The following is a 144,179-nucleotide window of genomic DNA, read 5'->3' as shown; positions in this document are numbered from 1 at the left end:
ATAAGGTTGGTTGATCCATTTTATTTTATGTTTTTATGTGTAATGTTTTATATGTATTTCTATTTCATTTTAAGGTTTACCACAGACATTTAATTTATGAATTTTATTTTTGTTACAGATGCAGCTGGGAGGATGTTTCAGTCATAGACCTTGGATAGACTCCGTTGTAGCAGACTAGGGAGAGTAGCATATAGTTCTCGTAACGCTATACAATAGTAACAAGATCATTCTACTCTGAGATTGTTAAAGGGCCTGTTTGATAGAAGTGACGCCAACGTTCTCCAACACTACTAATTTATGAATTTTATTTTTGTTACAGATGCAGCTGGGAGGATGTTTCAGTCATAGACCTTGGATAGACTCCGTTGTAGCAGACTAGGGAGAGTAGCATATAGTTCTCGTAACGCTATACAATAGTAACAAGATCATTCTACTCTGAGATTGTTAAAGGGCCTGTTTGATAGAAGTGACGCCAACGTTCTCCAACACTACTAATTTATGAATTTTATTTTTGTTACAGATGCAGCTGGGAGGATGTTTCAGTCATAGGCCTTGGATAGACTCCATTGTAGCAGACTAGGGAGAGTAGCATATAGTTCTCGTAACGCTATACAATAGTAACAAGATCATTCTACTCTGAGATTGTTAAAGGGCCTGTTTGATAGAAGTGACGCCAACATTCCCCAACACTACTAATTTGTAAATTTAATGTTTGTTACAGATGGGGACCAGAGGCAGATTCAGTCATAAACCTTGAATATGGCTTATTAGAGATCTGCTTCGATGGAATTGACAACAATTTTCTCAAACACATCACTAATCTTTATTATCCGTTTCCATTACAGAGTTTATACAGAGAATATAGGTATACCGTATTTTTAATTTTTTTTTGGTCCTATGTTTGTAAGTTTGTCATAAAGAAATAGTATGTGGTATTAATGTCAAAGGGGTAAAACACACAGAAGAAATCAACTTAAATACCTTTATAAGTATGGATGAAGAAAGACAGACTACCCCATAACCAAAAGAAAGGACAGACAAAAATATACAAAACAATACATAAACTAAAAAATGTACAACACCAACCCTATCAAAGACCAAGGATGAACTCAGGTGATCCAGGAAGTTGGAACCAAAAGAAATGACAGACAAAAGTCTACAAAACACTAAACTGAAAACTAAAAATGTACAACATCAAGTCAACCAGAGACCAGGGGATGAACTCAGGTGACCCAGGACAGAAGTACTACTAGGATGGGTTTTTTACTACCAGGACAGGACAGAAGTGGGTAAGTAATTGATATGTTAACAAATTTACAAATTGACAAAGTCAAGGTGTTTTTTTCATTCATTCTGTCTTCAATTCTAAATTTTAAATGTGACAATATAAAGATGGCACATAATTTTCAAATATAGTTTTTTAGAATTATTATTCTTTGTTTGTTATTTAGAAGTATCTTCATGTTTGACAAAATTTTAACTTCAATTTAACTTGAAAAAAATATGCTCCAAAATTTATTGAATTGATACACCTTTTTTTCACAGAAAATAGTGGTTATCTATTTTAACATTCATGTGAGTCAAGTTAAGATAATGATGACTCAGTCTTACTCCATAAAAACACTGGTATCTTGCATTATGAGGGGCTTTAGCAAGGGGTGCTACCAAAATTTGTGTAAAAGAATAAAGCTTTCACTCACTGAGTCAGAAAAATTACTCATTAATTCCAGAGTTCTGATAAGGGTGAATCAAATTCCCACGAAAAAATAGTCCTTATACTGAATTCCCTTTGGCTTCAAAAATAAATAACCTTGAAGTCTGTAAAAAATCCTTATGCCCCTCCATGATGATAGAAAATTAAAAAAAATCACTGAGTGAAGGGGAGGTAACTCATATAAAATGAATTTACAAATTTGAAAGAATTTAAACTACATGATCCAATTGAGCTATACATTTGTAAAGTAAGACCCAGGGACCATGCTCAGAGAAGTCATTTGTGTATATTATTTTACATTAGAGAAGTTGAGTCCGTACAATGAGTGGATACAGCCATTTTGAAAAGGGGGGGTTCCAAACCTAGGAACACCATGAAACGTTCACATATTAAAAAAAAAGAGGAATCAGAATAAAAGGAGGGATTCCAACCCCCAGACTCAAAATTTAGATATTTATGTGAAATATTTATCAATTGAAAAAATATGACTGGGTTCAGATTATTTAAATTTCATATTTTTACTCTTAATATGTACCGGTATTTAGAACAAAATTTGAATGCAGTAATTTTTTAAATATCTTAACTTTTGATAATTTGAAAATGCACACATTTACTTCTACTACTACTCCTATGTGGTTAATCTGCAGGCGAAATTTCTATAACACTGATGTACTGTGTGTGTCATCCAGTACACCACAAGTTAAAAATACTTTAAGGTAGATACAACAAATGGAAGTTTTTAACGACCTTGACTGGCTATACAGCCCTTGCACGGTCGGTAAATTATTACGTTTAAGGTAGATAGGGTGTCTTCCTCCATCTTGGATTTTGAAATACCAGGAAGTAAAAGGTGCAAATTTTGAGAGTAGTAGGTAATTCATGTGTAAGAATTTCATTTCAATATAGAAAATGACATATTTTATCATATTTATGGTTGTATTTTACAAAAAAACAGAATACTTTTGTTTGATTCTATTTTTTCCAACTTTGCCAAATAAGGGGAGGCAACTCAAATGTAAGGGCAGATAATTCAGAAAAAGTTACTTTTAGGAATTTACCTATTATATTATGTAGCAAGAAAACGGGTCCCGTGACCCCATTTTTTCTTTTTCTTATCTGAAAGCATACTATTTAGAGCTATCTTCTCATATTTTATCTCAAAATTCTATGGTGTAGTTTTCGTTTTATGGCAGAAAATTGGGTTTTCCATGCATAATCTATACAAAATCTGTCAATTTTGCACAACCTGTAGCGTGAAAATAAGCCCTGTGACCCATTCTTTTTATTATTTTTTTTTAAAAAACTTGATATAAACTACATTTTGGCAAATTATTAAAAAATTCTATGGATTATAATTAAGACACCCCATCTACCTTAATTCTGAATTAGTTATTTTTATATGAAAAAGTCTTCTTTTATATTTGTTATAAATATTCACCATTAAAATTTCTAATATTTCTGAAGGATTATGATGAGCAATTTTTAATTGTGAAAGTTTTCATGTTATTTATTACAACAGTAGCCAAATGATCATTTGATCCATGATAGCCAAGTACCTGTACTCAAAACATGTCTATCTTTTCTTCTTGAATGCAGTAAAAGATTTGTCCATAATTTTCAATAGTTAAATTATGCATCTATTAATGTGCAACAACATAAGAAGCAAAATAAAGAAGTTGGAGATTAACCCAGGGTATAACGCCTTCTTTATATTTGGGGTGTTAATTTAATATTAAAAGTTATCAATACAGAGATGATGATAGTTGCAATAACTTCAGATGAGGTTTATCCTAGTTATGATTAATTTCTCTGTATTTTCACCTCTACAGACTGTCATTTGATCCAACGATTGAAAGTTTTTTTTAACATTGTCTTAAAGGTCTATCAGTACTTTTTTTGTGGTGAAAAAAAAAAAAAAATCACAAAAATACTGAACGCTGAGGAAAAGTCAAAACAGAAAGTCCCTAATCAAATGGCAAAATCAAAAGATAATGAGTAAATGCATTTTTTTTTGGTTCTTCGTTAAAAAAAAAAGATGTCATTTAAATTAAAATTTCAGATTTATAATGAAAGTTTTCCTAAGACATTTAAATTAAAATTTAAGATTTATAGTGAAATAATAATTTTCCTAAAATTTTTACATTTTCAAAGCATTGTAGTTGTCAGATTATAGAATAACATAGTACTTGAAATTGATTTAAACTCGTAGTCTAGTGCATGCAAAGTTCGGAAGCAAAACATTATTTATCTTCAGAGTTTTGGTGTAGACTTTAACAAATATCAAATGATCATTTCAGAAATACATTATGCTTGGAGCGCTGCGTGTCTTTACTAACATATAACAAAGTTGCTTATTGGTGTTTAAGTTAAGTAGAGTTGGTTATATCTTCTGTTTGTTTCAGTTGTTCTTTGGATGGTTCTTTGGTTTTGAGGTATTTAGGGTGTGGTGTTTACCATTCGAAGGAATCTATATATGTAATTCTGAAATGAAAAATATTTGATATTTCTAGTCATAAAAAAAAATAATCAAATGTTTGAGCATAAAGCTGCTTTGAACTTTGAATCTGTACGATTTTCATACTTTCTTTAATTTCTTATTTTCAAAATTGAAAATGAATATCTTCAATCAAAATCAAAATCTAAATTGTATTTGACATATTATGATGAAATGGAAAACTAGATAACATATTCTCATAAACTAAGTTGAATTCAGGGGAAGTGGAAAATGATCCCAAAAGTTTTTTAGATATACTTTGTCTTCTTCAAAATTGTTTTTGGGTATCTACATCTTTAAAGCACTGATCGCTATTAAGACAATAAAGAAGTAAAAATACATTTTTATAACAATCAAGCCATAACGAAAATTCTGCCATACAAAAAAGAATTTGGATGTTTAATCTACATTTATTATAGAGTTATAAACATAATCGCAAAGGTTATTAATTCTTACATGACTGAAAGCTTGTACAAGTCTTAATATTTGGTGAACAATAATAAATTTCTATGATATATATATTATTATCACTATTTTACTGAATTTTCCTTTGATCTTACCGATAATTTCTTTTCTCAGCATAGTAGAAAGATATGGAAAGTATCTCTAAAAACTAAGGCTGCACATGCCATTGTCAATGTAAATTTCAAGGTCGTCATAAGCAAAATAGCGATAAACAGATTATCATTGGTCATCTCAACTTTATTGTTTTTCTCACTTTCGCGGTACTGGCTCAAGGGAGAAAATCAATCTCGTTGAGATGACCAACGAAATTTATAATGATTTCCAATACCCTAAAAACTTCATTTTGAGTTATCTGAAACTATCATCATCTCCAAGTGAAGAGTTATCTAACTTATCAATCCCGATATCTTACAGTAGTTATCTCCCTTTGCTTCAAACTTCTGAACCTTGGGTTAATTTTCAACTCTCACCTTCAACACTAGGTTACCATCCACAGATTCCAGACATTTAATGATAACTTCATTATTATGAGACCATGATTGACAAACTGGTATTGATGTTTTAGTCCCATTTAACAATTGCTCATCGTAATTTGTAAAATTAAATTGTCTTGAGTTTAAGCATTTCTTTTTAAAAATTTCCTGTTTAATAGAAAATTAATCTTTTTAACTTCCCAAGCCATTCTGTGATCAATATATTAAAGGATAATTTTGTCCAGCTTCTTGAAACAATTTTTCTTTTTTGCAATCAAAAGTATTGACAGTGAGCAGGATCATTTCAAGATCACAAAAAAGGAGATGAAAACTGGTCTATTTTATTCCATTTATCATGTGTACATGAAAAGGAGTAGATTGTACAACACAAAAATTTTAAATTTCAAATCATAAGTTTGTTGAAATATAGCTCATTTTATACAATTTAGATCTTTTATTGAAAAAGGTGTTAGACTGATCTTAACCCTATCATACCGTTTGAATTACAACATAAATTGATTTGCTCCTTGGTATCAAACCATTCTATCTTTTTCAAATTTGGTAATTACAATATAGGTAAAGCACTTGCCATCATAAAATACTTTAAAAAAATAAAATAAGTAAAACCCAATTATCAATAACTGACTGCAGCTATTCTTCATTGGATCCTCTTTGAAACTCATGGCCAGACAAAGAGTAATCTAAGAGCTTGACTCTTTAACAGGGATCCAACTTTAGCCTCATTAGTTCAAAGGAGTTTTCCATTAGTCCATAATAATTAAGAAATAATTGTTGCAAGCTATACTTTATTGTAGTTTTAACATGGGTAGGCATTATATACGTGATTATTTTTGCCTGAGCGATAGCATACAATCAGTTCTGTTAACAAAGCAGTTTTAGAGTTATATTAGACCCTGTTTCAGACTTTGGGGATTTAATCACTAAAAAAGTTAAAGATAACCAGACTATTTTAGATTTAACTGGTAATCTGTTTTCCTTTCCCTGGTAGCAAAAAAGAGCTGATTTCTGTAAGTCTGTATATTGGCTGCTTCTGGTTCTTATCCATTTAAGGAACCAATGATTCCGGAGAGTGCAGTAACCTTGCCTCAGTCCATTATTGTCAAGATATCAGTGATTTTCCTTTTTTTCTCACAAAAGTCATTGGAAGTAATCTTACATAAAACAAATTTTGATATAACCAATCAAAAATGCTATCATAAATAATCTGGGAACAAATAATTTTACTTTTTCAATTGTAAATTTTGCTACAATTTTTCTTTCAAGTATAAAACTAAAGTAAAAAGTAAAAATCTATTTTATTGAAGTATTACGTGCCATTTGAGTTTTGAAATTAATTTAAATTATAAAGTATTGAAATTAATTTTTATTATAAAGAATCAGTATATCATTTCTTTGAGTTCTTAATTTTTTCTTTCTAAATTTTTTTATTAAATCTAAAGATTTCATACTTGATACATGTAATATCATTTTGCATCATATTTGTATTTTTTCATTTCAGCTTCTTTTTCTTGTACCACTGAAACTTCACAGAATAATTGCGTACATTTTGAAGTTGTGTACCTGCTTATATGAAATTGTTTGAGGAATTTCCCCCATTTTTCCCTTAATTCTGATCTTGATGATTGTTTTCCAAAATTTTCAAAGATGGTACTGATTTTGTGTAATCAACTCCTGCAGTTTTCAATCTCAATCTTTTTAACTTCAAACAATGATTGTACAAATATTTAAGTTGTCCACTTGGTACTATGGAATTGTTTGATAATTTTTTTCCTGACGGGAATTAAGTAATTTTTCATCAATGATAAAATAAATAGTTTTTAACCCATATCTTTTGGAATTCACAGAGAGTTTGCAAATCTATAGAGGCTTTTACAAATTTTGGGACTATACATGACTACTATGTACATGAGTAGTAAACCTTGAAAATGAGATATTTTTGATTAAACTATGCTTCAAAACATTTAAAAAATGTTGATTTATATGTGTTTATTATACTATTACTACACTGTACTTTTTTTCTTACATTTGTATAAGTATTTTCATATCAGATGTCTGGTAACTTATATAAAAGCTATTATCTAGAGCTCTGTAAATAAAAAAAAAAGTAAACATAGTTCTAAAATATACTTTTAATGAGTGGAAGAAATTGTGGGGTACAGAATACATTTCGTAAATTATCAAAATACAATTTACCTGTTTAAAAGCATGTCTGGTATTTTTACAGTACTTTTTAAATGAATTTAATAAATTATTTGTATTTTAAATTGAGAATTTCTTCAGTTTCCATGATTGGAAAAATAATGTGAGATGCCTTGGAACATTCTGGTGACTATTGTACATTTTATAATGTACAATGGAAAGGACATTTCATTACTTAGATAAAATGGATTCAGTGGACTGATTAGCATAAAAAACTATGATGGAAAACCTTTGAAAGCAGCCAGGATAGCAGCTCCAAGGAAGATGGTCAAATAAATCTTCAACCAAGTCTGAGGCTTTACCAAGAAATTAAGAAGGCAAGTTTATTTAAGCCAAATATTTGTATACATTTTCTAGAAATATTCGACAAGAAGTGCATATAAAGACAACACGCCAGCACCCTTCTGATCTTCTGCATGCAAAACACCATTGATGTATTAATTTTAATAAGTTTTATTATTTAAGTTACCATTTTCTTGAACAAGATTTTCGATCAAAATATTTAAAACTTCAAGGGGAGACAAGTACAATTAACAGCAAAATTTGTTCTTTCAATGGGATATAACTGATAAATTTGCACATCACTTTTGTGCAGTTAAATTCCAAACAAAAACCTTTGACTTGTTTTATTTTTATTATGTCAAGTTTTCTGTTTAGTCAGGTTAAAAGTTACTCCTTGCTATAGATCAATGACATTTTGTATTTATTTGCATTACTAACAAATTATCGAATTAATTAGCAATGTTGCTTATCATCAGATGTTTTTCATTTTCCGCTGCTAGGCGAGACATCTCTGTCAACAGTTTATCTTACAAACTTGTGTTGATACTATTGTGTACATTTTGTAAGAAATCAGAACATTATATAGTGACCTCATATTTATAGAGAAATGGATTTGTAAAATATATAATGTGTCTTTTTTAATTCTTTTTAGGTTCTTCTGTGATATGTTTTCATGGTGTGGGAATAAGACTCGGTGGTCTTATACAGCTAATACGAAGGTATGTACCAGTATGTTAGTCCTGTTTTGAAAAAAAGAAAAAGTATTATAAAATGTATTTGGAAATAGCATGTGCTCTAAGCGTGAAGGTTTGTAGGAGTTTGGTAAGAAGTCTTTGCTTTCTTTAATTGCCTTTAAAGGAGTAAATTTAATTATCTGATTTGATTATGTAAAAGTTTGTTGGGATGCTGGTTTGCTGTTCTCAACTTCTAATACATATTTATAGACTTTTATTTAATTTGCCACTGGACATTTAGCAACCAACAACCAAATGAATCAATCATTCAAAATATGGAATATACATACAGTATATCAAAAATGATCCTTTTAAACAATCTTGAATGACTAATCATTTTATTTTTCAGGTTAGCATCACAGCTTGTCTGTAAAGATTGAAGCTGGGAGTGGGCATTGGAGCTGACTTTTATGGTAAGAACCAATACAAAAAAAACAATATGTAAAAAAAGAAATATGTTAGACATCTACCATTGACTTGTTTTTCATCCTTTTAAGCTAATAAAGACTGGTAGTTCAAAAAATATATCAGCAAATCACTTTTAAACAAAGTAAGAGAAAGGTTTTATGAATCATGATTATAATGACCAGTTATTTATGGCCACAGACCACAATTAAATTCTCTATTAGTTCTTTATAACGTTTTGTTTCATTAAAAAAAATGCACCGGTTCTTTTTGTCAAATATTTTGTGTGTGTAAAGTACAGTACTAGTCCAAACATATATCAAACATTCAGAAATATCGCTCCCCAGCATCTTACAAATTTAGCTAATACACATCCATACCCCTATGGACAAGTCAAGAGATGTTCCGAAAACTGTAAATATCACCTTTTTGCACCTGGCCTAATCACTCTTTCCATATCAAAATCAGTTAAAATACAACATCCAAAAGTTTATTTCACCTCTCTCCTTTCATTTCCATCCAAAAAAATCTAAGAAATGAGTGAGGAAGGGAAAGAAAAAAAATTAAGAAAAAATACACTCTAATCAAAAGGAACTATATTCGTGGACAACGAAAAGCGGGATCATTAATTGTGGTCTTTGGCCTATTAGGGGTCTAAACCTTGACCAATTCTAATAAAACTTGGCATGATTTAAGCTTAGTGTATTATGAAACAGTTTACAAAGTTTCAAAGCCATATGATACCAATTATAAAAATTGTGGCATTTTTTATATCTGAACTTTGGGTGCTGAATTGTGGCGTTGAATTAGAATAATTTCAACTATCAAATTTGGGCTTCTAAAAACCAAAATATACCAAAACTTACACTTTTTAATGTCTCTATGTATAAGTTATCACCTATTAAAAGCAACAGATAGCATACTTCATGTTTCAGACTTATAAAAAATGGCCAGAAGTAAATTTCATATGGGCCTGTGCCAAAAAATAGAGGTTTTCAAATGAAGTGAGGCCTTATATGAAATGTAATATTTTTCACTTACCACAATTTTCTGAAGTTGCTAAGTTATAAAAAAACCTTTTACATGTTATAAATGTACTTTTAATGGAAATATAAGTTTCAAATAGCATAACACATGTGAATAAAATGGTCTTCAGCAATGTCAAGCTTAAAAAAACAGGTTGTCAATTTAGGTCGTTCCCCACATTTGCATATTAAAAAGCATATAAATGATATGGGAGATGGAGATATGTTTCTTTTTGCTCAAATCTTTGCTCAGATATGATAAAACATGGAGCCTGGATGTAAAAAGACTGTCACTTTCAACTATATATGTAGACAGTATGATCTGATGCAAAGTTATTTACTTTACTTTTTAAAACCGGCATGAAATTTCAGCCTCAAAAGACCAATATTTTAACCACTAGCTATCAAACAAAAGAAAATAAAGGTAGTCTGTGAAACAGACAAGGTCAAACAACCAGTAATAAGTGCTTTTGATACAGATTCAGTGAAATCTGCTAAAAGGAATTCAACTTGTATGTGCATAGAACCTCATTTTTCACTTGCTTCATACTGACCGTTAGACTAGGACCATTAAAGCAGCACATTTTGCACTCTTATTCTGATTTTATCTACTTTTTTTGTATGTTTAGTGTTCAAAAATGAGTTAAACATCTACATTAGATACCACAAACACAAGTAGAAAATCAGAAAAACCTGTCAGAGAGAAAGTAACCATGCTACTTTTGTAAAAATATTGAAACAACTGAAAAAGTTCAATTTTGGGCATGTAGGCTGAAATGTCACTTTTTTACAAAATTTCTATCAAATAAAAGTGGAAATCATTTATTCTCATGTAGTTTGACAAATTAATACCAATAGATCATTCAGGGAAGTTGTCAAAGTACAAATTCAATATTTCCTGAATTTCACCTCTTAGGCCACAGACCACAATTAAATTCTCTATTAGTTCTTTATAACGTTTTGTTTCATTAAAAAAAATGCACCGGTTCTTTTTGTCAAATATTTTGTGTGTGTAAAGTACAGTACTAGTCCAAACATATATCAAACATTCAGAAATATCGCTCCCCAGCATCTTACAAATTTAGCTAATACACATCCATACCCCTATGGACAAGTCAAGAGATGTTCCGAAAACTGTAAATATCACCTTTTTGCACCTGGCCTAATCACTCTTTCCATATCAAAATCAGTTAAAATACAACATCCAAAAGTTTATTTCACCTCTCTCCTTTCATTTCCATCCAAAAAAATCTAAGAAATGAGTGAGGAAGGGAAAGAAAAAAAATTAAGAAAAAATACACTCTAATCAAAAGGAACTATATTCGTGGACAACGAAAAGCGGGATCATTAATTGTGGTCTTTGGCCTTATTATTTTGCATTTGATATTGTTTCAATTTTCAGATTTTGACAATTACGATTAATTCTGTATATTTCTTTTTTAGGTAACTCTGGCTGCATAAAAGGGCTATGTGATTTTACTGTAACAGTAAAGAATGTAATTCAGACTATTTTTGTGTATGTTTGAGAAAATGTTTATAATTTTTACAAAAAGAAAAAAAAAATTATGTACAGGTTCTCCATTTTCAACAAGATTGGAAGATGTAGGTTAATAGGTCTTTGAAATTTCAAAAATTACTTTCTATTTTCTGTTCATACTCATGTCTAGGCAAAACACTTCCAGTAGTTTAAGAATGGAGAATCTAAAAAAAAGAAAAAGAAAAAAATGTTCAATTATTGAAATGTATTTTATTTTTGCAAATTGTAATATATTTTTTCACCTTTGTGTCATTTTTAGCTGAGTTTATAACAAAGGGTATATTATTTTAAGAATATTTTACAAGAAGCATAGTTGAAGAATATCTTGATGAAAGTAGATTGATTGATTTTTGGTATTTAACACCACTTTCAGCATGATTTGCTATATCTTGGCTGCCAGTTTTTATTTGTGGAGACAGCCTGGTGAAAACATCCCCTTCAACAGAGAAACTGGCAACTCTAGTCAATTAAGATTGACCTTAAACACACCTACAATGTGAGGGTTCAGAGTGTTGACAGGCTAGTGATACAGTAGTTGAACTACTTTGACCATTACTCCATCCACACTAAATATGTTATTGAAATATGTTGAATTTTTGTAATTTAATTTCTTTCTTTTTTTTGATTACCGGTATACTATTTATGTTTTTTTTGTTATATATAACAAAGATGTGGAGTTCTAACAGGGTGAAATTTAGGTCAAAGGGAGGTAATTTATTATACTGTGTTTAACTTTAAATACTTGAAATTCCCTCAATGTTAGATTTTTATTTACTTGGATACTCACATTTATGCACTTTTTTTACATATCAGATGTTTTCTAGATAATAGAAATTTAGGGTGGGAAAAATTGTGTCACTTAAAATAATTACGTGAAATTTTTCAAAAAGTTTATTAATTGAAAGTGCATCTGATATTTTTTATGTATGTTACTTTATTTTCTAAAAACAAATGGACACAACATAGATTGACAATAAGATTTTGAGAAGAACCACCTTGTCAGCCAGGATAGCAGCTCTTAGGAAGATGGTCAATCAAATCTTCAACCAAGTCTGACTCTTTACCATGAAAATAGAAAAGGCAAGTTTATTTTAGCCAGATCTTTTAAGATAACAGACCCTTCTGAAATATTGCATTTAAAACACCATTGATGAATTAATTTACCAGTTTAGTATTTAAAGATACAAGATACATGAACAAGATTTTCTATTAAAATATCACTAGTAAATCCTAAAAATAGTCATTAAACTTCAAGAAAAGACCAGTAAAATTTAAGACACGATTTTGCATTCAGTGGGAGATAACTTTGTAAAATATTCAGATATTTTTTGTGCAGTTAAATTTAAATCTGACGTTTTTTTTCTTTTCTATCTTTTATATTGATTTAAAAAAAAAATGATTTTATACAATTGTCTACCTGCAATAAGAAATCAGAACAATATTTAGTAAATTTATCAGTAACACATAAACTGATTTACAAAATGTATAATGTGTTGATTATAATTTCATTTCAGGTTCTTTCTGATACATGTTTTCATGGTGTGGGTATAAGACTTGGTGGTCTTATACAGCTAATACAAAGGTATGTACCAGTATGTTAGTCCTGTTTTGGAAAACTCAAATGTATGTATTATAAATATTTTATGGAAAAACAAGATTTGAACGCTTAAAAGATTTTTTTACAGGAATCTACTCTTATTATTATATCAGTAACCAAATAAGAGTAAAGTTAAGGATCTGAATTGTTTACATAAAAATGTGTTGGCTTATTGGATTGCTGTCTCATCCATATGTTCTTGGCATATATAACACATTTTAAGACTATTTCTATTTAATGATTTGCCACTGGACCTTAAGCAACCAACAACCAATCATTCAATCTATTCAATATACATACATAATACCAACAAAGAACCTTTTAAACAGTTTTTATACGCCCGTTTACGGGACGTATTATGGTATACCATTGTCCGTCGTCAACATGTCGGACATTAACTCAAAATTGCTTTAACCAATTTGCATAAAACTTTGGTGACTTGTTTATATCTATTGACTTGAGCTCCCTTTCGTTTTTTATAAATTTTAGATTTTACGTTTCCAAGTTATGGGGTTTTATTCATTAAAAAAAGGGGGTTTTCCAGTTTTCGGACAATAACTCAAGAATGCTTTCACCAACTTGCAAGAAATTGTGGTGAATTGTTTATATCTATTGACATGAGCTCCCTTTAGATTTTTATAAATTTTAGATTTTACGTTTCCAAGTTACAGGGTTTTATTAATGAATTATCATTTTATATTTCAGGTTAGCATCACAGCTTGTCTGTAAGGATTGAAGCTGGGAGTGGGCATTGGAGCTGACTTTTATGGTAAGAATCAATACATAGATTTATGAACTTTTCATCCAAGAGCATTATAAAGCCCAAGATTTTTGTTAGGCACAGATGTAAATCTTACATATTAATATCTTCTTTACTTATAGTTGAATAAACAATTTAGAAGGAGATATAAAGATATATAAGGGAAGTCAAAAAGTATAATGTATAATGCGAAATCTTGGGATTTCAGTTTTTTTGTTATCTATAGTTGTCCCCATATATGAAAATATGTAAGTGTGGTATGTATGCCAATGAGACAGCTATCAACCAGAGACCAAATGATGTGGATGCAACTAAATGTCATCCTATGCCTTCAACAATGAGCAAAACCTATATTGTATAGTTAGCTATAAAGGTTCAACATGACTAAATGTTAAAAAATTCAATCAAGTATGATAATAGCCTGATATACTATATATAGCTATAAAACAATGTTAAAAAGATATTTGTCAAGACATCAGCCAATGACTTGTTTTTCATCCTTTTATTGCTAAGAAATACTGGTACTTTAAAATTTATGTCAACAAATCACTTTATAACAATAAAAAAGAAATGTTCTATACATTATAATTGTAATGCTCAGTTAATTATAATTGTTTTGCATTAAATATTATTTCAATGTTCATGAGTAATGTATATTTCCTTTTCAGATAACTGTGGCTGCATAAAATGGTTGTGTGATATAACTGCAACAGTAAAGAATGTAATTCAGACTATTTTTGTGTATGCTTGAGAAAATGTTTATAATTTTTTTACAAAAAAAAAAAAAAAAAATATGTAAAGATTCTCCATTTTCAACAAGATTGGAAGTTGTAGGTTAACTTGTATTTGACATTACAAAAATTCTTTCTATTTTCCATTTATACTCATGTCTAGTCAAAACACTTCCAGCAGTTTAAGAATGGATAATCTAAAAGAAAAAGAAAGAAAAAAGAAAAAAAAAAGTTCAATTATTGAAATGTATTTTTTTTTGCAAATTGTAATGTATATATTTTTGCCATCTTTTTGTTATTTTAGGATTTGAGATACTTTCAAATTTTACAAGTTACTTTATACATGTAGTTAATGCAATTAAATCTGCCGATGTGAATATTCCCACTAAATATCTTGGCAAAAATTTTAATTATTTTTGTTTTTTTTAGTAACGTTTCAAAATACCTTACCATAGCAAATGCCTCTCTAGTGTAAACTAAAAAGATGAATAATGGTCTGCAGTAAATATATCCCCTTACAACCTTTTCTTTCATGTTAATTTTAATATCTTTAAGATATGTGACAAGGGTGCTCTAATGCAGAGGAATTTACGAAGTTAAGAAGTTAGAAATATATTTTTGCACTTTTTTTGTCATTTTTAGCTGATTTTGGTTTGTAACTAAGGTGATATTTTTTAAAGAATAATTTTACAAAAGGCATAGTTGAAGAACATCTTGTTGAAATTGGATTGGTTGATTTTTGGTGTTAAACACCACTTTAACATGATTTACTATAATTTTGGCTGTAAATTTTTATTTGTGGAGACAGCCAGAGTGCCTGGTGAAAACATCACCTTCATCAGGGAAAGGGCAAACCCTAGTCAAATTAAGAATGAAGTTACACATTTCATGTGAGGGTTCTCAGTGTTGACAGGCTAGTGATACAGTAGTTGAACTACTTATAGGACCACTCTGCCACCATAAGTCGATCAGTACGAAATATTTTATTGAAATGTGTTAGATTTTTGTTATCAATCTATTTTTTAATTTTAATTGTACTATTTTATTTATTTTGTTTAATATAACAAGGATGTGGAGTCCGAACAGGGTGAAATTTGGGTCAAAGGGAGGCAATTTATTATACCCCTGTTTAACTCCACATACTTGAATTTCCCTCAATGTTAGGATTTTCATCTACTTGGATATTCATGTTTGTACATTTTTTTTTAATATCAGATGTATACTAGCTAATATTGACTATTATTTAGAGCTCTGTAATAAAAAAAAAATGTAAGCAGAGCTCTAGATAATAAGTATGCAGGGTGGGAGAAATCTTGGGTCATTAACAATTGATTTGCTGGAATTTTCAAGAAAGGGGATTTATTGGAAATGCATCTGATATATTTAATGTATAAAACTATATTTAAAAATAAAAGATGTTAAGATGATGAGGAGAGCCACCTTGTCAGCCGGGAGAGCAGCTCTAAGGGAGATGGTCAATTTAATCTTCACCAAGTCTGAGGCTTTACCATGAAAAATATGTGGTAAGTTTATATATTCTACAAATTTTATGGTAATAATATATATATAGGCATTTAACATTATTTTTTAAGGGTTCTTTTCTATCAGTGTTTGATTTTTAGAGTATCTAGTCTTACATTTGTTTTCTGTCTGGTATCGAGTGAGCTGTGTTGGATAGAAACCAACTGTATGCAAGTTATTATCAATGAATTTGTAAACTTATTTGGGTCGAACAAATTTTTATGCAAAGTCTGTAACTGTTTGAATATTGAATTGATATAGAATCATTTTCATAAAAGCGTGGACAAGACGATTTCTTGGCGCTCTTATGTTATCTATTGACTAGGTCAGATAAGGTGAAAGTTTGTCTGTAACGCCCACTTGTCACATTGAATGTGTTATAGACATTTAAACGGGGGTCGCCAAAGGTTCTAAATGCCTACATCAAATAGTACGAATTACTAGCAGAGGACTAAACCATGTGTGTTGATTTAAATGTTGAATAATTATTTTCTTTTTTTCTTCTCTTGTGCCTACATGAACTTTGCTCTTTTATTCTATTTAAATCCCTATTGGAAGGCCTCTGACAGACTGAGTGAGCGTAAAATCACTGTTATCGATAGCCAATGGCAAACAAGTTAAAGGTACTGTAAATTCAGAAATTATTGCGTGCAATTATTAATAAATAAATTTGGTGTATTTACTGTCTTCTGATGGTTAAAAGTATTACTTTTATTTTCAATGTTGTCAATTTTTATGGCGACACGCCCCCTCTGACGTTGTATATTCATACGCCAACATCCGTGTACGTTGTTATGGTTAATATAAATAATATAAATAGTTCTTTGAGCCTTATTTTTGATAGAAATTTATTTATAATGAATGGCTATAATTTATTTTGAATTTATTGAACCATAAAATTAATTTTTGACGCTTCACATTTTACATAATCCGCTTCGCGGATTATTCAATGTGAAGAGTCAAAAATTAATTTTATGGTTCAATAAATTCAAACTAAATAACCATTCATTAATTTCTATTTTGTAATTTTAGACTAAAATGCGATTTTAATTTTTGCGATATTGAGAAAAATCCTGTTTAATTCATATAAAAAATTTCAAAATGCTAGTTTAAATTATTGCCAATACAACCATGTTGCATTTTTCGCAATAATAAAAACATTGCAATAGTTTCTGAATTTACAGTAATTGAGTTAGTATTATTACCAACATAAGTATTGGGGTTGTCTACGCTGTTATGAAAATGATTTTAAGAACCATCAAAAGAGAACAAAACCATCCGATTTTGTAATTGAATATTCCAAAATCATTGTCTTATACATATACATGCACTTGCACAAGGTCAATTTCTATCTCTAGCAGTTTAAAGTTTATATAGTGAAGATGATAATGTATAACAGGTTTTAATAAATGAAACATAGCATTATCTTGTTAGTCTTCCTACAGACAGATTGATCTGTAAAACAAGTAATTATTTTTTTATTTTTTTTATTTTTAGGTTGTTATAATGATGATGTTTTCATGGTGTTGGGAGTAAGACTTGGATGTCTGATATTGTTAACATGTTGGTAGGTAATCAAGCATCTTTTTAGTAATATAATATTTGAAATCAATTTCATAAGGTTCTTTAGTACCAAAAAAATAATTTTACACTGATGAGATACCGGTTGAATTTTTTTGGTAAATATAAAACTCAGTTTATAATTCAGAATACCAAATATTTTTTCCATGATTTTTTGTTATCCTAGTGCAATTTTAAATTTAGTACATGTGTAATAATTTTTTTTAGGAAAGTTTAGTATAACTGACTACTTTTATATTGCAGGTTAGCATCAGGTTTCAATTGGGTTACTTGCTGGGATAAAGCTGTTATAAGGTGAGAACTTATTCATCATCATACAACTTTAATGTGTTTATGTTATAGTGTGATGAATGTCACTAAATAGATTTCAATATATATATTTTTTTTTAATTTACAATTAAAAAAAATCAGTATTCAATCTTTTCATTTTAAAATAATGTACCCTTTAAAGCAGGTACTAGATCTTAAGAAGATATATGAAGGGGAGATAACAATAAAATCGGATATTTTTGATACTATATATTTTTGAGTAATCATTAGTAGTTTAACATACACTGATGTCTGTTTCTTTATTCCCGTTAGATTATTTTAAAATTAAGGATCAACAATTGAAATTTAACTTTGTTTCTTTTTCAGTCGAAAGAGTTGCTGTTGCTGCCTTCCTTGTATGGTAAAATCCTCAGACTACAATCCTGCAAACCATTGGATGAACTGTTGCTATCTTTTGTAAAAAAAATCAGTAGATATTTGTCTTATAAGCAGAATGAATTATAAATGCATTTAATTTTTAATGCTTTATTATTCAAATTATAAATATTTATTTCATTATTTTTTCTTGCATTCATTTATTGTTTTGTGATTGAAGAAATATAAAAAAAACTGTGAAATTATTGTTATTTGAGAGGTCCCAAAGGTATGATGTATGGTTTCACAAGATACCCATAAGACTTGCTTCAGTTTACATATATTTTTTAAGTTATGTACACTGGTTAAGAATTATAAGTCCTTTGTGAAATGATTTTTTCTGGTTAGAAACCTATTAAGTAGGACTTTGATGGCCAAACACTAAAAGGGAATAAAACAAATCCCCTATTAAACAATTTAAGTACTGAGTTTTTGGTGCAATATGAACTAGAAATAAAAATGTTTTGTTAGATGGTTTTTTTTTACTCTGCATTCTTTACATTCATACAAATTAATGGCTGTCAGTTTTATTTATTGGTTTTGTTTATATACTATAAATGCATTACTCAGCATCTGAGACCACTCAAGTGAAAATAATTACATTGTTTTTGCAGTTTGTCATATTTTCTCATTTTTGTGTGATTGATTTCTATATTTTTTCTCATTTATGATTATTTATATTTTAATGTTTGATTTTTGAGGCTTGTACTCAGCTTCTAAACAATTACCTCCCCCCTCCACATGTATAACCAGGATCCTGTAAAAGAAGTTTTAATTTTGAAGGATGGATGGATAATTAAAAATGCAAGATTTTTTTAATGTACTAGTTCATAATGTAAAAGTCTGCACAAGACATCTAACCCTACCTGAGCACATTATTCTGACTTCCAGCAGACCAGTCTTTGCTCCTACTCCTAATTGCTGAATGCTTAGCAGGGGAGCATCAAATACCAATTTTCAATTCTTTGATATGACCCAGGGCAGGACCAAATCCCATGCCCATCTGCACTTATGTTGAGCATAAAAAGGTTATTAAAGAAGATTTGTCTGTCTGTTTGTCCATCATAATCTCTCATCCACAGCTTATAAACTATTGGAAGGTTTTCATTTAAACTTTCAGATTATCTTCTGTATCTAATGGCTGTGTTTATTTTATTTTATTATAATGAAATTTTGGGGTTCTCAATTGTAATGTATGGACCTCCTAAGTATTTGAAAAAAAAGGGAAAGAAGCTTCTCATACTACCATTTTATCATGTGAAGGATAGGTTGGTTCAAATATATTTGTTTTTAATCATGTTTTTAGTAGTTGGATCTCATTATGACAAAATTTTAACGACTTAAATTCAAAATAAATTTGGGGTTCACACTGATATATATTACCACTGTAGCTTTAATGTAAATTTTATAAGGCTTTGCTATAACAAGATTTGTGTTTTATCTTGTTTTATCTGATTTTACTGGTTTTTATGTGATTTTGTTTGTTTTTACTGTCAAATCTTGTTATACCAAGCCTTAGTATGATTGAGTTTATATATTTTGCAATACATGCAATTCAAAATATATATAAATTTACATAATGAGATCAGACATTTATTATGCTTTTAACTCTTCTTAGTGGATAAAATAGAAAAATGAATAAACATAAATATTGAAGTGGTCCTTGAAGATTGACCAAATTACAAGATTTATAAATGCAGAATCTTGCTCTAACTAAATCTATGTTCTTATCAGCTGAACCAACCTATCCTTCGATATGAGTAATAAAATTTTATAAATGGAAAAGTCCATTCTTCGATTGGGGAACCTTTGGATGTGAAAAAAATATACACAATGCCAACAGATACTGAAGATTATTTGAAAGTTTAGGCAAAAACAATTCAATCCTTTAATTGTGATTGGAAGTTGTAGACGGATGAGCAAACAGATGATATACTTGCTTACTATGGTACATTTCCTAAAGGATATGGACTATGAGTATAGGTTTTGCTCATGGTTGAAGGCTGTAGGTGACTGATAGTTGTTAAATTCTATGTCATTTGGTCTCTGGTGGAGAGTTGTCTCGTTGGCAATCATATCTCCTCTTTTTATTTTATATGAAATAATTACTTATTACTTCCTGGGCAAAAAGTTCTGGTTCCAAGAAAATAATTAAAAAAAAATACTTATATCATACATGTATTGTTAAATAACTATCCTACTTTGATATAAAGAATTGACTTTGGTTAGAAATTGGGAGGAATTATAAAGAAACTTTATATACAATATAAGAGCTTGGGGTTATAAATGTTTAATGAAATGCAGTTATCTATTTCCTTGGTGATCTAATAATTTTTGCACAGATCACGATATTAGTTTATTTAAATACCCCAGTAAATTGAGTACACCTCATAAATGAATTTGATTCAAGAATTTTTATGCATTTTTTATCTTAGTATTTACCATTGTATTCCTTGTTATATTTGTAAATGCCTCTTCGTATGTGACAAACTGAGGATTCATATATTTTATGGAATTATATAAATTTATTTTAAGTTTGGTATTTAAAAGTATTGGAAAGCACCAAGTTTAATATTGAGCAAAAAAAATATTCCTTTAAGACCTAAGGATATTAAAATTTAAGACATGTATCTCAGAACAGAATTGATTTTCTGAATTCTATTTAAACAGCTAGTCTGGGAACTGGTATCAAGAAACTAAAAAGAATCCTCAGCTCTGTCAGTTATTTTGTATAATTGTAATATTTAACCAGTGATACCTTACCCATGATGCAGATCCTTTTCCTCCTTTTACTTATAAAGGGACTAAAAACTTATTATTACAATTTCTTTGGTATGTGTACACACTTGATGGAGCAGAATGGGTCTGGTTTCATTTGGGTATTTTATATTATGATGCATGATAATGATATAAATAAATAGGTAAATAAAAATTTAATTGAGAAAACCTATCTCATATTTTATTTGAGTCTGAATGACAAAAAAGGGGGAAGAGGTTTCTGTGGTCCAGGGTAACACACAGCTGATTTATTGTATGGTATGGACGAAGTTGAAAAAGTGAGACTTGGGCATGCTTTTTCCATAAGCAGCAGCTTCAACAATGTATTTGATTGTGATAAGTTCAAGCTCAAGAAAACAACTAGTGGTAGGTCAATGATATTTGATATGCAGTTATATAAGCATTGAAACATCTTATTTCTAAGGAGACTATTTTGCTTCTCTCTATCAGTCATAGTCGACTTAAAACTTTTAATTAGTTTACATGTATAAGTTTGTGATTAGGTCAATTGAAAGGGAACTATAAGTGGTATGTCAATGATATTTGGTATACAGATGTATAAGCATTGACAAATCTCAGTTCCATAGAGATTGTTCAGCTCCAGCCTCAGTCATGGTTTATTGACTGAATGTTTTGCATTATTTACATGTGATTTGTGATTAGATGTTTAAGATGAGTGACTAATATCTGATATTTGGTATGCAGTTGTATTGGCATTTGCAAGTCTCATTTTCATAGATCGATTATTTGGTCCCACTTCCTTATCATGGTTCATGGACTTTGAAACTTTCACAGTTTAACAAGGAACCAATTAATAAGTCAATGGTGTTGGGTATGCAGTTTTATAAGCATTATCATTTCCATGGTGTTTTTATTTTGCCCTGAACCGTCAGTCATGGTTCATTGCATAGATAACAAGTTTAAATATTGCAAGTTAATTTCAACATTTGCATTATACCACCAAAAAACGCAAGACACATCTCTGTGTCAACAGTTTATATTTCCATCTCTCTGTATCTTTCAACATCATGTTTCGAGTTTTAAATGTCACAGAAACTTCTTTGCTAGTTTAAACAAGACTTGACACAAATGATACTTAGGAATTACATGACAGAAATGTTCATTGGACTTGCTGATTACCTGATTGGCTGCCAAGTCTTTAAATAGATCTAGAATTCTAAAATGATCTAGTTTATATAAAGGCTCATCAGATACAAAACACAGGGATAATTTATAGTACCGTGAATGTGCATACATGTATGTGAATTACACTAATATTTATTATGGTTTTAATTTACTGATAATAAAAACAATATTCAAAGATCTAATTACAGTGTTGAATTGGTAACCTTTTGCAATAAGTTTATTTAAAGGATTGATAAGTTTATCCGGAACGTATCTAAATTTCCGGGCTCGGAAAACAACATCCCCGTAAAAATTATGATGTGCTATTTCGTTTGAAATAAGTTTTCTACAAGTACAGCCAAAATTGCAAACCAAATCTTTGTATCTATGGAAGAATTTAGTAAGGGTTTTGAGTAATTTGTGGTAACGAAATTCCTTACTTAATAATTTACCAGTAATTATACACAGATTACTCTCACTGAAATCCAAAACATCACTAAAACACGGGCAAAGCGAACGAGTTGTGATATATAAAAACCGTATAGGACATCGCCGTCCAAAAAAGGAAAATAAAAATCGTCCCTTTTTTCGCAAATCTTAGCGTAGAGTTTCTCGTGTAAAACTAAAATATCTAAATCTTGAATTTATAAATTAAATCGAATTCAAACGGGTCTTTACTGAGTTTGGCCATAAACTGTGATTCATACAGTGCTGGAACAAGTCTGCTATTATAGGGACCAACTTGGTGCCTATAGGAATACCTACAACCTTTCGATAAACTTTATGGCCGAAACGTAAATAAATGTTGTAGAGGAGAAAATTTACAGCTTCAATCATCTCATCACACCTCCAGTAGGTATATCTAGCATATTTACCTTTCTCATTAGCAAAAAAAGGCTTTATATGAGTTGCAGCAAATAAATTTGCAATCAGATGTATCAAACGACAAATAAATTAAATAGGAAATCTTTCGTTTGATAATATTGTGTGGAAGTGTAGTATGAAGAGTCAGTGAAAAGTCAAAACTGTCAACCATCAAAAGCACGTAATTTATCTACAACATCCAAAGATTATTTTACACTCCAAAAATAGTTAATTCCACTATTTTTAAAGGTTTTATTACAAAAATTAATGATGAGTTCTTTGATAGTAGTTAAGGAACTCGTTAAAGCACTGACAGATTAGTAGTAGAACACTTACTAGAAGCGAGATGAAACGATATTTTGTCGGACCAAAATACTTCAAAATTGGTCTTTTCTGCTTCTCCGCTAAAAACGGGGCATTTAGTTCCGAGAATAAAGACTTTTCGGCTCGGAACTAGAACAATTGTTCTGGGTAGGGCGATATGTTTTTATGAGTCTTCCTGTGGATTGTTATCTTGTGTACTAGCTCGTTAAAAAATCCGGGTCAGCTTGTCTGTTTAATAAAATGCGGTTCATAATCATAGCACATCAGCGTCTTCTCGTCCTGATTTGTATGTTCAAGCTGATAAAGAATATAACAATATCTATTCAAAATTAGAAGACAGCTTTCAAATGACCCCCACCGATGCAGAAATTTAGTCTGTCCAAAGGAATACTCATATATATTTATATTGGCTCCTTTGAAACTTTTTCATAAATATGCTTCAAGGAATGTAGAGATCGCTTCCGATGCAATTTTCCATGTAATTTTATTTCAAAGGGGCATAATCCCTGTAAAAATAATTGATCGGTAGTAGTTCAAGACATTGGTGATATAAACCCTTAATATACATTTTCATAAAGATCCTAAGAGAAATTTAAGCTTGAGACCGCTTGCTATGCAATTTTCCATATATCTTATATTTCCAAGGGACATAACTTTTTAAAATGGGTTGTTTGGCACCATCGTTCAGTTCGTACTCGTCCAAGATATTGTTAATATTTACCTTTGATATACATTTTATAAAAATCCTATCAGTAAATTAGACTTGCGATTTTCCATATGTAACTTATAATTCAAGGGCATACCTCATTTAAAAATAGTTGATAGGAACTCGTCCAAAACATTGCTGATACGAGAGAGTGCTTACAAGACAGGACGGATGGACCCATAGATACGATATTTCAAAGGGCATTACTCGTTTAAGAAAAGCCGAATGCTACTGATTTTCGAACTCGTCCGAAAGATTGCCAATATCAACCTTTGGTATAAATTTCATAAAAGTAACAATAATATTGTGAGTGTGAGAGCACATACAATACTGGGCCGACGAACGCACGGACACATGGAAGGACGCTCAATATTTCTACGGCGGGTGACAACACATTACTTAAGTAGATAATTACACACACCATATAACAGACTATCAGTGCGACAGATGCAATTGGAAGCAAATATCAAAATCTGTTGTACACGACTGCAAAATCCATTGTATAGCAATGGCAATCGGAAAAGCAGACAAAACAATGGCAGTCGACAAAATGTGTCGTGCCGATAACCAGTCAAATGATCTGGTACATGCATATCAGACCATATCATGCAGTTCAGGATTTCCGTGACATCTTTTTCGTCGTCTGGTTAACCCTTTAAAAAGAGCAACAAGAAAACAAAATAAGCTACGCAGATATTACAACAACAACAAACATATGCTTCATAGATTCGTTCTTTCTGTAGACTGAGTTAAGTTGTACACACGTTTCTCTGTTTCAATTAGATGTCACAAACGTGCATACACACCACGTGATAAAATTTGTATAATACACTTTGTGATATATATATGTATATGTTATAACATGGCTTCAGGTGAGATCTTTATTCATTGAACTTATACTTATCTTTTATCGCGGTCAATAGTACGTGTAAAACTTTCACACAGCACAATATGCACACACAGTCGTATGTGATATTGCGTAATTGTTAATACGTTTTATGCTTTCTTCCACACTTATATATGATTACTGTCAAAACCTGTATAAATAAACAGGGTATCGTACAGGTAAAATGTACACAGCTGACTGCAAATCTGATTTTGTTACATTGAGTTAAAAATATACACAAATCAAAATGCTCAAGTCACATTCATATATTTGATATTCAGGGTTTACATGTTCGATAAACATGCGCAGAAAATCATGTAACGACTACAACTGTCTGTAAATGTCCCTCGTAGACACTCAGTAGTCCGTCTGCAAGTCAGTCTGGACGTTGTTACTCCGCACTTTCCGGCTTACATCTTTACATGAAGTCACAGCTGTCATTCGGTATATCGAGGAAAATGATCGTGAAAGAATACCTAACGGTGGTCAAGCATTGCGATCGGATCGTGAATGTAATTAATTGTAATTCTACTTCAAAATCTGTGAAATATATGCTGTATTTTCAAAACGCGGAACAAATCCGAATAAAAAATTATGTCTGTCAAAAGGATTCAACTTTCTCAATAATACTGCGTAATAAGATAAAGAAAATATGCAGTACTTTATGAGAAAACACAAAAGGCGCAACACAAGTCTAATAGATTCATTTAAAAAAAATCCTCGTTTCGTACCTATAATGGTTACATTCCAATATATAATGACATATTTGAAAATGAATCTTTGGTGTGTCAGATAGAACAGTGAAATACAAGTTTTTTTTCGCTTGAAGCCGTTCATTTTGTTTTTGAAAACATTGAATTTTTTTGATTTTTTTTATCAATATTGATCGTAAAGATCGGGCAACGCATTATCTTGATCGTGAACGACAAGGCGTGACCAGACGGACGCAGGACGTTTTCGCTATTTTATATGGAAAGCCTCAGCTGTCATATATTAGAGATTTACAAAACGTTATGCTGAAGATTAAAATGTAAAGTTTAGACAGCGTAATGTTGAATTGAGTCATCAAAATGCTAACTCTAAATTACAATATGCGAAGTTGAATCTGCGCAATGTTGACTTGCAATGACAAGTGCTTTAGTCGTGATAGTATAATGATAAGTCACGATGTTGTGATGATATGCCAAACACACGTAACGTTGGGTGTAAAGTACATGATGTGAAGTTGACGTTGCATGATGTTAGCTTGCAGATGGATACTGCTCAGTCATCCACATCGACAGCTATGATAACAAATAAAATGAATAGCTAAAATGTATGGTGCTGACTTGTTATTAATAAATGTTGAGCTGAGATAGTACGATGTTATATCATTGTGATATTACGATTGGTCTATCATGCAATCTGTTGATTTAAAACACCATGATGCACAGTTGAAAGTACATGATGTTAAGTTAAGATAACACGATGCTACATCACTATATTGAAACGATAGGCTTACCATACAATTTGTTGACTTAAAACAACACGATGCAACGTGTTAATCTAAGATGCTCACTTGAAACTACAGGACGTACAGTTGAAATTTTGTAATGTTAAGCTACGATAGTACGATGTTATATCATTGTAATGTCACAATAGGCTTATTATACAATTTGCTCATTTAAAACTACACAACGTACAGTTGAAAGTACGTGATGTTAAGCTAAGATGGCACGTTGTTATATCATTAGAATGTCACGATAGGCTTACCACACGATATGCTCGTTTAAAACTACACGACGTATAGTTGAAAGTACGTGATGTTGAGCTATGATAGCAATATCTTATATCATAATAATATCACGATAGGCTTGCCATAAAATATGCTCATTTAAAACTACACGACGTACAGCTGAAAGTACGTGTTGTTCAGCTAAGACAGCACGATGTTATACCATTATAATGTCACGATAGGCTTACCAGACGATATGCTCATTTAAAACTACATGATTTTCAGTCGAAACTAGATGATGTTAAGCTAAGATAGCATGTTTTTATATCATTTGAATGTCACGATAGGCTTACCATACAATATGCTCATTTAAAACTACACAACGTACAGTTGAAAGTATGTGATGTTGAGCTATGATAGCACGATGTTATATCATAATAATATCACGATAGGCTTGCCATACAATATGCTCAGTCAAAACTACACGACGTACAGTTGAAAGTACGTGTTGTTGAGCTAAGATAGCACGATGTTATATCATTATGACGTCACGAGAGGCTTATCATACAATGTGTTGACTTGAATCTACAAGATGTAAATTTGAAGTAGTTTGGTCTTGACTTGAAACAGTAAAATGTTAAGTTAAAAAAACAGAACGTAAAGTCAAAATAAAACAATGATAGGATGACATATACTTGTGCAGAATTGAAGATTTTTGGTGTTGACTTCGAATATAGTACAAATATTAGATCGTTTTATGTTAAATTGAAAGACAATAATGATGCGTAAAACATTACAGAATTATGTGAATTGAAACTGCAATTCTATGGAAAAGAATGAGGGACAAATCCCCAGGATTTTTTCTTCTTCATTTGCAAGTTCGGAGGCAAAATGATATACAAAGAAAGTTTTCCATAAATTCATAAAGCAAAAGATTTACCCATCGCTATGTATTATTTTTACATGTTTTGTTTGAATTTTTTTTTATGATTAAAAACCAGACTTTTTTTATGAACAATATTTAAGAAAATATTTATCTATGTTGTGTGTTAATATATACAACATAATATTGTGCTTATAAAACTTCGGTTATGACTGTGAGGGGGTCAAATTTTACTCATATAAAATCACATCTATGTAAGAGTTAGCGGAGAATTTGTATTTACCACTCCCGTTTTCCACGAAATAAAACATAAGAATCTGGAGTCTTAATCTTAAAAAACAAAGATCAACTGATATGACAAATAATACGATTAGCGTTGGACTGAGATGGTCAGAGCTATATCAGAATGTGACCCCCCCCCCCCTTGTCTTGTAACAAATAAAATTGAGAATGGAAATGGGGAATGTGTCAAAAAGACAACAACCCGACCATAGAACAGACAACAGCAGAAGGTCACCAACAGGTCTTCAATGCAGCGAGAAATTCCCGCACCCGGAGGCGTCCTTCAGCTGGCCCCTAAACAATTATATATACTAGTTCAGTGATAATGAACGCCATACTAAACTCCAAATTGTACACAAGAAACTAAAATTAAAAATAATACAAGACTAACAAAGGCTAGAGGCTCCTGACTTGGGACAGGCGCAAAAATGCGGCGGGGTTAAACATGTTTATGAGATCTCAACCCTCCCCCTATACCTCTAGCCAATGTAGAAAAGTAAACGCATAACAATACGCACATTAAAATTCAGTTCAAGAGAAGTCCGAGTCTGATGTCAGAAGATGTAACCAAAGAAAATAAACAAAATGACAATAATACATAAATAACAACAGACTACTAGCAGTTAACTGACATGCCAGCTCCAGACTTCAATTAAACTGATTGAAAGATTATGTCTTCATCATATGAATATCAGGCACAATCCTTCCCGTTAGGGGTTTAGTATCATACCTTCATAACATATATGAGAAGAACATAACCCGTGTCATGCCAACAACTGGTTTTTAAATAAATGTGTTTAGTGCCGATGCAAAGACCCTATAAGTGAATCAGTATTAACGCCAAAATATGCAATCTTTAATGACCTGACAACAGTATCGTAACTATATCCCTTCTTAATAAGTCTATTTAAAGGTTTTGTTAGCTTCAGAGGTGAATACTGACATTTTTGTGCTTTATAAAGAATATTTCCATAAAAAATTGGATGTGAAATACCTGAACGTATAAGAAGTCTGCATGTTGAGACCAGACTCAAGCTAGCGACCAATTCTAGCGACCAATCAAGCTAGCGACCAATTCTAGCGACCACTAAAGAACACAATGAGAATCAACTTGTCTAAGAATCATTATGTGGTATATGAGAAAACCACAAAACCACATTATGAAACAACGTTCTGTTAAAAAGAAAATCCATCTACCAGTACGGTATATATATTGTTTTTTAACGTTTAAATGACCAGAAATGTCCATCAAATTAAGGGAGAAGGGACACTACAATACGAATGACGTCTGTAGCTGAATGCACTAACTAGTTTGGTTGCTAAATGTCTGCATCAATATCAATGAGTAAAATATAACGTGCCAGAAAATCGTAAAAGTCAAAACAATTTAATACAATAGAAAAACAAAGGATATGGGGTATCCCTCCATGACACAAAATCAGTAAATGCACAGCGAAAAACACACAAAAAGCTAAGGAACATTCTTTGTGAACGAACTATTTTTATTCCCCTACATTCGAACACATACTATATGTTATCATATATGTATTTATATAAATAGAGGTGCGCCCCTCTCCGGAGTTTATTCAATCGGGAGAGGGACTAGTTGGGAAATAAAGTAATCCATATTTTGACGTCTTCTTTACGTTTTCTCTGTTTTCTAAACTCTAAACCGAGATCGCAAAGATAAATTAATTATTGTAAACAAAATATTAAAAACGGAGCGTATATCCTCCAAGCACATAATGGCTATACAATAGTACTTTGCGGTTTAGAAATCAGAATAAAAAGCTAAAGAGTTTTAAGAATTTGAATAATAATAAAAAAAAAAACAAGAGTGTTTATTTATGATGATTTGCTCGCACAATCGTTTTCAATATTCAGTGAACCGTAAATAATTTAAAAAGTACATATTTTAATGAACATGTGTACCTAGTTTCAAGTTGATCTGACTACAACGTCATCTTAGACTAGATTCAACACAAACGTCATTCTAATGCAGTATGAATGGACGGACAAACGGACAAACGAATTAACGAACGAACACAAAAAACAGATAATATTATGGGTTTTACTGTCGTAGGCGGAGCATAGAATAACTATTCACTTAAAATTGTTCCTTTGTTCAAATAAACGAAATAAGAAAAATATTATGTGCGAAAGAATAACTATATACTGGCTTTCCATACACTCGGCATCCTCAAATATCCTTTATTTTCTAGAAAAGGAACTTTTAATGTCTATTCCCTATACTGAAAATGAAAACATACAAAATAACAAACTGCAAGAGTACATTTCATGCCCACAAACAAAATTTTGAATTGAAAGTTTACGTGCACTATTTTGTACGGCATGCATCCTTACTAAAAAGAAATGTAAAGATTTTTTTGTTTAAAAAAAAACCGTACACTTTGAATTTCAACTTCGAACCCCTTCAATTCCCAGAAGGTCCTAACCCCCAAAAAATCATTTCAGTGGGTCCTGCTCTGATTCATTACCTTTCATTTGAGCTATGTCCGGTGTCGAACTTTGCCGTACGGAGCTGGCGAGACTTGCCGAAAGAATGTACGGTGGACACGAAAAAAAAAATAATACCAACTTTGAACCCCTTCAATTCCCAGAAGGTCCTAACCCCCAAAAAATCATTTCAGTGGGTCCTGCTCTAATTCATTGCCTTTCATTTGAGCTATGTCCGGTGTCGAACTTTGCCGTACGGAGCTGGCGAGACTTGCCGAAAGAATGTACGGTGGACACGTAGAAAAAAAAATAATACCAACTTTGAACCCCTTCAATTCCCAGAAGGTCCTAACCCCCAAACAATCATTTCAGTGGGTCCTGCTCTGATTCATAACCTTTCATTTGAGCTATGTCCGGTGTCGAACTTTGCCGTACGGAGCTGGCGAGACTTGCCGAAAGAATGTACGGTGGACACGTAAAAAAAAAAATAATACCAACTTTGAACCCCTTCAATTCCCAGAAGGTCCTAACCCCCAAAAAATCATTTCAGTGGGTCCTGCTCTGATTTATTACCTTTTATTTGAGCTCTGTCCGGTGTCGAACTGTGCTGTATGGAGCAGGGGAGGTTTGCCGAAAGAAAACCAGTGGGCCCTGCTGTGATTTTTTAGGAATGGGTACTCATTACCAAACATGTATTCAGATAAATTTAAAATAGGGTAATTCTGAAATAACTTGAATTATGTATTAGTCTTTCAACTAATTCTAGTAATTCAAGGGACTCTTAAATCGGTATCATGTACGTCATTATTTTTTTCCGTGAATTGTCCTTCATAAATTATCTGTTCTTATTATATGAATTGATCAAATTTTGCCATATCGATGCATTTCGGTTGCACTACTGTAAATATAGATACTTACTATATCTGACGATATACCACTTTTAATTTTAATTTAAGTTTCATAAATTCAATGAAATAATATGTAAACATGCATCTGAATTGCTTTTCTGGATTTAACCCTTATCAAGAACGCTAAAACTTGACAGCCAAGGATATGTCGGATCCGAAACATTTGAATAGTTATAAAACAATTTATTTTCTGGTAGGTCTCATTCCTTAAAAGTGGACGGGATTGTAGTTATGTCATTTGGAACATATCTGCTATCATCTTTGAAACGGATAATTATTCTATTACGTTCTACCAACTCGTGATGGCATAAGTAAAATTTACGAAGGGATATTACCGTCTCAAATAACATGTGAATTTAACAAACCGGTTCCAAACATTTCAAAGGTCTATTAATTACCGTAAAATCTGTCCGTCTATACATAAAGGATAGCTGATAAATGTTCTCATTTTGAACCTGCAATGGCAAAAAAATGTAAACTTATTCATGACTTTTCCTACTATGATAATATAATTGAAACCTGACAACTGAATGGTTTTTTTTTGTGTGATACGTCTTGTTCGGTCTCTTGATTTCCATGTTGTTGTATTTTTAGAGACTGTGTGTTGATTGTTTGTTTGCATGATATTATTAGTTAGTTGTCGAATTTTGCTCTTTATGGACTGGTCCTTGTTTTACATAAGACTATATTAATATTGGAAAGTTCTTTCTTGGGTTCTTACCATTTGGAACATTCTTGGTATGGTATCACATACTGTTTTGTCAAGTGCTAACGAGGTTTGATTTATCTTATGTTACGTAATGAAACATATGAAGTAGAAAAATGTTAATCATTAAAACACTCTTCAATATTGTATGTTTTACGACTTCAAATAATAATGAAAACGTATCATATATTTTATTTCTTATACTGAAATAGTCTTTTGAATATCAGTTTGAATGATTCATATTTTTCATGGTCCTAGTAAAGTATATTTTCGCACATTTTTCATTCCAACTACTAGTTTCATCAGCATTTAATGGTTATAATCATTGTTATTATTATTCGTCAAAATAGAACAAGAAGAAACAAGATTATGTCATACATTTTCGTACCATATTCTTCCATAATAATGCTTAAATGCTTCGTAACAGATTCCACCATCTTCATCGTCGTCATAATTATTTTGAAACTATAATAGGAGAAAGTTATAAAAAAGTTTTAAAACAACTCAGCTTACAAAGTTACAGAATTGCATTGAATAGACATTTATATGAAAAACATGGCATTTGTACAAATAACACAATATTCAAATATATTGATCTTGATTGATTCCAAATGATTTTATGAAAGTTTATTTCTTGTACAAATCGTCATCAACATCAAAATCAACCTTTTTGTCTACAAAAGTTATTTAACATTATTATCATCAACATTATATCGGGTTCTCTATCCTCTATCAATAGCACCTTTATTATCACCATTAGTATGACCATAATCCTATAAGTATCATCATTACCATTACAAATAAAATCGTCCAATTCCTCTATGCCAGCAAAATCATTATTATTATTGACCACTATTGATTAGCATCACAGATAAATTAACCATCACTAAGAATTGATAATCAGCAATACACACATTGTTTCCTTGGTCATTATTAGGAATATTTTAACACCATTACACATTATATCATTACAAATATTACAACCCTAAATATTATCACAATCACAATAAACATATCATAAACAATATTCAATATAACTGTCTTTCACATGACACATTCACATTAATAATAATAAAAATCATCCAAAACATTATAAAAATAATCAAAATAACCAAAATTGTCACCATCTTTTCATCTTCATTGTACTTCAAATGTTCATCATTTTCATTAACAGCTTTACATATCCTACTTATTCTCATTTCCTTCCTGCTCCTCTTTTACATCCTCCTCCTCCTCCTCCTCCTCCTCCTCCTCCTCCTCCTCATCATCATCATCATCATCATCATCATCATCATCATCATCATCATCATCATCATCATCATCATCATCATCATCATCATCATCCATCATCATCATCATCGTCATTATCCATCATCATCGTCGTCGTCACAGGCATTGTGAACAAAACATCATTATAACAATCATCAGGACCAAATTAACAACTGCACAACCTTCATTATCGTGACCATCAGTATTGGCAATATAAACCAGATCATCATCATATTCAGCTCCAACACTCAAGATAAGCAACCACTATATCTAATAACATTACTATTGGCATTCAAAACTTTACTTCAACACTTTCAACAAATATATACAACCATTATAATCATAAACATCACTATGGCAATTATAATTTTACTTCACTATAATTGTGTTCAGCACTGTTAACAAATATATACAACCATTATAATCATAAACATCACTATTGGCAATTAGAATTTTACTTCACCTTAATTGTGTTCAGCACTGTCAATACAATATATCTCAATTTTTATTAAAAACACAATTTTTGGCAACTAAAACTTTTACTTCTGGTAATTACTGTTAATTATACTTTACATCACCATAATCATGTTCAGCACTACCAAAAACGTTCCACCACAATCATAATCATAATTAGCACCGTCAACATAAACGTATCACCATCAGAATCATTAACATCACCGTCACCTATTAACAATTTACGTCATCATCATCATGTTCAGCACCGTCAACAGAAACGTACCACCATCATAATCAAAATCCATATATTTCAGCAATCTTAACTTTACTTCACCATCGTGATATTAAGTACCGTAAACAAATGTATACTGCCATAATAATCATTCACATTAAAATTTTACCTCACCATCATCATGTTTAACACCGTCAACGGAAACGTACCACCATCATAATAATAAAACTCAACATTGTCATGTTCAGCACCGTCACAATTGTTAAAAAAATATATACTTCAACATAATCATGTTCAGCACCATCAACAAAATTGTATCTTCATCTTCATCTTGCCATTTTAAACCTTACTTCTTCATGATCCTTCTCATAAACAGAAATGAACCACCATCATAATCAATTACATAGCTTTCGGCAATTTAAACTTTACTTCACCATCGTGATGTTGAACAAATATACACTGACATTGGCTACTACAACTTTATTTCAAGTTTCAACATATTCAGCACCGTCAACAGAAACGTCTCACCATCGTAATCACTAACATGACTGCCGTCAGTTAAACCGTGACTTCTCCGTCATTATATCCAGTACCATCACCGGAAACATACCACCATCGTAATCATTAACATCAATGCCGTCAGTTAAGCCGTTACTTCACCATCACCATGTTCAACACCGTCAACAGAAACGTACCACCATTATTATCATTAATATCACTGTTGTCAATTAAAACTTAACTTCACCATCTTCATGTATAGCAACATCAACAAAAATGTATCTCCATCTTTGTCATTAACATCACTATTGTCAAGTTAAACGTTACTTCACCATCATCATGTTCAGCTTCATCAACAAAATTGTAACTTCGATCTTTGTCATTAACATCACTTTTGTCAAGTAAAACCTTACATCACCATCGTCACACTCACCACAATGAACAGAAACGTACCACCATCATAATCAATTACATATCTTTCGCGAATTAAAACTTTTTTCACCATCGTCATGTTTAGCCCCGTAAACAAATATTTGCTACCATTATAATCATTAACATCACAATTGGCTATTTAAATTTTATTTCATCATTATCATGTTCAGCACCGTTAACGAAAACGTACCACCATCATAATCATTAACATCGCTGTCATCAGTTAAACCGTTTCTTCACCATCATCATGTTCAGCACAATCAACGGATTCGTACCACCATCATAATCATTAACATCGCTGTCGTCAGTTAAAACGTTGCCTCACCATCATCATTTTCAGCACCGTCAACGGAAACGTATTACCATCATAATCATTAGCATCACTGTCGTCAGTTAAAACGTACCATCATCATCTTCGTGACAGCACCATCAACAGCAGTTTACCTCTAATTTCATCATTAACATCACTATTGTTAGCTAAAACTTTACTTCATCATAATCATGTTCAGCACCGTCAACAAAGTTTAAACATCATCTTTATCTTTAACATCTCTATTGTCAAGTAAAACTTTACTTCAACATAATCATGTTCAGCACCATCAACAAAAATGTATCCCCATCTTGATCATTGATATATATTTAGGCAATATAAACTTTACTTCACCATCATCATGCTAAGCACAATAACCAGAAACGTATCACCATAATAATCAATAACATATCTTTCGGCTATTCAACCCTACTTCAACATCAACATTCTCAGCACTACCATAAAAATGTACCATCATCATAATCACTACTGGCAATTAAAACTTTACTTAAGCATCATCTTGTTCAGCATTGTCAACTGTATCTTCATCTTTATCATTATTAACACCATAGTATTCAAACATAATACAGTACACAGTTGTTACAGGTATGCAGAAATTTCGTTCTAACCCCCTTACGGAATAAAACAAAAGGATATCATGAAGTAATCTTTGAAATTTATCACTTTTCGCATTAATTCAACTTCAAATTCTTTCTTGTCTGTCTAAAACTTTGGATTTCTTCCTTTATGGCTTCACGACAGGAATACTCTGTCTTCGAGCAGATTTGTCTCATTTCAACAGTTGTTATGTTCTGGAACCGTCCAAGTATCTCTGCAATTACCTCCTTTCCCAAAACACATTCTACGTACCAGTTTGCGTACATAACATTTTGCTGCAGTTTAGTGTTCAGCTGCTTTGCATCAGAGAAAATTGATTGCTGGTATGGTAGTTTTAATTGACGTGTAACATGCATAAAGTTAGTATCAGTTAAGTAAGTTTGGATTAAATACTGTGGATTCATTATTATTCGTTAGGTACCAATTTTCGTGGATTTCGTGGGTACAGGTAAACCACGAATTTAAATGTTCAACTAATCACAAATTTTCTATAAGATTGTATGCAGACTTTGGCAAAACCACGAAATCAAGTGTCCACGAAAATGCAAGTTTTCCTCAATCCACGAAAATTGGTACCCACGAAAATAAATGAATCCACAGTAATAAACGTCCGGAGAGAGATATTCATCGGCAAAGCCTATCAAATCCTGTCGCTTCATAGTGCATGGATTCTTTAAAAAGTTGTTATGCAAATCGTTACATACGTGTTTTCCCATAACAATATTGTAGACAACTGCATCCAAATCCTCAGTAAATATAATAATTTTTAGTCCAAATGAAAGATCAGTGTTTAAGTCATTTTTGTAAACTTTAATGACTTCTTTGAAGATATATTGCCTGATCTGTACAGGAGAAACGTGGTATTCCATCAATCTCCTGTCTTCCAATGTCATCTTTACATACAGGCAAGTCAATGGTCCACATGATGTTGAATCTGTCTGACTTGGAAATATTCCATTATCCATCAGGTTTTCCACTTTCCATACCGTTAGGTGGCTCTCGAAATGTTCCAGTAATATTTGATTGTTTAGAAATTTACAGAGGAGATCCAAGACATCATGATTGGGGTCTTTTCCAAGTGGATCAAGATAGTATATATATATATCTCCCTTTTGGTTTGATGACTATTAATACCCAGTGATTACTATCAACATTGGCAGGTACAAAAATTAAATCATTGTTCAACCAAGCTTTGGAAGTATCTGGTTTTCTCACGAAAGTTGACGAAAATGTGGCATTATACCACACAGCAGGAAGAAACATATTATTTTCAGATTTCGATTTCAAAGATTTTAAATAAGCATCAATATTCAGGTAGGAAAAGTCGTCCAACAAAAATCTGTTGACCTCCTCTTTACTCAAATGAATTGATCCAACACAAACCGGCGCTTTGAAATTTTTGATAAGGTTTTTCTCTTCTTCACAGAGGAAAAGTGATAATGGATATTTATCATTTTTACATATATATTGTTCCTTTACTAGTGCAAACTTGCTAGCCTCTGCTTCATATCTAGACTGCTTCGTGTTCTTTTCTAGAAACATAACACATTCATTGGTGTTACGAATTGCTTCGTAAACCTGACCTACGTTTATTTGGCAAACTGTTCCATGTCTTTCTACCAACAATATGTGTACTGCTTCCGATGCGTATTTAAAAATAACTGTTCCTGAGTTTGAGACGATTGCCCTTGGATTACATATCGACATAAGTGATTCCAACTGCTCAAGTTTTAAAATGTCGAGACAGTCCTTCACAATCATAGTCCTGGCCCGAATTATCACGTACTCTCCTTCAGTTAAAGATTGTTCTCCACACATATTGCAGGTCGATAGTTTGCGGGAAGTAACGGATGAATTTATTGGATTATTGAACATTTGACAATCTTGTAACAAGTGCTGCTCACAATCTGTACCTTTATTGTGACAGTTACTGCAATGATAGGATCTTATGCTAGTAATTCCAAAGTTTTCATACAGTGCTGCGGGACAGTTGTTGGAAAAATAAGTTAAAACTGTTTTTGTAATGTCTGCAATGGAAGTATCAACCACCGAACCAATAACCTCTTGGAGAATTTTATAGGCCTTCTAAGAGTGTATCTGTATTTCCTCCGTAATCGTAATTTGTTGCATCAGTTGGAAAAGCATATCTTTCCTCACGCTCAGAGCTACAGAGAATTGAATGGTGTTTTCTAATTTCTTCAAGCCTTCACACTCAATTATGGACATTATTACATCTGGAAAGTAATGGTGGCATATGGCTTCATCATCCGGAATTTGTTCGTAGTGCAGACGGTATGAATCTTTCAAAAGATTAGCATCAACGTAAACTTTAAATGAGCAATCATTAATCTGTATTTGAGGACCTCCATCTGTCTTGACATATGTATAATGTCCATTTCTTGGACTAGTTCCATGGTGCATTACAACACCAGTAAGCCTGTATAAAAGATCCGTTTGTGTAGACATGTATTTTCCCATATTCAAAATTCTGTCAATTGATATTGGTTTCCTGTTCTTTCTTGTTATGTTGTTCATTGACGTGTGGGGCACCAGACAGATTGACTGATCTGATGGCACATTTATTGAACGAATATGTCGCCATCTCTTTACACCATTACAGCAGGTTGCTTCTATTCTTTCGTCTTCGAAATATCTATCCAATAAATCCTGAAAAAAAATTTGGTTAACATTTTAAAAAAAACATTGATTTTAAAGCATAAGAACAAAACCAACGTAACAAGTATATGAAAAGCATATGGTCAGATATATATATTGAAATGAAACTATTCAACAATAATCAATACGAAATTGATTGATGCACATATAACTCAAGCAGGTGCTTAAATTTTAATACACATGAGGTCTTCATGAGCTTTTTTTTTTTATACCGTGTCAGATTTGCTAAAAATGCTTGTTTCAGAGATCAAAGCCATAAACTGCATGTTACTCCTTTGTTTTTTTTTTTGCTAGCCATAGCAGTAATCTTGGTGACATGTAATGGGCAGGGTCATCAGATACATATTTTGAATTAAATACCCTAAGAATGATTAAGGCTACGTTTGGTTTAACTTGGATTAATAGTTTCAGAGGAAAAGATTTTTGTAAAAGATTACAATAATTTACGAAAAATTGTAAAATTTACTTTAAGGGGCAACATCTTCTTTTTTAAAATAACTCCTAAAGAGTTCAATAGAAAATTTTGATCATGTTGACTTATTTGTAGAGCTTACATTGCTTAACACTTTTGCTGTTTACAGCTATCTCTATCTTTTATATTATTCAAGATCATTTCCTAAATCTGCAAAAATTCCCTACATATTTCCTGAAATTTTCAGATACATCAGACAACCTGCCCCTGATCTGATATGGAACGTTCTGAACTTTTATTGCGTTCAATTTGTTCGCAAATATTGATTGTGCCTACACACGCGTAAAACAAGATTTACATATTTGTACGGTGTAAAAAACATTAAGCAACATACATTTTGACAATAAAAGAAGGAAAGTTGAAGAATTAATGTTTAATTATATTTCTATTTTTTACTTATAATTTAGTGAATATTTCACCTTTTGGTTTATTATATGTTTATTGATTGCAATGAAAAGAAGTAAATTTATCATTTAAATATACCGTTAGAGATATGTTTTAAATATTGGGCGCAACAATACATCACCTAATCTGTAGCCCATATTTGGCTTCAGAAATCTTGTTAAAATTGACACTGTCAGCTTTTCACATTAGCCAACACGTTCTTGAATTAAAAATTGAATTAAGGGATTTAATCTTAATGACTGGTACAAGATAGCAACAGGAACATTCATTACCATTTTAAGACAAAAGCATGGGCAAATATTAAAGTAAGACAAAGTGTAACGGACTGCTAAGCGAATAGACGAACGGACATAAAACAACAAAATATAAACTAACTTATTGCAGACAAAGAATAAAGTATGATAAAAAGATAAAACTTACCACGTTGTTCTTTTCACACGACTACATTAGAAATATCCATATAAATTGAACATCCGATAGAACCACACATAAAAAAACTTCACAAAGTGTCCATTCCAAACAGTAATCATAGTATGGAAAACGCATCGAATTTAATACATTGTAGCAACTCCTTTTAAGTTTTCATTTCTTTAGGCGGGAAACATTGAACTGAGACGCTGTAAAATATATTGTTCAAACGCGGACCTCTCAGAAGCACCCAGCAACTGCTCTGAGGGTCTGGATGAAATTTACAGTATAAAGTGTATGAAACATTATATATATAAAAGTTTAGAAAATGAAGAATATTTCGGGAAAGCTGAGAGACTTATGAAATGCAAATCATTATATACTTGAACCTCCCGTACATGATATATATATAACATGGTTCTAACGACTAAACATATTTAAACATACGAATCCGAATGATGAGTTTGTTTAAATATTTTAATGAGTTAGACACGTGGTATATATAATTCGTAATATAAATAAAATGATTGATAGCTTGAACTAAATTAATATTAAAAATTGATCACGTTACCGTTTTATCCAATGAGATGGAAGCTCGCGCAAGTAAGTTTTGCGCCCCGTGTATGATCGTATTCGCAGGTAATTTCATTATGCCATCAGAAAGTAAAAATAAATGTCGGATTCCAGCAAGTTGAACAAGGATTAAATAATTATTCTAATGACGGTTAGATTTGTTTTTTTTGTTGGTTTTCAAGATATAATACAAATCAATTATATTTTACAGGTTGTTTATCTCATTGAAAAAAAATGCATATTTACACATTTAAAGTTTTCGTACAAACTGCTTTAAAGCCATGTCACATTTTATCGGTTGTACTAATTCGCTTTAAACCTGCACGAACTGTTTGTCACTAGATGAAAATGAAAACAACCCTCAATCAATTAATCCTTGTGCTGAGAACTATTTTATGTCTGTAAGTATAACAGAGTATATTTCCGCCAATGTGTAATCTTGACCTTTTTTAAAAGAAAACTATTTCTGCGTTCCAAGGCCTGGTTGAAGATTCATATTCTTGGAATTCTAAGTATTCAAATTGAAAAAAAAAGATGTATGGTATTATTTTTCTTTAATTTTTTTTATTGATTTGTTGTCTGTTTAATTAGAAAAATATCTTGCTATAAAGTTTTGAAATGAACTACATTTAAAGTACATGTTTTTTTTTACTTAACAGTGAAATTCGTTCTTTTTTGGATGTCAGATGTGTAGAGTAAAACAGTCTGTTTTCACTTATTTGATTTAGACCATTAAGAAATTTACAATGTGTAAATTGCAGGTTGATACATGAACCTGGGATATTAAATAATGACTTATATTCTGTTCACAGCTTGTGCTTTGAAAATTTACCAGTAGTCGTGTTAATTTGCACCCCCTCACCCTCCCCGCATTAAATGAAACACTTAGCATATTTTTTTTATACATGTGCATTACTATAATCTGAAAAAAAGAAAACTTTAGCAGGGCGAGGCCACTAGACAATCTGTCCTCTTTGCGACCAGCTAATATGGTTAAAGCCTAGGGAAGGATTCGAACCTTCGTACTCTGACTAAGTCATATTTTTAATCCCCTAAAATTACATATTTCTTTAATAAAATAGATTTGTGTTATGAAAGTTTTAGGAAAAAACAGGATGGCCTTAGATAGTACATATCAATAGAAATATTGATTCACACTAAATCATGTCAACATGATAAAAAAACTTGAATTGGGTTGTAAAATTATCGAAACCGTCTACATGGATGAGCTGACCCTAAATATATTGGATCTGTGGCAAGGTAGGAAGATCCTGCTTGACATGTGACATCTGTAGTGTTGCTGAATAAATAATTTTAAGCTTACGATTTTTTTTTCATTCAGTGCCCTTTAAAAATTTCATTTGGCTTTTTCTCATTAAGTTATTCATATAATATACAATGTACATTTAAGACAAAAAAAAAAAACTCAGGATGGCGACAAAATAACAAGGCGAAATGAATTTTATCTACGGACACTCTTGCAAAAATCATAGACAGGGACTTAAAATCTACCAAACAAAAATACAAACGATTTCTATCAATTGATTTTAATCAGACCAGAGCCTCCTGAAATGATTTTTTGAAGGTTAGGACCTTCTGGGAATTGAAGGGGTTCAAAGTTGGTATTATTTTTTTTTTTACGTGTCCACCGTACATTCTTTCGGCAAGTCTCGCCAGCTCCGTACGGCAAAGTTCGACACCGGACATAGCTCAAATGAAAGGTAATGAATCAGAGCAGGACCCACTGAAATGATTTTTTGGGGGTTAGGACCTTCTGGGAATTGAAGGGGTTCAAAGTTTGTATTATTTTTTTTTTTACTTGTCCACCGTACATTCTTTCGGCAAGTCTCGCCAGCTCCGTACGGCAAAGTTCGACACTGGACATAGCTCAAATGAAAGGTAATGAATCAGAGCAGGACGCACTGAAATGATTTTTTGGGGGTTAGGACCTTCTGGGAATTGAAGGGGTTCAAAGTTTGTATTATTTTTTTTTTTTACGTGTCCACCGTACATTCTTTCGGCAAGTCTCGCCAGCTCCGTACGGCAAAGTTCGACACCGGACATAGCTCAAATGAAAGGTAATGAATCAGAACAGGATCCACTGAAATGATTTTTTGGGGGTTAGGACCTTCTGGGAATTGAAGGGGTTCAAAGTTTATATTATTTTTTTTTTTTTACGTGTTCACCGTACATTCTTTCGGCAAGTCTCGCCAGCTCCGTACGGCAAAGTTCGACACCGGACATAGCTCAAATGAAAGGTAATGAATCAGAGCAGGACCCACTGAAATGATTTTTTGGGGGTTAGTACCTTCTGGGAATTGAAGGGGTTCAAAGTTGACATTCAAAGTGTACGGTCTTTTTTTGAAACAAAAAAATCTTTACATTTCTTTTAAGTAAGGATGCATGCCGTACAAAATAGTGCACGTATACTTTCAATTCAAAATAAAGTTTGTGGGCATGAAATGTACTCTTACAGTTTGTTATTTTGTATGTTTTCATTTTCAGTATAGGGAATAGACATTAAAAGTTCCTTTTCTAGAAAATAAAGGATATTTGAGGATGCCGAGTGTATGGAAAGCCAGTATATAGTTATTCGTTCGCACATAACATTTTTCTTATTTCGTTTATTTGAAAGCTGATACATTGTACAAAGGAACAAGTTTAAGTGAACTCACATTAAATAGTTATTCTATGCTCCGCCTACGACAGTAAAGCCCATAATATTATCTGGTTTTTGTGTTCGTTCGTTAATTCGTTTGTCCGTTTGTCCGTCCATTCATACTGCATTAAGATGACGTTAGTGTTGAATCTAGTCTAAGATGACGTTGTAGTCTGGTCAACTTGAAACTAGGTACACATGTTCATTAAAATATGTACTTTTTAAATTATTTACGGTTCACTGAATATTGAAAACGATTGTGCGAGCAAATCATCATAAACAAACACTCTTTTTTTTATTATTCAAATTCTAAAAACTCTTTAGCTTTTTATTCTGATTTCTAAACCGCAAAGTACTATTGTATAACCATTATGTGCTTGGGGGATATACGCTCCGTTTTTAATATTTTGTTTACAATAATTGATTTATCTTTGCGATCTCGGATTAGAGTTTGGAAAACAGAGAAAACGTAAATAAGACGTCAAAATATGGATTACTTTATTTCCCAACTAGTCCCTCTCCCGATAGAATAAACTTCGGAGAGGGGCGCACCTTTATTTATATAAATACATATATGATAACATATAGTATGTGTTCGAATGTAGGGGAATAAAAATAGTTCGTTAACAAAGAATGTTCCTTAGCTTTTTGTGTGTTTTTCGCTGTGCATTTACTGATTTTGTGTCATGGAGGGATACCCTATATCCTTTGTTTTTCTATTGTATTAAATTGTTTTGACTTTTACGATTGTCTGGCACGTTATATTTTACTCATTGATATTGATGCAGACATTTAGCAACCAAACTAGTTAGTGCATTCAGCTACAGACGTCATTCGTATTGTAGTGTCCCTTCTCCCTTAATTTGATGGACATTTCTGGTCATTTAAACGTTAAAAAACAATATATATATACCGTACTGGTAGATAGATTTTCTTTTTAACAGAACGTTGTTTCATAATGTGGTTTTGTGGTTTTTTCATATACCACATAATGATTCTTAGACAAGTTGATTCTCATTGTGTTCTTTAGTGGTCGCTAGAATTGGTCGCTAGCTTGATTGGTCGCTAGAATTGGTCGCTAGCTTGAGTCTGGTCATGTTGAGCTATATTTACGAATGATGTCCTTATACCGATGATAAAATTTAGTAAATGTTTTGCCTAGTTTGTGATATCGAAAACCCTGGTGCAATAATTTTTCAGTAATACATAAATTTCTCTCGTTAAAATCTAAAACATTGTTACATACACGAGCGAATCGTACAAGTTAGCAGGGTTTATTCATATTCATATCACACTTAAATGTTCTCGTCCTGATATGCATGTAATATTTGCCACTGTACGTAAAACGCACCCCTTTTCCCCGAAATAAAACCAAAAAATCTGGACTTCCTCCCCTTGAACAGTATAATAGATAGATAAATGAAAACAGAAACCCTTTTCAAGAAAAGGAGATCTACAAGTAACTCGACGTGACCGAAATTGTAAATTTCTTCCTCATTAGATATATTGCCCTTAGGGTAGATCGGGTGTCTTCCGCCATCTTAGGGAGCTACCATTTGATTTTTATTGGGGGCTAGAATGAAATTTGAGAAAAAGGCAGGACAGGAGTTTTGAGTAAAAAAAGGCAGGATGCGCAACTTGGCAAAAAAAAGGCAGGATGCGCAACTTGGCAAAAAAAAGGCAGGATGCGCAACTTGGCAAAAAAAAGGCAGGATGACAATTTATGTAAAAAAAGTCAGAATAAACTAATAAAGAAAAATGCAGGACCGAATAGAGTGAAAAATAAAAAGGCAGGACAGAGATTACAACTAAAAAAAAGGCAGGACAAAATTTTTCGTCAAAGCCCACCCCCCTCTCTCCCATAAAAATCACATGGTAGCTCCCTTAGCTCAACACAATCGGTCTTGATCTAAAAAAATATACACATTTTGAGAGAGGAATGTTATTCATATGTAGTACTTTTCATCTTGATGAAGAAAATTATGAGATTTATCTGATTAAAACGACTATTTGTTTTTGAATACAGAACGTTTTTTGCATATGTTTTTCAACTTTTCTATATAACTCGGATAACATTATTTTTCTGTCGTTTTTTATTTTTTTTGTTTTTTGCCATGGCATTGTCATTCTGTTTTCGACTTATGAGTTTGAAATCATTTTGGCATATTTCTTCTCTACTGATGGAATGTGTAGGGACTTTATCTATTTCGTTTTGTAGACAGAAAACGAGTCTCGTGATCCCAATTTTTATTTTTATTTTCTAACATTGAGTTTTCCATGTATAGTTTATACTAAATCTGACAATACTGCATAACCTGTAGCTTGCAAAATGCTCTGTGGCCCAAACATTTTATTATGTTTTTCTAAAAAGAATAAACTACATTTTGACAAATAATAAAAAAAAAATATATCGATTTTAATTTAGACCACACTCATGAAAACTATAAGAGAGAGAGAGAGAGAGAGAGAGAGAGAGAGAGAGAGAGAGAGACAGAGAGACATAAAAAAACATCTACAAATTAATTAAAGCAATACCAAAATAATTCATGGAATTTAACAATTTTTAAAGATTTTTGATTTTTTTTCTTTTTCTTTGAAAACACATATAGATAGAGAGAAGCTGCAAAGAACCAAGAAAATCACTATGGACAAGAAAATAAGTGACGGAAATCATTAATTGGCTTCTTATTATAAGTTATAGGGGTCATTGTCCATTAATGACTTTACCAATTTAAAAAAAATAAAATATTCTTCGAGTGGATATATACATAAACCTGGGCACTATCTTACTTGGTGCTGGAAAAATGGTTGGCACTGCTGTAAATAATGTATTTCTTTGAAAGTTGACGATTTAGACTGGAGGCTCTAGGTCAAATTTCATTAGGTTTCATATAGACTTCATGTATGAGCGAAAAGTATACAACAAAATCTACCATACTTTATATTTGGGTTGGCCCCTTAGCAGTAGGATTCTTCCACCTATCAATTCTTTTTGTTTTATTTCAAGGAAGAGAAAATTCAAATTTTCAGATACCTCTAACAAGGCCGGGGGTGGGGGTCACATTCTCATAAAGCTCTGACCCTCTCAGTCCAACGCTTTACGTATTATTTGTCATATCAGTTGATCTTTGTTTTTTAAGATTAAGACTCCAGATTCTTATGTTTTATTTCGTGGAAAACGGGAGTGGTAAATACAAATGATCCGCTAACTCTTACATAGATGTGATTTTATATGAGTAAAAATTGACCCTCACAGTCATAACCGAAGTCTTAAAAGCACAATATTATGTTAATTGTATATATTAACACACAACATAGATAAATATTTTCTTAAATATTGTTCATAAAAAAAAAGTCTGGTTTTTAATCATAAAAAAAAATCCAAACAAAACATGTAAAATATACGGCAAAACTGTATTCAAGTGTAATATATAGCGATGGGTAATTCTTTTGCTTTATGAATTTATGGAAAACTTTCTTTGTATATCATTTTGCCTCCGAACTTGCAAATGAAGAAGAAAAAAATCCTGGGGATTTGTCCCTCATTCTTTTCCATAGAATTGCAGTTTCAATTCACATAATTCTGTAATGTTTTACGCATCATTATTGTCTTTCAATTTAACATAAAACGATTTAATATTTGTACTATATTCGAAGTCAACATCAAAAATCTTCAATTCTGCACAAGTATATGTCATCCTATCATTGTTTTATTTTGACTTTACGTTCTGTTTTTTTACTTAACATTTTACTGTTTCAAGTCAAGACCAAACTACTTCAAATTTCCATCGTGTAGTTTCAAGTCAACACATTGTATGATAAGCCTCTCGTGACGTCATAATGATATAACATCGTGCTATCTTAGCTCAACAACACGTACTTTCAACTGTACGTCGTGTAGTTTTGACTGAGCATATTGTATGGAAAGCCTATCGTGATATTATTATGATATAACATCGTGCTATCATAGCTCAACATCACCTAGTTTCAACTGTACGTTGTGTAGTTTTAAATGAGCATATTGTATGGTAAGCCTATCGTGACATTCAAATGATATAACAACATGCTATCTTAGCTCAACAACACCTAGTTTCAACTGAAAATCATGTAGTTTTAAATGAGCATAACGTGTGGTAAGCCTATCGTGACATTATAATGATATAACAACGTGCTGTCTTAGCTTAACATCACGTACTTTCAGCTGTTCGTGGTGTAATTTTAAATGAGCAAATTGTATAATAAGCCTATCGTGACATTATAATGATATACCATCGTGCTGTCTTAGCTGAACAACACGTACTTCCAACTGTACATCGTGTATTTTTAAATGAGAATATTGTATGGCAAGCCTATCGTGATATGATTATGATATAAGATATTGCTATCATAGCTCAACATCACGTACTTTCAACTGTACGTCGTGTAGTTTTAAACGAGCATATCGTGTGGTAAGCCTATCGTGACATTCTAATGATATAACAACGTGCCATTTTAGCTTAACATCACGTACTTTCAACTGTACGTTGTGTAGTTTTAAATGAGCAAATTGTATAATAAGCCTATCGTGATATTATAATAATAAAACATCGTGCTATCGCAGCTTAACATTACAAAATTTCAACTGTACGTCCTGTAGTTTCAAGTGAGCATCTTAGATTAACACGTTGCATCGTGTTGTTTTAAGTCAACAAATTGTATGGTTAGCCTTTCGTTTCAATATAGTGGTGTAGCATCGTGTTATCTTAACTTAACATCATGTACTTTCAACTGTGCATCATGGTGTTTTAAATCAACAGATTGCATGATAGACCAATCGTAATATCACAATGATATAACATCGTACTATCTCAGCTCACCATTTATTAATAACAAGTCAGCACCATACATTTTAGCTATTCATTTTATTTGTTATCATTGCTGTCGATGTGGATGACTGAGCAGTATCCATCTGCAAGCTAACATCATGCAACGTCAACTTCACATCATGTACTTTAAACCCAACGTTACGTGTGTTTGGCATATCATCACAACATCGTGACTTATCATTATACTATCACGACTAAAGCACTTGTCATTGCAAGTCAACATTGGGCAGATTCAACTTCGCATATTGTAATTTAGAGTTATCATTTTGATAACTCAATTCATCATCACGCTGTCTTAACTTTACATTTTAAGCTTCAGCATAACGTTTTGTAAATCTTTAATATATGACAGCTGAGGCTTTCCATAATTTTACCTGTAACACTATATAAATAACACATAGCTGAGAGGGTGATAGAGCAGATTGTTAACCAGAGAAAACATTGTCAACTGAGGCGAAGCCAAGGTTTACAATGTCTTCTCGAGGGGTAACAATCTGCTCTATCACCCTCTCAGATATGTGTTATTTAATTTATTATACTGAATGTTCTGTGACTACTGTCTATTAAATTTCAAATTCAAAGTAATAAACTATGACGTCTTGTACATAACAACCATTCGTATTTGATAAAGCGCACACTTGATCAAGCGTCTCGGTGAAGGGTAATAGAGTATTTGCCATAGGATAGAGTAAATTGTCTCCCTCGTATTAACCAATCAAAATCTGGCATTTTGACATGCCGTATAATAATAAAGGACATTTGCGCTTCAAACTCTATGGACATTTGCGCTTTTAACTTTGATACACCTGAACAAAATTGACAAGACATTTGCGCTTTTTACCTCTAATAGTTTACTTGTAATATTTAGAAAATTTACCAAAGTCATGGAAAGATGTTCACATATTCTTTGAAAGTTCTTCAGGACAAACAACAAAATCAGATAAAAAAATATTCTTGTAAACCAGACATATTATGAAAAATATAGTATATGTTTCTAGGTAGACACTAGAGAAAAGGAAACTTTTATGGATGGAACATTTAAATTTTGACCGAAATTCTTCAATTAGCTTTCTTATTAGTGGATTTAAATTGGAAACTATATTCCTCTTGTGGTTATTCTGTTGACTGAATAGTTAGAGGAACTGTACCATCATAGTTTATCTTAGGTTGTTTCAATTTGTGAAGACTGAAATTTTATTTGTAAACCACGGTACCTGTTGTGCCTGTTGACTTTTAGATAGACTAATGGTTGTTATAAGGAATTTACTCCCATCCACCCTCTTAGATTGTTGTCGTTTTCATCTGACACAAGCATGTTGGGGAAAGGTTGATGCTTTTAGCTGTATACGGATATATGTATATTTTGTGTTTTTTTTTCTTTTGATATCAAATGATTTTTTATGTTATGTTGAGAAAGCGCAAATGTCTATTAAAAAAAGCGCAAATTTCCTATCAAAAAGCGCAAACGTCCCGCGCCGGACCAGTTTTAGTAATCAGAAGAAGACATTAATGCTTTCATCTTTTATTCACTTTCTTTTTAAGTCAACACTTTTTCTTAAAAGTTATTAAAATAAGTAAAAACGTATCGTAATAAGTAGATTTCCAAGATAAAAGAACCTTCAGGTGCGTAAATTTTCGAAAAGTAAAGGTATATATGTATCTTTAATGCATCCGCCCTGAAAATATATGCATGTGTACGCATTTGGGTTTTTTTTTTGTGTAAGGGTTGTTACCTTCAGTTATATGGAGTGTCGTTCGTGCGTACATATTATGACAATATTGGCTAATTTATTGTTTATTTCGTGGTTGCGCTGACATAAGCTTAAAAGGTACCAAGATAACGTTATTTTTACTTGATTGTTTGATTAGTCAAGATAGAGTAGCTATACCAACTTAGTGGGGAAATTACCAATCAACGTACCTCGCGATCGATTGTGCATATGCCCAGCTTAAACTGTAATTTAGTCGATTAGGTTCTAGTCTCAATCTTAATTTGTATAAAAAATCAAAACTTATGAAGGACGGACAAAAATAATGATATTGATACAAAGCACCTAGTCGGTGTGGCATTATAAGACAATCAGATCCAATGGCATTGAACGATTATATCCCTATTCACCAACAAAAGAGAACCGGAATGAGGTATGCAAATCCAATATTTGCTACACCAATTAAAAATATAAATTATCATTAAATAATGATTTGAACGTTTTCGTAGCATCAGATCTTTTTTTGTAGATATTTCATTTTTTGCAAAATTTCTGATTATGCTAACACAAAATAACTGTAAGAACCATTTGATTCATCGGAATGGAATGACATGTTTCAAAGAAAAGTTGTTTAGTCATTCGAATTATGAAAAAAATCTTGTTTGTTTACATATTTAATTTCATTGAAATGTCGAGGAGCAATCTGCCTTTTGTAGTTTTGAGAAAACGGTTTACTTTTGAATCTTGATATTCTCAGATACTGATCATTATGTTGAACCATTTTGACAAACAGTTTTATTCTTTTGTAAATTTGTCCGCATCATTCATTAAATCAGATTAGTAATTGACCTTGCATATGCCTTCTCGATAAGATTTCCTTCGCGATCCTATACCAGAGCTTTCACGATTCAATCGCAATACTTGACCACCGTTAGGTATTCTTTCACGTTCTTTTTTCTCGATATACCGAATGACATCCGTGTGAAATGCTGTATATAGTATTGTTCCTCAAAATAAGCCGATTTGCGTCAGATTTTTCTGAGCCATATAAGTGTCCTGTGAAAAGTGTCCACCCGGACACTTTTTCACAGAAAAGGTATATTTAAATGTGTCCGATGCTGTGAAAAAGTGTCCATTCAATCGGACATAACTTCTTGATAAATACTATTAAATTATGTCCTGTAAAGGTTGATTTTCAATAAAAGGACACTTTTTCACAGTAAAAAGTGTACTTTAAAGGGAGAAAATAAAAGAGTCACTGAAATGTTTTAGCTATATTAAATATTCTATTACTAAAACAAACCAATTAAGAACCAGTTATAATTTGATATAATCAAAAATGGAAGGTGTACTAAAGCATTTTTAATTATCTTAGCTATAAAGATGTCGACAAAAATTATCCACCAGCCTCGACTGACAATGAGAAAAGAACTATCAGGAGAAAAGTATCAAACTATAACAGTATTTATGAGTACTATTCTTGAATATTACATGATTTTGTAAATTGAAATGAATAACATGTATTATTATTCACAAAGTTCATATTAAGTTCTATTAAATATATAAGTTCATGTTTTATTGTATAATTTATGTTTCATTACACATGGTGATGATCACATTTTGTATGAATTCAATACTCTAGTTTACATGCCAAGTTTTAATAGAGACAAAACCCCATGCTTATTTTAAAACTTCAATTTAGAAAAAGGACTGAAGTTATGAATACATTTTGTAGGTATTGAGAGTGGACACTTTTTCACGTGAAATACTGTCCTTTCTATGAAGGTTTCTTTCTTTGAAGGACAATTTTTCATATGAAATATTGTCGTTTCTTTGAAGGGCACTTTTTCACATCTGTGGACACGATTTCATAGGTATTTCATAATAATATTATGTCCGTGGACACAATATTTCTTGTTAATCATATAAATTAATTTAAAGCTTAAAGATAAGCTAAAAGGGCCCCTTTATTAGGTTTTGATTTACCTTGATTTGCATCTTCCAAATCAATTTAAGAGATTTATATAAATATTGATTAACTACTGTGTAAATATGTGAGTATAGCTCTTTTTTTAAACTAATTCTGAAACTTGCATACATGAAATATTTGCCATTGGACATTAATCAAACAACAATCCGTCCTTCAAGAGAATTGCAGTGGTTTGTGGCAATGATAAATAAAAAGTTGACCACAAGGGTGTTTTCACTAAAATATAGAGATATGGTCACGTAGACTGCTCCTGTTCGGCAATGAGATCTTTTTAGAGGAGGTTTCTTCCGTTTGGCTGTGCGGGTGTATAAATATGTAACCACGTCCGCTCGGAATTGATAAATCCTACGTCTTGTGCAGTGTGAAAGTTACGTATTTCAGCCTTGTACACTTACCTATCAAATTTACTATTAATTTGTTATCGTCCTGAAAAGAAATGAAATATTTGCAACTGGACATTAATACAGCAACAATAATCAATCAATCAAAACCTCGAAAAGTGAGTATTTCTCTTGATATTTCCCCATTATTGTTTATGTTATTGTAGTTGGTATAATTGTTTTTAGATTTGATACAAACTAATTTTCTAATTAAACTCGTAACTAAAGCAAATGATGATTGTTTAATTTGGGTATACATAAGCTATTGTGTACTTTTTACCGCAACTTCTGAATTGCAGCTAATCATCACGTACTACCCTGCAAAGGATGTTACTTAATACAATACAATTATAGGGTCACTTCAGATTTCAGGATCTGGCCTATCAAAAATAGCTGTACATAGTCAAGTTGAACGGGGTAATAGTTGAGGACTAAGGATACCAATTACATAACCCAAGAGGAAGATAACCAAATATATAATAATAAACTTTATTATTGTATTTCAAAAGTGCTAAGCAAATGAAAGATACAGTAATCAAATATTGATTATTGAAAATTTAAGGATAACTTGTTTAATTGATGACAAAAAAGGGGGGATTTTATATAAGACAGAAGAAAGACAGCAGTGCTTTACTAATAATCAAATCTCGTAAATCCATTAGGAAAATACACATCAAGGTAAAAAAAAAACCAACTAAATAACTTATGGATTCGCATGATCTCCAAAGGATCGAGACCGGATGTGTTGACAGGGTTAGCATCTCCCTGTCATGCGACTCCACACTCGCTCAAAATGTCACAATCGGGAATAGGATAGTTTCACTCGGTGATTTAACAGATCAAACAACTATTCTGATATCAAAAGAAATAATACCGCGAAAATATGTTGCTTGTGACATATGAAATACTAGTAAATATATATTTATTGTCTTTTGCCTCGAAAGGTAACAGTTTAGCAGGTAAAGTGGCCATAGTAACAGGGGCATCCAGTGGAATAGGAAAGGCCACAGGGATAGCTCTAGCTAAAGCAGGGGTTAAAGTGGCTTTAGCCGCCAGAAGAAAAGACAAATTACAAGAAGTAGCGAAGCAAATATCTGAAAACGGAGGAGTATCTATTTGTGTAGAAACGGATGTTACGAAAAGGGACCAGGTATAACTTACAACATTAAGAATTATGTTAATTATAATTCGTTAATGTACTGATTTTTAAAATAAAATTGAGAATGGAAATGTGGAATGTGTCAAAGAGACAACAACCCGACCATAGAGCAGACAACAGCCGAAGGCCACCAATGGGTCTTCAATGCAGCGAGAAACTCCCGCACCCGGGGGCGTCCTTCAGCTGGCCCCTAAACAAATATGTATACTAGTTCAGTGATAATGGACGTCATACTAAACTCCAAATTATACACAGGAAACTAAAATTAAAAATAATACAAGACTAACAAAGGCCAGAGGCTCCTGACTTGGGACAGGCGCAAAAATGCGGCGGGGTAAAACATGTTTTTTGAGATCTCAACCCTCCCACTATACCTCTAGCCAATGTAGAAAAAAACAAACGCACAACAGTACGCACAGTAAAAGTTTGACATCCAGCGGTAAACCTTTTTGGGTTTCCTTTAAAATCAATTTTTAAAACACCAAAAGAAAGTCACTGCTATTGTAAATTGTTTTTTGTTGACCTCTTTTTCTCTACACTTTGGAAGTGTCCGTATGGAATGTTGCGTCAACGGTAAGAGGTAGATACAAATAGTATACCTGACGGAGAGAAAATTTCATATTTAATAACCCGGTTACCATACTAACTCATCCATACCCCTAATCCAACACAATTTGCAGGGTAATACAGGCAGGGGATATACATAATAGATCGATCCGTCTACCTGTTACATAAAGACCTCCATAGTAAATCATATAAAAATACAGAAATTAAACTTTGTGCAAATATGAAAAAAATATTGCGTCTTTCATTGTATTTTTTTATGAAAACCTAGACTCGGTTAAAATGAACTAATTAAAAGCCTGCTGGGTCAGCATACATGTGAACATTTCATTACAGATTAAGGTGTTAGTTCATGAAACAATAACAAAGCTAGGTCAAGTAGATATTTTGGTAAATAATGCTGGGTTGTGGTACTATAGTCTCATGCAGAACCAAATGGAAGATCTTTGGGAAGAACAGATTGATGTAAATATTAAAGTAAGAAAGGTTTATTGCATATGTTTTTACAAAACAAATCACAATAAATACATTCAAATTTACGGTTACTTTAGAATAAGAAGATGTTGTATGATTCCCAATGAGACAACTCCCCACCAGAGACCAAAATGACATAGAAGTTTGCAACTATAGATAACCGTAAGGCCTTAAACAATGAGCAAAATCCATTCCGCATAACAAGCCATAAAAGGCCCCGAAATGACAAATGTAAAACAATTTAAACGAGAGAACTAACGGCCTGATTTATGTACAAAACAATAAACGAAAAACAAATACGATATACAGCAACAAATGACATCCACTGAATTACAGGCTCCTGACTTGCACATGCACGTACATAATATGGCGGGGTTAAACATGTTTGGGGACGCCTAAACCTCCCCTAACATGGAACAGTGAAAGAACAGCACAACGCAAGACATTTTTAGTCATTTTAAGTATAACCTTCTATTATACTATTTTTTCAAAATATACCGAATCACACAGGTCAGTTTACCATCACATTATCACAATTGTCATGAATGGTCGCTGACATTTATCCAACAAGGATACCAAATTGGACGTTACGGTGATTTTAGTTTGAAATAACAATGTTATATAAAGTAGAAAGAAAAAGAAGATGCCAAACTAAGGAATCTTAATCTGTAAATCAAAGAAAGACACTAGAGACAATACCATGTTCAAAGAAAAAGGACGAAAACACAATCAAGTGTACAAAATACTGCACACGAATCAAAGCTTCAGCAACACGAACTACGCCGAAAACCGAAGAGGAACTCAGTTGATATTGAAGGGTAAGCAGATCTTATTCCGCTAAAAAAATAAAACTGGCAAAACTTAGAGTATATAACATTTTTAAGGCTAGTTGATGTATTTGCATTCCATGACACCTGAGTTGCAGTTATTTTTTATTATTAAATAAATTTGTCATCCATCGTCCTTTCGTATATACAGATACTGATATTTCATTCTTCAAAATTAGGGTTTAACTAATTGTGCTGCGGCTGTCCTTGATGGAATGATCAAACAAGGCTCCGGTCATATAGTCAACATGTCCTCTGATTCTGGTAAAAAGTTAAGTATACATAATATTTCCCATAATATTTATCATATATTACATGTCACTGTTTTTCTTTCTTATAACCAGTGATCAAGAAAAAGTACACTTAAGTTGTCTTGGAAATAATGAAGCTGTTTGCGGTATTATACACTTTCTTTCCCGAACGTCTGTCTTCGAGATGCATGATTGAAGTACAGGCTCAGTGTTTATATTTTAAGTAATTGAAATACAAACGAAATGGATGGTTGAAAAGTTATATATTCAGTGCTTTAAACTCACAATATTAACAAAACAGTTTCATCAATGTCAACTTACAAAGCACATAGGAAACTCTAAATTATATAACTGTTATTTTCATTTACCAGCACTTGGTCGATACCACTGCTGGTGGACTGTCCCCGAGGGAATCATCAACTCATTAGTCAGTGCTTCAGTGATGACATAATTTATAACGTTTTTTTCCTTAACATTCCCTGTTGATGGATTAACAAAGTATTTAAAAACTAAGGTTCCAACTCACTCAATCAAAGTTGAACTTATATAGATTTGGCTATTCTTTTTTGTGTCCTTTTTGGTCGTGTGGCTCCTATTATTTTCTGGTCGTATTCGTCATTATCTTTTACATTTTGGGGACTTGAGCGTTCCCGATGAAGGTAAATCAAGAAAAGTGCTTCGGAAGCACGAAATGTTATAAAGTGTTATTTTCCTTTACCAACAATCGCTTACTGTGTTATTTATATAGCAGTAGACTATAACAGTCTACATATAGTGTTATTAACTAGTTGTCTGTGTTTCGTTTCTGTGTACTGGCCCTGATACTTATCAAGGTCAGTTGTAATTGCGAAAATTTCACACGGAAAATCTGTGAAAATTTCCCATTTCAAATCGTAACAAAAAAAGGAACTTTAAACTTTTTCATGACAATTAAAGAATCAAAGTATGATAGAAAAAAATAATTAACATATGCATCAAAACACGTCCAAAGTTTGGTAAGGCTCCAATATTTGCAAACGGAAGTGAGTATCCTGTATTAGGTAATGATGTTTTAGTCTTTTTATACAGGGATACCCGGGGCTAGCAGTATACACAGGGACTAAGTTTTATGTGGAAGGATTTTCCCAGACATTACGACAAGAAGTGTGTAAATTTGGAATAAGAGTCACGTGTATCCAACCGGGAGATGTTACAGTCGAAGACCGAGAAAAGACGCATCCTGATCCACTGGTATGTTAATTTAAGAGTGTAACTTTTAGTAAAGATTCACGTGCGTTCAACCATCAGAAATGGAAGTTGACGACAAACTAAATACCTTTCTCCATTTACAGAATTTACCCAACGAAACAACGCACTGTCCTTTGCAACTTCCTTCTTTTGTTTATGATGAATTTACTCATGTCTATAACATGTTCATGGTGATAAAATGGTTAAGAGAAAAAAGAGGAAACAATACAAAGGGACAATAAAAAAATACAAGTCGAAGAAAAACAGACATCATTATGACCAAAAGACGAAGAAAAACAAACATCACTATGACCCAAAGTCGAAGAAAAACAGACATCACTATGACCAAAAGTCGAAGAAAAACAGACATCAGTATGACCAAAAGACGAAGAAAAACAAACATCACTATGACCAAAAGACGAAGAAAAACAGACATCACTATGACCAAAAGACGAAGAAAAAAAGACACCACTATGACCAACAGACGAAGAAAAACAGACATCACTATGACCAGCAGGCAAACAACAGTCCACATTAAACTACTAAAAAAAACTCCAGATTAAGCAACACGAACCCATCATTAAACCGTTTATCTGTATTTTGTCTGCCATTTTCTCTGTTGGTGTTATCCTATGACGACCGTGTCTATATCGTGATACACTGATAGGTTTGATAGTACATGCAGCAAAGTAAATTGAAAAAACCTTGACGGAAGAATTGTGTCAAATATGTAAGGATTTATAAGAAATATGATCCATATGCAGGAATTTAATCCAACTTGATATTTCTATGACTTTTTATGGTAATGTAATACTTCTTATGGCATGCAACCGCAACACATGTATTAAGCAAATCTTATAATTTACATAAAATCTTTCTTTTTGCCTAATAGACGTGTAGCTATGAGTAAACTGTTATTGTTAAAACTTTACGTGTGGTATTTTTAGACTGATATTTGTTGGCTTATTTATAAATTGAATCACGAATATATATATTTTTTTCTTTGTTGAAATTCTGCACTCGTTTTATAATTAGAGCATTACAAAGGATCGCGTCTTACAGCTCTGTTCATGCCGTTGCTATATATAATACTCCGTAAGAAATAATGCCACGAACATTAGAGAGTAGAACGTCATTATTTCAATATCAGCAGGTTAATTACAATGAGCTGCTTTCAGTAATAATGAGCATCCTTCGATACGGTAAACTGTTTTCCTTGAATTTTTGTTGTCTATTGTACCCGTATGAAAAAGATAATGGGTACAATTACATGTCCCTGTGGCTGTCCGAAGTCAGGTACTTCGCCAGTTCTAAGGAATATCCGACTACACTGTATGGGTTTTTCTCATTCTCATACGGTTGCCTATAATTGCTTAAATCCACTTTATTTTAACTTTGGTGGATAGTTGTCTCATTGGCAATCATACCTCTTCTCCTTATTTTTATATTATGTCAAATGTGTACTGTAACACAAATATGTTATTTTAGTATTTTGCCGATTTGATGACCATACTGCAGCTGCATCATTTTGTCTTGGTAAGAACAAAGTTCCAAGCAGTTCTTATAATGTTTCAAAGCGAGATCTAAATTTCAAAATAATATAATAATTGGTGTCTAAGATATGGTTTTACACCTTCCCTAAGTAAAGTTAATATGATTATTGCTGGACTCCATCTTGAATATTTTTAATTTCTAGAGTGGCATTATTTTATGTGAAAATAGACATTTCGAAATTGATAGTAAATTAAAAATCACTAAGAATCGTTTTGCAAGGACTGTGCTTTCTGGTTAAAATAGCTACTTCTAGATTATTGCATCAGAAAGAAACTTTCAAAAGTCTTCCGTTTAATTTGGTAAAGGAAGTGTAATTATAAATTTGTGTGCCTTCTACATAATTGTCCTATGTAAATAAAAGAGTCAAATAATATAATTGTATTTTACAGTCGAAAGACTTAGATACCTCATACCAAGCCGGTAAACTCTTGGATCCAACAGATATAGCCAATGCTGTATTGTATGCTGTTACCCAACCAGAAAATGTTGCAATAAATGAAGTTCTTGTGCAAAACAGAGAATTCCCTCTGTAGGCGTTATATATTTATAAAATTTTGAAATGTTTCGTTTTGTTATTCAAATTGCTGTTTCAGAATCTTAAGTATTTTAGGTAATATTTTTAAAAGCTTTCAACCTTCCCTCAGAACAAATTACATATGGTGTAAGTAAAAGAGAGGCGAAAGATACCATAGGGACATTCAAACCCATAAGTTAAAAATAAACTGACAATGCCATGGCAAAAAAAGAAAAAGACCAATAATACACAAAACACAACATAGAAAACTAAAGACTGAGCAACACGAACCCCACCAAAAAATGGGGGTGATCTCAGGTGCTCTGGAAGGGTTAGCAGATCCTGCTCCACATGTGGCACCCGTCGTCTTGCTCATGTTAGTACAAGCCCGGTAATAAGTGTAATTCGGCAGGTCACATTCGGGGAAAGGGGGATGGGATTGTAGTTACGACAATTGGAACATATCCGCTATCATCTGTGAAACGGATATTCCATATCGGTCAACCATCTTGCAATGGCGTCCGTAAAGTTTACGAAAGGATAACTTCAACTTCACCACTTGAAACTCTTGGTTTAATAGCTTCCTTGTGAGCAGCAACCCTCTATCAAGGAAAGCCCTGGAATATCGTATCAACTGGGAGATATATACTCCGTATGCAAGCGCTGCTGGAATGTTGCTACATAGAAATGGAAAGTTCACAATCGGGAAGCTGGAATCATCCCTTTTGTCGTAAAGTTTTGTTTTCAACCAGCCCTCATTATCAATTTCTAGATGTAATATCTGTGGTATCCTTTATCTCAAGTTCGATGGGATAGATACGTTCAACATAGTCACCAAATTTTGAGTTATTTAGTGAGATAACATCATCTATATAGCGGAAAGTAAAGTTAAAGGACACTGCTAACTTCTTTTCTTTCTTCCTAAGAAGTTCCTGTATGAAGTCACCTCATATGAATAAAGGAACAAGTCGACAAGAAGAGGAGCACAGTTGGTTCCCATGGGAATGCCGATTGTTTGTTGAAAAACACGTCCTCCAAACGTAACAAATATGTTGTCAATCAAGAAATCAAGCATCTTGATAATGTCAGTTTCAGAGAATGTTGTTTGAATCAGAATGAATTTTAACAAAGTACGATTTATCCCTCCCTAAGACAAGATACTTGTATCTACGTTTGCCATTCTTTTTTATGAAACAGAGCAGGGCCAACTCTTTCAATTTGTCTTTAAGTTTGAATGGGGAATACTTGTGTAATGTGTAGAAAAGTCAAATGTTTTAATACTTTTGCAAGATGAAAGACACTTAGATTGTATGTACTCAAAAAGATCTTTGGAATTTTTTAGTATCCACATCTGATTCACGCCACCTCTAGGCTTTGCAATATTCATTATTGTAGTGGTACTTGAGTAGATTTTTAAAAGATTTTCCCTTGAATTACTAAATAGACAATTTGGTGTTGAAGGCAGATCTTTCATAGTTTCAGTTGTATGTTGTGATGTAAAAACTTTTCTAGACTTGTTAGCTTGATGTATTGTATAACTACTTGTCTATTCTTAAAGACTGTATGTTACCCTGTTTCTGTTTTTTTTTACAAATGTATGTCGTTGGTTTGCTGTCTCATTGACTTTATTTAAATTGCTGACTTCGATTTACTGCGTACAATACTGTTCGAAAAAAAGCAAGAAAAAATAAGGGGTAATCTAAAACCGTACGCTGAAATAACAAAGACCAGAATAGCTCCAACGGGAATATGTCAACGATCATTGGAGACCCACTCATCAGATTCGTTGCAGCTTGTACCTTTGTATTAGCTAATTGATTGATTGATTATTGTTTGCTTAACATCCAGTGACAAATATTTCATGCATGTTCAGGACAATAGTATCAGTCACAGCTGAACATATTAGTGGCGGCATATAACAGTTTATGTGACAATGGTTATAAAGTTAGTAAGTGAATAAAACAAAAGACATTTTTTAAAAACAGTTATTTTTTTTTAATTAAAAATATTTTGAATAAGACAAAAAGATTGTTAACAAAAATACTATTATGGCAAAATATGAAAACAAAAAATCATAACACTGGTTTTAACTAGATGGTATAACCATTGAACCAGAAATACAAATTCTTGGGTAATATTAAATGTGTAAATGAGAGAATAAATTAACACCAACATTGTATTCTAACATTGAACTAATATACATACTAAAATTGGACGGATTTCTGAATATCAGACATATTTGTAAATAGAACTAAGGAATCTAAAATAGGACGGAAGTAAAACTATTCAAATTTGATTAAAATAAACTTCTACTTTTGAAAGCGAACTGCAAATGTCAATAGCAACAGTCACAAATAGTTAAAATCTAATTCAAGTAGCGCATATACGATATTTTCAAATCATCAAAAACATTTTTTGTTTTATCGTGGGCTAATTCAACCTTGCTACTGCCTCTCTACTTTGTCTTTCATTCCTGTATTAAATCGTAGAAACTCTGTTTTTCTTGTTTATTTGGCTACAGATCCAGAAAGCAAAAGCTATACACAAAAGCTGAAAATATAAAAGATTAATACATTTATATATTTAATTTTTGTAAGGTTTATAAACAAGAATATCTGTTTCTCCACAAAGTTTATATACTTTTTATTAGACTGTATATGTGCAATACCGATCAAGAAACGGACATAAATAGGGCATCCTAAGGCAACTTTGATGTATTTGTCAAAGTAGTATGATTTCATAACAAGGGGCATTCAGTTTGCTGAAGGGATGTATAAATACGTATCCAAGAACCTGTCCTAAAAGTAATCAATGCCACTACAATTTGTGTGTATGATTGCATCAAAGAGGTTTATTATTTCAATATTTGTTATTTCTTGGAATAAGAATTATTTTTAAAGATAGTGAGTGAATATTGTGATAAAAGTTGCCTATATCAAAGCCTAAATTCAGTTTTGGCGAAACATTTAATACAGATTGAACGCAACGTTGTCATTGTAATACAATAGATAATTTAGTGTCTCTTCAACGGTCCTGTTCTTCACGTAAGAGCGGCATCCATTCAGAGAAGAAACATATATAAACTTAATGGTATTCCTTTAATGCATTTGTAATGGGCGTTTGAACAAGTTTTGACATTTGAGTTATCTATCGTTTACCTGAAAAAATAACCAAACATTTGAACTATGAACGCCCATGTACAAATGCATGATACAAATGTACGTAAGTAAGGTATTAAAATATATCACTTCATCAAATGCCTCTACTGAAGTTTATTCATTATTAAATTGAAGCTAATGTCAAGGTATTCATTGTTATTTAGTGTCGTTGGAATGAAATAGAAGTGAATTTTTAATATCTAATTTTTCCAACAATTTAAAATATGATGTGATTTATACACACAAAACACGACATTGCTTGGGACTTTGTCTCCGAGACTCATGAGATATACAGGCTGCATGTTCATTAGAAAAAATACACAGAATACAAAAGTATGCGAAATACGAACTCTAACAAAAAATAGTTTTTATATTGGATTTCCCAAAAAGCGCAAACTTAATCCATATAAATTCCTTTTGCATGTATTACATATTGTAATACACTTTTATTAGCGATTGACCAAAAACGCAATTGCGACAATTAAAGTCAACATTTGTAGTCACTATTTTAATTTATGTGCTGAAATACCCTAACACTTCTTTTGAAACTCATTCTGATTTCCAAAATTAAGGTCGCTACTGTGGACATAGAAACTTGAATAATAAATCAAATTTCACTTGTTAACATTAAACGCTGCCAACTTGGCAAGTTATGACTAGTTCTTTCTCAGAAATAGAAAATTCACAATTGGAAATGTACTGGAATCTTTCATATAGTTTCGTGATCAAATAGTTCAATAGAATTAGCGTATATTCTTGAACATTTTTACGCTAGTAGAATACCAGTATATACATTTACTAAATAATGGTAAAAAATAAATGCAGATCATCCTACCTCAATCACTAGTAGAGCTACACCAATACCAATAACGTATGCTTGATTGTCCCTCATCATGTCAATTAATGCTACAGCACAACTCTAGAAACAACATTAGTGTAAGCAATACTTTATCAAAAGTAGACAGTGCATTAAAATTTAAGGTAGGAAAGCAAGTGAATTTTCACTCCTTAACCAAAGTTCATAATAAAACGGTTCCATTATGTTTAAGTCGATTAATCTACATTGTAAATAATCGGCATCATCAGGAAGAGAAAGGAATGAATTACGGATTTAAAATAATTTGAGCCAGAACAGCATTGAAAAATACAATTAAGTGACGAGCTTTTGACTTTAGATCAAGTGGAAGAAAGTTAATACAAAAATATTTGTGTCCTTGGGAAATGGGACAGGCCATTATTATGAAAAAAAACACAAGTGCATGTTTTAAAGTTATGGACATCATAAATTGAAGTGACCTCTGAGTTACTTTATTGCTAGTTTACACAGATAAATTTATGAATAATCTTGTTTTAAGTTGCTATGTTTACATTTGATTTTCTATCATTTTAATGATACACATTATTATTGTCCCATTCGTAGATAAAAAAAATCTCAGAAGGGTTCCAACTTCTGACAAATTTACTTTGTTTTTATGTACCTCAGAAGGCTAACAAATATACCACATCTTCTTTGTTTTATACAATAATCACATTTTGTTTTAATTACTTAAAGATTTACCTTATTTATATAAGAGTTTTTATCAGACGGACTGGTATAACATGCCTGAATACCAGAGAGGTCACCAGATTCTAGTACTTTTCTGGTTAACCCTCTACAACAAGTCGGTGGTATTTTGGTTGGTCCTGCTCCTACTATATTCTCAATGTCGCAACATTTCAACTGAATAATATGAAATTTTACTTTATAACATATATAACACATCATATGTAGACATACGTGTAAAAGGAGCTCTGTAACTCTTCACTTTGAAACTTTATGAAACTTATTACATTAAGCTCATAGTCGCATTTTTAATGCACATGGAAAACAAAACAAGCATAAACATAAGTAAAATACTAGACAAAGTAACATACACAATGCTTCTTGTATTCTGTTGGATAGTCAGCGTAATATCGTGGGATGCTTTTGTTTCAAAATGCAAAATATACGTATGGTAATCCGGTGGCGGCGGCAGTGTTCACAATCTCCAAAAAGCTTTGTTAGTATAGAAGCAGTATAATCCTTTTCTTATACAAATGTTTTATGATCTGTTCTTTCCATCTGCCATAGGTCAATTGTCCTTGATATTTAAGTTCAATAAATGAATAATAACTTTAAAGGTATTAATTATTATTTTGCCATTGTCTATCAGAAATGTATCGCCTATATTTGGTGTGTAGAATAAATATAAGGAGAATAATCTCTTGTTTATCTGAGATAGGCATATGACTTGGACCTCGTTTTCATGGTGCTTTGATCAACGTTAAGTTTTCATGAAAAAAATCAGTTTCACAATTACTATGAGTAATCAGATCAACTTTATTCTGATTGTAGACATTGCTAGAAATACATGTCTCCGCTTTGACACATTTTATGGCTAACTTATCAGAGTTAATTTTTGTGTTACTTACGCTAATGAAAACAGCATCAATCAACCTGCTAATGATATCATCGGAATCGATCGTTTTGATGTTAGTCGGCATTTTGTACTTCTTTGTCAATTTTGAGAACCCATCAGTAACTGTTTTATCCAACTGAATGTATACAAAATATCAATTTATAAAATGAACTGATAATACAATATTCCATATTCTATCTGCATGGTAATTAAACAAGCTCTTTTCTGTAGATGGATAAAAAGATGATTGATTGGTTGTTGGTTGCTTAACGTCCAGTGGCAAATGTTTTATGTATGTTCAAGACGAAAACAAATTAACATTAAACACAATAGGTAGGTCCTGCAATAGAGGCCGTCCAGGATAAAAGTAGGAAAATTTGGACTGCCAGTGAAAAATGAGGGTATATTGGATAGGGACAGAAATTTTGCCTTGTAACAGACCACCTAATAACTCCTCAAAGAGTTGTTGCAAGGGTTATTAAAATTCAAAGAGCGTGGCACTCTTTATACACAAGGCATAGAGTTTAACGTCCCCATTCTGACTGGACGTGGCTGCGTACTTGTACATCCCGCACAATCAAACGGACGCCCCACTTTGGCAAGGGTTTTACTGCAGATCGGAAGAAGACCTAAGTAACCATAGCGATAAAAAAGTTTAAAATAATGCATAAAAACCCAAGATCTACTGTAAGGTATCGCTCACTAGTTATATCTCCGTATATATCAAGAAGGTATGACTTGTTCTTCCTGAGAAAATACGACAGTTTCATTTGTATACATGCCATTTTACTTTCGGTACAGAGGGAGTAGAACATCGAAAGAACTGAAAACATGTCAAACGATATGTCATTACCTAACTTACAGTTAAGTACAGTACCAAGAAGTTATGTCTTAGTTACAAAAAAATATGGGAAACAGGAAGTAGAACCTCGAAGGATTTGAAAACGTGTGACACGGTATGACAAAACCGGATGATGCTTGGTGCCATATAATAAGAGGCTATGACTTGTAGTTGCTAAGAAAAATGCGACAGAAATGTGTTACTAAATCACGGTCAGACGGACACAGGTATACATTCTTCTTTTAGGTAGGAAAAACCCACAAGATATCTAAAGATGAACATAGGTATTCAAAAGTAGAAAAGTGTAAATACTATATGACAAGCTCTTAATTTCCACGAGTCTAGGACAATGGTGAAAAATAAATTTTATATAGACTAAGCTCTACCACCAATACCAAATTTCATAAATTACATAAAGCATAAAGGCACATGTATAACAGAAAACAACTACTGTCGATCTTGAAGTACCTTGAGTTGGACAGACACGAAGTCTCTTTTGACGAAATAATAGAACTGACATTTAGGTGGTCCAACTTTAGTATTTTTTAAGAATGAAAATAATTGAATGCGTCTATGCTGCAAGAGTGCAACGAGAGCATCTAAATACAAGTCCCGGGAGCTTAGTTCACCACTAATGTGATGTTGACCTTGTTTTATTGAGGCAAGGCGATGATGATACAAAGATGCACGTTTACAATAACACTTAAACAAAGTCTTCCGTTTTTTTTTATAGCTATAATCACTGAGTAGCTGTTTTAAAAAGAAAACTGAAACTATTGAAATTTTATGACGGATGACAGTTAATAACTAAAATGCAGATAAAAGAACAAAAACAAAAACAGTAATATATTATTAGAAAACATGTGAACAGTTCACATACTAGTAGTTATGTTTAAAATGAAATTAAATATCTAAAGATGGTTAAGATTGTATTTTGGAAATTCAGATGTCATGGATGTTGGAGTTTTGAATTTTCATTCATGCTTTGTCGAATTTTTTCCTCCTTTTTCAAGATAAAAACATTTTTTTTTGTTATACAAAAATTTAACCATAGCAATTTTTTCAATTGACGTGTATTATTTAAGAACTAATTCATAATTTACAGAGCTATTAACTTTCTCCACAGTTCGAAAATTATATTTATATATAAAATTGAGAATGGGAATGGGGAATGTGTCAAAGAGGCAACAACCCGACCAAAGAGCAGAAAACAGCATGCATACAAATCAATATATTTCATAATAATAGCCAACACTGTCAACAAATCAGTTTCTTCTGTGGTGCATGTGCTAACAACAAAACATGAATGCTTCGCAGATTTAGTTTTTTGTGCTTTTATGCATTTACTTACTGATCCCGAAAATAGAAGGGCTACGATAACTATCTCAGCTAGGGTTATAATCATCACTAACACTGCATACTGAAAATAAAAATAACAGATAAATTTGGTGTCACCGAGGCGCTTGTTCTGGATTTAACTTCAACAGGAATTCCCAGACTCAAAAATTTGAAAGCCAGGGGAAACAATCGAAGAGCTTTTTAGTAAAAGGGGCAAAGAACGAATAGCAAAATTCACCAAAGGTCAACTTGGCTTTACATAGTTGGAACCTTAGTTTCTAAATTTCTAAATTTATTGACGAACAATTTAAGACCGTAGTGTTATAAATCATGCCAATACAGAAACACTAGTCTTACTATTGAACTGATGATATTCTCGGGGACTTCTATTCCACAATTAGTTTTATCAGTGGCACATATGTCATGTATGTTCAGGACATCAAACGAAAAGAAAAATCGGTTAATACAGAACAAGGTTTTGCAAGCGATAATAAAAATGAATAAAAAGAAATGTGAGTATACGTCAATGAGACAACAACCTAACAACACAGTAACCACCATAATCTAGAGGTCAATATACGGTCTTAAAAAAAGGTGTCTATAAAATATGTCAAGCTCTTACTAAATCGCCCTGTGTTGAGGGAAGTTGTAGATGCATCTAAGAGAGACCTTATTCTTTATTTACTATTTTCTGTTTTATCACATCCCTCTCCTTTTTTTATTTTGATTGGTGGACTAACAAAATGTACATAAAACATACAATAAAAATCAGTACAGGAAAATTTTACTTAGATAACGGTTTGATATATGATAATAAAAACACAAGTTCAATCAACACGATAATTTACTATACCGTATAGGGAGTTGACTTTTAAAATGCACATTATAAATTAACAAATGTTTAAAAGTGTTTGGAAAACATGAAACTATCAGAAACATACCAATATCAGCATACATCGTACACTGCAACATGCTCCACATGTACCAAATATCCCAATCAGAAAAATCACTACTCCAAGAACAACAATTCCAATGGCAACATTTCCTAATCCCGGGATCTGTTGGACAAAGCTTCCAAGAACATCAAGGAATTCCGATCCAGCTTTTAACAGTCCACCCACAACAATCAGAGCTAAACCAACAATCTACAAAATAAATCTAAATACAACGCACAGAGGGCTTTTGATATAGTCCACTGAATTATCTGTTTTATGTGTGGAAATACTTGGATTCATAGAAATAAAATTCATAGTAAATAAACAAATAAATGAATGTCGTTTTCCGACTTCATACCTTCAAATACATGTCAGTAGTTAATATGTTTATCTTTTGGTATTAAAACTGATGTTTTGAAAAAGCAATGAAATTCATTGAAACGAATACCCTACCAAAAATTGTACTTTCAGAATATGTTTTCAGAGCGATATTGATTGACTGATTGTAACTTGTTTTAATTACGTACAGTAGCAAATATTGCATGTATATTCAGAACGAGTCAGAGCAATAGTAACATTACACAATTATGTTATTTTTTATCATTTAAAAAACACAACAATATAGAAATCTTTTGAACTTTTTAATTGTCATATATATAGTTTTAACCCCATTACAATGAAATATAGATGTATATATACAAGACGTACGTCTACAAAGGGACCACAATCATTTATATGATATAGAAAATATCATATCAAAAACGGATATAACTATCACCATTGACAATTTTCATTGGATGATGAATATTCGTCAGAATTCATTCACTACTAACGAATTGTCACCTAGTGGGAGGGGTGACAGCAGTAAGGGATCATAGAAATGAAGGGGCGGTAAGGGGGAGTTAGGGGGAGTGGGAATCAGGGGGCGGGAACAGGGGGAAGAGGGGGAAAATAGGGATATTCTTTGAAATTTTTCTTGAACCATTTTCGTCTTGGAGTAAGGGGAAGGGAAGTGGGAGTAGGGGGGATAAGGAAGTTGGAATCAGGGACCCCCTGTCCACCCGTCTAGTATCCTCCACTAAGAACCCAGATTTTTCTTATTTGTCTAAGTTTGTTTTCATATATGTATGTTTAGTGGACTTGTTTGATTTTGTGTCGTATTTCCTTCTTTGCAATTGCGTTGGTCAGTTTCTCTTCAAATTATTAGTTTTAGATGTCCCCTTGGTATCTTTAACATCTTTTATATATATTTTTCTCATGTGAATTCAATCTGAATTTCGAAATGATTATAGAAATGATCATATATTGGAAATTTAATAAACAGAATAATAACCTGTTGTTCGTTGTTGTAGTTACAGAACGTTTTTGCTATTCTATTTGTTACAATATTACTCATAAAGTTCAAGGTGAATTGTTACTATCAAGATATTCTATTTTTAATAAATTGCAAAACATTTATATATATCTGTGAATTTGTTCACCTTTTAAAACCGTATATTAAAAGAGAAAGAATCGGAATTTATCGACGGTTAATCAAAACATAATCTTTAAAGCGGTTAATTGCAATGATTTCAGAAACAAAAGAAGTGGAATAAGCAGCCATAAAAGATTTTGTACAAACCTTTATATTGGGATCTTTTTGTCTTTCGTATTTTTGTAAATCTGGTGATTGTATATCTTTGAATGACTTTGCTCAATTTACTCACAACTTATTTCCGTGTTCATTTTTAAACTTGCGTTACAGTTATGTTGGATTTGCAATTTTTAGAGAATGCATGGAGACCATTTTTATCCCTTTTTAGCTCACCTGGCCCAAAGGGCCAAGTGAGCTTTTCTCATCACTTGGCGTCCGTCGTCCGTCGGCATGGCTAAAAATAGAACATAGGGGTAAAATGTAGATTTTGGCTTATATCTCTGAAACCAAAGCATTAGGAGCAAATCTGACTAGGTAAAATTGTTTATCAAGTCAAGATCTATCTGCCCTGAAATTTTCAGATGAATCGGACAACCCGTTGTTGGGTTGCTGCTCCTGAATTGGTAATTTTAAGGAAATTTTGCCGTTTTTGGTTATTATCTTGAATATTATTTTAGATAGAGATAAACTGTAAACAGCAATAATGTTCAGCAAAGTAAGATCTACAAATAAGTCAACTTGACCAAAATGGTCAGTTGACCCCTTAAGGAGTTATTGCCCTTTATAGTCAATTTTTAACCATTTTTCGTAAATTTTTGTAATCTTTTACAAAAATCTTCTCCTCTGAAACTACTACGACAAATTTAACCAAACTTGTCCACAATCATCATTAGGGTATCTAGTTTAAAAAAAGTGTCCGATGACCCCGCCCGCGAACCAAGATGTTCGACATGGCTAAAAAATAGTACATGGGGTAAAATGCAGTTTTTGGCTCATATCTCTGAAACCTAAGCATTCAGAGCAAATCTGACGAGAATAAAATTGTTCATTAGGTCAAGATCTATCTGCCCTGAAATTTTCAGACCAATCAGGCAACACGTTGTTGGGTTGCTGTCCCTGAATTGGTAATTTTAAGAAAATTTTGCAGCTTTTGGTTATTATCTTGAATATTATTATAGATAGAGATAAACTGTAAACGGCAATAATGTACAGCAAAGTAATTTCTACAAATAAGTCAACATGACCAAAATTGCCAATTGACCCCTTAAGGAGTTATTGCCCTTTTATAGTCAATTTTTTACAATTTTCATAAATTTTGTAAATTTTTGTAAATTTTTACAAAATATTTTCCACTGTAACTACTGGGCCAAGTTCATTATAGATAGAGATAATTGTAAGCAGCAAGAATGTTCAGTAAAGTATGATCTACAAACACATCATCATCACCAAAACACAATTTTGTCATGAATCCATCTGTGTCCTTTGTTTGATATGCACATAGACCAAGGTGAGCGACACAGGCTCTTTAGAGCCTCTAGTTTGTTTTGTTGTTGTTTTATCAATAGAAAACAATATAATCTCAACAAAGATTATTGATTTATGCGGTAAGGAACTCGGCGCTCAATGCCAACAAAATAAGCATCAGATTTAATTCGTTGTCTAGCAATGAAAGAGATAATAAAAGAAAGAAAGAATGGTTACGTCAAAGTAAATATTCCCGTTATGTTTTGAGTGTACAAGCTCTTCAAGAAAATACTGTGACTATTGACGTGAGAAAGCCTAAAATTCAACATATTTTAAAAATTTAGACAAATATGATATCATTAAATTGAGCTGTATTTTACTACCAAACATGAAAATTTGAAACCTTACAATTTTACTGCTGTTATTAAATCTCCATACATATAAAAAAAAAATATTGAAAAAAAAGGAAATTCTTTACTGATTTAATTCAAATAAAAACTCGTAGGACTATTAAATATCATCATATCTTTGGGAACGTTACGAAATCTTAATTAATCAGAGGCTTCATATCAGATTGAATTCCGGAAAATACTGTATCTTCTCTAGAATTCCATATGTATATATGAAACAGCAATGTGCATTGTTGATATATCTTAGAATGACAGTTAAATTCTGTAAAAAGCTCAATTTCAATTTTGAAAAAAATCTTAGTTTTTCAAAAGATATATCCGTTTTCTTAATAAAAAATCAAACCGTTTATTATGAAGCTCATGTACCTAGACAACATTTTTTTAATGCCCTATCACTAAAATAAGGAAGTCATAAAAAGGTATGGTGCGATTAAAATTTGAAATTTTACAAATGTAAACTTCTTACCACAAAAATAAGATTGAATATCACTAAAAATAATCGAGCTAAATTCTGTCCACAGCTATATTCAGCCATATCTCCAACAGATATTACACCTTATTTTCAGTTCGAAAGAAAATTGTTAAATATTTATTCATTTGTAAGTTCCTGATTACAAAATGCTCGTATAAATGAAATATCTTGTTTTAGGTACAATCTTTGTTTTAAGAGTAGCAACCATGTTATTTAATGCATCGTATCGATAGAAAATTATCTTATGTAAACTAACGGAAGGATGGTATTGTTCTATGGACTGGAAGGTTTTTATCAGTATTAAATTACACATGACAAGCTCTTTCACCTTCGCTATTTACAATACATTTTTCTCAGATTATCACAATTTGACAAGTCTTTTGTGGAAGAAAGTTTGCATGTAGAAAACTTAACCTGCGGTGTATCACACTAAGTAGGAGACGTCGTTAAACTATAAAACTGACATGTCAGCAAGGGCACTGCTGGTATATTTGTCTTAGGCATAGAAACAACTAAGTTATACTGATGCAAACAAAGAAATGTATGCTTTGTCGGTTATCAATATTTCTTGGAATTTGTGGTACAAGCAGATATGAAATAAAAGATTTTTCCCCAAACTAATGAGCCGAATTTCACCAAAAATATAACATGCACATCGACATATCATGCACAACTGTTTTAAATTTCATTGGCATCCCACCTATATTTTTGGAGTTTTGCGTTTAAAAAAATTGTTTACGGACAGACGAACAGACGGACGGACGGACAGATACGCGTAGACACGTGAAACTATAGGGCTCCCGCATCCTCAAAGCGGGGCCCTAATAAAACGACAATTTTTACAAATGCTACCTTAAAAAAACTTATATAGGTAACTACCATGTAGTAATCAAGAAAAGATCCACTTTATTTGACGACTAGTTCCTGCTTCTTTACTCAGGACTAGTACCATTCTTCACGTTAAGTTACGATTGACTGTGCTTTGGGACTCCATTTGTCTCTTTCTACAATTTAAACCAGATGTTCTTGCTATAGTCATTTTCTAACTTGGCAGTAATACATTTTTATATCAATTTCGTGTATTCATTTGCAAATTTGTCTTGAATATTTACAGTCATGTATATTTTATCACGGACTAATATGAATAAAAGATGTAAACGTGAATGAGATAGCAACCCTATGACACAAAAACACACACAGACTTCTACATGTACGGATCAACAGCAAAGACATCTACATGTACGGATCAACAACAAAGACATCTACATGTACGGATCAACAGCATGTGTTTTAACAATTATGTCTCATGAATGTCTGAATGTGGTTATTTGATATAAACATATTACAATGTGCTTTTATAGTTCAAAGAACCAACAAGTGGCATTATCATACTTTTTTTAACTTTAGAATAACGTAATACTTAATTCGAATACACAACGAAAACGACCATCAATTGTTTTCAGCAGAAAATTCGATATACGCGTATGATAAACTGCTTCCAATTTTTTTTTTCACTGTTGACTAGTTTTGACAATTTTTGCTTTAGCACCCAAATTAATCTACTGTTCCTAACCATATGATTAATTTTTTGACGTCAAAAAATGCCCCCCTTTAACTTAGGCAAGAGGAAAATAACTACTAGTATATTAGTTGATTTTACAGTCATCAGAGACATATGGTATATCTCTGCAGTTATGGTTTATTTAGTCAATGGATACTTTGTAACGTACGAATGTAGCAGTGAACGTCCCGGAATATTCCTCTGTTAAGAGAATTTCACATTCAATCGCGCGTTCAAAATTGATTTGCAAATAAACACAAAGAGGAGATTATGGGCCAAAATGCGAGAACAACCTGTACAATCTAAACTTTATATCTATCAGTTTGGGACATTGGTTTTTCTGAAGAATCCTCCAAACCGTTACTTTTGTATTTAGTATAGATTTTTGTTAGTTATATCGAGGTTAGTATGAAGATAGTTGCCCAATCTTGTTAATTATGTTAAACAATCTTTAGAATTGCGGAAATGAGGTCCACATTGGCTAATTGTATACACGAATAAAAGGTCAAAATGCAGATCAAGCTGTAACATCCACATCTGAAATCATTCATTAACATCTACCCTAGTGGGCAATGATTAATGACATGTACATAACATATTTTTTAAATCACTACAGCCTACGGGTAAAAAAATTTGTAATTGTACATTACAATAATTACTAAAATATAATAGCAAGCAATAAAAAATATAATGTTTGATACTTCAGTGTCCCAAACTATGGATTTGGCTTTGAAAGATACAAAGGAACCCCTCTGCTTTTTTTAACTTTTGTTTTGATATGGAATTCGAACGAATTTATTTATTCATTTTGCACCCCTCACAGATAAAACAATGTACATGTCAAAGAACATATTTCAAAGAAAATATTCAATAGTTTTTTCTTCTACAACTTAAACCTTATTTACAGAATTCTAAATCCCGTTAACGTAAACATCTCGCTGTTACTAGACCTATATGAGAGCTCAAATCATCCAGTAATAGCGATTGCGTTTTCTTTTAATTTTACTTGTAAGAAATGATAAACGCATGCAATATTTATATTAAATTTCCGTTTATTTCATAAAGGCAGAAATGTTTCAAAATATAACTTTCTCACACTCCTATTTTTTTCATTCTATAAAGCATGATTTGTCCCCAATCAATAATTGGATGTCACCTGTCATTAAAGCAGAATCGATTACTTGTAATGAAGTCACCCAAAATATTACACTTACATGACTAATTATACATTCCTCACTAATTTCTTAAATACTTAATATTTTAATAAAGATATTTATATTAACGTGCTCATTCGTAGCTAGACTTTCGAGGAATAAACATATAGTTCTGTGACAGTGTTAAGAAACCTACCAACTTCAAGATGAATTTGTTGGGGAAATTCGGAATGGTGTTTCTTATAACTATTAATATAGTATTTGTGGTAAGATTTTAATTAATGATTATAAGCTATGTTAATATGTTAAGTAATAAAAGATATAATCCTTTACAAAGTGCAACTATTTTATTTACATTAAAAATCTCCAATGTTGGAAAAATTAATGAAGTAGCTTAAGAAAAAACTTCAAAAACTCATCTTTATGTTAAAAGTCGAATGTTGTTTAGATAAACAAATGCAAACGGTCGCGTATTTATTTTCCTTCAAATTTGTGTAGAGATTACGGGATATGTGACTACCTTGTTGCATGACCCCCGCAAATTCACAGCTTTATTCAAAACAGAAAGTTTACAAAACTTTGAACTGTTCTAAATACTAAGGATTTTCTAAACCTTGAATAGATTACCTTAGCTGTATTAGCAAGTCCTTTCGATATTTTGGATTCTCAATACTCCTCAACTTCGTACTTTATTTGGCCTTTTAACTTTTTTGATTCGAACGTCACTGATATTTCTTTTGTAGAACAAACGCGTGTCTGGCGTACAAATTATAAGCCTGGAATCTTTGATGAGTTTTTTTAACTATGAATTTTAAAAATTACGTTTTAGATTTTTGGAATAGCTATGATGGCGGCAGGTATTGCAATCCAAGCGAAAGGAGGCGAATATTTACAATCTTATCTCCCTTTGCTAGACAATATAGAAATAGGAAATACCCGGATGGGATTCTTACTTCGAGCAGTAGCCGGAATCGTCATAGCAACCGGGATCTTTTCCATAGTTGTGTCTCTGATGGGTATTGTTGGAGCTTGTAAAAGACTGGTAGTGTTGCTCATCATCGTAAGTGTTGTTGCATGCAGTTGTTAGTAAATGTATACATTCATCGTCAGTGGGTTATCATAATAATAATAATGTCAAACGAGTGTAAAATATTTAAGTGAAATGATAAGTACTATAAACAAGACAACCATAATTCGCATATATAAAAGATTGTCTATAGCTAAAATGAGGCGACAATTTAAAAAGTTTGGGGACTGACATTAATTGTTTAAATGATTCAATTCAACTTATAAAAAGAATGGAATGTTATATAAAAAATAAAAGATTATTATATTTCATGATTTAAGACAAAAAATGTAAAGATTAAACTAAATCAATGTTATCTTATTCTTATAAATAAGAAGATGTGATATGAGTGCCAATGAGACAACTGAGAATGATTGAAAATTGAGTTTGTTACTCGTTCTATATTCGTGTCTAGTTCTTATATTATATATACATATTTCGTTTCAGTATGGCGTGATTATAATAGTTCTATTAGTTTTGGAAGTTACCGTTCTGGGAGTTTCTTTCCAAATAAAACAAGAAGTAAGTACATATATAAATGAAAAATGTTATTTTCTTCGAACGTAACAATTATCAGAATGCAGACAGAATAATTGTTAAAAAAAATGAATGGTTCAGACATTAAGTATTTATTTGTATCGCAAATGTTTTGGAATTATTATTTTTGCAATGAATACATTGTAAAATATTAATAAAGCATTGTAACACATACGATCTTTAATTTAAATGCTCGCTGTTTGTATAATTCTTTTCAATACACGTGTTTTGCGGGGTTTTATTAGCCTTGTTCAAGTACTCTCATCTGGAATCCGATAAGCGACTAGTATTTGAAACTAATGTCATAATTTATTTTGACAGTTCCAAGGAAACTTGAGACAGAAGATGTTACAGTTGATTCAAAACTATGAAGGCGATTTTGGGAGTATTCTCACAACCGCTTGGAATTTCCTGTTTCTCACAGTAAGTTGTTACTGACGTTATTTGTTGACAAAAGTTGTATGTGTTTTCACTCCGTATGAAAACACCAATAATAGACCATCTAGTGGCAGTCCTTCGCTGCAGTTATTTTTAATTGAAAACCACCAATAATGAATTATCCTTTGCTCCAGTCGTTTTTTAATTTATTTTTTTTAATCAGCGTTTCTGTTTTCTAAAACATTCTTTTCCTGATTTTTGGATATATTATTCTATATGATTATGAAACACGCCTACTAAGAAAAAATGTTTATGCAAATTTCATATTTTAAAAAAACGTACTTAATTTACAGTTTCAATGTTGTGGTGTAAATCAACAAATCCAAGTCAACGATTTTATATCAACATTATGGTGGACTACACCTGCAAGAGGTCCACGGGTAGTCCCAACTTTTTGTTGTAAAGGAGCTACACCAGACAGCGCTACTACAGCTTTCGTTCAACCATGTACATTGGCTGTTAATCCTGCTACGAGCTATGTCGATAGGGTAAGACTACTCAAGCTTCTATAACATATCAATTGAGGTTTGTAAAATATTTGCTTTAAATATTTCTTATGTATCGACTGTAATATTATGTACGATGCTAACAATGGCTAATGTAGGATGAGTTTCTGGGATTTTGCTCAAAACTTAATTTAAGCTTTAAAACCTGTAATTACATAATTTACAAACTTTTTTTGTTATCAAATGATGTTTGGCTCTATCATGGAAGCATTATTCGCCAAAATGTTAGTGTTATGACGATATAAGAAACAGTGTTCAACTTCTGAACAATAATGCAATCTGTGTGTGAAAGCATTATGTAGCATTGTAACGTCTTTCATTGTCGGACACAAATACATATACTCTGCTTGTAAGAAAATTAAATCATGAATTTTAATATCAGCATAGACATATAATACAATGTATCGTATATCTCTGATATTAGATAGCTAACAATTAAATCATGTTTATGTCTAATTCTATAAACTTTACGTGAGTATATCTGGGCTTTATACTTACAAATTTCCAAGATGATACAGAGGATTACTTGAAAACTTTGGTTTAAATAAACTTCAAATATGCATATATTAATGCTACATTCAGATACTTTTTTGTACTTGTTGAATTACAAAAATTTCTAGTTTCCCTTTTCCCCTAAATTATCTCCAATATTTGACGTGTTGCTAATTTGTTTTATTTTAGGGTTGTTATGACATATTGAATCAACTCTTGGACCAATACACAAGTGCCTTTATCGCCATCTGTATATTAATTCTTATTGTACAGGTTAGTATTATGTTTCCTATTTTCATCTTTTCGGGTTAAAAACATGAAAAATGATTTTTCGGTAAATTTAAAAATATGCATAAGACCTCATCCCAACACGTTGTCGACGAAACCAAAAGCAAAAAAAAAAAAAAAACAGCAACAAAAAAACCAACGCTTTTACTAGCGTTCTCCATCTCAGTCACAATGAACCCTTCAACGCAGACTAAAAGTTCACAGATATAATTATTTATACGAACTTAGTTTATTGGGAAAAAGTTGTAAAAATACTGCATAGTATTGTCTAATGTTCATGTTAACATGATAAAACTGACTGCATTAAAATTGACTGATTTGTATGTCGAAAAAATATAGATTAATGATGATTTTATAAATTTTTGACAGTGACGAATAGACCCTGTCATATAATCTCTCCCTTACTACTGCATCAATTTACCTCCTGCTTCAATACAGTTATTAATCTAATATTAATGATTATTTGGATTGCACATCTATTTACCTCCCCCTTCAATATAATAATTAAACGTAACTGATTATTCGGATTGCCCTGATACTTATGGTCATCGAATATCAATTCCCATTTACCTCGCTATTGAAGAGTGGTTAAATCAACATGATTTAGTCTGGGAGAACATGATTTATTTATTAGTTGTTATTGGCTTTTAACTATAGCTTTCAGTAACTGCAGGTCCTTTTATTTCGGTGCTTTGTGTCTATTGCTTTTATGTTAGTTATGCAACTGATTTTTACAGTTTGTTCTTATGTTATGCTGTGACACCACTGTCCCAGGTTAGGGGAGGATTGAGCACTCACAACCATGTTTAACCCCGTCTCATTCTTTATGTGCCTGTCACAAGTCAGGAGCTTGTAGTACAGTAATAATCCTTTTAACTGTGGTGGATAGTTGTCTTATTGGCAATAAAAATCTCCTCATTTTGATACAACTTCGTTTTCGTTCATTGCAAGATACATGTATTAGTTTCAGACATTTTATTTTTTGTTACGTATAAGATTCAAACTTACCTTTATCGTGGAATATAACTATTTTAACTTATTCATTTTTGCAATATTTCAGATTATCGCTGCTGCTACATCGTTTATTTTGGTTTCACAGATTCGCAAAGAAGACAATGAGTTATCCGATAAGAATTGAAACACCGAATTCATATTTATCATAAATCCAGGTCATAACACAAGAGATTTATATAGAATTTCGCAGACAATGTGATTGTGATTGCCTTCTGTGTTTGTATAGATATCAGCGGTCATTGGTAAAAAAAAATAAACTGTTGTTTCATGCCAAATAATAGATGTATTGTACACTGCTACAAAGCTGTTGGGATTGTGGTTTGGTTGACTTTAACTGCTCACGTTATAATGGTATGTTGGTATCATGGAGCTTCAAGAACAGACCAGAAACTTATAGATATATTGATATTTTGAAATCTTTGATTTTTTTTTTACTTTCAAACTTTAGTATATTTGTAACTTTTATTCGTGTATCATTTCAGTAATATATAATATAAATATTTTAGGAATATGAATACTTGAATTTTTATATGTTAATAGTCCTATGTCGAAGGCTTATAAAGCAATGTATTATTTAGCTCAAACTGATACATTCTTATACAACAACCAACTTACAATGGTGGGTTCTTAAGAAACTTAAGCTGTGCAATTTCTTTCAAGCACCTTGAGCTTTTAACAATATGTGTGATAATTGTTTAAATGTTGTAATTGTTTGTTTTTATGTATATGTATATATAATTGTACAATAATTTGTTTTTTTTCTCGTGAATACGCCATAATAGCATTGTGTACATTTTTTTTTTGAACAGAGCAGACTCTGTTGCAAGTAGTTCTTAGTCCCAGGCATTAAAATTAATCGTTTTTCTAATCTGATTTTTATCTTTGTTGATTTTAAAAAATAGACTGTTTATACATCCGTATATCCTTCTCTGTCCGTAAACCGTCCAATGTTCATCTTAATTGTCAAACTCCGAACAGTGGTCGTTTCCGTTCCGGAACTATTTCCCTTTACTCCACTCCATCAGTGTAGAGTAGTATGCGGATCGGAGCTGGAACTGCCGGGGAGTTTGCTTAATTGTGAAACCACTCGTTCAATTTTAACCAAATTTTGCAAGAATGGTGTACAGATCTAATCTATAATGTTTTTGTAGACAAAACATGCATCTAGCGTACCAATTAATAAACCTGGTATCCTAGATGAGATTTTTAAAGTATTTCTTTGTTTTAACAAGTAGCATGATTTGAAACATAAAACTTAAACCGTGTGGTGTATATATTTAAAGTAACAGGTATCTGCACGACAAATATGATGGGTTATTATTCAAAGGGGCAGTCCGAATATTCCGACAACCCATTAGTCCGACCGCTCATTGATTCGACACCCAATTAGTTCAACACCCCTTTAATCCACACCCCATCATTGTCCGATCCCCCGTTAGTCCGATAACTCCAATATATAGTCCGACACTGCAATATTTAGACAAACAATAACATCTTGTTATTTCAGAAAACCGACTAATGAGTATATTCTTTTTCTATTATTTAAAGAGGAGGTGCGTTTACATTGATACAGAGGGTTCTGCCCATTGTCTGAACAGGTAATGCAAGTTATCTCGGCAAGTTGGTGTATTGCCGGAATAATTCAGGTCCTCCCCGTAATCGACTATTCATACTCACAATAATCCCATTTTTGCAGAAGTCAGGGCTAATCTAGTTTGTGTGCATGTGCAACAACAAACAGGAGTGAAATTAGGGTTGGACTTTCATTTTCTGGACACCTAAGACAGTTGGAAAACTGGTCACAAAAAATCTCTCTTCCAAATAGAACTCTTTGAAATGTTTGAAGCGTTCTCCTTAAGGAATCTATTTACTTATATTGACGCATGAACCATGAAAATGAGAAAAAGATCGGATGAACCCTGCTAGATGGTTTCAATACACCAAATATAGTTGATTATTGCCTATAGTATCTATCACAAAAACTTGACCTTGATCACTGATCCATAAAATGAGGTATACGCCGGTTCGATGAACCTTTCTTAAAGACATGTTTAGAACTTTCAAGGATTACATAAACCAAATATATTTATCCTATTGGGTAATTCACATGATAAATATAGATTTTTAATCGCAATATCCTGATTTTAGCTTAGAGAATTGTTAGTGTCTTTTTAAAAATGTTGTTAGCTTCTACCTTTTCATACAAACTATATAAACACTTATACACAACAACAAACATACGCTTCTAAATATTATTTACATTTTCAATGTATAATGGTGTATGTTTATTTGCTTTGTTTTCATGTATGTTTCTATTTATGAAACATTTACTGTCTTTTCTAACCTATTGAAGGTAATCAAATTATATCTGAGAACAACTACAATTGACATTTTATTTCCATGACAACATAAATTATATATATTTACATAACAATTGAGAAACAGTTTTTTTCTGTATATTTACACTAAAACTCATGAACATTTATTAGACAATAATTTAAACAAAAAATGACAAGCAGATGTTCATTTTAAGCCTATCCCGTTTAAACAGTTATATTTTTAGAACTGCGCATGCAAAAACTTGCTAAACATTTGGTTGGAGTGAATCGAACGTTTTACAATAAATGCGATCATTAATACCACAACAAACGTTTTCTCATTATTCAAACCATTGTGTTGTTACAACTGTAGTACTGCATTCATTTCCAAAAACGACGGGAAAACGTATTTTATCGTGAACACAAAAGCTATATTTGTGTATCCATTCCACACTTATTCAGCTTCATCTTTTCCCATCTCATTCCTTTTCACAACCCGACACATATAGGGTGGCGGCAGTAGAACTGGTGATGCTGAAACCATATTGCGTGGATCGTGTGATTTTAGTTGTGATCCATTCGGAACAACGAACGTGAATTTTTGCAATATGTATGTGGTATACAGGAACATTCGATCAAGCGCCATTTCATATCCAACACACATTCTCTCTCCGACTCCAAAGGCAATTAAACTGAAATAAAAAACAAATCATATGCAGTAGTTGAACAATTTTGATGTGTGATTGACAATTATTTTGAATGCAAACATATGTAGGGTATACGTCAATATGATTGATTGTCGGTGTCTAACACCACTTTCAGCACACTTGGCTATATCGTGACAGCAATGGCAGTTTTTATTGGTGGATGAAGCCAGATTGGCCGGAGAGACTCGCGACCTTCAGCAGGATAAATGACAATCCTGCTCTTTAAGATTGGAGTCGCACACACTTTTCACACAGCCACCGAGGACCCTATACGTCAACGAGACAGCAACATAACAACACGAAAAACCAAAAAGATGTCTATGAATGCCTATAGCGACGACATGTATTTAAAAATATCGTTTATGTGCAGTCCTTGACCAAGTTCACAAAAATTGAGAATGGAAATGGGGAATGTGTCAAAGAGACAACAACCCGACCAAAGAGCAGAAAACAGCCCAAGGCCACCAATGGGTCTTCAACACAGCGAGTAAATCCCGCACCCGGAGGCGGCCTTCAGCTGGCCCCTAAACAAAAATGTGTACTAGTTGTGCATGTTTTCATAATGACTACTATCTACTGCTAATGATTTACACTAAAGGCTGATATGATAATTTAGTTGTGAGACTTTATTTACACCTGGTTTGGTCTTCTTGAAAACAAAAAGAAATTAACGACTGACTAAAGTTATCTAAATATGAGCAGCAATCATCAAAAGAAAGATCTTATTATGCGTACGATTGCTTCGAGAAATATTGATTGATTTATTGATTGATTGGTGTTTATCGCCACTTTCAGCACTATTGTGTTTTTTCGTGGCGGTCAGTTTTTGTTGCCCGGAGAGTTCCACCGACATTCGGTAGGAAAACTAACAATCGTAGTCAATTAAGATTAGAGTCGAGCGCACATGACACGTACGGGATTCGAACTCACAACCTAAGAGTTGATAGGCTAGTAATACAGTAGTTCGACTACTTAGACCACTCGGCACCTGAGGTCCCCGCTTCGAGGAATAGAAAAAAAACCTTTCTTATAAAAAACACTTTTACATTACTAACTTTGTCATATTTGGATGTTTTTTGTCAATGAGTTGGCCTTCTTCTGTCAGATATCGCTCTGGCTTGAATGTCCATGGATCTTCCCACAACTCCTCGTCGTGATGACAGGCAAACAGATTTCCAAATATCTAATTTTACAATGATTAAAACAAAATTTAGTCATTTGTAATATGCTTTGGTAGATAGTGTATATTGAAATTGAGTAAGACAATTGTTATCTTTTATACAAAATGAAAACATTTGCATATAATTGCATGCGTCCGAAGCGCTTTTGTGGGTTTTCCTCCACCAGGAACGCTCAAAGACGAATATCTAAAAGCCAAAGATGCAATAAAAAACATTATTTATAATTATTATGATAATAATGATAATACGTTTGTATTTTTATGAACTTGCTGTTTCTCAAGGTGTTTGTATTGTTATTACAGGTTTAGCTTTACCAAAATTTGTTTGAAAACATTAAATCTTCTATAAGAAAAAAAACATCTATGAACTTACAATGGTTTTGGGAGGAATTGTGAACTTAAATATATCAACTTTCTTTCTGTTATAGTGAGGCGCCGTAAGGGGAAGATGAGACTGGTACCGAAGGCATTCATATATACAGGCTTGAATATATGGCGTCTTTTTTCTATCGTCCACTTCCGGATGACGATCTTGTCCAATCACATCGTCAATCTCTTCTTGAATTTTCTGCTGCATCTCGGGAAAATGGAGCAATAGAAATATGAACCCCGACATGACAGCCTTTGTGGTTAAAATTGCTGTAATAAATTGTAAAATGGTAAAACAACATCTTGCAAGATTTAAAGGCTGGCAAGATTTAATGACGTAATTAAATATCAGCTGATGCAAATAAAGTAGTGATATATATATATATGAGGGGGGATGGGGGGTCGGAGGGGTCCTGATCCAGAAATCCCGGGCTTAAAAACATGAAATCCCGAGGTCCCGAATTTAAAGAAATTTAAATCCCGACATCCCGAAATTCGAAAGGATCAATCCCGAAATTCCGAGCTTAAAAACACCCGATCCCGGAGTCCCGATAAAGGTCCGACCCCTCCCCCCATATATGTTGAGTGAAGAATCGAGAAAGGAGTCAGCAACATGGGTTAGATATAAGTTAAGGCGACAGTAGTTTACCGATGTGAAAGTCTCGTAAATCAATTAGGAAGAGACAAATCAAGGTATCAAACAAAAACCGGGGGAATTTGTATGAACTCCAAAAGGAACGAGACCGATTGTGTCGACAGGTTAAACGTCATCCGAGAGCGTCGACAGGATAAGCATCATCCGAGAGCGTCGGCAGGATAAGCGTCATCCGAGAGCGTCGGCAGGATAAGCGTCATCCGAGAGCGTCGACAGGATAAACGTCATCCGAGAGCGTCGACAGGGTAAACGTCGGGTAAACGTCATCCGAGAGCGTCGACAGGGTATACGTCATCCGAGAGCGTCGACAGGGTAAAACGTCACCCGAGAGCGTCGACAGGGTAAACGTCATCCGAGAGCGTCGACAGGGTAAACGTCATCCGAGAGCGTCGACAGGGTAAACGTCATCCGAGAGCGTCGACAGGATAAACGTCATCCGAGAGCGTCGACAGGATAAACGTCATCCGAGAGCGTCGACAGGGTAAACGTCATCCGAGAGCGTCGACAGGGTAAACGTCGTCATCCGAGAGCGTCGACAGGGTAAACGTCATCCGAGTGCGTCGACAGGGTAAGCATCATCCGCTATGCATGTATCACCCGCCATATGTGACTTTGTTACTACTGCAAACGATAACGAGATTGTATAATACATCTAGTAGAGATACATTTATACTCCTATACAGAAACATTTGAATAAAGACCTTTAATATTTAATTAGGTTACCATAATAAAATTATAGAATGGGACGATTATTAATCTAAAGACATTTTTTTTATCAAAACTGGTATTCCCCCCCCCCTAAACACGATATAACTGTTAAATTTCACCGAATATCAATTAAGGTGGTTAAATTTTAACCATTCGAAATTTAATTTGATTGACGTGTTTGAGGTTCTAATTGGGGTTAAAAAAACGTCTTATATACCCCTGCTGTTTCCGGATTATTCACTGAAATCTCTGTGTCGCACACAAAACTCGACATAGTTGTAATGCGTAATATAAGCTATACAGTTAAAATTGAGAATGGAAACGGGGAATGTGTCAAAGAGACAACAACCCGACCAAAGAGCAGAAAACAGCCCAAGGCCACCAATAGGTCTTCAACACAGGGAGAAAACCCGCACCCGGAGGGTCGCCCCTAAACAATAAAGTATACTAGTTTAGTTAAAATGATTGTTTATATAAAATGATGACTTATTCTTTATGCTTTGTTCATTGACCAACTTACATGTGTTAATTAAATCCATGGCGATTCCATGAATATGGTCATCGGTAAGCCAAGGCTTTCCCCTTTCTAACGCCTGAAGTTCCTGTGATCGGAATAGCTGATGAACCATGCATTTGATGTTATTCGTGTTATAGCTGTTCTGAAAGACAAATTAGTTTATGTTATTTCAGTTTTATGAGTTGCATAGATTCGTCCCTAATGATGACAATGCTATATGACATCTTTTGAAATGATTGATAATTTTGCTAAGTACTAAAATTAAACGCATATCCCCTAATCAAATTATAAGTACTGTAGAATCCGTTAAAATGAAAACAGAAATAAAAGAGCTTTTCGTATTCCGTAGACATGTTATTCTTTAAAGTATTGATATAAGATTTTTATCTTGTGTACAACCCCATTATCTCGTGTATATGCATCGTTATCTCGTGTATATACATCGTTATCTCCGTTATCTCTGGTACATTCATCGTAATCTTGTGTACATTTATTGTAATCTCGTGTACATCCATCGTTATCCGTTATCTCGCGTACATTTATTGTTATCTCGGGTACCTTCATTGTTATCTCCGTTTTCTCGTGTACATCCATCGCAATCTTGTGTACATTTATCGTAAGCTCGTGTTTATCCATCGGTCTCGATTATCTCGTCAACCGTAATGGTGTGTACATCCATCGTTATCTCGGGTACATCTATCGTACTCTCGTGAACATCCACCGTAATCGTGTGTTCATTCATCGTTATCTCGGGTACATCCACCTTTATCTCGTGAACATTCACCGTTATCTCGTGCATCTCCATCGCATTTTCTGTTTTATTTGTTATATATATTATTGAAAGATAAAATGATGAAATGGTCATGTATATTCCATTATTCACAGTTTTTTTTGTTTTTAGTAATGCATTTTTATTGATAAGATGCAATTTAAAATTATGATAAGTAACCCTAACTAGGTATACGTATATATATACCTTTTCACGAGTACTTTAAAAAGGGTATATAAATAGAAAGAATTTGTAACGAACTCATATGCATTTGTGACTAAAGTAATGTATGAATAGACATTTTAAACTTTCGAGTTGTCTTCCCTTTACCAAAATTCCAGGATTCAAATAAATATTCATCTTTGTTGCTTACCCTCAAATCAAATAGCAGTGCTTTTTGTAAATCTTTTTTTATTTTTTGCACAAGCTTATAAAGACGTTTGTAAAACTGGAAAGGAATCCATCGTATCCATGGAAATTTTTTGTACACTCCATGGATCTGTGGTTTGATCATTTGGTCTCCATGACTGTCAAAGTCATCAACATGTTGTTGTAGTATGTGTGAACAGTTACCTGCAAACTATATAATATAGATATTACATGTAAAGCATTGCTGAGTTTCGACAAATGGTATTTGTTGTCGAATGAACATTTTGGTCGAAACTTAAGTAATGATTTTGAACTAGTTTAACCTTGTCGCATTGGTTGATATAACATTTGATTTTGTAAGTTTTTATGGACTTCCCTTTTTTCAATTTATCTTGGAGTTTTTTCTTATACTTTTTTCCATAACATGTATAGGAACAATACAGACTTGTCAAAGCATATGGTATCTATACAAGGTTAGTTATACATAGTATACATATTTATCAGCTTACGAAGGAATACCACTTCCTGGAGTTTAAATATAGATTAATGTGTATATTTTTTGCAGGTGGTTAATTATCTAAACCTCATTTACAAATTCTTTACGACATAAACCAGTAAATAATTATATAAGATTTTTTTTATACCAACCAAAGTTCCAATCATTTTACAGAATGACGGCCGAAGAACATTCATGGGGTCAATAGGTCGCCCATTCAGGTCGATGAAATCTTTCACAACGTCATTCATCATGTTTGCCGCAAGTGACCGGAAATGTTCTGACTGAAATCCATGGGTATCCATAGAGTTAACCATTTCTTTCTTCATAGCTTTGAATGTAGCGTCATATTTTCGTAGCAGAACACACTTGTATTGATTACAGATCTTGTAGCCAATAAAATTTGGCGGTCTATGGTTCATTAGGGTTGTGTACTCCTCAGAATCGAAGGCTTTTCGAATAGTTTTTGGACTATTTAACACTAATATTCTTCTGCCTAGTATTTTCACTTCAAACACATCTCCGAAAGCTTTCCACCATTTAGTAAAGTCTAAATGCATGTTCGGAATATCTATCTTTAATCCAAACCAAAACACTCCTTTCGGCCCAGGTGGTAGATTCTTTAGATTTTCTTTCGTGATCCAACCGTAGAATAAAAAGATGGTGATTGTCACAACTCCAAGTAGGATTTCAAACAACATTTTCTATAAAGATAAATTATTGGAAATCGTGTAACATATCTGTTGTTAAGTTAAAATATTAAGTCCAAGATACATCACTAACTTTTCTTACCTTCTTTTGAGTTATATGTCTTTTAACAATTTTTAACATAAAAATAATATCCTAATCTTAATATTTTCTTCCTTAATTTAGATTGTGTTTCTGGTTACCACTTAAACCAGTCCGGAAATAAAAGTCTCAAGGAGGTACAGTAAAGTACTCTTGTATCCTCTTATTTGGTTCCTTCCTCGTCATTTCATGGAAATGTATGTTTCAAGAATCCATTCAGTTCGTATTTCTTTCTTTGCTGCATAGAGTTTATTCGTTCCTTATAAGCTCATAACATTTTACGTTTTAAGTTTTTTCTGAACAACACACAATGTATGGTGCATAAAAATCTTAGACAGTCGATGTTTGTAGTACTATGAAAATTTAGACGGAAGAGACCTGTTGTGTGGTTAAATGATAGCCCTTTTATGACCAATAAGTGTATATTATAGTGGACATTAAATTGTAGCATCTATATTTCACCTCTACACATGCTATAATATATAAATCATATAATATAAACCTGGACTACTTTCAAAGGAAGTAAAGTCACATGTACGTACTTGACCTGTAAATTGGTGTATATATGTACATAGTGCTTCTAACTACGTATCAAATAAACGAAAAGAAACAAATGTTGAAGTTGCTCAACTTTAAAGATTTTAATTAAAGATACACATTTCACGTATTTACATATAGAAAACATATTTTGAATCAAGGCCACACAATATTTATTTTAGATTCTTCGGATTTTAAGAATACACAAGAAGGTGACACATGGATGAAGGGTGATGAAGGGGGTTATGTGTCAATAAGTCAGCAACCTAACGACAAACAAAATATCAAGACAACTAGAGGGCAACATAGTCGTCAACAATAGACAATTTTTTTTATGGAAATAGTTTAAAGAGTTGATAGTAAAAAATGACGCTAAAACAACACTATACATCAGTACAAACTCGGATATCAATTTAATTGTATGATTGAAAACTTTGGACTTTTATTCCGTAACAAAAGCAGAAAAAATAAGTAAGGTATTTTGTTTCCGGCCTGTGGTGAAATTGTGTCTGATTGTAAACTTCACTTTTCCAGAAGGAGTCCAGGTGTCTAAAATCATTTGCATTTGTGGTTTAAAAAACAAACAAACAAAAACAAAAATGGTGGATCAGCAAGCAGTCAATAAAAAAATCTCAACCTGGATAAAATATACATTTGCAATGTGTATTCTAATTATTATTTGTATTCTTTTTCAAATAATACCTGTTTAAAGACAGACTCAATGAAACAAAGAATTATAATTTTCGTTTTTTTTCAATCAGATCGTCAAAATGTCAACGTTTGGCAAGTGTAGTTAAGCAACAAAGATAAGTGCATGTCTTTACATTAGCACCATTACGTTAAAACTGCGTTTTGTCATTTTTGTATCGTTTTCTCTTAGGGACTCGAACTCACGCTGCTGAGACATTAGCGCCAACACATCCTGAAGTTTGTCAAAACCAACTAAGCTATAAACAAATATCTTTTTATCCTTAGTCGGGTAAAACCTTTCATTGTTGGTTGAATCTACCGTTTGTAGTCGGATCGAGTTATGCCTGTACACTCGTAACTTTGTAACACAGCAAATGATGTACAGTAGCATGGAGGTGGTACATTTGTGCAGTTCATCCTGCTTCAATAAATCGGATGACAATGTTACATGTCGTAAAATTACTCAATCTACATTTGACTTTTTTTTTTATTTTGTAAAGACAATTTTCTCCAAGCGAATATAGAGAACTTCGTATATGTAGTAATTGTTCTCAAATCTTAATAATCATAGATTTGTAGATTGATAACTATATGCAACTGTAAAATGAGATGAATTTCCATCTTTAATTATCAAATTAGAACCATCTTACCTTTTTTAACTGCTGAAGTATGTTCCACTGTCTGCTCAATCGCTTAATGTATTTGATACTGTAGTAATCTTTTTTTTATAATTGGTTGTATCAGAATAGGAAAACGTACCGGAAATCTATATACATCACAGGAAAACGAAGAAGATTGGTCATATGACAAATTGTACTTTAATAAATAAATTGTAATCTTCTAAATTATGAATGAATAAAATTGGAAACTCCAAAATCGCCATACAGCAGGAAGATCCAATATATGATTTTCAAGCTGGTCCTTTCCCCGGAAGAATTTCACGTCACAACGCAAATATCATCACATTACAATGTACCATCCCGTTTTCTCCAGAATTACCCCAGATCAACCGTGGCAGTTTATTCATAAAATCGAAATTGGAATCTCGTGTATAAAGCACCATACAGCAGAGTTAACAGACCTAGTATGGTCCTATAAAGCGCCATACAGCAGAGTTTACAAACTTAGTAGGGTCCTAAAAATCGCCATACAGCTGCATGTTCGGTGTGAGCCAAGGCTCCGTGTTGAAGGCCGGACTTTGACCTATAATTGTTTACTTTTTATACATTGTGACATGGATGGAGAGTTGTCTCATTGGCACTCATACCACATCTTCTTATATATATATTAACAAACTTAGTAGGGTCCTATATAGCGCCATACAGCAGAGTTAACAAACCTAGTAGGGTCATATAAAGCACCATACAGCAGAGTTAACAAACCTAGTAGGGTCCCATAAAGCGCCATACAACCGTTGAGAGTTTAAAAGATCCTATAATAGGTCCATACAACAGAGAAGAAAACCTAGGAGAATCATATAAAACTGCCATGCAGTACACTAGGGTTAATAAGCCTAGGAGAATCCTATAAAAGTGCCATGCAGTAGAGTTAATAAGCCTAGGAGAATCCTATAAAAGTGCCATGCAGTAGAGTTAATAAGCCTAGGAGAGTCCTATAAAAGTGCCATGCAGTAGAGTTAATAAGCCTAGGAGAATCCTATAAAAGTACCAGACAGTAGAGTTAATAAGCCTAGGAGAATCCTATAAAAATACCAGACGGTAGAGTTAACAAGCCTAGGAGAATCCTATAAAAGTAACAGACGGTAGAGTTAATAAGTCTAGGAGGATCCTATAAAAGTACCAGACAGTAGAGTTAATGAGCCTAGGAGGATCCTATAAAAGCGCCACACTGTAGTGTTAACAAGCCTAGGAGGATCCCATAAAAGCGCCAGAAAGTAGAGATAATAAACCTAGGAGAATCATATAAAAGCGCCAGACAGTAGAGTTAACAACGCCAGGAGAATCCTAAAAAGACAGAAAAATAAACAACCATAGGAGAGTCCTATGAAAGTGCCATACAGCAGAATTAGCAACACGAGGATGATCATATTTAAGAGCTTTACAACAAAGTTAATTACACTTTGAGGATCCTATAAAATCGCATAACAACAGAATTAAAAACTCTAGGAGGGTCCTATAATATTGCCATACAGTAGAGTTAATAAACTTTAAAAGGATCCAATAAAATGCTTTACAGTAGATTTAACAACCCTATAATGATCCAATAAAAGCGCCATGAAACAGGGTTAAAACCCTAGGAGGATTCTATAGAAACAACATAAAGCAGAATCGTGAAGATGTTTTGACACGCCGAGATTATGTGTATTCTGGTTAGTTTTTTTGCTATTCTATTGAATTCCATTCTCCTATGCTTCCGATCGAAGTTTTATACAAAACTGCTGTTTGATATTATCATTACCATTAGTCAACTTCAATGCTGTTTACTGTCAGTACCACGTGGTCGTTACAAGTCATTTTACAACGCTACCGTTTGTTTGATATGTCTGGTGTTAAATTTGGCTGCTACTAGACTTTGGACGATTACTATTTCTTAACAATGTTGCTTCCGCTCCATACAACTGAATTAAATTTGGTATTCGTCAGCGTCATTCCTTATTTGACTATACACCTAGGCTTGTCTTGTTTGTCCGTACACCTAGGCCTGTTTTGTTTGTCCGTACACCTAGGTCTGTCTTGTTTGTCCGTACACCTAGGCCTGTTTTGTTTGTCCGTACACCTAGGTCTGTCTTATTTTCCCGTACACCCGTACACCTGTCTTGTTTTTCCATCTACCTAGGCCTGTTTTGTTTGTCCGTACACCTAGGTCTGTCTTATTTTCCCGTACACCCGTACACCTGTCTTGTTTGTCCATACACTAGGCCTGTCTTGATTGTTCGTACACTACGCCTGTCTTATTTTCCCGTACACCCGTACACCTGTTTTGTTTGTCCGTGCACATAAGCCTGTCTAGTTTGTCATATACACCTATCTTGTTGATTTGTCTCGTGGTTGCATTGTTCCTATGATGTTTTTATGTGATACCCCTGGTTGTATTGTATTTTCTACCTACTAGAACCTTTGTAAACTGTTACGGTGTTATATGTTCGTCTCCATCTACTTTAAACAGTCAATTTCACTTGTTCATAATAAGTACTTCCACTTGGTCGATATCAATCCTGTTAAACTGTATTGTCGGTCAGTATAGTATTTTTTGTGACATGAGAAATGTATCCGTAGAATTTCGCTGATGAGGTTACAAAGGAAAACAGTTTAGTGGAATTTTAACTTCGTCCAACTCATGTTTTAATCTTAATTTTTTCACACAAAATTGAATTATTCGTTAATGTGATATTAGTATATAAATTTTATCTAGTACGAGGTTTATGAACAGATATTCATTTGCAACACGCCTCAAGTATTTCCATCCGGGTCTTTTTGGAAAACAAATTGAATTTATTTCGATTTAGAAACAACAAGGAGTTTTCAGGGATATAGTTTCAGATGTTTTCAAATAAATTATGAATAAAAGAAAAGTGGGAAATACTTGGCAAACTTTCCTGATGCTTAATAAAGTCATATGAAACGAGTTTCTGGTAATTATAATGTTTACGAAATCCAAATTAAACGACAGACAAAAAATCATTCTGTAATTGTTGGACGACAACTTTACGTGCAAACTAACTTTCGGGTTTTGGTGTCGAAGTTTACCGACGTTACATATATATATATTGATAAATACACAGAATCATGGAATCGAGATCGAGATAGAGAGAGACAGAGAGAGAGAGAGAGAGACTATGCAACCCACTAAACTAACTTTGAAAAAGAGTTTTGAAGAGAAAACGGCGGAATGCGATAATTTCAAGAACCAAAATGTCCAACTTGTATGACAGTTTTTATTTTTCAGATGTCTCCATTCAAAGGGTGTACACTCAAGAGGATACATGTAAAAACCATAACAAGAAAAAAGTATACATCGAAGAGAGGGAACAAACTTATCAGTACAAAGCAACAAATGAGTAATAATTATCAGAATGTGTATATAAGCAGCAGAGTGATGAATAAATATACATTGAAGGTAACGGTACATTGAAATCATATACATGTATTTCTATAACATTTCGCCAGTTCCGATTTAATACATAAGAAACCATGCATATTTTGAAAGCCACGACACCTGCACGATTTTTGGCCTTCGTTGATATTCTTCAGATTCTTCAGAAACAAGGTTTCCAATTGTTTTTTTTTTTAACTCTATAAGAATTAATTTTATGTTAGCATTTGATAAAAGTTTTAGATGCATCGATCTTTACATTCATCTTTATGTTTATTTTTAAATTTTACTTTGTTTCATAAAAGTTGTTACATTAAATATGCTTAAAACCTTGAAGCATTTCGCTCTTTTAGTAGTACTATATATACAATTATAATGGTGTAACTAATGCATACCTTTTTGTTGCCTGATATTCCGTTCTCTCCGATATCACTAGATTAACTGTATTCAATTCGTTTGAAACAATGCCCTTTACTAATGGTTGATTCGGTTTGCTGTAGACTGCAATGTACAATATTCGTATCATATAAACAACTTAATTTACGGTAGTTGAAACACTTAAATAGTTCAGTAAAATTTATGTAATATGGGAAGAAGGCCCTCCAAGTTGAATAATATGTCGGGAAGAAGGCCCTCCAAGTTGTATAATATGTCAGATATGTTATAATTATTGTCGCCTTTTAAAAAATATTTCAAGTTAAAGTTTTATTCTAATTCAAAATGTGGCAAAGAAAAGAAGAGAAACCAGAGAATGGCGATGGGAGTCACCACAGGGGTCGCATCTCGAGTAAACAAGTAAAGTGTCATATGTTGTTTGATTTAAACATATTTACTTCCCACATTTTCTCATGAACTACCAATTTATCCCCAAATTACAAGTGGTTTTAAAGTTAAGAGAGCTGAAACAATTTGTGTACATATGCACATAAACTAAGTTTTTGACGACGACCTTCAATGTTTTTGACGACGACCTTCCATGTATGGTTTTCTTCCTGGTATACTTGACACATCTTTTAGTCCTTGAGTAATAATCATTTTTCAATACCAAAACCCAAGGCGTTTGAAAGTTTGAGAGCGGAAAAGATTATTTTTAATTTTTTGTAGTTTTTGACCATGACCTTCACCGTAAGGTTTTCTTCCTTGTACGCGATTCACATTTGTAGTTGTGAATACTCATGTCAAGTTTCTTTACTTAACTCCAAGGGCTTTGAAAGTTAAAGAGCGGAACTGATTTGTGACGAACGGAAGGATGGATGGATGGAAGAACGGCCAAGCTGATAACTATAGACCTTCCGCGGATCAAAAAATAGGGGTCCTAATGCAAAGAAAATTAAGGGACATATGCCTGTTAATTTGAATATGGTTATATACTAAAAATTGGCCAATCTTTCAAATTTCAGGATATTTCATTTGGTAGAATTTTAATAAGACATATATATATATAAGAACATTTGTTGTTCGACCTGTTAGTCAAATGCGTTTTGTTAAAATATACTTTTTCACTTTTTTGGTCTTTTGGAAAATGTTGTTTGTGCTGTATTTAGACCCCTCTAACAAGAAATTTGTTTGCCTTTATTTTGCATGCACACGTATAAAAATTGCGGTTTTTATCCAACGCAATCATAGGTTTGAACGTTGTTTTCAATTTAGACTTGTTTATATATATATATATATATATATATATATAAACAAGTCTAAATTGAAAAACATGTATATATATTTATTGTGTTGCAACCTTATAGTTCATGCACGAATCTCTAGTCTTCAGTAAAGATTAAAAACAAAAAACTTTTGATGATTTTTTGGAGAAATTAAATCTTTGAAAATGACTCTACCGCTTTTAATAAGGAATTGTCTTGAATTAGTAATATTGTAAACTAGTGAATAGTGTTAGAAATTTGCTAATACAGATTTGATATATTATAAATAACGAAAAATGTTGCTATCTGTTAAAGACTCTTATTGTTTAATACTATTACTTCGATTCCATGAATTAACCTTCTCCAGGTTTTGATGGTTCGTGTTTCTAAAAGCTTAAGTGTTAGGTACTTGTTATTCGTCAGCGTCATTTTCATTATTTGCCTGTACACCTGTCTCGTTTGTCCATATACCCGCCTTGTTTGCCTGTACACCTGTCTCGTTTGTCCATATACCCGCCTTGTTTGCCTGTACACCTGTCTCGTTTGTCCACATACCCGCCTTGTTTGTACACGTGTCTCGTTTGTCCACATACCCGCCTTGTTTGCCTGTACACCTGTCTCGTTTGTCCACATATCCGCCTTGTTTGTACACCTGTCTCGTTTGTCCATATACCCGCTTTTTTTGCCTGTACACCTGTCTCGTTTGTCCACATACCCGCCTTGTTTGTACACGTGTCTCGTTTGTCCACATACCCGCCTTGTTTGCCTGTGTCTCGTTTGTCCACATACCCGCCTTGTTTGTACACGTGTCTCGTTTGTCCACATACCCGCCTTGTTTGTACACGTGTTTCGTTTGTCCACATACCTGCCTTGTTTGCCTGTACACCTGTCTCGTTTGTCCGTACACTAGGCCTGTCGTCTGGTTTGCCAGTACTCATACCTTGTTGTTTTGTGTAGTGGTTCCTAGATTAATTATGATTTCATTGTGTGATACCCCTTTTAACATTGTTTGTAATGTATGTATGTATGAATGTACTTAAATTCCTCCGACATGCGAAGCACCCCTCGAGAGTGGAATCTGTGGACACTCCCTATAAAGAATAATGGAAGATTGGTCACTTAACTTATATACAACCCACCATCACGGACAAAGTCCCCAACCCAACACCAAGGGAGTGTTATGACAACGAGAAGTCTGTTATTATGGTGGTGGAAGCCGAAGTACTCGGAAGGAACCACCGGGCTTCTTGGCGGAAACAGAAGATGTATCTACATGTATCTACATATTGATCTCCAGGTCAAAGCCGGGGGACACTTTGACCTACCGAGGACCCCAAGTACCCATTCTAGTTTAAACTCCGGTTTAGGTACCAGAGATGTGTGTTGGAGAGTGAAAATCACCCTTCTAATGTACTCGAATTTCCAACGACAAGAGTCAGGATTGAACCCTGGACCTTCAGTACTGTATCCAACAGTCTTAACCACTGGACCACACACACACACACAAATGTTTTTTCTACCTACTAGAATGTTTGCAAACTGTTACGGTATTACATCTTCCTCTTCATTTACTTTTAATGGTCAAATTCACTTGGTCTTGATAAAAAAAACGGTAAGTATTTCCACTTGGTTGATATTAATGCTGTAAACGGTTAGTATACATGCATCTGGTCTATAAAACTGTTAAAAAATATATTACCAGTTTATCGATGTAAATATTGTATACAATTAAAATGTTGGCATTTGCACAAAATTCAAAATACATCCATCTTTATGGATTATATAAAAAATGACTTTGTTTCATAAGAGGGTTTGGATTTGATATTGTTTAAACCTTGAAGAAGTAGTACTATACAATTTATTGTGTAACGATCTAGATTGACAACACATCAACGGATCAACGTTTTTTTACATAGCGTTGACCGTGAGGGCATTCCGATGTATTGTTGCCAGAGAGATTTCCATTACGTAACTTTCGTGTTTGACTGGTAACCGATCTATAATCTATAAATACGCGGACATCATTGAGTGCAAAATAACATTCCTTATCGCTTGTTATAAATTCATTTCTTCAATGAATACTCATAAAATATTTTTTTTAGAACATAAATTAATAATATGAAAATGTTTTGTTATATATATATAAGTAAAAAATCATTAATATCGATGCACACGTACAGAAAAAATTGTGTTAACGCATGCGGAAGAATATCTCAAGAACGTTTGCAATCTCCCATGCAGAGTAATCGGTCCTTGCTCTCTCCCAAGGACCGATAACTCTGCATGGGAGATTGAACGTTTTGCGGGAAAATATGAATGCCTACTCAAATCCAATCTATTAGAAAAATCGATTTTTCACAGAAGAGTGTCCACCATGCACTTGCATTGCACTATTATTAATATAGTAGAATAAAATGATATATAAATGGATGAAAATTATATATACATGTAACAGTAATATACAATTATTAATATAATATATAACAACAAACCCGGCAGAGTAAACTGATTTGTATCACTACAATATATTAGTTATTACGGTGAGGTTGAATTCCCTGTCATTTATTTATCATCAACGCACGAACTTGTCTCAGAATTTTTTTTATATCTGTACATTAACCTCACTTTCAGGAATAAAGATGTGATTTTTTTTCTGAGACAAGTGCTTGTGACCATCCACAAGAACTTGCGGTCATCCGATGTTCAGTACTTCAGTACTTTGATTTACATGATCATCGCGATGACCGTGAGGGCGTTCCGATGTATTGATGCCACACAGATTTCTACTTACGTAACTTTCGTTTTTGACTGGTAACCGATCTATAAATACGCGGACATTATCGAGTGCAAAATACATTCCTTATCGCTTGTTATATATATTCATTTCTTCAATGAATACTCATAAAAATATTTTTTTTTGAACATAAATTACTAATATGAAAATGTTTTGTCGTTAGAAATGTATATATATATAAGTAAAAAATCATTAATATCTATGCACACGTACAGAAAATTTATGTAAACGCATGCGGAAGTATATCTCAAGAACGTTTTGCGGAAAATATGAATGCCTACTCAAATCCAATCTATTAGAAAAATCGAATTATTATAGAAGAGTGTCCAGCATGCACTTGCACTGCACTATTATAAGAATAGTAGAATAGAATGATATACAAATGGATGAAAATTATATATACATGTAACTGTTATATACAAATATTAATATACATGATATATAACAACAAACCCGACAGAGTAAACTGATTTGTATCACTACAATATAATAGTTATTACGGTGAGGTTGAATTCCTTGTCATTTATTCATCATCCACGCACGAACTTGTCTCAGAAAAAAATATATCTCTGTATATTAACCACACTTTCATGTATAGAAATGTGATTTTTTTTTCTGAGACAAGTGCTTGTGACCATCCACAAGAACTTGCGGTCATCCGATGTTCAGTACTTCAGTACTTTGATTTAAAGGGGCTTTATCGCATAAAACTGAATGAATATAATTTTTAAGGCAATGCTATGCAAAAAAAATATTATATATTTTCCAATCAAAAAAGGGGGCGTATGCTCTCAATGCCCCCTTGAATCTGTCATTGTACAAACCTTTTTGTTGCCTGATATTCCTTTCTTTCTGATATCACTAGATCGAACTGATTTTCAAGACGTTTGAAACTATGCCCTTGTTGCTAAAGGTTGATTTTGAGTTCTTTAAACTGCATTTTACAATATTCGGGGTCTTTAACATGTGCTATGATTGGAAAAATAAATATTCAACCCATTCCTACATACTAACACAATAGGTTTTGTTCAAGCAATTAACACAAAATTACAGGTAAATCACAGTCAATTACGAGCACGGCAGTGTATTACACGCGTTTCAGGGTAAACTAAAATCTCTACAAACACAAGCACTGGACTAATAATTGATCGTTAATTCATTTTCTACACAGTTGTATTTTATTGACACTTCACATAGCAGATCATTATATTGCTTGGTACAGTCAAGGATTTGTATTGTTAGTCTTACTATACAAATCATTGGTATACTTATTATTTTGATTATTTATCTTCAATTTACCGTTTTAGTAAGTATAACGCTTCATGAACCACCCAATTATCTTGTTTGGTATACTTGTCCAATTATATTTGATTGCCCTTTAAAGAAAATGATAACAGACTCGCACATATTTAAAATGTCTTTATAGGTGGGACACAATAATCTAAATTCATTTTTTCAGCTTATAAACAAATAAAAGATAAATGTCTACTACATGTAGGAGTATAGTGTATATGATACATACAAGAATATGATCTCCTTGTGTACATTCCCTTCTTGATTGAAACCAACATAACACCAACAAATTTAAATACTGAAGCGTTGTAAAATTAATACAACATAATATAAAAGCCAAGTGTGTATTTATCAGTTTTTGAAGAGGCATTGATGAAAAAACTAGGTCGCATGTAATGTCCTGTACATAGCTTGTTGAACTATACAATACAATCATTTGTTTTACATACTTACCTCAATATAATTATGTATATGTGGTGTTTCCGTGTTTTGTTTTTTTTTTTTTTGGGGGGGGGGGGGGTCTCAGTGTTTGTTTCCCTGTTAGGGTCAAAATCGTTATGTTACTGTAACCAAGTAGATTTGGATGATAAGAATCAACTCGGTGTCCTTTTAACAAATGTATGGCCTATTCTATATAGCGCAATAGACGTCACAAAGCTATTTCCTTTTTCTTTTTATATCTGTTTTTCACCAAGTCATGTCTGGTCCAAATTGCGTCACAATCATCGGAAATATGCATCCTATTGTTGCAATGTGAATGTTCAAGTTTTGCTTGCTTATAAAATAGCTACATGTAAACTTCCACTGGACAGATGTCCACCAATAAAATGTTGTAAAACTAACATATTATAAATATACATGTAGGTCATTGCATGACCTATAACAGTAAGTACAGTAGCTGATACTATTAAAAGGGCATATAATACAGTTACAGGGGAGGTAATGACGTTGTTTACGTAAAATGTTATTTTCGCGACGTCAAACTGTGACATATCGGGAAAAGATGCATTTTTAGACTGATTTTTATCATTCAGGCAGATTTAAATTGAAAAAGTGTTAATGGACCCCTCTTTTTTAAAATGACAAGGTTTGATTAAGTATGAAGATTATTTGTACTAATTTTTATGAAAAAGTCACCGATGAATTTTTTTTTAAATTAGATAAATATACAGCAAAAAATGCTGTTTTTTTCTAAAATCATGAAACTTTGATAAAAATATTATTTCCAAAGAATAGTTATACAAATTTAGAGCATGCTTATGTAAATAGGATTTTCCAAATATTTTTACAAAAATCCGCTCTTGTTTATCTTTTGAAACAAAAAAGTTAGGTATGTCTATCCAACGGATAGAAATGTAAAAAAAAAAAAACGAAATTTTGAGTAAATGTCTAAAATTTCAACCCCATTTATCTCTTTAACTAGCACATGAAGGTATATTTTTATAACATATTTGAATTGACTAGGTGAAAAATAGCTTGTATGCAAATTTTCGTAAAAAAATCACCGTGGGATCAAAACTGTATCGTATGCCCTTAAGCAAGAAGTAAATGGCTCGGGAAAAGGAGATAGAAAATAAATTAGTTTCGTAAGATTTCAGCACTGTCCATACGGCTTTTTTGTATTCGTCAACGAAACCTTGATGGCCATATGGTTAAAAAGATTTGAGGTGTAACCAAAAGGGTTCAGATTTGAATTCCATGCCGTCACATTAAAAAGCCATATAATTGAGTATCTTGACGTCACGGGACACATATTTAAGGAAAGGACACATATACGAGGTTGGACATTGATTTGACCCATTACATATATGCGAAAATAGTAATCAAAATGTTTGTTATTCAACTGTTGTAGCTACAATTTTAAGTGCAAAGTTTACAATTTTTGTCAAAGTTTGCACCGAAAGACTTTCACAAATAAAATGAAATGATTTGTATCTGTAATCCTATACATTACTTTATTACGGATAGAATTTTGGTCTTGGGTCAGGATGCTCTCATTTTGTGGGGGTTATATATTCAAAATTTGCCAAATCTATTTACAATTGAATTGAGTTCTTAGCTAAATTTAAGCATGAATGATTTGGTAGAGTTTTAAATATAACGAAAGACGGTTATGGAATGCTTTTTTCAACCTCGAGGTTTTTTATCAGGTATTGGCTTGGATTGGTCGCATTGTAAATTATAGCGGATATTGTTAAAATTTACAACGAAATCTGTAATTGGTTAAGACAGATTTGATTTTCTATAAAGAAATTGAAGAACGCGTTATCACACATTATAGAGAGTATTTAAAACGAATTATAGGAATTTGTTAGTTCAAAATCTAAAATAAATTATTGCAATTTAAATTCGTTATATATATATACAGATTTAAATTGTTGTTAAAAAGTTTTAAAACGAAGTAAATTCGTAATACTAATTTTCTTAATTTCGAAAAACAAATTACATCTGATACAACAAACATCATTTTACATGTGTAAAACGAATTATAAAATTCTTAATACCAATTGAAACCTTATCATTTATTGTATAAAAAAAAATCAGACGTCCATCCCTAGACCTTTTTATAGATGTTGAAATACAGAACAATTAAAAAGACAAGATAAAATTGTTAGCAACTTCCTTATATGAACAACATACTTACTGTCTTTCCCTTTCCTGTTATTAGTAAAGTCCTTGTGCTCATCCGGAGTTAAAATTATTATAGATAAAATAGAGATTTTCATAGTTGTCTCTTGTTCTAACAATTATATGATTGTATAAATGTAGAAATGACCCTCGTTCGCCCTTAATTGGTGAATAGAATTTGATAATTTATACATATTTTACAAATGGACGGAAATAAAGCGTGTACCGTGTGTTAGTGAATTTCTTTACAAATGTAACCTGATTTTCCTGGTAGAAGAAAGGCAACATTATTTTTTGAAACGTCAAGATACCAATTACAAATCTTGCATGCGTTTGAATACGTTTGTTACCTAAATATATTATTTTTCTTTTGAACTGTGTGGTATAACTGAGACGGGAAAACGCTGATGTTCATTTTAAAATAATCTGTTAGAAGAGCTTTTAATCAAGCGATAAATTTATGAGAATATATATGTGGTGGGGGTTGGGTTCTATTTTTTTTTATATTCATATGCAGTTCCACATGTTCTAGTCCGTGGGATCGCGGTACCTGGTACATTTGTAGTTCAAGTTAAACACGCTCGAGTTGTATGAAAAATCGTATAAACATCTGTGACATGAGCCATTTTCTACATGACTTGAACTTCTATAACGCTCGAGTTGTATGAAAAATCGCATAAACATCTGTGACATGAGCCATTTGCTACATGACTTGAACTTCTATAGTCTGCTGATTTGAAATCATAACGTCATACCCTCTAATATCGGTCGCTGTTCTTCTAAATATATGTCATTCAGAAATGACATAAACAGTGCAGGATGACAGGAGCTTTTGTAATTCCTGAAGGATACTTGTATAGAATAACAATGCACAAAACATATAAAATATCCTAGTGTTGTTTCAAACCTTAGATAAGTGAAAACGATATTAGTTCAAAAACCATGTACCTTTGATAAGATTACGTGGTAGTGTAGTATACACACAAGAGAACTCAAAATAGGCAACGGAAACAAATGACTCACAAAGGGCCGTAACTTATATGCAAGAATGCAAGACTTTTAACGAATGCAGATCCAAAAATGGTTACCATAAATTATGTTCGTTTAAATTTCATTTGTTCTTTTAGATGTCTATTTTTGTGAACTTGTGTTGTTGGGTCTGTATGATTATCAAAATTTTTATAAAGGCAATATCTGACCCCCAGCAACCCCCCCCCCCCACCCCCCCAAAAAACACCAACAAACAAACAAACAAAAAAGACAATACAAAACAACACACTACAAACAACAAAAAAGACAAAAACGTTCATAAAATCAAGTCGTATCTAACCTAATAACCATTTTGAACCCTTATTGAGTTTCCAAGCTACTACGCAGTTTGGTAAATCAAATACAGAATTCAATTAGTAAAGGAAACGTATCGTCAAGGTAAGTAGTAAGTAATATATAATTTGGCTTATCTCCTAGTCGTTATCTTACAAAAAGCTTCACACAAGGGTTTCTATTAATAAATACACATCTCGACAATAATAGACACTACTACAAATTAACAGACAATATGATCGATGGTGTTTGATTCTTAATTTCTTTTCAAAAATAATTTGTTTCAGAAGGGAAGTGAAAAAAATCTGTATGTGCCTGTCACAACTTCAATTCAGGCGCCTGTATTTCAGGGGTTGTCGTTTGTTGCTGTAAATCACTTTTTTTTTCATTTATTGTTTTATACATAACTTAGGCCGTTAGTTTTACTCGTTTGAATTGTTTTACATTTCATTTCGGGCCATTTAACAGCTAACTAGGCGGTATGGATCTTGCTCATTGTTGAATATCCACGGTGACCTTTACTAGTTGTTTATTTCTACGTCATTTGGTTTCTGGTATAACAGATAGGACCCCGATTTGGAGAAAAAAATAAACACGTTATCATATTCTACTTTGACGATTGTTTGTTGACGAAAGGTATTGTTATTAACCTGAATTTTAATTCGGTTTAAAATTGGTAACACAAGGTTTAATTTAGGTTCCAGATTGGTAACACACGGTTCTATTAAGGTTCCAGATTGGTTACACAAGGTTCTATTAAGGTTAATGTTCCCACAATGTTAAATCACAACGTTTTCACAACGAAACAGAAACGTTCCAGGAACATTTCCTATACGTTTTTGTGTTTTGTGGGGTCAGACCGGTACTTTTATATTGAAATGTAAACAAACTGGATCTAAAAAGATTGATCGAAGTCGATCTTGGTTATAAACGAATGTTAACGCGAACTGGTCTTTTTAAAGTCGATACAAATAACGATAGGTTCAATGTCGTCCAAATATAAACGTGGTCATATATAAAAGACACATAATGGGTGGTATTTGTGATAATCACATCAACACATTTTTAAATATCAAATTCAATCTTTAAAAGTCATTATTCCACTTATCTGTAATGAGATTTAATCATCTTAATAATGTCATCATTAATATGATATAACTACTAGTCATATACTATATCTACCAGTTATATACTATTTGAAACTGAATAGTTAGAATAGAATATAGCAATATTCTTACAATAAAATGAAAAGTTGCGTTACAAAACGTTTATTCTTTTATCATTCTGGTTAAATGCAATTGCAACAGAACCGCTTGAAATAGAAGTAATAAAACTGACGTCGGATGGTAAAATTACTGTAGGAGAATACAGCAGAGTTGGGAGTTTTGTTGCTATGGTTATAGTCAACTCAAAGGATAGGTCAGTGATGTGTTCCACGGGCGACGAGAATTTCTCATTGGTTAAAGTGATATCCAACCATTACAAGATAACCACCCGAGTTCAACTTGACAGAGAAAGGAGAAGATCACACGTCATAGTTGTAGTGTGTGAGGATCAGTTGACACACCTTAATAATTCTGTCAGTGTGACAGTTATAGTGGGAGATGAAAATGACAACGCCCCTAAGTTCGAGACATTGAATTATGACTTCAAGGTAGAAGAAGGAACTGAAGTTGGTACATTTATATTCAAGGTTGTAGCCACTGACCTTGATATCAAGGAAAATGGTGAGATTAGTTATTACATATCGCCACCACATAGTGGATTCAGAATTGATCCCGTATCTGGGGAGGTTTTTACTACAGTGAGACAAGACAGGGAAATGAGGGCGCACGTGACATTTAACGTTATTGCTCAGGATGGCGGTATTCCAAGGCTGAAGACTACTACTTCAGTGACCATAAATATAACTGACATAAATGATAACTCCCCAGTTTTTCCGAGGCCCGAATTCAGATTTTATGTATCTAAACGTTCTCCAATTGGAACTGACGTTGGACACGTATTTGCGTTTGATGTTGACGAAGGTCTCAATGGCCACGTTACTTACTCTGAATCACACAGTGGGAGAAATCTTTTCTTTATAGATTCAACTGGCTTGATAAAAACCAGTGCCGAGATTACCAATGTGGTGGGAGACCAGTATAATCTGGTAATTGTGGCTTCAGATCATGGTGTACCTTCACTCTCCACGCAAGCGCAGGTGGAAATTTTGATTGTTGATTCCAGTGATTGATTCGTGATGTTTTTCCGATAAGATCAACTGTTTCTTATTAAGTTATTAATAATATATCTTTAAGTGAAAAAACAAAAAAATTTCAAATGAAATTCATGCTTTAGGTATGTGTGGTTACTTGCATCTTAGCTTTCTATTAAAACGAAAAGTCGGGTCTCATTGCATTTTTCTCCTGTTGAGTCAAATTTACTAGTAGTGTCAAAATCTATTTGACAATTTCATAAATGTTTTCTATACTTATTCAGGCGGAAACCCAGTTGAAATTAAACAAAAGAAATGGAACTCTTTGTTAAAGAAGGTGAAAAAGGCCTAGTTGGTAAATTTGAATTGTTTGCATCTGTTTCTATGGGCTATAAAAGTTTAATGAATGTGTATAATTTAGAATTTTATGCATCTTATATATGTGTTTTTACTTAAATTATGGTATGGAGCTTCGAGATATTTGTTAACTTTTGAATTATAGACAAATCTTCACAAAACAGTCGATTGTGGTAGGTGCAAATACATGTGGATCTTTTTAGTGAATAAGCATAAATTCCACCTAAAAAAATTCCAAAGAAAGAAAAAAATCTTTTAAAGCATTAATTTGCATCTCTGCCCCCGGCAAAGGTTTTTTGGGAAAAAATCCCCAAAATGGGCAATAATTTCATTGAAAAGAGAAAGTCGAGTACACCTTTTTATGTTCTGGCGTGTTTGGGTTGACTATTCTGTCTTGAAAGCGTACAAAAGAAAACTATTTGATACATCATCTCGCTTCAGATTCTATTATTTTTATAGATTTTTATATATTTAGGCTATAGGTTAATATAATAACATTAAAAAAGTGAAATACCTTTCTAATGAGTCATAACAACAGAGCAGGTGTGTTCGAATGACAAATATTTACTAAAAGTACTTGACGACAGACTTTACAAGTGGATCTTAAAAATTCATAACTCCAAAAGAGATTCATTTTTTGTGTGTGTTATCTAGGGTAATTAGTCTTCAACCTTTGAAAATTTTTAGTTTGCCCTTCCTCGAAATATTTAATTAGAAGTTTTTTAATTATTTTTGAACTTTCGAAAATTCCCCTTGACAACCGATCAGACAATAGTTTTAAGTTGACCAAATCCATAAAAGAACATTAAATGATGCTCAATAGCTAGTAGATACATTTGTCTTTTAAAATACAACTGGCATATAAGGATCGTAATGATGCTATGTGGATAAATTGATCGGTTTTCAAGAGCTAAATTGACAGCGCGTCATCACTACAAGGCTTCCTTTTTTACGATTATAAAATCAATCAAACTCTAATATATTAATCGCATCTGCAACTCGGCTGATAAAAAAGTTGACATAGAAGTTAACAACTATAGGTCACTGTACGGCCTTCAACAATAAGCAAAACCCATACCGCATAGTCAGCTATAAAAGGCCCCTAAATGACAAATGTAATACAATTCAAACGAGAAAACTAACGGCCTGATTTATGTACAAAATAATGAACGAAACAAATATGATATACAGCAACAAACAATGAAACAATTATGATATACAAGAACAAACAACAACCACTGAATTACAGGCTCCTGACTTAGGACAGGCACATATAGAATATGGCAGGGTTTGACTAGTTTGCTGGCGCCAAACCCTCCCCTAAACTGGGACAGTGGTGTAACAGTACAACATAAGAACAAACTATAAAAATCAGTTGAAAAGGGATTAAATCATGATCAGATCGATACAAAGCAGAAAAACATCTAACAAAAACACAGACCGGACGTGACAGGGTATCTATATATTCCCACAACAAAAGAGACATTAAGTACAGATCTGAGAGTACCCGCAGTTATTGATAGCTATTTCAAAGCCAATAACAAAAAAGAAGAGCAGGATATTTTCTGACGGAATAAACACAAATTATTTTCTATTTTGGACATATTATTTCCTGTGAATGGCTGCATTAAGTGTTGTTGAATAATGATTTTAATCTTGGGCAAGATTATTCATTTTCAGTTCTTATCAGGCCAGAATAGCAAATGATCGCAAAAAAGCACACACATTGAATAAGATCAAATAAGCAATACGCACAGAAAATAAAACAAATACATTTCGTTTGTTTCATTTAGATAAAAAGTGAAGTGTACATTATTTTGAATAGTTGAAATCTTTCGATTAAAAAATTTATTAATTTGGTATGGGTTTTTTCCATGATAAAGTGTGGAATCGGAAAGGAAGTTCTTTGAAGTTTTGCAAACTGTCGTTTATTAACATTTTGTATTCATTAATTAAAATATATATAAATGGCCTTACAATTTAATGGCACGTGGCGACTTCCAGCGTAAAACGTTAACCTCTGGCGTTTTAGATCAAATCTACAATACGAAGTTTTTATTTGTATAGGTGTTTTACTTATATATGTTTTGTATTACTAGTAATTGATAAAAGGTGACCCGAAAATGTCTGACTCTCTACCAAGATATTTCTGTCATTTGGTTGCTGTTTAATTGACATATACAACACATCTAATGTAATCTATTATCGTTTTTTATGGAGAAATGGAGAGAGGCTTCTAATGTTAAAAAGCCCAATCACTTATTAAGAATCATAAAGTATAAGTAATGCCCTTATACGTATAAAGTAAAATAATATTAATGTGACTGCATGTAAAATAAAATTATCATCCTTTTCGACAGACAAAAAAACAGCTTATCTGAAGGTATACCATCCACTTGCCACTATACATCACGTAATGTATTACAACCCTATGTAAAGCCGACGAAGAAAGACATTATTGGAAGCTATTATATATAGCCTGGTTGGCCAAGTTGTCTAGAGAGCTGGACACAGTGCAGGAGGTGTTTCCATGTCGCAGAAGCAGGGGTTTAAATCCCGCTGATGTAACAGGGGATTGTTAAATTAGTAATTTTGTAAAATCCGAAAATTTCAGAGATTTTGAGAACTTACTAGCAGTTTTAGTAATTTTGTAAAATCCCTGAAATTTTTTGAATTTTATAAAATCAACGAAAATATTTCCAGGGATTTTGTAACTAGTTCACATTATCATTCAGGGGCCATCTGAAGCCAACCTCCGGATGCGGGATTTTCGCGCTGTGTTGAAGACCCATTGGTTGCCTTGGACTGTTTTCTGCTCTTGGTCGTGTCTCTTTGACACATTCCCCGTTTCCATTCTTAATTTTACTGATTATCTGAGAAGAATGCATAAGAAATATATTTTTTCTCATATTTAATAACATGTTTGAACTATCTTTTGAACAGACATGACCGTTTAAACCGTTAAATACAGTAACTTTGAATAAAAGAGATGTTTTACAATAACAAAAATTACAAATTATCGTCATTATTTTTGCATGATATTGTTTGGATGGTTTTACTGTTATATAGCAAAAGTGCTTACAATATTTTGAAAATAATGATTTTTTTTATGTAGTCTCTGTTAAATTAATACGCAGTTTGTCTGGACTCGGGACGATTTGGAGTTAAATATGAACAAACATTTTTCTTATGTTTAAAACCGTATTTTGACTTCTGTATAATTCTCTATTTTTATGTGTTGTACAGTTGCAATGAAATAGTTCAAATTTTTTTACAATAAATTATTTTGTCCTCGAAATTTGTCACAAACATGGTCTAATAGACATCTTGGGGTACAAAAGGGTGAAATCATCGCACCACGGTTATGATGTGACCACCATAGAGGACTATTACTCAGTATATATAAAAATAAGAAGATGTGGTATGATTGGCAATGAGACAATTAACTCGCCACAAAAGACCAAATGACAAAGAAATTAACAACTATATAAGTCAACCGTACGGCCTTCAACAATGAGTAAAAACCCATACTGCATAGTCAGCTATAAAAAGGCCCTGAAATGACAAATGTAAAACAATTCAAACGAAATAATGAACGAAAAACAAATATGATATACAGCAACAAATATAGCATATTTACAAATGGAGGGTAACTATATTAATAAGACATAACATTTCATATTTTACTTTTTATTGGCAAAGGGAAGACAACTGCAATCTCAAATATGTTCGATTATTATAAATTAAGACTATACACTGGTTCCCTGTCCTTTATCTGTTAAACTTTGTCTCAGATACCCGTATGTTACAGAGAGAGAACCAGCCTTATGAGGATCTGGATTGGGGCTTTCATTTTTATATTTTTTTGGAATTTTTCCCAATTGTTTGTTATTTTCTTATTGCCCATTATCTCCTACTGACTAAATGTAAATCTTATTATGTAGCTTGTTAGATACTATGACATTTTAAGGTAAATAGATATGTGGTAAGACACACTATTTATTTATATACAAATTTGGTAATTGTACTTTTATCTGGTATTTAATCAAAATTCTATGCTTTACAGTTTTATACTGTCAAAATCTGCTACAGCATTGTAAAGGAAGGACTACATCGTTCTATATACTATTATAGTGTCTTTTAATACGATTTTGACTGTTTTCGAGAAATTCAATTATTGTCAAACAAATAATTATAATACTTATTAGCTTTAAAGAAAGCAGAATATATTGTCAAAAATGATATTCAACAGGAGTTAAATGTAGACGATTTTTTCTCATCGTGTATTCTAAAGGGGGAAATAGGTTCACTACGGCTTTCCATACACGATTCAATATCATACCATTTACATTGTTTAACACAATTACTATCCAAGTAAAAATTTACATTCTTCTGTGTTGAAAGTAGAAAGTTCATTCATATATAGGAGTACGTTGCAAAGCATCAAATGCTGCATGTTTAATCGAGCTGAATATATTGCCTTTATATACAGAATTGAATCTTCAGCAATAAAGTATTGGCTCCATATATATATAGTCAAATAATTCTCTTGCCCTAAAAATATACAAAGCAACTGAAAAAAAAACTCTTGGAAAATAAATATGAAAAATCTTATTTCAAAATTTGATTTCATTTTATTAATCTAAATCCTTTTGATATCAAAATTTATTTAAAATACATTCAAGAGAGAATCAAAGATACAGCCTTTCAAAAGCAAGAGACTGACATCAATCAAAATAAAAAAATAAATTTAAAAAAAAATATACTATATAAACCAAATATAAGACCCTTATATGTTGATCAATGCAAATCCAAATCAACATTATGTAAATTAAGGATAAGTGCTTATATTTTATCTATTGAAAGAGGGCGATATTTAAGGGATACCAAAGCAGAGTAGGATATGTCTTTGCTGCAACAATGGAGACATTGAAGATGAACTACATTTTCTTTTAAAATGTTCATCCTATAAATATGTGAGATATAACCTCATTAAAAAATTAAATAATGTTCTATTGAACAACTGTGTTACAAATTACCTTCTTTATTATACAACTTGCTTATATCAATTCTAAATAGTAATTCCCCAACAGTATTACAAATTGTTGAGAACTATTTGAATGAATGCTTGTTGGTGAGAAACTCATTATCAAAAGGTACTTGATAGCTTTTTTTTCTTTTTTTTTTTTTAATAATTTATATATTTTTATATTTTTATATATTCTACTCATACTAATCCACTGTCACTCCTTCATTGTACATATGTTATTGTCGTTAATGTGTTAGTGCTAATAAAGTTATCTTATAAATACCTTACTTATATGATCAGTACGTACCAATGCAGCCGGAAAGATACAAAATAGATGTTTTTACTTAAAAACTAATTTAAAATATTTCGGTTTTAACGTAAAATTGTGTAGAATTATAATATCTAGTCTAGATGTAGAATACGTGAATAGGAAAGATTATATCAGGAGAATTAAGGCTCAGCTATGAATAAATATCTATTTATTATTGTTAAAGGATATGTCTTACTTAGTTGTGTAATGCAGTCGTATATATCTGTGTAATGATTCTTGAATGGGGGTTAAACTGTTCTTTATGAAATATTGTATGTTTTCCTCTCGTATTTAAGGGGGGGGGGGGGGGGGGGGGGAATAGGGTCGTTAAGATGTATTCTCATTAACGTATACCCCACTTCCCTTTTTATGCATAATTCAAATAAATTCAGAAATATACCGTGGACATTTGTTTTAATGAATATATGAGGCAGATGCTGTTATTTTCGAGAAATCTAAACCGTTTGATGTTCGTTATCTTTCTGTTATCAGTGTATGGTCTGCCATTATCGTATGTACTGGATCAAACCAGTTCTACTGAAAACATCTGATTGATTTTATCATAGTGTACAGGGATCATCCCAGATGCAGATAATGAATGGTTAACAGGATTAGACGAGTACCGATCGTGTGTGTAATTTACTAAATACTTCAATACATTCCATATGTTTATTATTAAGTGTTGTGACGTAACACGCTGATTTGTATGGTTTGCAGGCAATTGATCAAAATTCTTCATTGCTCAATCACTTGTACACACCTACAGGCTAATGCAAAATTGTAAATATTGCTGTTAATGACTTAAAATGGACAAAGTATGTTAAGGCATGGTAGAAATATTATTTACACCACATCAGACCATAACGTTATGTGCATACAAACAGAAAACAAAGAAAAGGGAAAGAAAGAATGAATGGAAAAAAAAGAGAGAATAAATCATAAAAATATATATAGATACTGTTTATAACGAACAGTAATGACATGCAACCTAGAAACAGGCAACCTATCAGTTTCGTCGGACAACAACCTTTATTTATGATTATGATATATTCTTCAAGTGAAACTTGATAAAGCTTAGCTGTTCTTTTTTTTTTTTGTATTTCACTTAAAAACGATCCATAAGTCAATTTTAATGTCATCGAGGTATCTTTGTTTAAATAATTTGATTTAAATTACATACGATATTAGCGTTGTACTAAAAGAAGCCTTCGTCCTGCACTCAATTTTTGTGTTCATGAGTTCAATTAAAGTGTTGGTTGTTTATCTAGAACCGTTGTATATCTATAACACTTGTGTATTTTTTCATTATAAGAGTGTATATTTGGTATAAATCATATGTAATATATGTTTTTTTATGGTATTCACGATAAAAAAATCTGTACCTAAAATTGCTTTACTACAAAATATTTGTTTTCCGTAGGTTGCTGTATGGACTATTTGGATATACTGTGGTCGATAAGACACTATCAAGGCATTGTTGCTATATTATTTGGAAATTCTCAGATTCAATATGGCAGCATACCAACAGTATAAAGTCACAAAAATATTTAGAACTGTCCTACCGTCTTTTGCGATAGGCCAGCGACCACACTAAGTCAAGCAATTTCTATTATTATAGATACATGTAGAAACGAACCTACAAATAATACGAAAAAAAAAATGAAATGCATGTGGTGTATACGTCAGTTAGACAGGAACCCCAAAACATCAAACGAAAACACTTTGCAGGTGTGAACATAGGATCTTCAATAATATACAAATGTCTATAAAACATTAATCTCCAAATAAAGTCTAGCTATAATAAAAATAAATTTAATAGTGACTTTTAAAGATCCGTCACCAAAACAAACTTCACTACAGAACAAAAAGCATTAAGATAACTTATGACATTCACTGAATTGAGACTCCTGACTTGAGACATACGCATGAGCAGGGTTAAACTAATCTAATCTAGATATCAACCATTTTTAAAACTTACAATTGTAGTACTTCATATCTTAAATATGAGAAATTTCTATCATTTATTTCTTACTGAAAATACGAGCGGTAGCAAAAAAGATGTAAATTCCTCAATGTATATAATATATCTATACAAAATAAACTCAATAGCTCATAATTCTAATTTGTTTTCTTCATTTTCGGAGATCATATTTTAGAGTTTAAGAAAAATCTATCATTTTCCTTGTATACCCCATAACATCATAACTCATTAACACAGGTAGAAACAACAAAAACAAAGATTCAAGCAAAACAATTATAAATAATACCACAACAAAGAATGCTAACAGTAACCAAAGGTACTAGCAGTTATCAAATTACTTGAATGGCTGAATCGAGATATAGGACCAAGCCGTCCTACACTCTAATATCGGTGGTTGGCGAGTTTATATCTTGTGCAATGCCCTTTTATTTATACAGTATTTCAAGTCATGATTTATAAGCTTGTTAATTTCCAGAGTGTCCATAGACTAGATGTGTTAAGCTCGTTTTGTTATATTAAGAACATGAAATAAGGTCTCCATTGATAGACAAGAATCCATACTATATTATAAGCTGTGAACCGTCAGAGACAAGTTTATGTCATCAACTCAAAATTCCCCAACAGCAATACCATTAAACACACCTTTTCAATTTATTTTGGTGTTATCTACATATATATATTGATTGAAATATGAATGACAGTTTATATTGCCTTAACACCTTAATTTATTTACACACCAACATTCCTAATGATTTCCGTCTTAAAAATATCCCGTAGCAATTACAATTTATCAACTTATAATTATGTCAGGTAAAAAGTATATTCGACGTAAAATTCAAATAATTGACAATTATGTACTCGTATCAAAAATTGTCTCTAAGTTTTCTTTGTCAAATATATAAATATATATAAATAATTGACAAATATATTTGAAACATGTAATCCAATTCAAAAGCATTGCAAGTAAATAGTGGAATAATATGCATTGGAAGGTACAATGTATTTAAAAGTCTATAAGCAAACAAAACACTGCTATTTCAAAAAATCCACAGCAGTGAAATTGTTTTGTTGTCGTGTGTATTATCTACAGTGAGCAATCGCTTCATATCTTAGTTTTTTTTTCAATAGATACATAGTTACATCTGTAGCGAGAAGTTCAATCAAGCAACGATGATTCCTTGTATCTCGATGTGCACCTGTTTTGTATAATTAAATATAATCACTCCCGATGCCATACATTTGCAAAGTGTGTACATGTGTGCAACAAACAAGACACTATTTTTTCAACATATTTTCGTGTTTTACGGAGTTCTTCATCCCTACGTACCAAAGTGCAAGGAGGAATAGGAACTGAAGAACTCTCCATTGATGAAATGTATTGGTGATTTTGATTGGTTATTGAAGAAGCTTTAAGTTGCTATGGAACCATTACCCAACATGTGATTATTCTCTGCACTTATATGGCAAAGGCATGCGCGTATTGAAATACGATAGCAAAGAGTGTAGGGTTTTTTGATGTACATAGCCCATACATGCCCGTTGTTGTAATTTGTATTATTACTTTCAGCCTTTTCACCACTCGTATTTGAACGGCGTCAGAAGCAAGGTCGGGGGACTCTCAGCTCACTTAAGAAAACTGTTCCATTCGTTTGAGTGCCGTTTGTTGTAACTTGGAATAAGTTGATTACCTTCTCCAAATTTCTGTGTAGATTTTAGTTTTATAAAAACATATAAATCATAATGGCTGATAGAGTGAAACCTATGGGAATGGACCGTGCCCTCATCAGTAAGGTAAGATAGCTTCATTTAGGTTTGTAAGATATATCTGTAGTTTTGTTTAATATAATTATTTGCGCAATTGATTTGCTTAATTTTGAAGATTTATTGTATATGTTTAAACTGCATTGGACTGTTTACTGCGATTCTTAAAATCTAGTGAGTGATTTAATTGTTTTGCTGTGATTTTTAATTTCATATTCATGGATTTGTAATGTACACGAAAACAAACATCAAACACCAAAATTTCAACCTATTCAGTGAAAGAAAAGCAAAGACATTTTAAGCGTATAAAATGTGAATATATTTGCAGACAAATGAATCATCACCAAGATGTTTTCTCGTTGTTTTAAATCAAATGGAATATCATTGTGATATAATAATAAGGAGACATGATTTATGGCATTAATTGAAAATTTCGTAAGGAAAATGAGAAAGATTTCGAATAAGCGTACTTTGATGATTAAGACAATCTATATCAAGGAAAGTGAAGCAATTTGATACCTATGTATGACGTAGTCAAGGTTATTACCTTTGCTGATGGCTAAAAATAGAATCACTTTCAGAGAACCTCATCAGCAAATATGTGTAGGATTAATAGTCAGAATTCCTAGTGCGCCGATCTAATGTTTGATCATATCATTCTTTACATTGAACAAATTCCGTAAGCCGCTTTCCTTAAAACACAGACAACGATGCACAATAAATGTATATACATGTATGTACTACTAATTAAATTACATCAAATGACAAAGCACCTGTTTAGACAGCGGAAGTTATTGAACTTAGCAAATATCAAATTTGACAGCGGCACGTGAGCGCCACACGACAAAACACTTAGTTATCTACCATATTTACATTCCCCATTATTTCATGTACAAATCTTAAAACAATTGTTAAGATGAGCGATTCCTTTATACAAAGTACATGCATATTAGACCGTGAAATAAAGTACAAGTATATATCATTTTTACATTTGATCACATTTGAACAGATTTTAAAATAATCAAAGAAAACACAACAAAATGTGCATGCACATTAATTATATGTAGTATTCTTTTGCACGGGTCCATGTTTTGTACTTGTACTTTAGCGCTGGGGTAATATACGTGTACTTTTGTACAAATGCACGGCTTAATGCTTTATTCGTTTTGTGTTTACTACCGTGTTATTTTGTCAGTCAGGCAAGACTAAAACCGAGTTAAAAAATGAGCTGAAATGGAGATTAATAATTGCAAAAATGGAGGTAATATATACAAGTTGTCCTCTTACCGAAATTGAACAAAGAACGATAACCTGTCCTTCGAAAAGTTTCTTTCCAGAACATACATTTACATCCATATACCCTGAATGAAGATCAAGATGAACCTATGATCCTTAATTTTACCCTTCTTTAAGTACAGTTGAAAGCTTCTCTGGAATTAAGATGTGATGTGTTCCATGCATTAATTATAGATACGATATATATTTTATCGTTCCATTCTGGACTCTTGTACAACCCGTCTTTAAATCTTAGTATGTATGAACCTATCTTAAATTAGACAAAATCTTATATCAATCCTTCCTTTATACTATATATCAAAAAAGAACGTTCGAGTCCAAAAGAAATTCACAACGAAGTACCGTTTGACCAATCATTTACAGTTTTTGGAATATGTGTGTTCCATATTTGTGCGTGGTTACTAATAAAAGTGTGATTTATTTGCATGTTTGGTTTTAACTAATACACTTTGTGTGACAGGAAGCATCATCGCCATCCAAAGTCAACAGCTTCCGAAGTGCACCGCTCAGGCGGCAACCATCTGCTGACAATCCTTACAAACGGGTATATAACGCATGCGCACATAGACATAGAGCGAAATTTTAGCAGCTACATGTACCGTTTATAGAAATGTGACACAATTAAGGAGTAGAAAATAGAAAAACTTTGACTCGTGCAAGCTTTACAGAAAACACATCAATGTACAGTGATGGCACGCAAACAGAACAAGAATCATGGTAGCTGATCAAATAGTTATAACACGAGCTACAAGTAAACACTAATTCTGAGCATGCATTAACTTTGAATAAATTAACTAAGTATCTATAATCATATAATATCAAAACTCATGCAAAGAAGCTTTGAAAAAAACTGTGATGTTAGAACACATTCAACGTAGCTTATACTTTTACACAGGGAAAAAAAGGGGGGTTATGGTAAGCAACTTAAAACCATGCAAAGAAGCTTTGAAGAACCTGTGGTGTTAGAACACATTTAAAGTAGCTTATACTTTTACAAAGGGAAAAAGGGGGTTTTAGGGTAAACAATTTGAGTTAACTCATGTTACGGATATACATAACGGAAACCAAACATTTGTTCCAGTATAACATAACCCACCATTGACCAAAAATTCCTTAGCCACCAGGTTTCTCTAATTGGTTTTAAAGGATCATGTTACTTCATGGTGTTTTCTAGATTATATTTACGTGAATCTCTTTTTATTTCCAATAACGGACCCTGCCATATTTGAAAATTGGGATGTTTCTAAACGTCATACATAGAGAACAATATTCATTGAGCCTTAGTTGTGTTGCTTTGTCAGTGACTGGTAAAAATCCCAAAATGAATGAAAGGAAATTCTACCCCTAAAAATCGATATCATCTACTGACTTTTTATTCTTCGACGATTGGGGTTTCCATGAAAAGAAATGTTCAGCGTATATCTAAATCTTTTACCTAAATTTTATTGCTGTATTACAAAACAAATTATTCTACAGTTTTCAGTTTCTACAAAAACATTAATTGTATCTGATTAGCAGTGTGCTATTAATGGGATATGCATTAGGAAATGTAAGATAGAGCCAAATACCAGAATCATGAGTCATATAAACAAAACACACAGATGTTTACCTCGTCTGAAGCTTTAAGATATTTTTGATAGAATGCTTAATAAATATATTTTACTGTCAGTGCCTGCATGATACATGATAATATAAAGATACAATATCACAACTATGATTCCATCCTTACATCCTCAACTTCAATTCATACAAATTTTGTTTCTCAAACCTTCATTTTTAAGAAAGAAAATTAAGAGTTCTTGTGATACGAACTTAAAACTTATATGATAAGTAAAGAGAATTGTTCCTTCAATATGACAAATAAAAAGAATTAAAATAATCACAAAAACGGACAAGCGGTATTAGATGAAACAGGTAGCAAACATGCATAAGTTAGCTAAATAAAGTTGAGTACCTCGGAATCTACCTATATAGGAAATGATTCGATAGGGGTGGTTCTAAGTATTAAAGATAGATGATAGTAATATGTACATCGATCATTAACTATAGAAACATATTCCAACATAAAAAGTTATCAAATTTAGATAGAAGAGATTAACAAGTATATCAATTGGACGTCAACAGTTTTCAGTAGCATTCTGACTTTTCCTTTATATATAAGTATCTTTATCGTGAACTTTTATCAGAGTGCAGGTTTATGCTACACAATATTGAATACTGTTATCGGCAACTTCCCACAAACTTGATAGGTTGCCAGAGATACCAGTCAACCCTAATAAAGCTTCCGCCTCATAACATACCGTTACTTCATCAATTATGTAGCCGTAGTTTCGTATAAGCATTAATGTGTGTTACATAATGTTACTTTTTTGGTAAAATGACAACAGAAATAAAACAAAATACAATTGGAAAATAAAGTCACTTAATGAGTACACAATCAACATAAGTAGGAAATTTTCGATACCTTAAAATATTTTGCATAATTTTCTAGGTGACAGTTAAAAAGTAAAATCACAAAAATACTGAACTCCGAGGAAAATTCAAAAAGTAAAGTCCCCAATCAAATGGCAAACTCAAAAGTTCAAACACATCAAACGAATGGATAACAACTGTCATATTCCTTACTTGGTATAGGCATTCTAAATCATCTAAAGCAATTATAATAGAAACTTCTAAAAAAAAACTGTTCAAAATGGCCGCTTAATATTTCATGGTCACTAATTATGGATACATCTATGTAAGCAATCTAAATAATTGATAATATATAGTTAACGCTTCAAACTACATTGTTTTTTAATCTTTTGTTTATGTTGATTTGTTAGTTATTTTAAAAGATAGGGAAACGTTTCTTGTATTATTAGGGTTTACATCTATGCATTTAAAATACCATACCTTCTAGTTCAAGTCAGTACCTGTATGTAAATACTTGCAATTATTGTTATTTGTCGAGTTATCACACTTTGCTTCTAAATTATTTCCACTTATTAGGGAAAGATGTTGCTTTTGCTTTTAACATTTTTTTCCAAATGGCACAACTGCAACAGAAATACAGGGATTCATGATTAAGAAAAACTTAGTATAAACCCGTCTCACATATACTTATGAATTTGTTTTAAAATGTTTTCTTCTGATTACTCTGAATTTGTATTAATATATTTTTATTGTTTTTTTTTGTTGTCATGTGTATATCACTTCTCAATTCTTTAGACTTACTAACTCTTATTTATAAACTGCTAATTAACGAACCCCAATATTTCAAACAAATCCTGTATAACTGGTTCATCTGAAATGACACCTGCGTCTTTCACCATACAGCAACTCAAAGTATATATTTAAATGTATATATGCATGCTATGGAGCACTTCAACACTTATTACAAGATCTAACAATAAAAGTAAATTGATGGTTATTAATATATTTGAAGTAATGTGAAAAAATCTTGTGAACTACTAAAAATCTAATTACTTATATATAGATGCTGCAATTTCGCTATTTATTTTACAATTTAATAGAAAGAAGTTCCAGATTCTATTTGTTTGGATTGCAGTTTTAAATATTAACGTAACATTGATGTATAATTATATTATACACTTTTGACAATTTGGCTTGGTTTATATTAAAATACTTGTACGACTTTTTTCAGATGGGCGCTAAGTATGACTCAGGACTTGAGTATGAGGTCAGAGGATGGATTAAACAATTGATTGGAGAAGACATCGGAGAAGGTCCATCTAATGTTGAAAAAAGTTTGAGGGACGGTGTAATTCTTTGCAAGTAAGTTTTAAAAAAAATTAGATGTCTTAACAAACATATAGTAAATTTGATGGAGGAAGTACAACGCTTAAGTAGAAATGTTCCATCACTAATTAGAAGTGGTTTGTGTGAAAGTTACACATGCTAAATAAGTTTCCTTCAACACATTCAATTTGAAAACAAATATTTAAAGATTATATGAAAGGGTTGAAATGATTTGTTGCACAAGATCGAGGTAGCATTGTTAGTGTCAGTCTCTAGTTTTCTATGTAATGTTTTGTGGACTTGTCTATTCGTCATTGAAATGATTTGTAGCACTAGATTGAGGTAGCATTTAGTCGGTTAGCGTCAGTCTGTAGTTTTCTATATAATGTTTTGTGGACTTGTCTATTCGTCATTGAAATGATTTGTAGCACTAGATTGAGGTAGCATTTAGTCGATTAGTGTCAGTCTCTAGTTTTCTATGTAATGTTTTGTGGACGTGTCCTTTCGTCATTGAAATGGTTTGTAGCACAAGATTGAGGTAACAGTCAGTCTCTAGTTTTCTATGTAATGTTTTGTGGACGTGTCCTTTCGTCATTGAAATGGTTTGTAGCACAAGATTGAGGTAACATTTAGTCGGTTAGTGTCAGTCTCTAGTTTTCTATGTAATGTTTTGTGGACTTTTCCTTTCGTCATTTTTCTTTTTTTTTTGCCATGGCGATGTCAGTTTCAATTCGACTTTCGAGTTTTGAATGTCCCCTTGGTATCCTTCGCCTTTTTTGTAAAGAGCTTATGTATGCTCATGTTTTGATATGTTATTATGTACATTTATAGAGATTTTAAATGAAAATTACTTAAATACTTACATAAATTCTCCGACTGTTAAAAAAATCAGTTTTAATCAACACCAAAACAAATCCTCAAAGAAATACTATATATTTATGTCTTACAAATCATTATAATACTAAAACTTTTACATCTGAAGTTGGTCTCATAAATTGCCCATGAACTGGTTTAAACTAAAATAAAAATTATCTGTTTTATAGTTTGATGAAGAAGGTAATCGATGGAACCCCATCTGAGAGTCTCCCAGCAGCCTGTGCCAAAACAGACCTAAAATCATCACCAAGCGAATTGCCTTTCAAACAGGTAACTTTGTAACAATAAATAGATTTAAAAAAAATGGTTCGCCAAATGAGCTATTAAATAAAAATCCGAGTCTATTTCATTTAATGTTTGCCTTTTACGAAATCCACAGGCTTTGGGCCTACTGACTGAACACATACCTCGACCCTATCGACTGACCTAAGGCTTCGGTTTTACTGACCTCGAGACTGTTGACTGCCCTCAGGTCCTTAGACTACCACCTATCATCAGATTTCGAGCCTACTGGAAAAGAGTTGACAAAATGTTAACAGGATAATTCGAAAAAAAAAAACATCAAGAAAATAGATACTTGGATATATTGAAAGATGAAATCTTTTTTGAAATAATTATTGAGAACATACTTCAGTCGTCAGTTTGCACGGTTGATAGGTTCAGTTCTGATTTAATATCATTTGATGCCAATGGAATATTTGACGCTGTAGCAAGACATATAAGTATTTTTACTGTATACTACTAGTTACTGAAACCTCCTGAGAGGTATAAAATAACCCTTCGATGAAAGATCTTTGGTGAAATTAGTTGGATTTTTACACGATGTTCTAGACTAAGGGTGGTTTAGAGCTTTCTCGATGATGTTAAAGACAGTTGTCTTTCTCTGAAAAGCAGAATATTGACAATCTAGATATTTTTATACCCAACGTATAGAAGTTGTGGGGGTATAATATTTTTGTCCCATACGTCAGTCCGTCTGTCTGTAATCATTTTGTTTTCGCGGAGCTGGTGCCTTACTTTGTTTATCAGATCCTCTTCAAATGTTTATATAGGGTACTACTCATACATACATTGGGTGAGTTCTATAATCAGAAAATCTTAAATATAGGACTTGTTTTGGGAGAGGAACTTGTAAACATATCTCATATTAACTCTTGCGTCCGGGATATTGCATTGTTTTTTATAAGATGTTCTTCAAATGTATATGACGGTTTCAACTTATCTATACTTGGAATGAGTTCAAATATCCGAAAAAATTAAATGGGGGTCATTTCTTTTAGGAGGGCCACTCGTATCAAAATATATCACTATTAATTCTTCTCATTTGAATAGGGCCGTCATTTCTAAAAGAAACTAAACCGGCAAGTCACCATAAGGTATTTCCCTTTATATGGGAGGCGTGTGGTATGTGAGCAGGTTCATGCTCATTGATATATACTCCTTTCATATTTATTCAATTAAAACAAAATACGAGAATTTTGACGATTTTATTGTTACATTTTTCTGAGAGAAAATGTTCAGAAATATATTTTTATTGTATAATATTTTAATCGTTTATACTCGGACTATCTATAAACAATTCATGGCATTGATACTGGTAATGTTACAACAGATGAGCAACTTTTTTTAAATTAAAGCCGCCAATTGTGTTCATTAACAATTAAAAAAAATACATTCATAAATTATATTATATATTAAAGCTTTTTCTCCTTTTTTTTAGATGGAAAATATTGAAAAGTTTTTAAAGGCAGCTCACAAATACGGAGTACCAAACACAAGTTTATTCCAAACAGTAGAATTATATGAAGCTAGAAATCTCCCTATGGTTTTAGCTACAATCTCACACGTAGGCACAGAGGTAGGCACTTATATATTATATATTATAACGTTTAAGCTAATTAATGATATGCATGATGATTGAAAGATTAGCTTTTCTTCTTCTCTTTTTTCGCTTTTAAGTATAAATGTCTTGTAAAGATGATTTGATAAAAGTGAGTCTGAAGTTCTCTGAAAGCATAAAACTCTGCATGTACATGTATATGTCACTGTTTGTATGTTGTTGATTTTATAAAAATAATTGAATAATGATACACACTAATAAGTCTTTTGTTTTGTTTTTCTTGATGTTTACAACAAATCATATGAGATGCAAACCAGGTGGAAATAAGCGTTGTTTCAGGCCGTACGGTGGCATAAAGTTGCTTTTATCCACGTCACTGATCTCTGTCTGATAGTTGTCTCATTAGCAATTTTACCACATCTCCTTATGTTCATATTGTAAAATAAAATTTAAAAAAATGAGATGCGTAATTTTGGAAGTACAATTTTCATATTTTTAATCGTTCTGCTGCCGCTACCTTTTCCATTTACTTTATTGGAAAAATTTTGGCAGTTTTCACAAACTCAAGTGAATCACCAGCAATCGATAATTATACTCATTGTAATAGTATTGCTGGTTTCAGTTTTGATTTAAAGTTTGTATGTTTTTGTAATTTAACAATGCATCCATGTAGTGTTGTGAAAAAAAAATCATGTAGATAATTTGCTTGATTAGATGTTGTGCTTATTTAATTGCTAATGTATATTTTATGTATTGTCTGACAATGCTATGACTTGCTTGCTTTCGCTGTAGTAACAACGTTAACGCATCACTCATAACGGCTTAGCTTTTTGTTGCCTGTAGTATCCAAGTGCAAGGTTTTGCAAAAGCGATTTCATCGGGATTATTCAGTAAGTCTATACTAAAGAATGAAATTTCTTTTCTAGAAAGCTAACTTGCAATTAATACAATAATAAAAAATGAACATGAACTTAGAATTGTTTACACGTAACAATGTGTTCTATATCATACTTTAATTTAGTTTTAACACTTTCTTTTAACGGTATTTATTCATACTGAAGTAAAACTTTAAATTTAAAAAGATTGTTACTGATTCATACATACATATGTTTAAGATAGTTATAACAAAATCATTACTATAATTGTTTTATTTGATAATAATTAGAACAAAAAGTTCCAAATATCATTGGAGATTGATTTAAGAACTGATTTCAGTTGCCTAGGAAAATTATTCATAATTTCAGAAAAAGCAATAAGACAAGATCAAAGTTCTTGATCAATTCAATTTGAAAAGGAACATCAATATATATTTTATTCTAAGGATTAAATCCAAATAAGTGAGAGAAAAAACTACAAACGCTATACCATTGAATGAAATAACTTTAATATTGCACGTATCTAAATATATTTTATTAGAAATGAAAATTATTTCATTAAATAAAAGTTATTTCCATGGCAACTGAAGTGGGGATGCCTATCGTCGGTTCCCTTCAAAATTCCCTCCCCTTGATTAAATATTTCATGATACCCGATGAGATCATATTTGATGTGCTAGCACGCGATGCTTTTGTGTTGCTAACTCCATAAATCATTCAAAAGTCATGAAATGACAAGAAACCCTTTTTGTTTCTTGTAGGCCCAAAGACATAACTACCAGGGACCGACGATAGGCTCAAAACCAACAGAAAAACACCAAGTCCAATTTTCGTATGAGCAACTTAAGCAAAGCCACGGCACAATTGGTCTTCAGAGCGGTACAAACAAATTTGCAACACAAAAGGGAATGAGAATAGGATCCATTCGCCATATATCCGACATCAAGGCAGATGATCTTCTCAAAGAAGGAAACACTTTATTAACACTTCAAGCTGGTACTAACAGATTCGCTAGTCAAAAGGGAATGACCGGTTTCGGAGCTGTCAGACATATAGCCGACATCAGGGCTGATCAATTTGACAAAGACGGAGAAAACATTATAACACTGCAAGCTGGAACAAACAAATTTGCAAGTCAGAAGGGCATGACCGGATTTGGTGCTGTCCGTCATGTGTCAGATATCAGAGCCGACGATTTCGATCCCGCAACTCAGTCACACATTGGTCTTCAAGCCGGATCAAACCAGTTCGCATCACAGAAGGGAATGACAGGATTTGGCGCTGTACGTCATATTTGCGACATCCGAGCTGATGACCTCGATAGAGAAGCTCAAGCAGAAATTCCACTACAGTACGGTACAAACAGGGGAGCTAGCCAGAGAGGAATGACAAGCTTTGGTAGTCAGAGGCATATTGCAGACATCAAAGTATCAGATTTAGCCGAAGACATGAAACGTCAAGATTTAAATATGACGCCAAAGGAATACCAAGCCTTCCGTCAACAAATGGAAGCCACGGAACAAAAGAACGAAGAACCACAATACGAATAAAATCACCTCAGACTGTCTCATCGCTCAGTGACATTCAAAAGACCTTTAAACGACGTCGTTTTAAATGCATGGAACAAACTTTCAAGACCTATAATTATTTCCATGCTTGTGGTAAAAAGTTCATATCATTGACAAAAATATATAAATTTTTATTTTCTATATTTTTATCAATCAAATCTTAGACTCTTCTTTTTCTGTCGCTTACCTTCGCTTGCTCCCCTCGGATTGTTGTGCTTTTCTCGGCAGGCCTGCAAAGCGGATATCCGGAGCCGCACAGTCTTTCATCTGTCAAAGATGTGAAAAGTTTCTTCTTACATTGATGGATACCTACATGACTATTTTTGTACTGTATTATATAGGATAAACTTTTAACAAATTATTTATTACTCTGTACGTACATGGTAACAAATGTGAAAATCTTGCTATGTTGTGATCGAATAAAATGTTATAATTTTACAAGTTCCTAGTAAAACAATATTCTTTAGAATACATAAACCTCTTCTATAGAAGTCAAAAGGTCCCTCCCTACCTGTACTCCTAGTCATAGGTGTTTCATGCATTTGAGGTCGTTATTATATAGACCAGAATACATGAGCAAAGATGGAACACGATTTTATATATTCTACAAGGTACAAATGGACACTTACCAGATTGAATATAAAAATAATTCGATAACTAATTAGGTATAATTCTGTAGTAACAACTATCTAATATAATATATTTGAAAAAGGAAAGGGGAAATATGTTTTGTATTAGAAATTCTGGGATTCAGTTTTAAAGTTTAAATGGCTTTATACATTTCACCATTCTTCCCTTTACTAAAGTACAAGCTGCTCGTCATTGTAGTGCATGTCAATCAGAAACACTAAATTAGCCGTACTTTCCCATCAAATTCAATAATGAGCAACCTCTTAAAAAAATGCTCATATTTTCTTGTTAAATACTCCACCTGCTCATATCTATTATACAAAAGGAATGAAAATTTCAGGAAAATTTGTGGCCCAAATTGAAGGAGATAAAGTTTGTAGATAATACAGCTTGTTTTCGAATTTTGAACCTCTTCTTAAAGGCATAAACCTACTTCGTGTTTTTATGCAAATGTATTATGTATGCATATTTTTAGGCGGACTTCTCCCAATACTGGAATATTGTGGAATTCTGTAATGTGCCTTAAATTCATACAAGATATGACTTTATCCACTTCAGGATAATATACGTATGGAGTATTTCAAATAACTAATTTCCATCATATATAAGAAATTTAAGTAATCATTTAAGGGCGTAAATGTTGGTAAGGGAGATTACTGTTACACATGTTTTAATTCATTTGTGCGTTTTTACCAGTCAGTTATTGAAACGGTAATAAAGCATCTCTGTAAGTTATTGTTTGTATTTGATTGAGAGTATGGTGCATCGGCAACAGTAAGAACGAGAAAACCTTAAAAGAAGGCGTTTGAAAAGTTTACTAATGTACAAGGATAAAAAAAACTGAAAGAGGTCGACAATGATCACATATACTTTAAATGGTTTCTCGGAAATAAGTTGCTTAGGAAGATCAGAAATAATTCTTTTGACACCAAATCTTGGAAGGTTTTAGAAATAAACTGAATAAAATAGTGGAGAGAACAATGAAATGGTATAGTTCTTAGCAATAGGATGTGCTGAACATTGTGTCTTGGGTCGTCGAACAAGTGCAAGCTAATGATAACAGATGCCACACATTAGCGCAAAGAAAGAACTCTGAGGTTGACAGATTGTCTGTTTATGTAAGCTGGAAACATTGAATTTGGTGCTTGGTATTGCGTTTTGAGTCATTGTGGTCTACATGGGAATAAAACCAACCTTATTGTATTCGTGCCATTCGAAAATTTTCCCTGATTGGTTTTTATGTATAATTTTGACTGCGATTATGATATCGATACTACAATTTTAGGCAGGGAAATATACCAATTCGTTTTTAAGGGCATAATCAATGAATTTTACTTGTCAATACTTTTGAGGTCAATACGATGGGTGTCATATATAGAGCAAGATATATATGTTGATCTTACTGGAGCACCTGAGATCACCATGGTTTTTGACGGGATTGGTGTTTATTAGACTAATGCAATAAATAATGTCTGTAAGTCAAGTTGTTTGCAGATTTTGTAAATTTCAAATAGTACAACTGATTTAAAGTTTACGGCTTTATTACTGATTCGGCACTTTCATACAGGAATTAAAAGACTGATTTTTCTACGTGTTTTTTTAAAAAATTAAAACAGTTAAATCTTTCATCGAATTTTCCTGAATTTTCTACCAAAAAGTTAGGTTCAGGCAACGCACAAATCCTTGATTTACTGAAAAATACGTTTTAATTACAAATTTATCGGGAATATTTGCAAACATTTACAACAATGTACATCTACTGGTATTTTCAACTGGTATTATATTACCACAAAACTGGTCATTTTCGGTATACCCTAACATGACATTGTTGAAGATTCTCTATGTACATCTGCGTTTGTCCATGGTCGAAAGTACTCGATTTACATCCTGTCATCCAGTGTAAGCATTTCCCATGGTCGTATGTAATTTGTCATGCAGTGTAGGCTTTTGCTAGCGGTTGAAGGTTCTCAAATTACATCTTGTCATATAGTGTAGGCTCTTTTCCATGGTAGAATGTTCTCAATTTACTACAAATTGCCATACCATGAGGGCGCTTGTCCATAGTCGAAGATTTTCGATTTACAAATTGTCATATAGTGTAGGCGCTTGTCCATGTTTGAAGGTTTTCGATTTACATCTTTTTATATAGTGTATGCGCTTGTCCATGGTTAAATATTCTTGATTTACATATTGTTATATGGTGTAGGCGCTTGTCCGTGGTAAAAGGTTCCTGATTTACATATTGTCATATAGTGTAGGCGCTTGTCCATGGTTAAAGGTTCTTGATTTGCATATTGTCACATATTGTAGGTGTTTGTCCATGGTTAAAGGTTCTTGATTTACATATTAACACAGTGCAGGTGCTTGTTTTTTTGGTTAAAGGTTCTTGATTTGCATATTGTCACATATTGTAGGTTTTTGTCCATGGTTAAAGGTTCTTGATTTACATATTGTCACATAATGTAGGTGCTTGTCCATGGTTAAAGGTTCTTGATTTACATATTGTCATATAGTGTAGGCGCTTGTCCATGGTTATGGGTTCTTGATTTGCATATTGTCACATATTGTAGGTGTTTGTCCATGGTTAAAGGTTCTTGATTTACATATTGTCACATAATGTAGGTGCTTGTCCATGGTTAAAGGTTCTTGATTTACATATTAACACATAGTGTAGGTGCTTGTCCATGGTTAAAGATTCTTGATTTACATATTGTCACATATTGTAGGTGCTTGCCCATGGTTTAAGGTTCTTGATTTACTTCTTTTTATATAGTGAAGGGGCTTGTCTATGGTCGAAAGTATTCAATTTACATCTTTTCGTCCAGTGTAAGCACTTTCCATGGTCGAAAGTTATATGGTGCCCTCTGGATGTTTATTCTGATTAACATAATGTAGGCGCTTGTCTATGGTCGAAAGTATTCGATTAACACCTTTTCGTCCAGTGTTGGTTCATTTAAAATCGTAAACTAAAGTAATTTCCGACAGATTTTTATAGTTTGTTCTTATGCTCACAAACATGTTTAATCCCGCTGCATTCTGTATGTGCCTGTCCTGGTTGTCGTTCGTTGCTGTCTGTCATATTTGTTATTCTTTTACTGTTTAATCATACTCCGGTCGTTGGTATTTTTGTTTGAATCGTTTCACATTTGTTCATTTCGTTTAGAGCTGACTTTTCGGTATGGATTTTTCTCATTGTTGAACACCGTACGGTGAACTGTAGTTGTTCAAATTCACGACATTTTAAGGGTGATTGTCTCCTTATTTTATGCATAAAGAGGATAAAGGTTTTTTTTTTAAAGAACGACGAAAATGACAGCAGGTTATTCGCATCTATTGTTGTTGTGAATGCCTAGTACATCGTTTTGAGTGAATAAATCTAAATTTATAATCTACAAAGCATTTCCCGTTGCACTGTAGAGCGATTTGCAGATCTCGCCACACGACAGATACGTCTTGACATTACTTTGACTTTTTATCATACCTATACTGAGCATGGAACCTTCGTCAATATATAAATACAATAACTAGGGGGGATGTATACTTTTAACTATACTGTGTGCAGCTTCTTTTGTTTGCTGCTGCAACAAATAAGAACACAATGGAGCTATATTTGACGATAACCAAGGATAATTTGATTGCCATAGATCTCATAGAATTTCCCAATATTGTCTCGAATAGCGACATGTGGTATAGACTCGAGTAAAGTTACAGATATGGAATTGTATACATATACCACTGTATAGAACATTGCGAACCTGTCAGTATACACGCACGTTGAATACCGCAAACATCGTTGCGACCATCGTTGTAATCTAGTTATTACAAGAACAAAACATGGAGGATTAATCTTCGATCATGGTGTTGTATTCCAAGATCAAAACATGGAGGATCAATCTTCGATCATGGTGTTGTTTTTTTCTATAGCTGCAGTATTTCACTATGGACTTCTGATGTTCTCCAGCAGTTTTATACCATGGTAAGGAGGAATGAATTTTCCAGTCTTTCCTAGTCTACATATTATCGAACTACCTCACAATAATTTACTTCATACTGAAAAGTATGCAATACACAAATAAACATCGACGAATTTGTATTTTTAATTCTAGCATTTCTTAAATTCTTTTTTTAATGAAAAAAAAATAGTATTAATTTATTCATACTTTTATATTTTTTTTTGAATGGTAATAAAAAATCTGCTTTTTAAGAACTTTTTCAGAATTATTTTTGTCTTTCATTTTTTTACAAATTCGTTAGAAGTTTAATTAAAGAAATAAAAAAAATGTGTATACAATTCATGCATCTATTATTTTAAATTTTCCGAAGCCTGTCTTTAAAACGTTTAAGAAGAAACCACAAACAACACTTTATTACAGTATATTTATTTAGATATTGTTACTTTGTTACATAGTTCATTCTACATATTATTAACAGTGTGGCTTTCCTTTCATTGCATGGCTTTAATGTTGACTAAACCACTGAACTACTTTTAAGAACGTAAATAACGAAAACGAAAAATAAATGTCACTCTTAAAACTTATATTGAAAAATAAGGTCTCATATATTTGATTGTACCGCCTGAGGCACGTGAGTCCCAATGATTTCTGAGTTTTATTTCTGGTTTTCTTTTTGCGTGTTATCAATTTATTGTTGTGTACCTTGATGAAATTTGTTACGATATATATATTCAATACGTTTTCTGTACTATTGAAAAAATGTATACACATAAGAAAAACATTCATTTCAAAATTTAACGTAAAGGATATCCTCGATTAAACAAGATCCTTTTATATTTGTAGGCCCAAAGATTGAATTTTAATGGTGAAACAATCGGTTCTAAACCAACGGTAAAACATGATGTCAATTTCTCATACGAACAACTCAAACAGAGCTGTGGACTCATCGGGCTCCAGAGCGGTACAAACAAATTCGCCTCACAAAAGGGCATGAGAATTGGTGCAGTACGTCATATTGCCGACATCCGGGCTGATAAATTTGACAAAGAATCGGAAAAGCAGATATCACTTCAGTCTGGAACAAATAAATTTGCCAGTCAGAAAGGAATGACATCAATGGGAGCTGTCAGACATATTTGCGATATTAGAGCTGACGAGTATGACCCAGAGAGTAATAGAGAGATCAATCTACAGAGTGGTACAAACAAGTTCGACAGTCAGGCTGGCATGAGAGGGTTTGGCGCAATCCGTCATATATCTGATGTCAAGGTCAACGAATTAGATAGGGAAGGTTCAGCCGTTCTCAGACCAGATATGGGATACTCCGGCGGAGACAGTCAAAAAGGAATGACATGCTTTGGAGCTCAGCGTCATGTTACAAATATTAAGACCACCGATCTAGCTGAAGAATATGCAGAAAAGTATGGAAAGCCTGCAACCCCAAGACTAGCACAAACAGAAGAGGTCCCCGAAGGCAACGAATAAACATTGATATGAACTGGTCAAATGAAGTTGTAAATATAAATGTTTTAATGTTATTTCTTTTGAATAGGGGGTGCTGAAATCTTCAAATAAACTGCAAATCCTTTCGCATATACTTTTGAAACTACTTAGATGCTTGCTTATTCCATAGAAATAAAAGAGAACAAATAAAATGATTATAATTTAGTAGACATTTTCTTCAAAATATTAAAAGAAGACTGGACAAAATTTAAAAATCCCTTATCTTTCTTCCGGGATCATTATACATGATTTCATAAATATTTTTGTTGCGAAGTATCAAGATGTATGAATGAAAAATAAAGATTTAAACTAGTTATTCGTATTTACTGTCCTTTTAGTCGCACTTATTTTCAGCTCAGAAACACAATTATAACTCTTTTTGAATTCGACAGTATAATGTATTTATGTTATGTGTTTTTGCCATGGTTATATTTTAAATCGACCCTCAGAAAAACCTTGTACTATTATCTGACATCTAAGAAGTCTGAAAGACTTCTTACATCAAAAATTCAGTTTAACTTAAAGCAATGTCTTCATTAGTTATGTTGGTCAATTATTGTCTCCCACTCCTGTCTACGAATGAGTAACAAAGAGCCACACAATTTGTGACAAATGACTTGTGAATACGCAAAGGTATGGTGCTTTTATTACTGTATTTGATCTTAATCGTTTGATGGACGGTTGGTTGGATTATTGTTTAACGTTCAGAGACATATATTACATACATATCAGGACGAAAGCAGGTTATGTGATATAACTATATATATTATATATATGTATATCCCTAATTTGTATACTAGATCGACATGGTGAGACTTTTAACGCACTGGTTCACAAGGTAACAGTCCACAGAAAGACATTTCAATCCACTCTGACGCTTATTTTGACTCCGGCCCAACCAGTATTTGCTCTCACAATCAAACGCCACGTACTTATATAGAAGCAGCAGATACCAATTTTAAAGTTTTTTGTTTGATATTGCCCAGGATTAAACCCACGAATTACCGCTCTCGAGTCGAACCCGTTACCACAAGTGCACTAAGGCGGTTAACTCGTGTTAGTGAAATCCTTTGCCATACTTGAATAATTCTACATCAGAGCATTGAATACAGGTGAGGGATTTTTTTGGTCAAAATTCATTCTATAGTGGGCTTAGAGTTCAGCATGACTTCAAGCTGTTCTTTTCTTTTCTGTTCTTATCAATCAATTTTATTCCAATGACTGAGTGTCTTTGTCATTTTTCTGTTTGTTCCTTGTATTTTCTTTATACAATATTTTTAATTGTTTCTATTGTAGAATCTCGGGGTTAGTGTCTTGTTTGATATTGTAGGCATTCAGAAGTTTGATTCAAAATGACAGGTTTCTATCTAAAGTAGACTAGTGCTGTTGTGTTGTTGTCTGATTATCGTATCTCCTTTTATCCACTGGTGCTACATTTACAGCAAACATATCTCCAACATCTCGTTACATTATAATATTATATACTAAACTAGTGTGTGTGGTTTTTATACGACCGCAAAAAAATTTTTGTGGTCGTATATTGGTATGACGTTGGCGTCGTCGTCGTCGTCGTCGTCGTCGTCCGGCGTCGTCTGGCGTCGTCCGAAGACACATTGGTTTTCGCACTCTAACTTTAGTTTAAGTGAATGGATCTTTATGAAATTTTACCACAAGGTTCAATACCACAAAAGGAAGGTTGGGATTGATTTTGGGGGTTATGGTAATAACAGTAAAGGAATTAGGGGCCAAAAAGGGGCCAAAAATAAGCATTTTTGTAACTTCCAGACATAACTTGTGTGTTAGTGTATGGATCTCTCTGACATTGTACCACAAGGTTCCATATCACTAAAGGAATGCTGGGATTGATTTTGGGGGTAATTGCCTCCAAATTTTAGGAATTAGGGGCCAAAAAAGGGGCAAAAAACAAGCATTTTTCTAGTTTCATGACAATAACTTGTGTGTAAGTGTATGGATCTTTCTGAAATTGTACTACAAGGTTCCATATCACAAAGGGAAAGCTGGGTTTGAGTTTGGGGGTAATTGCCCTAAACGTTTAGGAATTTGGGGCCAAAAAGGGGCCAAAAAACACATTTTTTTCTAGTTTCCAGACAATAACTTGTGTTCAAGTGTATGGATCTCTCTGAAATTGTACTGCAAGGTACCATACCACAAAGGGAAGGCTGGGATTGAGTTTGGGGGTGATGAATCATAATGGGGGTTCAAAAAATTTTGGGGGGGGATTTATTTTTTTTTCCTTTTTTTTCTTTTTTTCCTTTTTTGTTTCTTTTAAAATTTTCCATTTTAAGTTGGTTATTTCTGATTTATATTTAAAATCAAATAATAATGATATGGTAGGAGATACACACCAAACAGGATGTGTAAATTATTATATAATAAGTATTGTGCAATAGCAAGAAATTTTCAATTGCACAGTATTGCACAATAGCAAGAAATCTTCAATTGCACAGTATTGCGCAATAGCAAGAAATCTTCAATTGCACAGTATTGCGCAATAGCAAGAAATATCCAATAGCACAATATTGCGCAATAGCAAGAAATTGTCAATTGTACAGTATTGCGCAATAGCAAGAAATATTTAATAGCACAGGATTGTGCAAAAGAAGATACTTCCTATAAATTGCTTATTTCTTGACCAATTTCAATGGGGTTTTATTCTTGATTTCATGGGGTTCTTTAATATGCTGAATCTAACCGTGTATTTAGTTTTTGGATTTTGGGCCCCGTTTTTAAATTGGTCCACATTGAGGTCCAAAGGGTCCAAAATTAAACTTTGTTTGATTTCATCAAAAATTGAATTATTGGGGTTCTTTGATATGCCGAATCTAACTGTGTATTTAGATTCTTAAATTTTGGTTCCGTTTTCAAATTGGTCTACATTAAGGTCCAAAGGGTCCAAAATTAAACATAGTTTGATTTTAACAAAAATTGAATTCTAAGGGTTCTTTGATATGCTGAATCTAAACATGTATTTAGATTTTTGATTATGGGCCCAGTTTTCAAGTTGGTCCAAATCGGGGTCCAAAATTAAACTTTGTTTGATTTCAACAAAAATTGAATATATGGGGTTCTTTGATATGCTGAATCTAACCATGTATTTAGATTTTTGATTTTTGGGCCCCGTTATCAACTTTGTCCACATTGAGGTCAAAAGGGTCCAAAATTAAACTTTGTTTGATTTCATCAAAAATTGAATTATTGGGGTTCTTTGATATGCCGAATCTAACCGTGTATTTAGATTCTTAATTTTTGGTTCCGTTTTCAAATTGGTCTACATTAAGGTCCAAAGGGTCCAAAATTAAACTTAGTTTGATTTTAACAAAAATTGAATTCTTAGGGTTCTTTGATATGCCGAATCTAAACATGTATTTAGATTTTTGATTATGGGCCCAGTTTTCAAGTTGGTCTAAATCGGGGTCCAAAATTAAACTTTGTTTGATTTCAACAAAAATTGAATATATGGGGTTCTTTGATATGCTGAATCTAACCATGTATTTAGATTTTTGATTTTTGGGCCCCGTTATCAACTTTGTCCACATTGAGGTCAAAAGGGTCCAAAATTAAACTTTGTTTGATTTCATCAAAAATTGAATTATTGGGGTTCTTTGATATGCCGAATCTAACCGTTTATTTAGATTCTTAATTTTTGGTTCCGTTTTCAAATTGGTCTACATTAAGGTCCAAAGGGTCCAAAATTAAACTTAGTTTGATTTTAACAAAAATTGAATTCTTAGGGTTCTTTGATATGCTGAATCTAAACATGTATTTAGATTTTTGATTATGGGCCCAGTTTTCAAGTTGGTCCAAATCGGGGTCCAAAATTAAACTTTGTTTGATTTCAACAAAAATTGAATATATGGGGTTCTTTGATATGCTGAATCTAACCATGTATTTAGATTTTAGATTTTTGGGCCCCGTTATCAACTTTGTCCACATTGAGGTCAAAAGGGTCCACTTTTAAACTTTGTTTGATTTCATCAAAAATTGAATTATTGGGGTTCTTTGATATGCCGAATCTAACCGTGTATTTAGATTCTTAATTTTTGGTTCCGTTTTCAAGTTGGTCTACATTAAGGTCCAAAGGGTCCAAAATTAAACTTAGTTTGATTTTAACAAAAATTGAATTCTTAGGGTTCTTTGATATGCTGAATCTAAACATGTATTTAGATTTTTGATTATGGGCCCAGTTTTCAAGTTTGTCCAAATCGGGGTCCAAAATTAAACTTTGTTTGATTTCAACAAAAATTGAATATATGGGGTTCTTTGATATGCTGAATCTAACCATGTATTTAGATTTTTGATTTTTTGGGCCCCGTTATCAACTTTGTCCACATTGAGGTCAAAAGGGTCCAAAATTAAACTTTGTTTGATTTCATCAAAAATTGAATTATTGGGGTTCTTTGATATGCCGAATCTAACCGTTTATTTAGATTCTTAATTTTTGGTTCCGTTTTCAAATTGGTCTACATTAAGGTCCAAAGGGTACAAAATTAAACTTAGTTTGATTTTAACAAAAATTGAATTCTTAGGGTTCTTTGATATGCTGAATCTAAACATGTATTTAGATTTTTGATTATGGGCCCAGTTTTCAAGTTGGTCCAAATCGGGGTCCAAAATTAAACTTTGTTTGATTTCAACAAAAATTGAATATATGGGGTTCTTTGATATGCTGAATCTAACCATGTATTTAGATTTTTGATTTTTGGGCCCCGTTATCAACTTTGTCCACATTGAGGTCAAAAGGGTCCAAAATTAAACTTTGTTTGATTTCATCAAAAATTGAATTATTGGGGTTCTTTGATATGCCGAATCTAACCGTGTATTTAGATTCTTAATTTTTGGTTCCGTTTTCAAATTGGTCTACATTAAGGTCCAAAGGGTCCAAAATGAAACTTAGTTTGATTTTAACAAAAATTGAATTCTTAGGGTTCTTTGATATGCTGAATCTAAACATGTATTTAGATTTTTGATTATGGGCCCAGTTTTCAAGTTGGTCTAAATCGGGGTCCAAAATTAAACTTTGTTTGATTTCAACAAAAATTGAATATATGGGGTTCTTTGATATGCTGAATCTAACCATGTATTTAGATTTTTGATTTTTGGGCCCCGTTATCAACTTTGTCCACATTGAGGTCAAAAGGGTCCAAAATTAAACTTTGTTTGATTTCATCAAAAATTGAATTCTTGGGGTTCTTTGATATGCGGAATCTAACCATGTATTTAGATTTTGGATATTGGACCATAATAGGTGAATGTCCAATTTAAAATTTTTAAGTTCTTAGACCACATTCAATCTGTGTTAGAAACCTATGCTGTGTCAAATATTTAATCACAATCCAAATCCAAAGCTGTATCAAGCTTGAATGTTGTGTCCATACTTCCCCCAACTGTTCAGGGTTCGACCTCTGCGGTCGTATCAAGCTGCGCCCTGCGGAGCATTTTATTGATTATGGGCCCAGTTTTCAAGTTGGTCCAAATCGGGGTCCAAAATTAAACTTTGTTTGATTTCAACAAAAATTGAATATATGGGGTTCTTTGATATGCTGAATCTAACCATGTATTTAGATTTTTTATTTTTGGGCCCCATTATCAACTTTGTCCACATTGAGGTCAAAAGGGTCCAAAATTAAACTTTGTTTGATTTCATCAAAAATTGAATTCTTGGGGTTCTTTGATATGCTGAATCTAACCATGTATTTAGATTTTGGATATTGGACCATAATAGTTGAATGTCCAATTTAAAATTTTTAAGTTCTTAGACCACATTCATTCTGTGTCAGAAACCTATGCTGTGTCAAATATTTAATCACAATCCAAATTCAGAGCTGTATCAAGCTTGAATGTTGTGTCCATACTTGCCCCAACTGTTCAGGGTTCGACCTCTGCGGTCGTATCAAGCTGCGCCCTGCGGAGCATTTTATTTTTATTATAAAGTGCTATTTTACAGAGTTACAGTTTGTAGGAAGACATGTAATTCACATCGACACATAATTCTGACTCATCAATAATTGTAGAAGAAGCAAATGCCAGTTATTAAGTTTGTCTTTTGACCGGGCAGGGAACGAACTCACGACCTTCTACATTCGAAGCGCAAACACTACAACGAGACCACAAAAGCAAACATTTGGAATAGGAATGAGGATTAAGAATGCATCTGTTCATGCTTTGTCTACATAATTTACTTAAGGGTACTTGTTCTATTGAATTTGATAGGAACATTTGTGTATTTTGAATTTTCAAGAAAATAAAGCCCGTGACTCCATATTTTTTGGCCCCCGCCGTAGGCAACGGGGGCATAAGTTTCTCCTATATAACCAATATAAAATGACTGTGATTTCGTTGATTTCAATGTATTTAAAAAAAAAAACAAAAAAAGAAAAAAACAAGGTCCGTGACCCCTGTTTTTATATTGAAATTTGAAAGTATTTTGATCCAACTGTCTCTTACAGAAATTTCAGAAAAATGTATCTTCGATCATTTAGACACCTAGATACCTTATATAAGGCTCTTCCGTTTGTTTTCATGAATTAGACCTGTACAGACGATCTGTATTCGGTACTGTAGGAGAAAATTCAGGAAAATTCCATAATATTAGTAACGTCATCATTGCAAGTGATTGCTAAATAACACCACTTGTATTACTGTCTTTATGTGAACTGAAAACGTTTAAGGTCAAACTTGAAACTTTTGATATTTCTTATCCCATTTTGTCTAGAACTCCTAGTTCCACTTAATTTTGCTCTTAAGAGATATTTTAGTTTTTTTTCCTTGCAGGGCTTCTTTAATTGAATAGTTCTTGCTATTTTTTTGGGTTCACGACGTTTGTACCGAAATTCTTTCATTGTTCTGATACAAAGTTCAAATGGTTTTCACCTCGATTATTTTTACCCAGTGTCAACAGATATAAATTTGACCTTCCTCAAAATCGGATATCACACGAAGGTACAGTTTCCAGAAAAATAGTTTTATTTGTTTTGAGTTCTTTTCTGTAATCTGTTACCAATGTGAATACCGGAAGTTGTGGATAACTTACTGGACTTAGAAGTATGGTTATTGTCATGTAGATTAGTGGAATTGTGTTTGCTACAATGAAAAAAAAAGAGATGTATATATTGTAGGAAATTGTGATTGTACAATATGTACTCAAGCGTTCTATATCAATATGACGTGTAAGGTCAAACTTGAAACTTTTGATATTTCTTATCCCGTTTTGTCTAGAACTCCTAGTTCCACTTAATTTTGCTCTTAAGAGATATTTTAGTTTTTTTCCCCTGCAGGGCTTCTTTAATTGAATAGTTCTTGCTATTTGTTTGGGTCCACGACGTTTGTATCGAAATTCTTTCATTGTTCTGATACAAAGATCAAATGGTTTTCACCTCGGTTTTTTTTTACCCAGTGTCAACAGATATAAATTTGACCTTCCTCAAAATCGGATATCACACGAAGGTACAGTTTCCAGAAAAATAGTTTTATTTGTTTTGAGTTCTTTTCTGTAATCTGTTACCAATGTGAATACCGGAAGTTGTGGATAACTTACTGGACTTAGAAGTATGGTTATTGTCATGTAGATTAGTGGAATTGTGTTTGCTACAATGAAAAAAAAAGAGATGTATATATTGTAGGAAATTGTGATTGTACAATATGTACTCAAGCGTTCTATATCAATATGACGTGTAAGGTCAAACTTGAAACTTTTGATATTTCTTATCCCGTTTTGTCTAGAACTCCTAGTTCCACTTAATTTTGCTCTTAAGAGATATTTTAGTTTTTTTCCCCTGCAGGGCTTCTTTAATTGAATAGTTCTTGCTATTTGTTTGGGTCCACGACGTTTGTATCGAAATTCTTTCATTGTTCTGATACAAAGATCAAATGGTTTTCACCTCGGTTTTTTTTTACCCAGTGTCAACAGATATAAATTTGACCTTCCTCAAAATCGGATATCACACGAAGGTACAGTTTCCAGAAAAGTAGTTTTATTTGTTTTGAATTCTTTTCTGTAATCTGTAACACAAGTGAATATCGGAAGTTGTGGACAACTTACTGGAGTTAGAATTATGGTTATTGTCACGTAGATTAGTGGAATTGGGTTTGCTACAATGAAAAAAAAGAAGAGATGTATATATTGTAGGAAATTGCGATTGTACAATATGTTCTCAAGCGTTCTATATCAATATGATTTGTAACGAAACTTTTGATTGGATGACGTGTCTGGCGTCAACTCAACGACTGACGGCCGGAATCATTGGCAAGAAAGTTGTGCAATTGCAGTCGACGTTTCCTGGATATTTCAAATGTTTTATTTTGAATATTTTACTGGCATTGTATTAGAATAGGAATAACAGTGCTGTGTGTGAATAATTGCCAAAGTGAAATCCAAAATGGACGATTACAGCTGCTGGACCCAGTTGTTCATCATTCGGTTAAATATAACCTATTGGTTAAGTATAACCCAGGGTTAAATCTTTTAACTAAGGGTTACGTAACCAAGAGTTAAAATTATGTTATTCAACTTCTTTTTGACCCTTGGTTACGTAACCCATGGTTAAATTTTCAGTGAATGTTCATTTTTATCAAAATAAAGAATTATCAACATTTTTCTCCTGTCCTAGAAAAATTGTTTGGTCAATAAATATGATTCTTGTTAAAACAATACGATTTTCAGCATCTAAGTTCATTAAATAGTACATCAACTTAGCGGACCTGACAGAGAACATCTTTTCTGTTTGAATAGAGGCGTTGACCGTAGAATTGTATTTCATTAAAGATAAATACATTATCTTACTAAAAGATGTTTAATTTTGCTACATCAATTTGTTTATTGACAAAGAAGGTGACAGGGTAAAGAAAAATGTTGATTTAGATGTCTGTTAGGTTGACACTATGAACGTAAACCTCGATACAGAAAAGGGGGAAGGGCGGTGAAACCTAATGATAAGTTTTGATGTTTTGAGTTTTACTAATGGTCGTAGAAAACGAAAAATTTGTTGTATCAAACGTTTGTTGACCATTTCGGTCTAGTATAAAACAGAAAATCCTACTTTTAGACAACACTTTCCTTGGTTAAAATTTTAACCGAGGTCCGAGCCAGGGTTAAAACTGAATCATTTAACCAAGGATTCAATAAAGGGTTAAATTTACCCACAGGATGAACAACAGAAAATAACCTAGGGTTAAATTTTAATCAAGGGTTATAATATTTAAATTTAACCAAGAGATGAACAACCGGGTCTGTTGTTTATTAGTCCAAACCAGAACATCATAATAAGCAAGAAATTACGACAACAATATATTTTAAACCAAATTTATTCGTGCAATTTTTTATTCTTAAGTAGTGAGAACAATTTTTGAAAACGTGAGATCACTAGACAGGGGAAAATTCCACAGTTAACATTTTTTTTTTTGGAAACAGGAAGCGGTCTGTTTTTCAGTCTTTTTATTATATGAAAAAAAAATTGAATTTAATACCATCATGTTAATGCATATTATCCGGTTTTTGATTTTGATTGAAACATACGACCCCCACCCCCTTTGTAGGAAAAGTTGTGTCCTTTGTCTGATGTCATCATTGCCATTATAGTTTCACGGTCGTTTTCAGAAGGCATCTAGTATATCGGATAAATATAGACTTATTGATTGAATGTTGCTTGCTTTACGCCCAGTTACATATGTTTCATTCATATTCAGGCCGAGAACAAGTTAAACAAATAAATAAGGTAGATTTTGTGGAATGGGTGTACCAGGATGAAAGTGCTTGAATTTGTACTGCTACTAGACTAAAAGGATTAATGGGTAGGAGCCGAGATATTGCCTAGCAAAAAGGATACCAATGAATCCTTCAAAGAGTGTCTGCAACGATTCATTTACATGCAGAGAACCTATCACTCTCCCAATACAATGCAACGAAGTAAAAGCCAACTGGACATTGCTGCTAATTAATAAATCCCGCATGCATTCGAAGGTATTCCCATTAATATATTAGTCTTACTCCCGGACATGAAATGTCCAGGTGACCCTATATTTATAACCCAGTGTACCCTTGGGATTAATAAATCAAGTGTGCAAAAGTAAGCAAAACACCAATGAGTGAGACGTCACAAACAAAAGGCACCCACTAAATGTGTACTAGTAACTATTTTAACTTTCTACTTCAGGCTCAGCGTCATCATTTCAATGGTATGACAATCGGAAAGAAACCAACAGAAAAGCATATCGTTAATTTTTCAGACGAGCAGCTAAAAGCTGGCCAAGGAATCATTGGTCTCCAAGCCGGAACTAACAAATGCGCAAGTCAAGCTGGAATGAGAATGGGTGCGTCGAGACATATATCAGATATAAAGTCGGATGATATGTCACAAGAAGGACAGGGTATTATCGGCCTCCAGTCTGGAACCAACAAATGCGCAAGTCAGGCTGGTATGCGAATGGGTGCAACCAGACATATTGCTGATATTCGTGCAGACGATATGACACAAGAAGGTCAAGGGGTCATAGGAATACAGTCAGGATGGAATAAAGGCGCAAGTCAAGCTGGAATGAGAATGGGTGCATCGAGACATATATCAGATATAAAGTCAGATGATATGTCACAAGAAGGACAGGGTATTATTGGCCTCCAGTCTGGAACCAACAAATGCGCAAGTCAAGCAGGAATGAGTTTCGGTGCTCCTCGTCACGTGGCTGATACGAGGATTGATGACATGACGCAAGAAGGCCAGGGATTAATTGGTTTACAGTCTGGTAGTAATAAGGGAGCAAGTCAAAAGGGTATGAGCTTTGGGGCAACTCGTCATATTGCTGATATCCGAGCCGATGATATGGACCAATCTGGACAGGGAGTAATTGGCTTACAGTCCGGAAGTAACAAATTTGCCAGTCAGGCAGGCATGCGTATGGGTGCTGTAAGACACATCGCGGACATCAGAGCGGATGATATAAATCAAGAAGGACAGGGGATGATAGGTCTTCAGTCTGGAAGTAACCAAGGAGCAAGTCAAGCCGGTATGCGCATAGGTACTCCAAGACATATTTCCGACATTAGAGCAGATGATATGGCACAAGAAGGTCAAGGATACATCAACCTTCAGTACGGAAGCAATCAAGGTGCCAGTCAGACTGGAATGAGCTTTGGAGCAGGCAGACAAATTATTAGTGGAGTGGGAGATTTAGCTGAAGAATATTACGGTGGTGATAATGATGGCTACACAGATTATTAAACAAATGAAATGTTGAAATATGTTGAAAGACGTTGTTAATTTATTTGGGTTCCAGAACATTTGTAAAAATCATTTTGATTGAATGAGTTTATATCAATTGAAGTACTGCTGTACTTCAAGTGCTTGCTCAACGAATTTCGAAGAGCATTCTATATACTTTCATTGATATATCATACAAAAAATATTCTTTTAATTATCAAAATATACCAATGATACCAAAACATTATACATATTAATCATTTGAATTATAATTTTACAAATTTACATGTGCAATTGTTTATATATTTTTATATTTTTGATCGATTTTTGACTTCTGTACATCTTCTAGAGAGAATAATCTGTATCTTGCACAAGTCTGGTAAAAAGTAGATCAACAAATAATCTGTATATCCAAAATAGTCTTAGATTCATTCAAAGTTTGCCGTGTTCAGCTGCAAACATTCGACATTTCTGGTACATAAAGCAAACAGAGCGAATTTCATGATGTCGAGTGTTTTTGATAGAGATACAATAAGAGTGAGAGTAGTTGGCTGTTTCATTGTAAATATTTCATATCGCTTTATAAATTTATTAAAATAGTCTTTGTATAAATTGTTCGTTTGATTCAATATACAGGAATGGTCAAATCTGCACTTTAAAGAAAAGCACAACACAAAAATTGCATAAAATGAATTTTCAGACACATTCTTTACTCTGCAAACTGCTGCTAGGAATAACAATACGCATAGATATAGAATAATGCTGGAATCATTTTGATATAATGTATAAAAGGTTTTCTTTCATGCACAAATTAATGAATGAGTGAAAATGAAACGAAATTATACCTTACCACATGTAATGACAAATAATGACTGTTTCACTTCATTTATTGTACATTCTAGAGAGCTCGCGAACTTTTTTTTATTTTTTAACACTCAAAAGTACATATATAAATTAATTTTAATAGAAGAATAATTTCAAGCCATAATTTGCTTAATAATAATTTTAAGGTAAAAATCAGGTGTCAAACATAGCATCCAATACCAGTAAATTAAATCAAAAATGCGTTGTCCGTCCATATTTAATCTTTTCAACAACAAACCAATTGAAAGAACACATGGGACAGGTGGTCAAAACACGACATCAAATGAAATACAAAGGAATGATCCCTGAATTTCAAGTAGTAGCTCCCAAAATCAGCCGAATAGCATTTACAAGCTGTTCTCAGCTAGAAGAATTTATCGTTCATAGCTCAGACTAAATCAAAATTCCCCTTCCAATTATGGAGTAACAGTAAAATAGAAGTCAAATTTGGTAGGATTTTTAGGGAGTGTTTTAACAATGTTCACGAAAATAGTCATATGACAGTCGATATTACAAACTTTGTGTATATGTAAATAAGACAGTAACCTAACGAAACAAAAATCAAAATATATCAAGAGGGCAATATAAGTCTTCAACAATGAACAGATGACTTTACATTTAATATACTGCCCTCCGGCGCGGATCCAGCCATTTTAAAAAGGGGGGGTTCCAAAACATGCAAGTCATATAAAAAGGGGGCGTTCCAACCATACATCCACATATAAAAACATGAGTTGTCAAACAAAAAGGGGGTTCCCCCCACCGACCCCCCTTTCTGCCACTGGCCCTGGTACGGCGAAACGTAGTTACATATCAATCTCTCTTTACAATATGGCAAGCTCTAAATCGCCTTAAGTCTGAAAATCTGTGGATTAATTTACAACAACTGTTAGGATTCCTTGTTTCGTTTATTCTGTGTTAAGCAAAACAACTGATAATGTGAGAAAAGACAAAACAAGTTAAAACCACAAAGGTAATTAAAGTTGACGAGTCCTTTTTGGGATTGATTGATAAAGTTCAGCGACATTTTTGTAAGCTGTGAACAAGGTGTTTCAACGAGACCTTTTAGTGTTCGTTGATGGGTTGATGTCTCCTTTACGTTTACCGGGTTTCAGAGAGTGTACCTAATGTCTGACGGTTTGATTGGTGATTTTGGCGTGTTTGCAGGCGTGAATGTGGGACTTTTGGTAGATTATTCAATACAGAATGTGCATATAACATGTGCACCTCATATCATTTATACACATTTGCAGTTTTTTACTCCGATTTTCCAGGAGGTGGAAATTTGTCAATTTTCATCAACAGTCTTGATCGTGGTGCCCATTTCTTGGCGAATATGTTTGTTTAGGATAATATCTCTTTGGAGAAAAAAGTAAAATAACAAAAAAAACCGAACTCCAAGGAAAATTCAAAACGGAAAGTTCCTTATCAAATGGCAAAATCAAAAGCTCAAACACATCAAACGAATGGAAAACAACTGTAATATTCCTGACTTGGTACAAGCATTTCCTTATGTATAGAAAATGGTGGATTAAACCTGGTTTTATAGCTAGCTAAACCTCTCACTTGTATGACAGTCGCATAGCATTTTATTATATTGACAACAATGTGTGAACAATGAAACAGACATAACAGGAAAAAATGTCAAAAATAAGGGTACAGCAGTCAACATTGTGTTATAATCTTAATCACTATAAAAACAAACAAATATGTCGACAAAGAAAAACAAAATGGCATATAGACACAGCACATAAGCAAAAATAAAAGACAAGAATACAAAAAAATGACCATAGCACAATAACAGAATGGCGGGATGTATAAGTACCGAGCCACGCCAAAAGGATATTACCAAAAATGGACTAAACAGTAAAGGTTAATAATTTACAAAGACAAATAAAAGAACACTATAACACGTAATTAAGATGATAAACAACGTCAGTACCTAGAATCTGTACTCCAAGACCATCATGTATTATTTGTGAAGTTGATACGGAATATTTATCAACCAGGTCCTTTCTTAGGTTTGCTAATTTGTAGAAATCAGTAGATATCACCGTTCTTGTCTAAAATTCAAATGTTCAGTAGTTGTCGTTTGTTAATATGGTTCATAATTGTTTCTCGTTTCTCGTTTTTTATATAGATTAGACCGTTGGTTTTCCCGTTTGAATGGTTTTACACTAGTATCTTTTGGGGCCCTTTATAGCTTGCTGTTCGGTGTGATCCAAGGCTCCGTGTTGAAGACCGTACTTTGACCTATAATGGTTTACTTTTATAAATTTTGACTTGGATGGAGAGTTGTCTCATTGGCACTCATACCACATCTTCTTATATCTAAATAGATAATACTCCGTTACGCATATACATGCTAGTGTCTTTATTATGTATATATAAAAATACGGAGATGTGGTGTGATTGCCAATGAAACAACTATATATATATCTATATATCCACC

At 32.7% G+C, this 144,179-nt stretch overlaps 4 protein-coding genes and 3 long non-coding RNA genes across 15 annotated transcripts; 6 read left to right on the top strand and 1 right to left on the bottom strand.

Moving 5' to 3' along the window:
- The first annotated feature begins 8,341 nt into the window (after positions 1–8,341).
- On the top strand, positions 8,342–11,897 carry LOC127700710 (uncharacterized). The gene is made up of 3 exons (XR_007981697.1): positions 8,342–8,367; positions 8,732–8,795; positions 11,256–11,897. It is a non-coding gene; the product is annotated as an uncharacterized LOC127700710 (long non-coding RNA).
- A 981-nt stretch (positions 11,898–12,878) lies between these two features.
- Positions 12,879–14,474, top strand: LOC127700709 (uncharacterized). The gene is made up of 3 exons (XR_007981696.1): positions 12,879–12,931; positions 13,652–13,715; positions 14,375–14,474. It is a non-coding gene; the product is annotated as an uncharacterized LOC127700709 (long non-coding RNA).
- Positions 14,475–14,873: 399 nt separating this feature from the next.
- On the top strand, positions 14,874–18,367 carry LOC127700708 (uncharacterized). The gene is made up of 4 exons (XR_007981695.1): positions 14,874–15,960; positions 17,456–17,525; positions 17,783–17,833; positions 18,176–18,367. It is a non-coding gene; the product is annotated as an uncharacterized LOC127700708 (long non-coding RNA).
- A 6,366-nt stretch (positions 18,368–24,733) lies between these two features.
- Positions 24,734–58,428, top strand: LOC127700707 (uncharacterized oxidoreductase Lmo0432-like). The gene is made up of 6 exons (XM_052204306.1): positions 24,734–24,892; positions 52,753–52,958; positions 53,868–54,008; positions 55,012–55,103; positions 56,152–56,313; positions 58,254–58,428. Exons 1-5 carry the CDS (start codon positions 24,883–24,885, stop codon positions 56,165–56,167), a joined length of 465 nt encoding a protein of 154 aa, XP_052060266.1. The 5' UTR covers positions 24,734–24,882; the 3' UTR covers positions 56,168–56,313; positions 58,254–58,428.
- Positions 58,429–73,734: 15,306 nt separating this feature from the next.
- Positions 73,735–78,777, top strand: LOC127700706 (tetraspanin-9-like). Its single transcript, XM_052204304.1, has 7 exons — positions 73,735–73,829; positions 74,393–74,623; positions 75,077–75,151; positions 75,488–75,589; positions 75,898–76,092; positions 76,792–76,875; positions 77,951–78,777. Exons 1-7 carry the CDS (start codon positions 73,770–73,772, stop codon positions 78,026–78,028), a joined length of 825 nt encoding a protein of 274 aa, XP_052060264.1. The 5' UTR covers positions 73,735–73,769; the 3' UTR covers positions 78,029–78,777.
- Positions 78,778–80,283: 1,506 nt separating this feature from the next.
- Positions 80,284–97,519, bottom strand: LOC127700705 (cytochrome P450 2D20-like). Of its 4 annotated transcripts, XM_052204302.1 has the most exons (8): positions 97,320–97,519; positions 92,457–92,562; positions 86,145–86,696; positions 85,501–85,707; positions 84,362–84,500; positions 82,483–82,748; positions 81,985–82,112; positions 80,284–80,914 (listed from the first exon to the last, which is right to left on the bottom strand). In XM_052204302.1, exons 3-8 carry the CDS (start codon positions 86,691–86,693, stop codon positions 80,677–80,679), a joined length of 1,527 nt encoding a protein of 508 aa, XP_052060262.1. In that variant the 5' UTR covers positions 86,694–86,696; positions 92,457–92,562; positions 97,320–97,519; the 3' UTR covers positions 80,284–80,676. The 4 variants fall into 4 exon arrangements, with proteins under 4 accessions (XP_052060262.1, XP_052060263.1, XP_052060261.1 ...); XM_052204303.1 differs by lacking the exon at positions 92,457–92,562 and having other exon boundaries at positions 97,320–97,365; XM_052204301.1 differs by lacking the exons at positions 92,457–92,562; positions 97,320–97,519 and adding an exon at positions 88,659–89,714.
- A 15,593-nt stretch (positions 97,520–113,112) lies between these two features.
- On the top strand, positions 113,113–141,475 carry LOC127700683 (calponin-2-like). 6 transcript variants are annotated; one of them, XM_052204275.1, is made up of 6 exons: positions 113,113–113,404; positions 115,131–115,214; positions 118,314–118,444; positions 119,452–119,554; positions 121,005–121,142; positions 139,823–141,475. In XM_052204275.1, exons 1-6 carry the CDS (start codon positions 113,354–113,356, stop codon positions 140,882–140,884), a joined length of 1,569 nt encoding a protein of 522 aa, XP_052060235.1. In that variant the 5' UTR covers positions 113,113–113,353; the 3' UTR covers positions 140,885–141,475. The 6 variants fall into 6 exon arrangements, with proteins under 6 accessions (XP_052060235.1, XP_052060237.1, XP_052060236.1 ...); XM_052204277.1 differs by lacking the exon at positions 115,131–115,214 and adding an exon at positions 114,574–114,635 and having other exon boundaries at positions 113,114–113,404; XM_052204278.1 differs by lacking the exon at positions 139,823–141,475 and adding an exon at positions 122,761–124,932 and having other exon boundaries at positions 113,135–113,404.
- Positions 141,476–144,179: the final 2,704 nt, after the last annotated feature.

This window comes from Mytilus californianus, unplaced genomic scaffold (assembly GCF_021869535.1).
Source record: "Mytilus californianus isolate M0D057914Y unplaced genomic scaffold, xbMytCali1.0.p SCAF_5, whole genome shotgun sequence".
Lineage (NCBI taxonomy): Eukaryota > Metazoa > Mollusca > Bivalvia > Mytilida > Mytilidae > Mytilus > Mytilus californianus.
The sequence above is the reverse complement of the archived record's forward strand: the minus strand, read 5'-3'. Positions and strand labels throughout refer to the sequence as shown.

Bases quoted from the DNA above. Each gene is read 5' to 3' on its own strand.
- LOC127700683 (XM_052204275.1), top strand. From the start codon at position 113,354: ATGGCTGATAGAGTGAAACCTATGGGAATGGACCGTGCCCTCATCAGT. The intron at 119,555-121,004 runs GTAACTTTGTAA...CCTTTTTTTTAG, and splicing joins GCGAATTGCCTTTCAAACAG to ATGGAAAATATTGAAAAGTT. The intron at 121,143-139,822 runs GTAGGCACTTAT...TTTCTACTTCAG, and splicing joins TCTCACACGTAGGCACAGAG to GCTCAGCGTCATCATTTCAA.
- LOC127700706 (XM_052204304.1), top strand. From the start codon at position 73,770: ATGAATTTGTTGGGGAAATTCGGAATGGTGTTTCTTATAACTATTAAT. The intron at 74,624-75,076 runs GTAAGTGTTGTT...ATTTCGTTTCAG, and splicing joins TGGTAGTGTTGCTCATCATC to TATGGCGTGATTATAATAGT. The intron at 75,590-75,897 runs GTAAGTTGTTAC...CTTAATTTACAG, and splicing joins GGAATTTCCTGTTTCTCACA to TTTCAATGTTGTGGTGTAAA.
- LOC127700705 (XM_052204300.1), bottom strand. From the start codon at position 86,823: ATGTTAAAAATTGTTAAAAGACATATAACTCAAAAGAAG. The intron at 85,708-86,144 runs GTTGGTATAAAA...TATATTATATAG, and splicing joins GTAAAATGATTGGAACTTTG to TTTGCAGGTAACTGTTCACA. The intron at 82,113-82,482 runs GTAAGTTCATAG...TTGTAAAATTAG, and splicing joins CAATTCCTCCCAAAACCATT to ATATTTGGAAATCTGTTTGC.
- LOC127700707 (XM_052204306.1), top strand. The intron at 52,959-53,867 runs GTATAACTTACA...ATTTCATTACAG, and splicing joins ATGTTACGAAAAGGGACCAG to ATTAAGGTGTTAGTTCATGA. The intron at 54,009-55,011 runs GTAAGAAAGGTT...CTTCAAAATTAG, and splicing joins AGATTGATGTAAATATTAAA to GGTTTAACTAATTGTGCTGC.